This window comes from Myxine glutinosa, chromosome 1 (assembly GCF_964187855.1).
Source record: "Myxine glutinosa chromosome 1, kmMyxGlut1.1, whole genome shotgun sequence".
NCBI lineage: Eukaryota > Metazoa > Chordata > Myxini > Myxiniformes > Myxinidae > Myxine > Myxine glutinosa.
In genome coordinates this window covers 15,996,774-16,140,952 of record NC_136261.1, presented here as the reverse complement: position 1 = coordinate 16,140,952, position 144,179 = coordinate 15,996,774, and the positions used below count along the sequence as shown (strand labels likewise).

The window sequence follows — 144,179 nt, the reverse complement described above, 5'->3', positions numbered from 1 at the left end:
GCGCTGATCCACAACACTCACTACTCATACACTGCTCCACACACCTGTCCAGTTGCACACCTGTGCAATCACACCTGTTCCATCCTCACACACACGGCATCATCTCAGCTAACTACTCCCTTCTGAAACTTGCGCTTCCCAGTCGTCCCTTTAAACTATTGCGCTCCCACGTCATTATCATCCATACTAATCTACCTGCGTCCCCACTACAGGTATCAGTCACTAACTAACCTTAACGTCACCTAATGTCATCTTCGCTAGATCCCTACAATATAACCTAACCCACCCGGGCTAGTTTTCACTGCCATACACCCCATAATCTATAGCTCCTTTGCCCCCCCTGTGAGGGATGGTGGATTTGCCATCCCACCACATCGGGGGTCTCTCACTACCAATTTTGCACATCAAATTTCAACAAATTAAAAATTTGCCAATCACTGCCCATCATCTGCCAATCATCACTGCCAATCCCTTGCCAATCATCAAATTTTGTTTTTCTCTAATTTTGGGTCCAAAACACTAACCTCATCACCCAGTCTACTCACTAATACCTCTCGGTGCGCCAATTCCTGTCCAAAGCCCGGCTTCGTAAAGCCAAGCAATGGATGCTGGTTGTTTGGTACCAGCGGCTGGATACGTCCGGCACTCGGTGCAGGGAAGGAGGTTTACCCGGGCCGAGATCCCACGCATCACCTCGGCGTGGAGCCATCCAATGTCCCGATCTCGACCTGCCGGCACGTCTCAACAAAACGTGGTCGCCATAACGACCCTTCCTATCGGGCTGCCAGCTCCGCCTAGTGGAGCCTGGACGCGGCCGTTCAAAGCGAGGCCCGGCACGCACCGAGGGCCTGCTTCGGCTAAAAGTCGCTCTAACCTCTAACCCGTGTAACGTCGATGCTTCACCTGGACGCTTACACCCCGCAGCCCGTTCCTTGCTCACACATCCAGCCGTGCCCATGCTCCTCGTACCTTTCCTTACACACCCAGGTACACCCATTCCACTCACAGCTTTGGTCACACACCTGACCACCGAACATTTTGGCACACATTCGTTCGTAGCACACCTCACCAAAACACCTCTTCGCGCCCCCTCCTCGGTCACCTCCTCTGTGACAATCACAGGTGTGCCCTCATTCACACACCCAACCACGTGCCTCACCACCAACTCCAGCGTGCATTCCCACTCACGCTCTACCATTCCAGGTGTGCATCCTTCCATCCCAGGTGTACATCCTCTCTCACCTGTCACAACTAACTCACGCTCCATGTCACTCTCACTACTCTCACCTCCATTCTTGACAGCGCACTCACCCTTACTCTTGACAGCGCACTCTTTCCTCGTGCACCTGACCGTCACACACCTTTCTCGCGCACACTCTCCCGTTACACCCTCTGTAACACTCACCACAGGTGGACACTCTTCCTTACTTCTGACAGCGCACTCTTTCCCCATGCACCTGTCCGTCACACACCTTTCTCGCGCACACTCCTGCGCACACTCTCCCGTCACACCCTCTGCAACACTCACCACACCGCGCTTCCACGTGCTCCCTCGCACACACGCTACGACCGACTCACTCTCGCCAGCACACTCACTCCTTGGCACGCACTTTTTCCTCACACACCCCAGAGTCGGACTTTCTCGCACACCTCCTTTTTCGCACACCAGACCTGTCGCACACTTCACCAGTGGCCTCTCACGAACACCCGGGTCTATCTCGACCCCCAAGCTTCTTAAATCCCCTGGCGCATCATACGCACGACCATATTGGTCACCACTCACACCGGGTCCTCTTCCTCTTCGCTTCTCCTCCATCACCTGCGAATCCCTCATCCGGTTATTGAGCACATCATCACGATCCAAACACAGACTTTGGACCAATTCTTTTATCTCCTCTTTTATCTCTTTGTTATCCTCTCTCCGTCGCTTCTTAATTTCGCTCATCCCTTCTTCCACTTCTTCTAATTTGTGCTTCACTTCTTTTATTCCCCGGTACGTCTCCTCAAGCTCGTCCTCCAAGGCTACCTTGACCGTTTCCATGTGCGTCCTCACCTGCCGGTCCTTCGTCTCCATTACCTCTATCACCTCGTCCAACCTCGTTGTCAGTCCCTCACGTACCATCTGACATTCCCTCTTCGTCGCTATCAAGTCATCTTTTAGTTCTTTCTGTGTCGCTTTTAAACCTCCTATTACCGCTGTGTTCTTTTGAACCTGCTCCGTTAGTCCTTTTTGTCCCTCCGTCAGCTGTTCCACCTCCTGCGTCAGGTCCTCTATGCCCCCTTGTAACTTTACAGTCCCCTTTCTCACCTCCTTCTCCATGTGCTCCTTACAGTGCCTCACCTCCTCGCGCACTCCTCCGACCTCCTCACTCACTCCTCTTCTGATTTCCTCACCCATCACTTGCATCTCCTGCCCAGATGCCACCCTCATCTGCTCCATTTCCTCCCTGTGAGCATCCAGTTTGGTTTCTACCCCCATTCTGACCCCCTCTATCTGCTGCTCCATTTGTTTAACTTCCCTTTCCGCTTGGTCCCTCATGTCCCTCAATTTGCCTTCCATACTGTTTTCTAACCCCTCTAACCCATTTTTCACTTCTTTTATCCCGTTGTCTAACCCCTCAAAATTATTGTCTAACTTCCCAAATTTCTTGTCTAACTCCTCAAAATTATTGTCTAACCCCTCACTGGTACCCCTCGCTTCGTCCCTCATTACCCCCATTTGCTCACTCTGAGCCCTCGCTTCGTCCCTTATTACCCCCATTTGGCCCTCCAATCGCTCACCCTGAGCATCCATCCGGTTCCCCAATTGGTTACTCTGCAGTTTGAGGGACGCCTGCATTTGCGCCATAAATTGCTCCATGAGGACCTGCATCTGGGCCATCCCTCCCACTTGTGCAGCGGGTGCGGCCGCCGTAGCTATGTGCGAGGCGCCATTTCGCGCGTCTGCTACCCCCGCTGTTTCGCTCTCCTCATGTCCCTCATGTCCCTCAATTTGGTCCTGGACCGACCCTGCTTCACTCTCCCCTACCGGACCCCAGCCGTCTTGATCCGCCATGGCGCGACTTTCAAAATTCGAGTTTCGTAACACAAATTCGAAATTTCGCCGTTATAATTTCGTCGAGCGCAGTAACCGCGGGACCGCGCTCCGGATCGATTTGGTCGAGCGCCGTACGCGCTCCGGCTCGATTTTCCCTCCCAAAATTTGGGCCTAACTAATTTAGTCCCGGGTCCGAATCTCACTCCTCGACACCAATTGTTACCGTACTAACACAATTGGTGTCCAAAATTTGGGCTAAATAAATTTAGTCCCAGGTTCGAATCCCACTCCTGACACCAATTGTTACAGACGTGGCTTAGATGTTAGTTTACCGAGCGGTTTTGGTATGACCACGTCTGCACAAGTTACCGATTATACTCGACGTTGACGAAGCCGCGCCACGCTGGCTCAATAAGAAAAAGAAGACACCCGGCTGGGTTATAAAATGACGACACCAGGGATACGGTTCTCAAGACCTCCGGAGGAGATTATATTCGTGCGGAAGGTCAGATTACAGGGACGAGAGGTACAACATAGAAAGACAAGCACTTAGACACAATCTTATATTATTCCCCAACAGACGACAGGCAAACGGGACAAGGCTGACTCACACGGGGGTTGATGGCAGGAAAGCGGTTGTCGATGGCTCCAGGTTCTCCTGGGCTCAGGGCAGGATCGACCCGGTCCGGTCCAGAGACGCGGAAGGTTGCACAGCGCTCGAGGTGGTAACGTTCTTTCACAGGCGGGTTCTCTTCCTCTCAGCGATCGCAGGCAACGTTCTTTCTCCAGCTGGGGGCGCATCTGTCGTCACATCCGGCGCGGGGCCGCGTATATCCGGCGGGGAGTGACACGCCCTCGGCTCGTTAGCGCCGCCCCAGATGGAATCGGCACGTTGCTTCTCATTGGGTGCATGCAGGGGGGTTTACCAGGCTCCGCCCTTGACGAGGAGCTGACAAGGAGCCCCTTCGTGGTAACCCCGTGGAGCGCGTGGTCAATGGCGCTAATCGAGCCGGTGTGAGGACGCATCCTCCCCCGCTCCGCCGCCATCTCCCATCCCCTCCGTTGCTGCAGCCATAGTTGGTTGGGGAAGAAGATGGAAGGAGGTATGGGAAGATGGAAGGAGGTATGGGAAAGGTCCTAAACTCACTACTGATGCCATATAATCACATTCTGGTGCAACGAAGAGTCATAATTAATGGAGACGAGGCCTTAACTGACATAGAATAAGAATAACTAGGAAGATGTCCGAAAGTTGTCTACGTGTGGTGCGGTGGACCTGGGCACGACATTTAATGGGGGAATAAGGGGAAGGTCGGCTCTACTGATTGTTATTTACATGCAATGGGACTAGGGAATGGGGGATTGGGGAAAGTTGGGGAGTATTGGAGAAAATAGGGGAATATTTACAAGCGGATATGGAGGCCAAATTCCATATTCGCAACAATATGTTTACTTTTATACTCTGGAACAATTTGTTCCACCTTTTGATAAGCTGTATAATCCAAATTAGTATTTACTCTTCCCATCGTTCATTCATTTTCTGAGCCCAAACCCCCCATTGTGATGCTAGATAGCACCAGGCGGATTGAATTAGCCCATCATCCCTCAAATTTGAGAAAAAGCACTCCAGTTTACTCGAATTGGGACACTGCATCACCGGCACCGTCGTGTTATTATTTTGCAATTCCCATTTGTCAACATCATGTCACATTAAATTTTTCCGGTCAGGTACTACGCATAGCATCGTGTTCCCCTGCAACCACGTGTAGGCAAACTGTAATAATGCCTCCGGCACCTCCCTTTCCAAACCAGTTCGTGTGCCTGCAAATTACTGGAGATGGCGCCACCTGTTGGAGCTCATCAATATGCCAGGCTCTCCGAATTCTCCTGGAATAAGCTTCGACAATTCATGTGATTTAAAACATCTCTGAATAACTCCATTAGTCACGCATGCTGTCCCAACACACATGCACATCCATGGCCCATGGAAAGGGTTGCACCCACATTAATTTGGGATTCCGCAACTCAATAGCTACTTTTACACAGCTGTTCAGAATTTATTATTCGTATGACCATGAAATTATTTGCCACCCTTGCCAGAGGTTACCCCACTTGGGCCCGTTTGTTTGTTTCTACATTTTTCTCTGCAACTGCTCGGCCATTTGACAATAAATTTTCACCACAGGCCCACATCCACCTGTAAAATCTTAAATTATAATTATGATATCTTAGGGCATGTGGTTTGGTGGTTACAATTCGAACAAAAATTCTTCCTTAAAATTTTATCTCTTGAACCGCTTTATTGATTAATGCAAAACTCCAAGGTAATGTAATAGTGTAAAGCAGAGCACGCATCCAAATCCCAATATGATTGCCTCACAGTTTTGCAGCCAAGAATTGTTATTGTTTGGGAAAAGAAAAACTCCTACCTCTTCTTCTCCTCCAGTCTTCTGGAAAGGTCTTCTCCAGTGGAAGTCTATTAACCATCTTACTGTTTGAAGTCAGTGACATCCTGTTTGTTACTTACGTTGTCTGTTGCCCAGAATGCCGGTAATAGCTTGCCTTCTCTCCATCTCAAACAACCAACAATGGCAGGCAGGACCAATCGAGAGACAGCACAACTAACGATGGTCAAGACCAGAGGAGAGTACTGTTAAGGATTCGGGGATCGGCTCCCCCTTTATCAAGGGGGTTGGGGGGGATTTGATCAACTTGTCTTTTAAGCTGGCCGTCACCAAGTCCTGGAAGCTATGACGTCACTTCCGGCCCGTGGTAAGTAGGGTTGTAAGCCTAATTGGTCTTAGTACCTAAGTACTACCACCGGCCGTAAAGCGAGGAGATAACTCCCACCCGAGCCGCGGCGGTAATGGACACGCCGAACGAAGCGAGCCACGACTCAGGCCGTTAACAAGAACTAAACCCGATCCTGAGCGGTTCCGAAATCGTGCCACAGGTACTCAATTGGGAAAAGACTAAAGCGATCGGATGGAGAGGAAACCAGAGTCAAGGAAGAACAAAGCGTGGTTTATTAATTATGTACAAAACCAAAGAGGAAACGAAAGGAAAGAATGTACAGGAAGGAGAAGAAGCAAAAGGACACAGGGCAATCTTAACTATACAGTCTTAACTTATTACCCCGGACAAACATACACACTCACACGGGATGGTAGATGGTAGGGGGGAAGGTCCAGGTAGATGGTTCCAGGTAGGTCGACTCCGTCCAGGTTCCGGTTCCACGGGTGAAGAACGGCAGGCAGCTTCGCGTGTCGTCAACCGCGAGCGGACCTTACATATAGTGGGGGGACCGGGATGCTGCGTGCGTAATACGTTTATCGTGCCCAACGCTCTCTCTCTCTCCCGATCAATATTCGTATCAAAAAGGCAGTTCGTATCAAAGAGCAATCAGCGCCGCTGAATAACTCATCGCGCGGTCCGTGCAAAAAGGAGTCCCCCCAGCGCAGTCCGTATAATCGAGCTGTCTCCGCGCAGTCCGTATCAATCGAGCTCCCTCACGCAGTCTGTGCATACGCGCGCGCTCCCGACAAGTCCGTTAACAATGGAGTTCCCTTGCGCAGTCCGTGATAGGGCTTGGCACGTGCACTTATATAGTGCGCCTCCAGATCAATCCGCGCGCTTGGAAACCATGCCCGCCAGCGAGCTCATCTCAGCCATGGTTGGTTGGCGAGGGCTTACCGGCTCCGCCCTTGACAGCTAGTTGACAGGGCCACACCTTGTCCTTGGCGCTCCGCCCCCTTCTTCCTCGAGCTTGACTGCATGCGTAATGGCGTCTGGAGCGAGCGCTAAGGCGCGTAACAGAATTGGGAGAGAGACAAGCCCCGCCTGTAGGGCAGATAATGGCGTCGCTTGGAGAGAGAGACTCCAAAATGACCAGAATTGGAATGGGAACTATTCCTATTTAATTCACGCAACGCAGATTCGACTATTGGGAACACAGCCTTAACTTAACACATAATAAGGAAATAACTGAGATCCTAAGGTGACCTACGTGTTGCTGTGGCCTAACTATGGGTGCTAGCTTTTACCTTTTAATGATGAGAATTATTTACAAGAGTGATTATTTATTTAGAAAAGTGTGGGTTCTCAAAACCGCAACACTGCACCCTCCTTTCCTCCAGGTCCGGCCCGGGCCGAAACAAAAAGGACTATTTTTTTTAAAATTAATGTGACACTGACGTGTGGGTACCCTCTACTTTTAACCTCACCCTGAGTGCGACAGTTTTAATATTAAATATGTCCCACCTGCTGCGTTGGTCCTACCTAACTCTCAACCGAATTACGGAATGATTTTCAAACTACACATTTAGCCGGTGGGGACCGGTAGGCATGTAGCCGGTAGGTAGGTAGGTAGGTAGGTAGGTAGCCGGTAGGCATGCCCTAGGTAGTATACGGGTTTTTTTTTTTGGCAAGGAACGGGCACCCACGTACGGGCACGTCCTAGTTAGTTAAAAGACACTAATTTGATTATTTACAAAACTCGAACCCAGGACCTGTCTTTTGTGCGAAGAAGAAGATATTTTGAAAAGAGGAAAGGCTATTGCCATGCACTGCACCGATACACCATACCATATGCACCCATAAAATAAAATGCACCAAAAGCACCGTAAATGAAAATGCACAGAAAAGCACCAAAAATAAACATTTTAAAAATAATAAATGGTGTCTTCTTTCTTCTCTGCTCTGCTGGGCCGCTTGTTCTGGTTGTCTTCTTGCTTGCTGTTATTTATTAAAAAGGGCACACACCGCGTCCACTTTTTATTATTGATTTGGCCAGCAGGGCCAACTCCGGTGGTCTACTGCTGGGCATGGATGCCACTTTAAAAACAGTGGTCTGCAACCAGATACCGCTGGCAACAATGGTCGGTCCCAGCAGAGACGCCACGCCACAGAACGTGTGGTCCAGAGATGATGCCAGGCCACAGAACGTGTGGTCCATAGGTGGTGCTAGGCCACAGAACGTGTGGTCCATATGGTGCATCAGTGCAGGCCGGAGGCAGTGAAGGTGCGGGCGCACAACTCCGGTCACCTGCGCACTCCCCCCGGGCCCAAAAAACAAGTCCATGAGGGGGGAAGGAGGACAAGCAAAGCAGCGGGGTAAGGGCGCGAGGGTACACATCAATACAAAGCAATGCAGACATGAAGGGCTGAGAAAGCTCGTCCCTCGCGTACGTTCCCCCCATGTCACCTACCCTACCTTTGCCCTTACCTGTATTTACACAATTTACAAATTTATCAATTCGTCTCTACTGTCCCGTCCCCCATATCTCCCCTTATGCCAAATTCGTCATCAATCCCTCCTAAGGAGGAAGAGATGGAATAAACACAATGTCTCCCCCACATCCTGATGCGTCTTTCATTCCCAAACATTTGCAAAATCATGGTGTGGAGTCACATCACCGAGGTGAGTGGATGCAGATGGTGCGAAGAGATTTTCCTCCTATCTATCTACTGAATGACTTTATCTCTTTGCACTACCCGGGGTCTTTCCCTGCAAAACCATTGGCCATCTTACTCTATGTGGTTCTAAAAACCAATTCCCATTGTCCATACTGTGGTGCTCTACCAATTTGGGGTCTCACTCCCCCGATTCTTCACCCTGTGCCCTCGCACAATTTCGGGGCTGGGTCGTGTGGCTCACCAGCAGGTCTGCTCACCTGCACACCTCCGCCACTGCAGTTGCCACCTGAGCTTACCTAGCTCCTCACTCTAACCTACCTGGGGAAGGCCCTCTGGCTCCCTTACCCCACTCATGCCCCCTCTGGCATCGGGAGACCCGGGTCCTCTCTCGGGATCCACGGCCCCACTGAACTCTACTCAAAACTACCTGGCTCCCAGAGCCGACCTGCGGACTCACCTGGCCGACAGACTACCAGTGGCGGAGTGCCCATTTAATCATTCTCACTAACAGGCCACACGCCCAGCCATTCCATTTGACTCATGCACCCAATCACACACTTCTTTCCACTACCTGCACCACAGATGTCAATATCCACCCACAATTTACCTACTTCCTCTACCTACTTTTAATCTACCCTACCCGGGTACTCGTGAAGGGGGTCCATCCTTCCCCCATCCACTCCTTCGCACCATACACTTCACTCCACGTATTCCACACTCCCACTCCACACCATCCATTCCAGACCATTTACTCCAGACCATCTATTCACTTTTACACACACACATCATTCATGAGCATTGCCTCATTTCATCACCAGCACTACCATCAACTTACATTCGCAATGCCTCATTTCATCACTCACTCCAAACAGATAGCATCATTGCACTAACTATTTTTCCCTTCTAAAACTCGTGCTTCCCCCTGTCATCCCTTACACGATGCACATCCCACGTCATTATCCACCAACTACCCTACTCTACGTCCCCATTACTTGTATCATGTCACTACTTAACTGTTGGTCACCTATGGTCATCTCTAGGTCCCTCCCGGGCTAGTTTGTACAGCCAATCCCCATAAATCCTCCAGCTCATGTGCCCAAAATGATGTGAGGTGAATGGTAAAACTCCCATTCGCCATCACTATCGCCATTACTACGACTATGCCAGTCCTCTAGCACTACGAGCCCCCATCGTTAGAGGTACTGGGTCCCACCTCGGCATCTAAAGCCGAGGTGATCCACGAGGGCGCCTGCTCGCCGGTGTAGGGTCTTTTACCAGTCGGTATGGACGATCCGAGGGAGGGCTCATGGCCCCATTTTGATCTTAACGACCACGTCATAGACTTGCGACAGGACAACCTCCGGGCCTTGCCAGGGAGAGGTGAATTTGGGGCAGCTACCCTTCCGCCTCCGGGGATGAAAGAACCAGATCTTCATCCCCGGAGCGTACTGACTCCCCTGGCTCCGGTGGTCGTACCTGCGCTTCATCTTGGCCCCCGCCAGCTGGAGCTGGCGGCGGGCGAAGGCGTGGACCCGCTCCATGCCTTCTTCTAAGTGACGTGCGTAGCCCTCCCTCGGCGGGATATTAGTGGTGTCTGGCACGGGACCGCATAGCAAGTCGGCGGGAGCCCGCAACTCCCGCCCATACATAAGCAACGCTGGACTGCATGCGGTGGCCCCGTGCTGGCTAGTTCGGTAGGCCATTAACAAATACGGGAGATGTTCGTCCCAGTCGTCCTGATGGGTGGTGGTGAACAATGCCAGTTGTTGGATCAAGGTTCGATTGAACCGTTCCACCATCCCATCAGATTGTGGTCGCAAGGGCGTTGTCAGTGTCTTTCTAATTGACAGGAGTCTGCACACATCTTTTAGCAATTGACTTTTAAAATTTCGACCCTGGTCGTTGTGCAGCTCCTGTGGAATCCCATGCCGACATTCAAATCCTTCCACGAAGGCCTGTGCTACTACCCCGGCTTCTTGGTTGGGGAGGGCATATGCCTCCGGCCACTTGGTGAAATAGTCCATTATAACAAGGATGTACTTATTACCTTGGCGGGTGCGGGATAGTGGTCCGAGAATATCCATAGCCACCCGCTCAAGGGGGGCCCCCACCTGGTGTAATTGAAGGGGGGCCCTCATCCTCCATGCTGGTCCCTTTTTAGCAGTACAGGCGTCGCATATCCGACACCAGTCCTGTATATCGCGCCCCATATTTACCCAATTGAATCTCCGGCGGACCCGAGATGTTGTCTTTGTCCTGCCAAAATGGCAGCCGGAGCGGGTACCATGCACCTCCTGTAATATTGGGTTCTTAAATTTGTCAGGGACTATCACCAGCCAGGAAATTCTCTCCGAGGGAACCTCCACCCACTTGTGATACAAGATGTTATCTTTCAATTCCAGGGTTTGCCACTGAGCCCAATATGCCTTTGTTGGTGCACCGAGGGGGGTGACCTCCTCCCCATTAGGTCTCTGTCCCAATCAAACCCATTCGTACACCGGTCCCAGGATGGGATCCTCCCGCTGGGCCGTGCTCCAAGCCAAAGTTCCAAATTCTTCATCTGCGGTTAGTGGCAAAATTGGCCCTCTCACCTGGGTTGCACGGACTACGAGGGTAGAGGTGGAATCGCTCAATTGTTCCCTCTCCTCGTGTCTCGCACAAAATTTACAGTTTTCCCCTAAACAAGGACGCCGAGAGAGTGCATCGGCATTCCCATGGGCCTTCCCGGCCCCATGGGTCACACTGAAATCGTACTGCTGCAACTTTTCCAACCACCTTGCAATTTGGCCCTCCGGTTCCTTGAACCGATGGAGCCATTGCAAGGAGGAATGGTCAGTTCGAACCAAAAATTTCCGCCCGTACAAGTACGGGTGGAAATGGCTCATAGCAGCCAGCATAGCCAATAGTTCCTTGCGAGTGACGCAATAATTTCGTTTGGGCCGACTCATGGCCTGACTATAATACGCGATCACTCTCTCCATGCCCTCCTGTGTTCGAGACAAAACTGCGCCCAATCCTTCCTGGCATGCATCCGTGTCCAGGGTAAATGTCCCGTCATTAGTGGGGTACGCTAGAATGGGTGCGGATGTCAAACACCCCTTTAATGCTAGGAAGGCCTCTTGGCACTCCCTTGTCCAATTAAATCTCGTCCCCTTCTCCGTAAGCCGGTGAAGGGGCCGGGCCAACTCTGCAAATTTTGCCACAAAGTGCCGGTAGTTGGAGCAGTGTCCCAAAAATGCCCGCACCTCCTTGATGGCACGTGGTGCGGGCCACTCCTCTTCCGCCGTAATTTTGCCTGGGTCTGTTTTTACCACCTCGCGACCGATAACATGACCTAAATAGGCCACCTCTCGAGCAAACAAAGTGCATTTAATTGGACTCAATTTCAACCCTGCCTGTCTGAGGCACCCAAACACCTGGTCCAAATTAGCTATTGCCTGGGGGAATGTTTTAGCATGTACCAGGACGTCATCCAGGTACACAGGCAGGACTGCCATGGCATGCGGCCCAGTCCATGCTCCATTGCTCCATCAATCGTTCAAAGGTGGCGGGGGCGTTACACAAACCAAACGGCATCACGGTGAACTGATACAGCCCCTTACCTGTGGAAAATGCCGTTTTCTCCTTCCCTGCCCTATCCATCTCCACCTGCCAATACCCACTCTTGAGGTCCAAAGTTGAGAACCAATTTGAGCCCGCAACGGCATCGAGGGCGTCATCAATTCTTGGCAGGGGATTTGAGTCTTTGAGTGTCACGTTGTTTAGCTGGCGATAGTCCACGCAGAAACGAGTGGTCCCATCTTTCTTTTTGACCAGCACAACAGGTGACATCCAAGGACTTCCTGAGGGCTCGATGATACCTGCATCGAGCATTTTTTCTACCTGCTCGTCAGCTTCCTCCCTCTTGCTCCAAGGGAGCCGTCAGGCGGGCTGACGAATAGGCCGGGCCTCACCGGTGTGGATCTGATGTTTCACCAGGCCCGTCCGTCCAATATCCTCGGAGGACATGGAGAAGATATCCAAATGGGATTCAATTAATTTGTGTAAGGCCTCCCTCTGGGTACCTCCCAACTCTGCACTACTACGATTTACCATCTCGCAAATGGGCTCCGGCCAATTCCTAATACTTTTTGAAGGCTCCCCCTGGGGCCGGCTCGGCTGGACGTTCTCGTCCCTCAATGGCGCGACTTCGTTAACTGGGGTGCAGCCGGCTATCTTCGTGCCCCTTACAAAAGTGTGTGGTTTTGCACTCATATTAATTACTCGGACGGCCACCACTGGCCCATCCGTTTTTACGAGGGTGCGGCCCACGATTAAACCCGGGATGGACTGCGCTGCCACCAGTTCGACCAGGCCGCAGGACTCCTGCCATGTTGGGTGAGCTAACCATCGGGCCGGCACTACGGCCTCGGCCCGCGTAGGGATGGTCACGGCCTCAGAAGCCTCCAGCTCCATCCTCTCGGCCATGCTCACCCCCTCCAATGGTCGCTCTTCTACTCCCACTTGCAGGGTCCCCCGGCACAAATCGATTTTACAACCGCTGGCAGTCAACAGATCCAACCCGATGAAGCATGGATCGCACAGCTCCGCAACCCAAACTTCTATATCCCTCTTTACCGACCCCAACTTGAGGGTTACAAAACCATGCCCTATGATCGGGGCCATTACCCCGGTAGCCAGCTGCAAACTATGATTTTCCAGATGCTGGATTTTATCCCAGCCGTCTGCGCTCGAATTGAGGATCACAGGGCTGATGATCGTGGCGTTTGCTGCTGTGTCCACTACGGCGTCTACCCCCACGCCGGCAATTTTGCACCGAATTGTCAAACTACCAGTACCAATTTGGCCACAATAGATGACCTGTCGCGTCAATGAGGGCGCTTCACCATCCCCTACTGCCGAACACGGCCCTGTATGTCCGGCACCTTCTAGTTTCCCGGGCCCTGGTGGGGGGGGGGGGGGGGGGGTGGGGGGTGGGGAGGTGGGAGGTGTCTGGGGTCGGCTAGTCCGACCCGTTTGAGGTGGAGTTGATGGTCTCGGCTGTCGGGGTCCGTCCCGGCGAGGAGCTCGACACTCCCACGCACGGTGGCCCAGCTGGCTACAATTAAAGCACCTCACCTGGTAAGGTGCTTGCCTCCGGAATTTCAAATTTCTCCCCCCTGAAGGTCCGAATTGGGGCATTTGATCGTGGCCTACCGTGTGCCACCTCCGGAGCCGCCTGCCATGGTCCAGGTCGCGCCAGACGCTGGTCCACCAACCTCCGGACCATGCTCTCCAGGTCAGGGCCCCTTTTGGGGGCAGACCCCGTGGGGGGCCACCACCAGCCACGGGCCCTGCCTGGCACACCGCCACGGTGTGGCGCTCGCTTCCCCGGGCCAGGGGCCTCACTGCTTCCCAACGGGCTGCAGCGTCACCCTCCTGGCTCAAGGTCTGCGGGCACCACATGGCGAGCTGTTGTCTGAGATCCGGGTCCAGGAAGGCCTGGATAAAATGATCCAGCGCCAGCCTTTCCTGGGAACCCGCCGCCATGTCTGCGTGTGCAATCCCGACTGCACGGCAAATTTCGTATGCAAGTTCTGCTGTTCCACGCCGAACCTGTTAATTAAGGCCGCACGGAGGGCTGGCAGGGTGATAGCACCCGGTGGTAAGGCTGTCAGCACCTCCGCCGCCGCGCTGCGCAGTGCCCCCACAAGGTGTATTCCACCTTCGTCCGGGTTCCAACCGTTACCCCTACACACATGGTCGAATTGCGCCAGATATGCCCTCAGATCACTCTTACCGTCACAAGACGCGAGTGGAACCTTATAGCTGCCCGAAGGCCGGACCCCGTGCGTCGCTCCTTGCGGGGTTAGCACGGGGCCGAACCGTTCGGGCCCCCACAGTACACTATTCCCGGGGGACTCTCGCGCATCCCCCGTCCCTCTAAAGACTACCCCTGTCGGTGTCGATGCCTGGGCTGCCCCTCCGCAACCCGCTACCCACTCCATACTCGCACATCCTGGCTCACCAACACCTCTCACACTCCCCATGATCGGACATCCTTGCACACATTCTCCTTCCACACACTCCGGACCAGTCGCACACCTTACCCATGGCCTCTCACGAACGCCCGGGTCTATACCAACCCCCAAGCTCGCTGTACCTCCCCTCACACCATATGCATTTCCGATCATATCGCCACTCACCTAGGCGCCTCTTCTTCTTCGCTCCTCCTCCGCCACCTGCAAACTCTTTATTTGGTTATTCAGCACGTCATCACGATGTGAGCACAGACCTTGTACCATTTCAATCACCTCCTCCTTTATTTCCTTCTTAGTCTCCCCCCGTCTCTTTTTAATTTCACTCACCCCCTCTTCCACTTCCTCTAACTTTTGTTTCACCTCTTCTATCTCCCGGTGCGCCCCCACAATTTCTTCTTCTAAGGCCACCTTAGTTGTCTCTATATGCCTCCTAACCTCTTGTTCTCTTGCCCCCAACGTCTCTACCACCGCATCCAACCTCTTTGTCAACCCCTTGTGTTCCATCTGACATTCTGTCTTCGTCGCTATAAGTTCTTTCTTAATTTCTTTTTGGGCTGATTTCAGGCCCCCTATCACGTCTGTGTTCTTACCTACTTGCTCCCCTAACTCCTTTTGTCCCACTGTCAGCTTCTCTACCTCCCGCGTCAACTCCTCTATACCCCCCTGTGACCTAGCCGTACTCTTCCTCACCTCTTTCTCCATGCGCTCCTCACACTGCTTTACCTCGCCGCGTACCCCTCCGACCTCCTCGCTCACCCCACGCCTTATAACCTCCCCCATCTCTCCCATTTCCCTGGGAGATGCCACCCTCATCTGTTCCAAATCATTTTTTTGAGCGTCCAATTTGCTGTCCATCCTGTTTTTGACCTCCTCTATCTGATTCCCCATTCGTTTGATTTCCCGGGCGGATTGATCCCCCATTTCCCTCAATTTGCCTCCCATCTTGTTTTCTAACCCCGGTAACCCATTCTTCACCCCTTCCATTTGGTTCTCCTGGGTGGCCATTCTATTTTCCAATCCCGTTAACCCGTCCTTCATTTCCCTAATTTGGCTACCCACGTCCTCCAATTGGCCCCCTAATTTGCCCTCTAATCCTCCCAATTTACCTTCTAATCCCCCAATTTGACCGCCCAATTCATTTCTCAACTCACCAATTTGACCTCCCAATTGCTCCCCCATTCTATTTTCCATTCCCTCACTATCGGCCCTCATTTCTCCCATTTCTTTCCTTAATCCCCCAATTTGGCTTCCCATGTCATTTCTCAATTCCCCAATTTGCTCCTGCGTTTTGTCCACCCCTATTTGTATGGCTGCCTGTATCTGCGCCATGAAGGCCTGCATGTCTACCACCCACCCCCCATTTGTGCAGCGGGCACGGCCCTCGTCGCCATGTGCGAGGCGCCGTCATTTTTTGCGCCTGCAACCCCCACTACCGCACCTTCATTGTTCTCCTCCTCCATTACTCCCACCTCCTCCCTGGAGTCTTGGGTTGACTCTAACCCCTCTTCTATTTCCCACAACGGCATCCGATCGCCTTGATTATCCATGGCACGATTCAATTTGGTTGTTAATAAAAATTTCGGCCGCTCGTAATTTTGACCAAATTTTTTTTGGATTATAAAAAAATTTGGTTCGGGTCCAAATCCCACTCCTGACACCAATTGTAATGGTTTTGGGGGTCGGCTCTCCCCTTATCAAGGGGGGGTTAATCCCCTTGTCTTTTAAGCTGGCCGTTCCCAAGTCCTGGAAGCTATGACGTCACTTCCGGTCGGTGGTAAGTAGGGTTGTAAGCCGAATTAGTCTTAGTACCTAAGTACGACCACCGGCCGTAAAGCGAGGAGGTAACTCCGACCCGAGCCGCGGCGGTAATGGACACGCTGAGCGAAGTGAGCCACGACTCAGGCCGTTAACAAGAACTAAACCCGATCCTGAGCGGTTCCGAAATCATGCCACAGGTACTCAATTGGGAAAAGACTAAAGCGATCGGATGGAGAGGAAACCAGAGTAAAGGAAGAACAAAGCGTGGTTTATTAATTATGTACAAAACCAAAGAGGAAATGAAAGGAAAGAATGTACAGGAAGGAGAAGAAGCAAAAGGACACAGGGCAATTTTAACGATACAGTCTTAACGTATTACCCCGGACAAACATACACACACACGGGATGGTAGCTGGTCGGGGGGAAGGTCCAGGTAGATGGTTCCAGGTAGGTCGACTCCGTCCAGGCTCCGGTTCCGCGGGCGAAGAACGGCAGGCAGCTTCGCGTGTCGTCGACCGCGAGCGGACCTTACATATAGCGGGGGGACCGGGATGCTGGGTACGTAATACGTTTATCGTGCCCAATGCTCTCTCTCTCTCTCCCGGTGAATGTTCATATCAAAAAGGCAGTTCGTATCAAAGAGCAATCAGCGCCGCTCAATAACTCCTCGCGCGGTTCATGCAAAGGAGTCCCCCCAGCGCAGTCCGTATAATCGAGCTGTGTCCACGCAGTCCGTATCAATCAAGCTCCCTCACGCAGTCCGTGCATACGTGCGCGCTCCCGACAAGTCCATTCACAATGGAGTTCCCTCGCGCAGTCCGTGATAGGGCTTGGCGCGTGCGCTTATATAGTGCGCCTCCAGATCAATCCGCGCGCTTGGAAACCACGCCCGCCAGCGAGCTCATCTCAGCCCTGGTTGGTTGGCCAGGGCTTACCGGCTCCGCCCTTGACGGCTAGTTGACAGGGCCACACCTTGTCCTTGGTGCTCCACCCCCTTCTTCCTCGAGCTTGACCGCGTGCGTAATGGCGTCTGTGGCGAGCGCTAAGGCGCGTAACAGAATTGGGAGAGAGACAAGCCTGGCCTGTAGGGGCACATAATGGCGTCGCATGGAGAGAGAGAGAGAGACTGCAAAATGACCGGAATTGGAATGGGAACTATTCTTATTTAATTGACGCAACGCAGATTCGACTATTGGGAACACAGCCTTAACGAAACACATAATAAGGAAATAACTGAGATCCTAAGGTGACCTCCGTGTTGCTGTGGCCTAACTATGGGTGCTACCTTTGACATTTTAATGATGAGAATTATTTACAAGAGTGATTATTTATTTACAAAAGTGTGGGTTCTCAAAACCGCAATAGTACGAAACAGTGGCTCTATCCCTACTCGTCCCCAAGAAAAACGTTTGTTGTCTCCACAGACCTGTCCATTCGTCCTCAGACATCATTCAGCTCTGGTAGGCAGCTCTTGACAACACAGCAGACAACTGGTTTGAGTTAAAGCTGCACCCCCTTTAGCCCCACCTTGTAAGCTGCACACTGCCCCAACCTTTTCCAGGTGTGCAGCTCACACAAGCATCAGCAGATCAAGCCGAGTGGTGAGAAAAACTCCTCTTATTTAATTTTTTAATTATACCAGCAGTCGAGCAAGACACCTGTCTGAATGGTTCTATCCCCAGTCAATGGTGAATCTGCATATGACGCTGCATATGACGCTGACGCTGCAATCTGCAAGACGCTGTCCATGAGGCGCTGGAACGCCTGAGCAGCATTTTTCAAACCGAAGGGCATCTGAAGGAATTCGAAAAGCCCGAATGGCGTGATGACAGCCGTCTTCGGGATGTCCTCCGGCCTGACAGGGACCTGATGGTAGCCACGTACGAGGTCCACCTTTGAAAAGAAGGACATATTCGCCAAGCGGGCGGAAAAGTTCTGAATGTGGGGGACGGGGTAGCGGTCGGGGGTGGTGGCGTCGTTGAGGCGCCGGTAGTCCCCGCATGGTCGCCATCCCCCGCCGGGCTTGGGCACGATGTGGAGCGGGGACGCCCACGCGCTCTCGGAGCGCCGCACGATGCCGAGCCGCTAAAACGTAGCGAACTCCGCTTTCGCTACCGCGAACTTCGTCGGCTCGAGGCGGCGTGCCCTGGCGTAGACCGGTGGCCCGGCGGTGGGGATGTGGTGTTCCACCCCGTGCTTGACGGTCCTCGCCGAGAAGGTCGGCCGCATGAGGGCTGGAAAACCCGCGAGGAGGCGGGCGAATTCGTCCGCTGCCGGAAGCGTACAGATGAACCTGGTCGGAACGGAACCATTCGGCGAGCCGCTCAAGGAGCCGCTCTGTGAGCTGCTCAACGAGCCGGGCAGCGCACACGCGAGCGAGCTGAATGTCTCAGCCTGGACAAGCCTTCTGCGCTTTACATCGACCAGTAATCCATTAGCACATAAGAAGTCCGCGCCGAGCAGTGCCATGGGCACGTCGGCCGTAACGAACGACCAACAGAAAACCTGACCTCCGAACCGCAGGGAGAGACAGCGTTTTCCGTACGTGCGTATAGACGTACCATTGGCCGCAAGCAGCGCGGGACCTCGGCCCGCGGTGTGCTTGTCAGACGTACCGGCAGGAACGACACTCACCTGCGCTCCCGTATCGCACAGGTAACGGCGCCCGGACAAGGTGTCCGTTATGTACAGAAGGCTGTTGGAATTGCCGACGTTCACCGTTGCCACCGAGCGCCGGCTCGCCCGTTTCCCGACCTGCCGAATGAGCACGGCGGGCGACACTGCCGAGCCTCATGGCCGAACTTGGCGTGGAAGAAACACCAGGCGGGCAGCTGCGGCGTCGTAGGCCGCGGTTTTCTTCGCGACGGCGGCGGCGGTGGTGGTCTGGGCGTGGCGGCGGACACGAGGTGCGGTGCATCGGGGAAAGCTTCGGGAGCCTCGGGAGTGGCAACCGCGCCAAGACTCGCCTGCGTGGCCAAAGCCGCGTAGTATTTGTCGGCCTCGGCAGCGAGCGAACGGGGTTCCGTTAACGCGGAACCAGCCAAAGCGAGGCGGACTTGTGCTGGCAGCTGGCGTCAAAACAACGCCAGGAATAGAGCGTTCGGGGTTTCGTCGCCCATGAGCACCAGCATATGGTCCATATGGACCGACGGTCGCGTGTCCCCGATCTCGGGGAGGTCCAAGAGGCGATCGGCCCGTGCGTCCACCGTAAGGCCGAACGTGGCGAGGAGGAGACGCTTGACCGCCTCGTACTTGCCGTCGGCAGGTGGATCCCTTAGGACCGATGCGACACCGGTGGCCGTGCCGGGCCCGAGGGCGGCGACCACGTGGCAGTACATGGTCTCGTCCACCGTGATGCCTCGAAGTCGGAACTGGGCTTCCGCCTGCAGGAACCAAACTTCGGGTGGTGACTCCCAGAATTCGGGGAGCTTGATGGAGACCGCGTTGGTAGCCATTGTTGCGGCGGTTTCGGGTAGTCAGCGATGGCTGACTCGAATGTCGGAGGTCACCAATTTAGCACGCGGTGCTACGCGCGTGACTTGCTACCAAGGAGGAAGCGGACAACGCGGTAAGTTTGATGTTCTTTATTCAAAGAGGTCACTGTAGCACTGGCGCGCTCCGGGCTGCGCACCCGGTGTATATCCTGAGGCCACGCCTACCCCTCGGGCGTGGCCGCCGCCCACTTGGTGCGCAGAATGATGTCACCACGCCAGTGGGCTTTCGTGTACGCCACAACATCATTTATTCATTCATATTTATCCTTAATATCCCTATTTCATTCCAAACAGCACTACTCCAATCACAAATTGATACTATAACGAAACACCCTGCTAAATCACAATTGTATTTAGGTATTAACGGACACTTCTAATCTTGGCTCTCATGGATCGACACAACCATCGTATTCCGAGAACTTTTTGAATCTGCGTATGTAATATTTTTCGTATTAAACGATATTTCTTGAACGCATTATCTGATCTTTCCGATTCCTTCACAAGATTAGTTAAATTCCCGTGCTAAATCTGCGTGGATATAAATCAACGCATGTTTTAAACTTTTAATTTCAATGCCTTTGACGTCCTCAATGTTCATCGTCTCGGTAATTCGTTAACGGCCTCTGCTAAAATATACTACACGTTGCACACAAGGCAGACCAATTCCAAATCTCCCCACATTGGGGTACACCATCGCTGGGCGAAACAGCTCACGCCTTTCGAAACACATTGACAGGCCAGATCTGCATCAAACGCAATGAAAACATAATTACACTGTTGTAAACTATTATGTTTTGTATGATGTTTTACCCGAAATTAACTTTTCCCATTACACAAGCCACCAAACTAAAAGAAAGGAACTACAATCTGTGTCGCACACCTTTGGTGTGTTCAGTTACCAATCAGCTTGCTCTCACTTGCCAAGCCAACAATTCCTCACCAATGCTTTTGTTGGTGTGCTTGCTTGAGTACTGAAGCCACTTGGCTTAAGTACTTGCTTGCAAAATATTAGTGTTCTATCTTTCCATACAGTGCACACATATCGAGATGGATCTGGTGATATTTTTTTGATGGTTTGACCATTTTTACACTGGATCACCGATTCGATTTTTCTGACTTTTCCTTTGGAAAAAACAAGCTTAATTATTTTTGCTGGCGTGACTCGGCGCGCACCGTGCCCCTCACCACACCTCGTTTCAGAGGGACAGGCATCTTTGATAATTTCGGTGTCTTTTGGGTCTTCGTGGTGTTTTGGGTCTTCAGGGCCATTTGGGTCTTCAGGGTCTCTTGGAGCCTCAGGGCCTTTAAGGGTATTTTGGGTCTTCTGGGACTTTGGGGTCTTTTGGGTCTTCAGGGGCTTTGGGTTTCTGGGGTCTTTTGGGTGTTTTGGGTCTTGGGGTATTTGGGGTCTTCAGTGTCTTTTGGGTCTTGGGGGACTTAAAGGGTCGTCAAAGGTCTGAGGTGTCTCAGCAGTCTAAACTTAATTAAGAGTTCATTGACTGTGTTTTGCGTGTTCATTTTATTTGAAGAAGACGTTTTGGTCGCAAATAAACAAACATACTGTTGCAGACACGACTTAGATGTTGCTTGACCGAGCGGAATGGCCGCCGTGTTCGCACAAGTTACCCGATTACACTCGAACGTTGGCCGAATCGCGCTATGCTAAATCAATGAAGGAAAGGACACAACGGCTGGGTTAAATGACACGACACCAGGGGTACAGTTCTCAAGACCTCCGGAGGAGGATATAATATGGGATATGCAGAACGTTTAGATTACACGGACAAGAGGTACAGCACAGAAAGGTAGGCACTTATACACGGTCTTATCTTAGCCCCGACAGACCACAGACAAACGGGACAAGGCTGACTCACACAGGGATTGATGGCAAGGAGGGGCAGGTAGTCGATGGCTCAAGGTGCACCTTGGCTCAGGGGCAGAATCGACCCGGTCCGGTCCAGAGATGCGGGAGGTATCTTTCAGCGCTAGGAGGTGACGTCCTTTCTCCTTCGTAGCTGAGGCGCATCTGACGTCACCTCCGTCTTCCTGCGCTTGTCCCGCGGGGAGTGACACGCCCTCGGCTCGTTAGCTCCGCCCCAGATGGAATCGGTCCGCCGCTTCTTATTGGGTGCGGGGGGTTACCGGGCTCCGCCCTTGACGAGGAGCTGACAGTGAGCCCCTGCGTGGTAACCCCGTCGGAGCACATGGTCAATGGCGGCTAACCAAGCTGGAGTGAGGACGCGCACTCCCCGCGCCGCTGTTGTTGTTGTTGGTGTTGTTGTTTCATGAGATGATGGGAGGATGCGGAGATGAGATTGTGGGGAGGTATTGGGAGGTCCTAAACTTACTACTGGTGCCATACAATCACATTCTGGTGCAACGAAGAGTCAGAATTAATGGAAACGAGTCCTTAACTGACATAGACTAAGAATAACTAGCAAGATGTCCTATAGTTGTCTACGTGAGATGCGGTGAACCTGGGCACGACATTTAATGGGGGAAAAAGGGGAAGGTCGGGGCTACAGAGTGTTGTTTACAGACAATGGGACTAGGGAATGGGGGATTGGGGATAGTTGGGGAGTATTGGGGAAATAGGGGAATATTTACAAGCGGATATGGATGGAGGCCAAATCCCATATCCGCAACATTGCACCCTTCTCTACCTCGGGGCGTCCCGACCCGATAAATTTTTACCTACTTTAGTGTGGCACTCAGATGTAGTTCCCTCTACTATTAACTCTACCCTGAGTGCGACAGTTTTACAGATGTTCACAAATGAGTAAATATGTCCCCCTGCGACGTTGCACCCTTCTCCTCACAGAAACACACCCACAGGATAACCGAATCGCATAAAGAATCCTCAAACTAAACATACAGCCAGTAGGGAGCATTATTTACACAAGACTACACTGATATTTACACAACGATCCAGGACCTGTTTTTGGAGGAACACATGCAGATGTTATGCATAGAGAGAGAGCACGCATGCCAGCATCGATACACCAACCCACGAGTGCTCTGTGGCCTTACGGCCTTTAATAATGTGCAGAGCACCCCGTTCAAGCACCAAAAGCACCACCCCATAACACAGTCAGCACCATCCGGTGCGCCAATAAAGTGTTCAATTATCACCAGTGGTGTCGCAGCCGGCCGATGTTCTGCCGCTGGTCTTGCCTTCGTGTGGTGCATTTGGCCTTCTGGCTTCTTTCAAAAATAAAGAAAGGCGCCAACCACGTCCATTTCTGTGTTGTGGCCGTCAGGGGGCCAACTAAAAGTGGTTCACCTGTATGGCATAGGTGCCACGTTGACCCATAGGTCCATCCACGGGTGGTGCTTGCCCGCAAGAGAACTGCGGTCCATGGTGGGCGGCCACAAACATTGCGGTCCATATGGTGTATCGATCCAGGCAGCAAGCAGCGAAAGTACAGGCCCACAACTGCGGAGCCAGCACCTCTCTCTCCTCTCTCTCTGCCCCAAAGCCAGATCCTCGGAGGTGGGAGACAAAAGAAGCAGACAAGTGAGTAAGGTGGTAAGGGCGCAAAAGTGCACGCAATACAAGGTGATGCACACTGGGGGCACATGGGAACCAGGTGAGACAGGTACGTTCCTACCGTACGCCCCCCCCCCCCCACCAGGTAACCTACATTGCCCCTCCCTTACCCCTTACTGTATCCACAAAACACAACACTACCCATAAACATCTACTTTACAAATCAACAAACGTCCCTACTGTCTTCCCCGTTCCTCCCATAAACCAAATTCGTCTTCTCTCCCTCCTAACCAATCAAATTTGCCATTTCCAACTCTCATCACAATTTGCCATCTCCAATTCAACATCCAAATTTGCCATCACCAATTCATCATCAGTTCCTCCGAAGGAGGGAGAGATGGAATCACCCCAATGTCTCATCCACGTCGTGATGCGTCTCACCAATCCTCACAGCAATTCTCATTTCCTGCAACACAGAACAAAGAAAACACAGGTGTGGAGTCATCATCATCACCTCAGGTAAGTGGCTGCGTATGGTGCGACAGGTTCATCAATCCTAACTATTTCCTAAATGACTTTAACAACTTTACATTACCCGGGGTCTTTCTCCTGCCAAACCATTGGCCCTCTTACACTATGGGTTCTAAAAACCAATTCCCATTGACCAAACTGTGGTGCTTTTCAATTTGGGGTCTCACTCCCCCGATTCATCTCCCGGTGCCCTCGCACAATTTCTGGGCCGCGACGTGTAGCTCTCCCAGCAGGTCTACCCACCTGCACACCTCCACCACTGCAGTTGCCTCCGAGCTTACCTGCTCCTTACCCTAACCTAACTACCTGGGGAAGGCCCTCTGGCGCTCTCCCCACTCGGTGCCCTCTCTGGCACTGGGCTACCCGGGTCCGTCCTCCGGATCCTCGGGCCCCACTGACACTAACGGCTCCCAGAGCCCACCTGCGGCCTCACCTGGCCGACATCCTCACAGTGGTGGAGTGCCCAACCAACTACACACACTAACAGGCTACACGCCCAGCCATTTCCACAACACTAATGCACCCATCCAAATACCATTCTGTCACCCGCACCACAAATGCCAATATCCAACCACAATTTACCTATACCCTCCACCTAACACTTACACTACCCGCCCCGGGTATCCGTGATGGGGGTCCACTCTTCCCCCATTCACACCTTCGCACCATGCACACCACTCCGTACCACTTACTCCAACTCTCTCCACACACCTGCACTTGCACACCTGTGCTCTCACACCTGGTGCCACCTGCACCCTTCTCTCCCCAAGCGCATTCGCGCTGATCCACTCACTCACTACTCCACACACTGCTCCACACACCTGTTCAGTTGCACACCTGTGCAATCACACCTGTTCAATCATACCTGTTCAATCCTCACACACACGGCATCATCTCAGCTAACTACTCCCTTCTGAAACTTGCGCTTCCCAGTCGTCCCTTTAAACTATTGCGCTCCCACGTCATTATCATCCACACTAAACTACCTGCGTCCCCACTACAGGTATCAGTCACTAACTAATCTTAACGTCACCTAATGTCATCTTCGCTAGATCCCTACACACAATATAACCTAACCCACCCGGGCTAGTTTTCACTGCCATACACCCCATAATCTATTGCGCATTTGCCCCACATTGTGAGGGATGACAGAGTTGTCATCCCACCACATCGGGCATCTCCCACTACCAATTTTCCACATCAAATTTCAACAAATCAAAAATTTGCCAATCACTGCCCATTATCTGCCAATCATTACTGCCAATCCTTTGCCAATCATCAAATTTTGTCTTTTTCTAATTTTGGGTCCAAAACAATATCCCCGTCATTACAGTCTACTTACTAATGCCTCTCGGTGCGCCAATTTACTTCTAAAACTCGGCTGCGTACAGCCAAGCCATGAATGCGGGTTGTTCGGTGCCAGCGGCTGGATACGTCCCGCATTCGGTGCAGGGAAGGAGGTTTACCCGGGCCGAGGTCCCACGCACCATCTCGGCACGGAGCCATCCCATGGCCCGATCTCGACCTGCCGGAATGCCTCAACAACAAGTGGTCGCCATGACGACCCTTCCTATCGGGCTGCCCGCTCCGCCTAGTGGAGCACGGACGCGGCCGTTCAAAGCGAGGCCCGGCACGCACCGAGGGCCCGATTCGGCTATAAGTCGCTCTAACCGCTAAACCGGTTACCGTCGATGCTTCACCTGGACGCTTACATGCATACGCTACCCCTTGCTTGCTCATACCTTTCCTTACACACCCAGGTACCCTCATTCCGCTCAACGACTTGGTCACACACCTGACCACCGAACACCTTGGCACACATTCGTCGCTCGCACACCTCACCAACACACCTCTTCGCGCCCCCTCCTCGGTCACCTCCTCTGTGACCATCACAGGTGTGCTTTCACTCGCACACCCAACCACGAGCCTCACTACCAATTCCAGCGTGCATTCCCACTCACGCTCTACCATTCCAGGTGTGCATCCTTCCATTCCAGGTGTACATCCTCGCTCACCTGTCACAACCAACTCACGCTCCTTGTCACTCTCACTACTCTCACCACCACTCTTGACAGCGCACTCACCCTTACTCTCGACAGCGCACTCTTCCCTCATGCACCTGTCCGTTACACACCTTTCTCGCGCACACTCTCCCGTTACACCCTCTGTAACACTCACCACAGGTGTACACTCTTCCTTACTTTTGACAGCGCACTCTTTCCCCATGCACCTGTCCGTCACACACCTTTCTCGCGCACACTCTCCTGTCACACCCTCTGTAACACTTACCACACCGCGCTTCCATGTGCTCCCTCGCACACGCGCTACGACCGACTCACTCTCGACAGCACACTCACTGGTCGGCACGCACTTTTTCCTCACACACCCCATGGTCGGACATTCTTGCACACCTCGTTTTTCGCACACCAGACCTGTCGCACACTTCACCAACGGCCTCTCACGAACACCCGGGTCCATCTCGACCCCCAAGCTCATTAAATCACCTGGCGCATCATACGCACGACCATATTGGTCACCACTTACACCGGGTCCTCTTCCTCTTCGCTTCTCCTCCATCACCTGCGAATCCCTCATCCGGTTAATGAGCACATCATCACGATCCGAACACAGACTTCGGACCAATTCTTTTACTTCCTCCTTTATCTCTTTCTTATCCTCTCTCCGTCGCTTCTTAATTTCGCTCACCCCTTCTTCCACTTCTTCTAATTTCTGCTTCACCTCTTTTATTCCCCGGTACGTCTCCTCAAGTTCGTCCTCTAAGGCTACCTTGACCGTTTCCATGTGCGTCCTCACCTGCCGGTCCTTCGTCTCCATTACCTCTATCACCTCGTCCAACCTCGTTGTCAGTCCCTCACGTACCATCTGACATTCCCTCTTCGTCGCTACCAAGTCATTTTTTAGGTCATTTTGTGTCGCTTTTAACCCTCCTATTACCGCTGTGTTCTTCTTTACCTGGTCCGTTAGTTCTTTTTGTCCCTCTGTCAGTTGTTCTACTCCCAGCGTCAACTCCTCTATACCCCCTTGCAATTTTACAGTCCCCTTTCTCACCTCCTTCTCCATGCGCTCCTTACAGTGCCTCACCTCCTCGCGCACTCCTCCGACCTCCTCACTCACACCTCTTCTGATCTCTTCTCCCATCACTTGCATCTCCTGCCCAGATGCCACCCTCATCTGCTCCATTTCCTCCCTGTGAGCATCCAGTTTAGTTTCTACCCCCATTCTGACCCCCTCTATCTGCTGCCCCATTTGTTTAACTTCCCTTTCCGCTTGGTCCCTCATGTCCCTCAATTTGCCTTCCATACTGTTTTCTAACCCCATTAACCCCTTTTGCATCCCTTCCATTTGATTCTCTTGAGCAGCCATTCTGTTTTCTACCCCCATTAACCCATTTTTCACCTCTTTTATCCCGTTGTCTAACCCCTCAAATTTGTCGTCTAACTTCCCAAATTTCTTGTCTAATCCCTTAAAATTATTGTCTAATCCCTCACCGGTACCCCTCGCTTCGTCCCTCATTACCCCCATTTGGTTTCCCATTACCCACAATTGCTCCTCCAATCGCTCACTCTGAGCATCCATCCGGTTCCCCATTACCCCCATCATTCTGCTTTCCATTTCTTCGCTATTCTTGTCCATAAGGGCCTTCATTTGTATAAAAAAAAGGTTCAAATCTACCAGCGGCGCTACTACGGTCGCGGGCGCGATCGCCGTGGCCATGTGCGAGGCGCCATTTTGCGCGCCCGTAACCTCGTGCGCGACGACGCTATTTTGCGACCCTGCTACCCTCACTGCTTCGCTCTCCTCATGTCCCTCAATTTGGTCCTGGATCGACCCTGCCTCACTCTCCTCTACCGGAACCCAGCCGTCTTGGTCTGCCATAGCGCGACTTTCAAAATTAGGGTTTTTTTTTTTTTTTTTTGGGAAACACAATCAAATTTCGCCGTTATAATTTCGAGCGCGTGAAACGCGCTCAGGGACCGATCCCACTTCCCGACACCAATTGTTACTCTAATAGTACAATTGGTGTTCCAAAATTTGGGCCTAACAAATTTAGTCCCAGGTCCGAATCCAACTCCTGACAACCAATTGTTACGGACACGACTTAGATGTTGCTTGACCGAGCGGAATGGCCGCCGTGTTCGCACAAGTTACCCGATTACACTCGAACGTTGGCCGAATCACGCTATGCTAAATCAATGAAGGAAAGGACACAATGGCTGGGTTAAATGACACGACACCAGGGGTACAGTTCTCAAGACCTCCGGAGGAGGATATAATATGGGATATGCAGAACGTTTAGATTACACGGACAAGAGGTACAGCACAGAAAGGTAGGCACTTATACACGGTCTTATCTTAGCCCCGACAGACCACAGACAAACGGGACAAGGCTGACTCACACAGGGATTGAAGGCAAGGAGGGGCAGGTAGTCGATGGCTCAAGGTGCACCTTGGCTCAGGGGCAGAATCGACCCGGTCCGGTCCAGAGATGCGGGAGGTATCTTTCAGCGCTAGGAGGTGACGTCCTTTCTCCTTCGTAGCTGAGGCGCATCTGACGTCACCTCCGTCTTCCTGCGCTTGTCCCGCGGGGAGTGACACGCCCTCGGCTCGTTAGCTCCGCCCCAGATGGAATCGGTCCGCCGCTTCTTATTGGGTGCGGGGGGTTACCGGGCTCCGCCCTTGACGAGGAGCTGACAGTGAGCCCCTGCGTGGTAACCCCGTCGGAGCACATGGTCAATGGCGGCTAACCAAGCCGGAGTGAGGATGCGCACTCCCCGCGCCGCTGTTGTTGTTGTTGGTGTTGTTGTTTCATGAGATGATGGGAGGATGCGGAGATGAGATTGTGGGGAGGTATTGGGAGGTCCTAAACTTACTACTGGTGCCATACAATCACATTCTGGTGCAACGAAGAGTCAGAATTAATGGAAACGAGTCCTTAACTGACATAGACTAAGAATAACTAGCAAGATGTCCTATAGTTGTCTACGTGAGATGCGGTGAACCTGGGCACGACATTTAATGGGGGAAAAAGGGGAAGGTCGGGGCTACAGAGTGTTGTTTACAGACAATGGGACTAGGGAATGGGGGATTGGGGATAGTTGGGGAGTATTGGGGAAATAGGGGAATATTTACAAGCGGATATGGATGGAGGCCAAATCCCATATCCGCAACAATACATAACCATATACGTTTCCTCTATTATAATATAGATTCTCAGATTTTATGATTTTCACAGGCTTTGAAATTTTATGGGTCTATTATTCATCCAATGGATTTCTCACACCTGACAACTGCCAGAGTGTAACATTTTGCCAGACCTGTGGAAATATCATCCAAATAAAAGCATCAATGAATCATCTTCTTTATTTACCAAATACCCATCCACAAATTATGTATGCTATTTCAGTTTTCCAGTCAATTTGACCTTTATAGCAATCGGAGTCACTGCATACCTCCAGTACCCTTTATAAACTGAGTGACGCACACCCTCAGGACAGTTTGGTGCTGCAAATAAAATCTGTTTCCTTTTATCTTCATAAATTCACTTCACCACTTTCCTCACAGCACAAAACAAACAAGAAAGAGCAATCTGAGATTGCAGACCCTCACCAGGACGTGTTTTCAGTGTTTTTTTGTTTTGTTTGTTTTTTGTATACAAGTTCGAGGCTCGTGGAAGAGCTAACAATAATCACAAAAAAAGAAACGGACACACAAAACATACAATAAAGGGAGCGGGAGACAATATGGGGAGAGAGAGGGAAGCATGCAAGTACAACAGTAGAGAACAGGGTCATCGGGAGATCTGTGGGAGGGAGAGGGCTGATTCAGTGGTTTTTCAGGCTTTTGTGTTAAAACAAATATGGCGGCCGAACCACGTGACCAATAACGTCATTATTTTTTTTTCTCAACCAATTTATCCCAAGATGATGCTCAACAAATTTCATCTTGATCGAATGACATTTTGTAGTTGTCGAATTATGACGTCACAATGGAGGCACCTATGACATCATCATTAACCTATTTTATCCACATGGAGAGTTCTTTACAATGAGCCATGTCTCAATTTTTTCTGTTGAGCACTTTCGGAGATATACTTTCACGTGAATAAGTACGTACACCCCATGTAAAGTTTTGACTTTTTCAACATATTTCAACATAAAGCTATTTGATCTTCATTTCAACAATATTGAAAGATAAAGGTGATATTGTGGTGCTGCGCACACACGTCTCGATTGCCAGAGAGGTAGGCCACAACACGTTGGTACAAACAAAGAGTCTTCTTTAAGAGCTCGCACTTCAGCACTGGGCGGGCTCGAGCTCAGAGCCCGCATATATGTCCCGAGGCCACGCCTTGCCCGCGAGCGTGGCCGATCGGCCGAAAGGCGGGGCATGCATTACAGTTCCCCGCCTGGACGTTCGCGCCACCCACTGGTGCGCGTAATTATTGTCCCTTGTGCCCGCCACACACGCGCCCCCAGAATTCCCGCGCACCTGAAGGGTGAGTTTGCGGGGAAGCCGGATGACCCGGCCGAAACGCCCCCTGGCGATGTATGCAGGGCTGGGGGGTAGCGGGACGGCGGGGCTGGGGGGTGCCGGGGGTCTGACCGCCGGGGGGCGGCCTCGACGCGGAGGCAGAGCTGCCTGCGGGGGGTGGTCCAGATCGAGGTGGGCCGGCTTGAGGCGGTCCACGGAGATACGATCCGGGGCACCGCCGATGTCGATGGTGAAATATTTGTCCCCGGTCTCCAGCACGCGGAAGGGGCCGTCGTACGGGGGCCGTAGCGGTGCCCGGTGGGCGTCATGCCGGACGAAGACGTACTCCGCCGTGCGAAGCTCTGGGGTGATGTGGGAGGACGGGCAACCGTGGTGTGCCGTCGGCACCGGGGTGAACCTCCAGGCGGTCTCCTGCAGGATGGAGCGCTGTTGCACCGCGGATCAAGGAGCCATGGAGTCGGGGATAAATTCGCCCGGTACCCGCAGCGGTTGCCTGAAAACCAGCTCCGCCGAGGACACGCGCAGGTCGTCCTTGGGCGCCGTCCTGAAGCCCAGCAGGACCCATGGGAGCCTGTCAGCCCAGCTGCCGTCGCGGAGGCTGGCCCGGAGCGCGGCCTTCATCGAGCGATGAAAGCGCTCGCACAGGCCATTGGCCTGGATGTGGTAAGCCGTGGTGCAGTGCAGCTTTACGCCAAGCCCTTGCGCCACCGCGCCCCAGAGCTCCGAGGTGAACTGGGGGCCGCGGTCGGACGAGATGTCCGAGGGGGCATCGAACCGGGCAACCCAAGTGGCGATGAAGGCTTGCGCCACCTCAGCCGCAGACGTCGCCACCAATGGCACGGCCTCCGGCCACCATGTGGTGCGGTCCACCATGGTGAGGAGGTGGGTGAATCCCTGCGAGGGAGGTAGAGTTCCCACCAAGTCGACGTGAACGTGGTCGAACCGATGCTTGGGCACCGTAAACGGGGCCAATGGGGCCTGGGTGTGGCGGTGGACCTTTGCGCGCTGGCACGCGAGGCACGTCCTGGCCCAGTCACGGACGTCCTTCCTGAGGCCGTGCCAGACGAACTTCGCCACGGCGAGCTTCTGGGAGGCCTTCGTGCCCGGGTGGGACAGGCCATGGATGGCGTGAAAAACTGGGTGCTGCCAGCCAGCGGGCACGATGGGGCGAGGCCGGCCGAGGGAGACGTCGCACAGGAGGGCCGCTTCCGCGACGTCGAACGGCACCTCGGTGACACGGAGGCCCGTGACGGCGGTCCGCAAGGCCTGGACGCCGGGGTCGGCGGTCTGGTCCTCCGCCATCCGGGTATAGTCGATCCCGAGGTGGACCGCATGCACGACGGACCGGGAAAGGCAATCCGCCACCGGGTTGTCTTTACCCGCCACGTGACGGATGTCCGTCGTATACTCGGACATGGCAGAGAGGTGACGCTGCTGCCGTGCCGACCATGGCTCGGCGACCTTGGCCATCGTGAACACAAGTGGCTTGTGGTCAATGAAAGCCATGAACGGGCGGCCCTCGAGCAGATGGCGGAAATGTTGGACCGCCAGGTGGAGCCCAAGCAGCTCGCGGTCGAAGGTGCTGTGGCGCCGTTCGTGCGGGCGAAGCTGCCGGCTAAAAAACGCCAGCGGCTGCCAAGCACCACGCACCCACTGCCCGTGCACCGCGCCCACCGCGTAGTCCGATGCGTCAGTGGTGAGGGCGATCGGTGCATCGGGCACCGGGTGCGCCAGCATGGTGGCGTTGGCCTGGGCCAGCTTTGCGCCCGCAAACGCCATGGCCATCGGCTCCGACCAGGCGACGTCACCTTTGCCCGGCTTGCCCCGGAGGGCCTCGTGCAGGGGGCGGAGGAGCTGGGCGACTTGGGGCACGAAGCGGTGGTAAACATTTACCATGCCCAGGAACTCCTGGAGCCCCATGATCGTGCGGGGGCATGGGAAATCCCTGACCGCCTCCACCTTGGCCGGTAAAGGGACGGCCCCGTGCCTGGTGATGCGGTGCCCCAAGAAGTCGATTGTGGCGACGCCGAAACGGCACTTTGCGGGGTTGATGATCAGGCCATGCTGGCCCAGGCGTTCGAAAAGCGTGCGGAGGTGGAGCAGGTGCTCCTCCCGGGACGCGCTCGCGACTAGGATGTCGTCCAGGTAGAGATTGATGAAAGGTAAGTCACGCAGGATGCTGTCCATGAGCCGTTGGAACGCCTGGGCCACATTCTTCAACCCGAAAGGCATTCGCAGGAACTCAAAGAGGCCGAAAGGGGTGATGACGGCCGTCTTTGGGACATCGCCCGGTTGTGCAGGGACCTGGTGGTAGCCCCGGATGAGGTCCACCTTGGAAAACACGGTTGTGTTTTCCAACCGGGCGGAAAAGTCCTGGACATGCGGGACCGGGTAGCGGTCGGGGGTGGTGGCATCATTGAGCCGGCGATAGTCATCCTCCGCCGGGCTTTGGCACAATGTGCAGCGGAGAGGCCCAAGCGCTGTTTGAGCGCCGCACGATACCCAGCCGTTCCAGCGTGGCGAACTCCGCCTTCGCCACGGCGAGCTTGGTGGGGTCGAGTCGGCGTGCCCGGGCGTAGACCGGTGGCCCGACCGTGGGTACATGGTGCTCCACCCCGTCTTTAACGGCCACCGCTGAGAAGGTGGGCCGCGTGAGGGCCGGGAAACTGGCGAGGAGGCGGGTAAACTCGTCCGCTGCCGGAAGCGTACAAACTAAACTCGCCGGGACGGAACCTTTCAGCAAGCCGCTCGGTGAGCCGCTCAGCGAACAACCGAGCGAGCTGAAGGCTTCGGCCTGGACGAGACGGCTGCGCTTAACGTCGACCAACAGACCCATGCGCACATAGGAAGTCTGCACCGAGCAGGGCCATTGGCACGCTGGCGGTGACGAACGACCATTGAAAGCACTGCCCTCCGAACCGCAGTGAGAGACAACGCTTCCCGAATGTGCGGATGGGTGTACCGTTGGCGGCAAGCAAAGCAGGGCCCCGGCCCGCGGCTTGCTTGTCAGACATGGAGGCAGGGAGGACACTTACCTGCGCTCCTGTGTCGCAAAGGAAACGGCGCCCGGACAAGGCGTCCGTGATGAACAGGAGGCTGCCGGAATGGCCGACGCTTAGGGCCGCAAATGAGCGCCGGCCCGGTCGTTTCCCGACCCATCAAAAGAACACGGCGGGCGGCACGTTTTAGCCTTGCGGCCGAACCTGGCATGGTAGTAGCACCAGGTTTGTGGCAGTGATGGCCGCATCGGCCGTGCCGGCGGTGGCGGTGGTGGTGGCGGCGGCGGTAGTGGGCGGGGCGCAGCCGCGGCCACGAGGGAAACCGGGGGCGCTGTAGCCTCTGCACCGGGATCCACTACGGCAGCACCGTAAACCGACCGCGTGTCGCAGGCCGCGAAAACCTTGTCGGCCTCTCCAGCCAGGGCGCGGGGTTCCTTTATTTTGGAACCGGCCAGCGCGAGGCGCACCTGTACAGGCAGCTGGCGTCGGAAAAGTGCCCGGAATAAGAAATCCGGGGGCGGTCTCCCAGCAGGGACAGCATGAAATCCATCCATACGGATGGTCGTGTGTCGCCGAGGACGGGAAGGTCCAGGAGGCGGTCGGTACGTTCGACCTCCGTGAGCCCGAACATGGCGAGGAGGAGACGTTTGAGTGCCTCGTACTTGTGGTCACCCGGCGGGCACTGAAGGATGGACACCACGCGGGCGGCAGTGCGGGGCCCGAGGGCGGCGACCACGTGGTAGTACCGGGTCTTGTCCGCCGTGATGCCCCGGAGTTGAAATTGAGCTTCGGCTTGTACAAACCAAACGTCGGCTTGCGCCTCCCAAAAGTCCGGGAGCTTGATTGCGACGGCGTTGGTAGCCATGGCGCGTTCGGGGGTCAGCAACGGCTGAACCCAAGCGGGGTCACCAGTGTGGTGCTGCGCACACACGTCTCGATTGCCAGAGAGGTAGGCCACAATGCGTTGGTACAAACAAAGAGTCTTCATTAAGAGCTCGCACTTCAGCACTGGGCGGGCTTGAGCTTAGAGCCCGCATATATGTCCCGAGGCCACGCCTTGCCCGCGGGTGTGGCCGATTTGCCGAAAGGCGGGGCATGCATTACAGTTCCCCGCCTGGACGTTCGCGCCACCCACTGGTGTGCGGAATTATTGTCCCTTGTGCCCGCCACAATATAATACATATCCAGCTCAAACAACCAACAATGGCAGACAGGACAATTCGAGAGACAGCATTTATGTTTAATAAACATAAATGCAAATTTCGCATGTGGAAAAAGTAAGTACACCCCTACATTTATGACGACTTCAAATACCTAAATTTTTCCCTGTCGATGTCAGAGACTGGCAGACAGTTATAAGAAACGCCGACTTGAGGTTGTTTCTGCCAAAGGGGGCAATACCACCTATTAGAGCCAAGGGTGTACTTACTTTTTCCACATGCGAAATTTGCATTTATGTTTATTTAAATGATACAATGGACTACAAAATGTAAATGTTTCATGATATTTGTTGTATTATATTGAAGGAGCTGCGCTCCAACGCGAGTCGAAAGAATTGACGCGACCAAAGACGGAATTCGTCCGAGTTGCTTTATTCCAACAAAACAGCTCAGGTATTCTGAAAAGCCCGTTTATCGGGCAGCAATATATTGTTGCGGAGATGAGGACTGTATATGTTTTTTGATTGTGTGCTGTATGATTATTATTATTGTTTATTCTGCGCCCCCCTACCTCCGGTTGTGGTTGTATAAAGGTCAAAGGGCGTTCCCGTAGTTAGTCCATAAAACATACATGCAGGACACGATATATCTTTGTTGACAGTTATATCCTTATTATGTGTTTTTAGAGTAAGGCTGTGTCTCCCATTAATTGAAATACTCCATTGCACCAGTGAAAGAGATAGATTCCCTTCATTCCCACTCCCAACGCTTCCATTCCCCCCCTTTCCGTCAATTGCAATTCGCATTACCAACTGCATGTTGGGCGGTTTTCTTCAACCACCATGGCCACGAGGCAGGGTTGGGGAAGAAAGGCGTGTCTCCACCTCGTCATAGAGGGGAGGAGTGAGCCAGCCCCACTCGACCAACCATGAGCCAGGGGTTTGGCTAGAGAGGGCGGAGGAAGAGCGATCGGGGAGGTTCGCAAAGGTTGAGGGGCGGGGGCCTATATAACCCAAGGCAGGGCGTGTCCAAAGGGAGATGCACTTTGAGTTGGTCTGAGTCGGTTGCCAGTAGAGGGTCTGAGTCGGTTGGTCAAAAAAGGGTTGGTCTTGGTGAGAGAGGTCTGAGTTGGTCTGAGTTGGTCGTCAAGAGAGAGTGGTAAAGAGTGAGGGACCAAGAAAGAGTTGAGGGTTGGACCAGACGAGTGGGACAAGGCCTGGCAAGGCAAGCGGAGGCGGCAGTAGCAGCGACACCCGGCAGCCGCTTGGGGCCTGGGCGGCGGTTTGGAGCAGGGCCGAAAAGGAACGGCGGCTGCTAAACGCGCCGATCGTGCTGCATGACCCCCTTGGACCTCCCTCTCCCTCCAGCCATCCACATCCTGCGATTCCTGCAATTCCCTGCGTGAGTCAGTGTCTTCTGTTTGTTCTGTCCTGGGATAAGTTAAGCCTGTAGATAAGCTCGTATTTGCACTGTGTCACCTGCGTCTTATGTGTTGTAAATAAACTTGATTGCTTTCTTTTTGCTTGTGTGTAAATAGCCAATAAATTCAGTCGTATTTCCAAACCTTTCTTGCCTTCTTTTTCCTCTTTGCATTCGGTCGTTTTTGTCTTTTCCCTATTGGGCAGCTGTGGTGCGATACGGCCAAAGTTCGGGTGGAATCGGGTAAGTTTGTTAGGTCGCGGTCACCAACTGCTCGGTCTACAACATCTAACCGCGATCTGTAACAATTGGTGTCAGGAGTGGGATTCGAGGCCCGACCAAATTTTTTTAAAAAAAACGAATAGAGGAAAAAAAAAAAAAAAAATTTGGTCAAAATTTGGAGCGGCCGAAATTTGTTTTGTTTTACAAAACCTGAATTTTGAAATCGCGCCATGGCTGGTCAAGGCGACGGGATGCCGGTGGGAGAGATAGACGGGGTAGAATCGACCCAGGACCTCGGGGAAATGTATGTGGAGGAAAGGGAGGAGGAGAGCAATGAGGTGGTTGAGGGTGTATCAGACGCACAAAATGGCGCTCTCGCGCACAAGGTTTCAGGCGCGCAAAGAGGCGCCTCGCACGAGCGCGCGGTAGCCGAGCCCGCTGTATCAGCGGGCTTTAACATGCAGCAGTTCATGGCACGGTTTAGCGAATACATGGCACAGTCGAAGTGCGACAACGAAAAAAGAGCCAGGGAAATGGAGGGAATGGAAAACAGAATGGGGGAGCGACTAGGAAATCAAATCGGGGAGTTAGACAAGAAATTTGGGAAGTTAGACAATAATTTTGAGGAGTTAGACAAGAAATTTGGGAAGTTAGACAATAATTTTGAGGAGTTAGACAAGAAATTTGGGAAGTTAGACGACAAATTTGAGGGGTTAGACAACGGGATAAAAGAGGTAAAGAATGGGTTAACGGGGGTGGAAAATAGAATGGCTGCCCAGGAGAATCAGTTAGAGGGGGTGAAAAATGGGTTAATGGGGTTAGAAAATAGGATGGAGGACAAATTGCGGGAGATAGGGGAACAATCTGCCAGGGAAATCAAACGAATGGGAAACCAGATAGAGGAGGTGCAAATCGGGTTAGAAAGTAAACTGGATGCTCAGAGGGATGAATTGGGACAGATGAGGGTGGCATCTACAAAAGAGATGGGGGAGATGAAAGAGGAGATACGACGAGGTGTGGGTGAGGAGGTTTCAGGGCTACGTGAGGAGGTAAAGCGAGGTGAGAAGCGTATGGAGAAAGAAGTGAGGAATAATACGGCTAGGTTACAGGGGGGCATAGAGGATCTGACGAAGGAGGTGGAACAGCTGACAGAGGGACAGACGGAGTTAGTGGAGCAGGTTCAAAAGAACACTGCGGTACTAGGAGGGTTAAAGGCGACACAAAAAGAAATTAAAAACGAATTAATAGCGACGCAGAGGCAATGTCAGATGGTACGGGAGGAACTGACAATGAGGGTGGACGAGGTGACAGAGATAATGGAGACAAAGGACCGGCAGGTGAGGATGCACATAGAGACGGTCACGGTAGCCTTAGAGGACGAACTTGAGGAGACGCACCGAGAAATAAAAGAGGTTAAACAAAAATTAGAGGAAGTGGAAGAAGAGGTGAGTGAAATTAAGAAGAGACGGACAGAAACTAAGAGAGAAATCCAGGAGGAGGTAATGGAATTGGTACAAGGTCGGTGCTCAACTCATAATGTGATGCTCACTAACCAAATAAAAAGTTTGCAGGTGGCAAAGGAGGTGCGGAGACGAGGTACGGAGGTGAGTGGCAATGTATATGATGTGAGGAAAGCTTCAGTCGGCTTGGGGATTGGTTTGGATCCAGGTGTTCGTGAAAGGCCGTTGGTGAAGTGTGCGACAGGTCTGGTGTGCGAAAAAAGAGGTGTGCGAGAATGTCCGACCATGGGGTGTGTGAGGAAAAAGTGCACGCCGAGGAGTGAGTGTGCCGTCAGGAGCGAGTTGGTCGAAGCGCGTGTGCGAGGGAGCACAGGGAAGCGCGGTGTGGTGAGTGTTACAGAGGAAGTAACGAAAAAGTGTGCGCGAGAGGATGCGCGAGAAAGGTGTGTAACGGACAGGTGCATGGGGAGAGGGTGCGCTGTCAAGAGTGAAGGAGAATGCACGCCTGTGGTGAGTGTTACAGAGGGTGTAACGGGAGAGTGTGCGCAAGAGTGTGCGCGAGAAAGGTGTGTAACGGTCGAGTGCATGAGGAAAGAGTGCGCTGTCAAGAATGGAGGTGAAAGTAGTGAGAGTGACACGGAGCGTGAGTTGGTTGTGACAGGTGAGCGAGGATGTACACCTGGAATGGAAGGATGCACACCTGGAATGGTAGAGCGTGAGTGGGAATGCACGCTGGAATTGGTCGTGAAGCACGTGGTTGGGTGTGCGAGTAAGAGCACACCTGTGATGGTCACAGAGGAGGTGACCGAGGAAGGGGCGCGAAGAGGTGTGTTGGTGAGGTGTGCGAGCGACGAATGTGTGCCAAGGTGTTCGGTGGTCAGCTGTGTGACCAAGTCGGTGAGCGGAATGAGGGTACCTGGGTGTGTAAGGAAAGGTATGAGCAAGAAAGGGGTAGCGTATGCATGTAAGCGTCCAGGTGAAGCATCGACGATAACCGGTTTAGCGGTTAGGGCGACTTATAGCCGAATCGGGCCCTCGGTGCGGGCCGGGCTTCGCGTGCCGCGAGAACCAGCGGGGATCCGAGCCACGGCGGGTTCGAAAGGACCGCCGTGCGCGATCCATGCTGGGCCTCGCGTGGAACGGCCGCGTCTGTGCTCCACTAGGCGGAGCGGGCAGCCCGATAGGAAGGATCGTCATGGCGACCACTTGTTGTTGAGGCATACCGGCAGGTCGAGATCGGGCCATGGGATGGCTCCGTGCCGAGATGGTGCGTGGGGTCTCGGGCCGGGTAAGCCCCCGTCCCTGCCCCAAATGCGGGACGCATCCAGCCGCTGGCACAGAACGACCCGCGTTCATGGCTCGGCTGTACGAAGCCGAGCTTTAGAAGGGAATTGGCGCACCGAGCGGATGTAATAAGTAGACGGGTGATGAGGATAGTGTTTTTGATCCGAAATTTAGAAAAGTGAGTAGAATTGGCAGTAAATGGAAAATTTTTGAATTGGTTGGAATTTGGATGAGCCAAATTGGGAGTGAGAGATGCCCCGATGTGGTGGGATGGCAACTCTGTCATCCCTCACGTGTGGGGCAAATGCGCTATAGTTTATGGGGTGTATGGCAGTGAAAACTAGCCCGGGTGGGTTAGGTTATATTGCTGGGGATCTAGAAGAGATGACATTAGGTAACGTTAAAGTTTAGTTAGTGACTGATACCTGTAGTGGGGACGCAGGTAGATTAGTGTGGATTATAATGACGTGGGAGCGCAATAGTTTAAAGGGACGACTGGGAAGCGCAAGTTTCAGAAGGGAGTAGTTAGCTGAGATGATGCCGTGTGTGTGAGAATTGAACAGGTGTGATTGCACAGGTGTGCAACTGAACAGGTGTGTGGAGCAGTGTATGAGGGAGTAGTGGTGATTGCGTGTTGTGCTGACCAAATGGTCCAGGAAGAGGAGGAGGGTGCAGGTGGCACCAGGTGATTGCACAGGTGTGCAACAACAGGTGTATGTGGCTGTGTGGAATAAATGGTAGTGTGGAATAAATGGAGTATTGGAATGGATGGTCGTGGAGTGAGTATGGTGGAAATTGTGGAGTGGAGTGGATGGTGCGAAGGTGTGACTGGGGGAAGAGTGGACCCCCATCACGGATACCCGGGGCGGGTAGTGTAAGTGTTAGGTAGAGGGTACAGGTAAATTGTGGTTGGATATTGGCATCTGTGGTGCGGGTGAAAGAATGGTCTTTGGATGGGTGCATTAGTGTTGTGGAAATGGCTGGGCGTGTAGCCTGTTAGTGTGTGTAGTTGGTTTGGGCACTCCACCACTGTGAGGATGTCGGCCAGGTGAGGCCGCAGGTGGGCTCTGGGAGCCGGTAGTAGTTGTTGTGGATGGGGCCCGAGGATCCGGAGGACGGACCTGGGTAGCCCAGTGCCAGAGGGCACCAGGGGGTGACAGAGCCAGGAGAGGGCCTGCCCCAGTTAGTTAGGTTAGGGTGAGGAGCTAGGTAAGCTCGGGTGGCAACTGCAGTGGTGGAAGTGTGCAGGTGGGTAGACCTGCTGGGAGAGCTACACGTCGCAGCCCAGAAATTGTGCGAAGCACCGGGAGATGAATCGGGGGAGTGAGACCCCAAATTGAGAAGCACCACAGTTTGGTCAATGGGAATTGGTTTTTAGAACCCATAGTGTAAGTTGGCCAATGGATTGGCAGGGAAAGACCCCGGGTAGTGTAAAGTGTGTTAAAATCATTTAGAGGATAGTTAGGATGAAGGATCTCCTCGCACCATCTGCATCCACTCACCTGAGGTGACAGGTACTCCGCACCATGCCATGTTTAATTATTTTTACTGTGCAAATGTTTTGGAATGTGAGACGCATCATGACGTGGGTGTGACATTGTGCTTTGATGTTCCATCTCTGCCTCCTTATGAGGATTGATGATGAATTTGGTGATGGCAAATTTTGAAGTAGAGGGATTGTGGAGACGAATTTGGTATAGGGGAAATATGGGGAAGACGTGACAGTAGTGACGAATTTGTAAATGTGTAGATTTTTGTACATATGGGGTAAGGGCAAGGGTAGGGTAGGTGACAGGGGGGTGACGTACGGTAGGGACGAGCTTTCTCACTTCGCCCTCCGTACGCATTTCGCCTTGCATTGCCTTATTGATGTGTACCCTTGTGACCTTACCCCTCGCTCAATTGTCTTTCCCCTTTTGTCTCCCACATGACCTGTGCGCCGTTGGGCGCCGAGGGGAGCGTGCGTGGGTCGGCCATTGTGCGCCCGAAATTCCCAGAACCAGCTGTCTGCATCGATGCACCACATTATGGACCACATGTCTGTGGCCGAGCACCACTTATGGACCCCATGGGTTGGGGCATGGCCCCTCTGCTGGAACCGGCCATGAGGGCCCGAAATCTTGCTGGCAGACCTTGGCCACAGGGCACCGATGCCCCACAGGTGAACCACACGTAGTCGGCCCTGTGGGCCATAAATAAAGAAAATAAAAGACACATTGGGCACACTTTATTGCAAATAGGCTGCCAGTAAGAAAATGAAAATGACAACATCTGGAAGAACAAATAATGATAACCAGCAGAGGGAGCCGAAGAGCAAGAGATCACCTGCAGGGTTAGGGGTTGTTGAATTTATTTTATTGTTGAACACTTGAACAGTGATGACTGCACCGATTGGTGCTTGGGGCGTGCTTTGGTGCGTTTTTGGGTGCTTTAATGGTGCATTGATGCAGAGCAGACTGTCTCCCCCCCAGAAAGAACAATTACAGGTCCTGGGTTAGTTTTGTAAATAAAAATAGCGTCATTGTAAATAATGCTTCCCACCGTCAGTGTATAGTTTGAAGACCATTCCGCAATTCGGTTAACTGTGGGCGTAAGTCTGTTAGGCAGGGTGCAATGGAGCAGCGGGACACATTTATTTATGTTTTAAAACTGTCGCACTCAGGGTCAGGTTAAAAGTAGAGGGAACTACACCTACGTGTCACACTAAAAATAAAAGTTGTAGGCCCGGGACGTGCCTAAGAGGAGGAGGGTGCAGTGTTGCGGAGATGAGGACTGTATATATTTTTTGATTGTGTGCTGTATGATTATTATTATTGTTTATTCTGCGCCCCCCTACCTCTGGTTGTGGTTGTATAAAGGTCAAAGGGCGTTCCCGTAGTTAGTCCATAAAACATACATGCAGGACACGATATATCTTTGTTGACAGTTATATCCTTATTATGTGTTTTTAGAGTAAGGCTGTGTCTCCCATTAATTGAAATACTCCATTGCACCAGTGAAAGAGATAGATTCCCTTCATTCCCACTCCCAACGCTTCCATTCCCCCCCTTTCCGTCAATTGCAATTCGCATTACCAACTGCATGTTGGGCGGTTTTCTTCAACCACCATGGCCACGAGGCAGGGTTGGGGAAGAAAGGCGTGTCTCCACCTCGTCATAGAGGGGAGGAGTGAGCCAGCCCCACTCGACCAACCATGAGCCAGGGGTTTGGCTAGAGAGGGCGGAGGAAGAGCGATCGGGGAGGTTCGCAAAGGTTGAGGGGCGGGGGCCTATATAACCCAAGGCAGGGCGTGTCCAAAGGGAGATGCACTTTGAGTTGGTCTGAGTCGGTTGCCAGTAGAGGGTCTGAGTCGGTTGGTCAAAAAAGGGTTGGTCTTGGTGAGAGAGGTCTGAGTTGGTCTGAGTTGGTCGTCAAGAGAGAGTGGTAAAGAGTGAGGGACCAAGAAAGAGTTGAGGGTTGGACCAGACGAGTGGGACAAGGCCTGGCAAGGCAAGCGGAGGCGGCAGCAGCAGCGACACCCGGCAGCCGCTTGGGGCCTGGGCGGCGGTTTGGAGCAGGGCCGAAAAGGAACGGCGGCTGCTAAACGCGCCGATCGTGCTGCATGACCCCCTTGGACCTCCCTCTCCCTCCAGCCATCCACATCCTGCGATTCCTGCAATTCCCTGCGTGAGTCAGTGTCTTCTGTTTGTTCTGTCCTGGGATAAGTTAAGCCTGTAGATAAGCTAGTATTTGCACTGTGTCACCTGCGTCTTATGTGTTGTAAATAAACTTGATTGCTTTCTTTTTGCTTGTGTGTAAATAGCCAATAAATTCAGTCGTATTTCCAAACCTTTCTTGCCTTCTTTTTCCTCTTTGCATTCGGTCGTTTTTGTCTTTTCCCTATTGGGCAGCTGTGGTGCGATACGGCCAAAGTTCGGGTGGAATCGGGTAAGTTTGTTAGGTCGCGGTCACCAACCGCTCGGTCTACAACATCTAACCGCGATCTGTAACAATATATACACATTTATGCCGGGGCGTTTGCCCGGGAAAACCGAGACCGGGCATGCCCGGGTGTCAAGGGCGAGTCCTGGAAAGGCGAGTCTGGACATGCCCGGGCGTCCTGGACGCGGCCTGGCAAGTCGAGGCTGGGCGTGCCCGAGCGCTCTGGGCGAGCCCTGGAAAGGCGACAGCGGGCATGCCCGGACGCTCTGGGCGAGCCCTGGAAAGGCGAGTCTGGACATGCCCGGGCGTCCTGGACGCGGCCTGGCAAGTCGAGGCTGGGCGTGCCCGGGCGCTCTGGGCGAGCCCTGGAAAGGCGAGAGCGGGCATGCCCGGGAAAGACGAGACCGGGCGTGCCCGGGAGGTTCGGGCATGCCCGGGAACAGCGAGTCCGGGCATGCCCAGGAGAGGCGCGTCTGGGCCCGTCCGGCCGAGCCCGGCATGGCGATCGCGCCCTGGCCGCGTCCTGGCAGGTGCAAGGCGATTGTGTACATTCAGCGGGAACCGCTACAATATCACCTTTATCTTTCAATATTGTTGAAATGAAGATCAAATAGCTGTATGTTGAAATATGTTGAAAAAGTCAAAATTTTACATGGGGTGTACTTACTTTTTCACGTGACTGTATGTACTATATATACAGCACGTATAAAAAAAAAAGGTAATCCGAATTCAAGGGGTTAATATGCAAAGGTTATTTATTTTGACAATTTACATGTGGTTTACTAATTAAGAGGAGATCCTCAGCTTTCCATTGATACCTTTCATGCATCATTGCTGTCTGGCATGACCGAGTACATGTTCATTGAAAATGACTAGTTCAAATCGCATTTTCACGATTTACAGCATGACAAATCACACAAATTACAGCATTTTTACACACAAAGTAAAAACAGAAAACTATGTCATACCAGACAGCAAGATCAAGCTGTGAGCATCAGACAATCAAAATGTTTTAAGATCAAGACGACATGTTATTTTCACAGCTCGGCCAGACCCGGAATGGACCAGGACCATTGTCAGGCTCTGCAAAGGAGGCAACATGGACAAACTGGCAGAGACTTCGGGGAAGGTTGATGAACTATCTCTGCTCTGGCAGTGAGAGTGATGTCGCAGTCCTGATTCACAGGTTTAACTCCGGACCCTGCATGTAGTTCACCATTCCTCGGTGCAGAATTCTCTTTTTGATTTATAGGTTGATGGGACACCGCAACACATTCTGGAAACCGCTGAATGTGAATAAGGATCACCTTACCCTCTTGTTGGAGTTGGGGGAACGGGTGGGAAGGATGTTGGAGATCGCCTTACGCTTCTGCTGGCAAGGTGTGAGGAAGATGCTCAAGATGGACTGAAGCTCCTGTATAAGGCTTGGGGGTGGTGGGGAGGGGATGCTGAAGATCACCTTGAAGGAGCGGCGCTCCAACGCGAGTCGAAAGAATTGACGCGACCAAAGACGGAATTCGTCCGAGTTGCTTTATTGAAACAAAACAGCTCAGGTATTCTGACCAAAAGCCCGTTTATCGGGCAGCAATATGTATACACATTTATGTCGGGAAGTTTGCCCGGCAAAAGCTATACCGGGCATGCCCGGGTGTCAAGGGCGAGCCTTGGAAAGGCGAGTCTGGACCTGCCCGGGCGTGTTTGGCTGCGGCCTGGCAAGTCGAGGCTGGGCGTGCCCGGGCGCTCTGGACGAGCACTGGAAAGGCGAGAGCGGGCATGCCCGGACGCTCTGGGCGAGCCCTGGAAAGGCGATAGCGGGCATGCCCGGATGCTCTGGGCGAGCCCTGGAAAGGCGATAGCGGGCATGCCCGGACCCTCTGGGCGAGCCCTGGAAAGGCGATAGCGGGCATGCCCGGACGCTCTGGGCGAGCCCTGGAAAGGCGAGAGCGGGCATGCCCGGGAAAGACGAGACCGGGCGTGCCCGGGAGGTTCGGGCATGCCCGGGAACAGTGAGTCCGGGCATGCCCAGGAGAGGCGCATCTGGCCGTGTTCTGGCGGGTGCAAGGCGATTGTGTGCATCCAGCGGTAACCGCTACACACGCCCCTCCAGAATCGACCTGCACCGGCAGGGTCAATTTAAGGGGGGTCCGGATGACCCGGCCGAAGTGACCCCTGGAGTGTCGTGGGGAGGGGTCCGACGTGGTGGTGGGTGGTCGAGCGGGGGGAACTGTGGACGGGGGGCGGCCTCGCCGCGGAGGAAGGGCCAACCGTGGTGGTCGGTCGACGTCCATGTGCACCGGTTTGAGGCGGTCCACAGAGATCCGGTCCGACCGGCCGCCAACGTCGACGACAAAGGACTTGTCGCCCCGTCGCAGGACCCGGAAGGGCCCGTCGTACGGCGGCTGGAGTGGCCCCCGGTGCGCGTCATGACGCACAAAGACGTACTCCGCTGCTCGAAGCGCCGGGGGGACGTAGGACTGAGGGCCACCGTGGCGGGACGTTGGCACGGGAGCAAATCGGCGGGCGGCCTCCTGGAGGTCCGAGCGCTGGTGTGCGACGGACCAGGGACAGCTAGCGTCGGGCACGAACTCGCCCGGGACGTGGAGCGGCTGGCCGTAGACGAGCTCGGCGGCGGACGCCCGGAGGTCCTCCTTGGGGGCCGTGCGGAGGCCCAAAAGGACCCACGGCAGCCGGTCGGTCCAACCGTCGTCCTGAAGGCCGGCCATGAGTGCGGCCTTCATGGAGCGGTGAAACCGCTCGCACAACCCGTTGGCTTGGGGGTGGTAGGCCGTGGTGCGGTGCAGCGTGACCCCCAACGAGCGGGTGACGGCGCCCCAAAGTTCGGACGTGAACTGTGGGCCGCGGTCGGACGAGATGTCTGCCGGTGCGCCGAAGCGCGCGACCCAGGTGGCGATGAACGCCTGCGCCACGTCTGCGGTGGTGGTGGAGGTGAGGGGCACGGCCTCCAGCCACCTGGTGGTCCTGTCCACCATGGTGAGCAGGTGGGTGAACCCCCGCGATGGGGGCAGGAGACCCACCAGGTCCACGTGGACGTGGTCGAAACGCCGTGCAGGCACGGTGAAAGGTGCCAGCAGGGCCTGGGTGTGGTGGTGGAACTTGGCCCATTGGCAGGCCGTGCAGGCGTTGGCCCAGTCGCGGACGTTCCGTCGAAGGCCGTGCCAGACGAAACGCGCCGACACCAGCTTCTGAGAAGCTTTCCGGCCCGGGTGAGAAAGGCCGTGGATGGAGGCGAAGATGCGGCGCTGCCAGGAAACGGGCACGATGGGGTGAGGCTGGCCCTGGGAGACGTCGCAGAGCAGGACGGTGCCCGCGAAGGGCAGGTCGGCCAGGCGGAGGCCCGTGTCCGCCGCCCAGAGGGCCTGCACCGAGGTGTCGGTGGTCTGGTCGGCCGCCATGAGCGCGAAGTCCTCGCCGAGATGGACCGCGTTCGCGCTGGCCCGAGAAAGACAGTCGGCCACAGCGTTGTCTTTGCTGGCGAAGTGCCGGATGTCCGTGGTGAATTCCGACACGGCGAAGAGGTGGCGCTGCTGGCGGGCCGACCACGGCTCCGTGACTTTGGCCATTGCGTAGACCAACAGCTTGTGGTCGACGAAAGCCGTGAACGGGCGGCCCTCCAGGAGGTGTCGGAAATGGTGAACGGCCAGGAATAGACCGAGCAGCTCGCGGTCGAACGTGCTGTATTTTAACTCGTTCGGCCGGAGCTGCCGGCTGAAAAAAGCGAGTGGCTGCCAAACCCCGTCCACCCATTGTTCATTGACGGCGCCCACCGCGTAGTTGGAGGCGTCCGTAGTGAGGGCGATGGGCGCGTTGAGCACCGGGTGAGCCAGCAGCGTTGCGTCGGCGAGGGCCCGTTTTGCGCTCGCGAAGGCCGCGTCCATGGCCGCGGACCAAACGATGTCATGCTTGGCCGGCTTGCCCCGGAGGGCCTCGTAAAGGGGCCGCATGAGCTGAGCAGCGCATGGCACGAATCGGTGATAAAAATTCACCATGCCGAGGAACTCTTGTAGGGCCTTGATGAAACGGGGACGCGGGAACGTGGTGATGGCCTCGACCTTGGTCGGCAGCGGCACGGCCCCGGTCTTGGTGATGCGGTGGCCCAAAAAGTCAACGGCCGTCGTGCCGAAGTGGCATTTGGCCAGGTTGACAATTAAGCCGTGCTCGCTGAGGCGACCGAACAGTGTTCGGAGGTGGAGGAGGTGCTCGGCGCGGGACGTGCTGGCGACGAGGATGTCGTCCAGATAGACGAAAAGAAATGGCAGGTCGCGCAGCACGCCGTCCATTAAGCGCTGGAACGCCTGGGCCACGTTCTTGAGGCCAAACGGCATCCTCAAAAATTCGAACAGGCCGAACGGCGTGATGACGGCCGTCTTCGGGACGTCGGCCGCCCGGACAAGTACCTGGTGGTATCCCCGTCTCAGGTCAATTTTGGAAAATATGACCCGTCCCACCAAACGGGCGGAAAAGTCCTGGATGTGCGGGATCGGGTACCTGTCGGGGGTGGTAGCGTCGTTGAGGCGGCGGTAGTCGCCACACGGGCGCCATCCGCCCCCCGGCTTTGGCACGATGTGCAGTGGTGAGGCCCACGCACTATTGGAGCGCCGCACGATGCCGAGGTGCTCCAACGCGTCGAACTCGGCCTTTGCCACGGCGAGCTTGGCCGGGTCGAGGCGGCGGGCCCTGGCGTAGACCGGCGGGCCCGTAGTGGGTATGTGGTGCTCGATCCCATGCCGCACTGCGACGGCCGAAAACGTCGGCCGTGTGAGGGCCGGGAATTCCGCGAGCAGGCAAGCGAACTCGTTCCCCGTCGGGAGGGCGCACGCCAGTTCGGTCGGCGCGGAGCTGCTCATCGTGCACGCCAGGGAGCTGAAGGTCTCGGCGTTGACAAGGCGACGACGTTTGACGTCGACCAGCAGCCCGTGCGCGCAGAGGAAGTCGGCGCCCAGCAAAGCCATGGGGACGCAGGTGGTCACAAAGGTCCACTGAAAGCGCTGGCTGCCGAAGCAGAGGGTGACGTTGCGCGGGCCGAAAGTGCGTATGGCCGAGCCATTAGCAGCGACCAAAGAGGGGCCGCAAACGGCATCCCGCCTGTCCTGCTCGGAGGCGGGTATGACGCTCAGTTGGGCGCCGGTGTCACAAAGGAAACGCCGCCCGGACGCTTTGTCCCGAATAAAAAGCAAGTTGCCCGAGTGGCCGGCGCTCATGGCTGGGAATGAACGCCGGCCCGGCCGTTTCCCGACTTGCCGAAAGTGCACGGGGGTAGGCACGTCCGAGCCTTGTGTCCGAACCTGGCGTGGTAATAACACCACGCCTGGTCAGGTGGAGGCCCCGGCCGTCGTGTCGGAAGCGGTCGGTGCGGCGTGGCGGCCGCCAGTTTCACCGGCAGTTCGGCCTCCAACCGCGCAGGGTGCTCGGGCGTCGTGGGCGTCGCCTCGGACGGCGGCAGGCTCCAGGTAGCCGCGCCGATATGTTGGCCCGCCGAGGAGATCTTATCGCCTTCCCTGGCGAGGGCGCGGGGATCGGTGATCGACGTGCCAGCCAGGGCGAGGCGTACCGGGTGAGGCAGCTGGCGAAGGAACAACTCGCGGAACAGAAAATCCGGAGAGTGCTCACCGAGCAACGAGAGCATATAGTCCATGCGCTCGGACGGGCGCATGTCGCCGAGCTCTGGCAGGTCGAGCAGGCGCCGTGCGCGTGCCGCCGGTGAGAGGGCGAAAGCATCGAGGAGGAGCGTCTTCAGCGCGTCATACTTGTCGGCAGCCGGCGGGTGCTCGAGGAGGCTCAGGGCGCGGGCCGCGGTGGCGGAACCGAGCGCTGCCACGACGTGGTGGAAGCGGGTGTCGTCCGCGGTGATGCCTCGCAGGGCGAACTGGGAGTCCGCCTGGGCGAACCAAACAGCCGCGTGAGCCTCCCAGAAGGTAGGCAGTTTAAGCGTCACTGCCGTATCCATGTCGGTAGGTCACCAGTGAAGGAGCGGTGCTCCAACGCCAGTCAAAAGAATTGACGCGACCAAAGACGGAATTCGTCCGAGTTGCTTTATTGAAACAAAACAGCTCAGGTATTCTGACCAAAAGCCCGTTTATCGGGCAGCAATATATATACACATTTATGTCGGGAAGTTTGCCCGGCAAAAGCTATACCGGGCATGCCTGGGTGTCAAGGGCGAGCCTTGTAAAGGCGAGTCTGGACCTGCCCGGGCGTGTTTGGCTGCGGCCTGGCAAGTCGAGGCTGGGCGTGCCCGGGCGCTTTGGACGAGCACTGGAAAGGTGAGAGCGGGCATGTGTGTAATCTGTGTGTGTGACCATGTGATCTGTAAAACGGACGCTCTGGGCGAGCCCTGGAAAGGCGATAGCGGGCATGCCCGGACGCTCTGGGCGAGCCCTGGAAAGGCGATAGCGGGCATGCCCGGACGCTCTGGGCGAGCCCTGGAAAGGCGAGAGCGGGCATGCCCGGGAAAGACGAGACCGGGCGTGCCCGGGAGGTTCGGGCGTGCCCGGGAACAGTGAGTCCGGGCATGCCCGGGAGAGGCGCGTCTGGCCGTGTTCTGGCCGGTGCAAGGCGATTGTGTGCATCCAGCGGTAACCGCTACAACCTTGTCTTTCTCCGTTCTGTTGGGAGGGATGGACAGATGGCCTTACTCACCCGTTGGGGGCTGGGGAGGGGGGGGGGGGGGTGGGGTTAGGGTGTAATGCGAACTTTCCCTCCTGTTGTGGGGGGGGGGGGGGGGGGGAGGCGGTTGGTGCAAAAGACTACCACCTACTCTCCTGTTGCGGGGGAATGGGGACCTGGGGGTAAGGTGAAGTATGGTCTGAACTACCTGTTGGAGGGTGGGGTAATACTGAAGACGTCCTTGTCCTGTTGCGGGGATGCGAAAGATGGCCTTACCAGCACTCAGCAGGGGGAGGGAGAGCATGGTGAAGTTACAATTCTCTCAATTCAACATGCAATGTTTCGACATTTTGCTGTCTTAACCTCTAATCTTTCCCAGGTAAGGTCTCGTTTCTTGGACTGTATTATTTATTGCAAATAATCCATCTTACATAATCCATAGGCCTAACTGTATTTATTGTAATCCTTTGTGTTGTGTATATTTTTGTGCACCCGTCGTTCTGATAGACTTTCCCCCTCCTCGTGTCATAAAGGAGAAAACACAAATAAAACTGCTGTTAGTATAGTCTAGTAGATCGACCAGAATTTTGGTTTCGGTGTTTCCAAGAACAGTTGGATCGGGGGCAGGGTGTGACGGGGTGTGACGGGGTGTGACGGGGTGTGACGGGGTGTGACGGGGTGTGACGGGGTGTGACGGGGTGTGACGGGGTGTGACGGGGTGGGACGGGGTGGGGTGGTGTGAGGGGCGAGTGGCACTCCGAAGGGCGCGGCATTGCTGGAAAGGGTTCTGATGTTCTCTCGTTCACTACGCGGTCAGTAGAAGGGGTTGTGTGTAACTCCAAACTTCTTGCCAAGTCGACGATCAAACAACAACTGAACGAAAGGGAATAACTCTCATGCACCAAGAATGGGAGTGGAAAAATGGCCGATCTGTGACTTCAGTTCTTTATGTGACGCCAATTGGTCAATGAGCCATCAACTGCAACATTATGTGGTGGAGCCCACGTCAGCCCTCCTCCTCCACCACTGATCTCGAGATCAGTGGGTGGAGTTTGGTGAATGCGGGGAGGAAGAAGAAGAAGTAAATACTGTTACAGGAAAAATTGAATAACGAGGATAAACTTCCGGGTGATCTTGCAAACTTTGAACTAACTGTGACGAAGATCCTCGTGCTCGGGTCGGATCTTCTGAGGAAAAGGTTTGTTCGGAGTTTCTCATTTTTTTATTAATACTAAGAAAGATCTGTAAAACGATCATTTGAAGGGATTCTTCACAACAGAGAGATGGGGCCAACATTATGATTATACACATCACGATATGTCAAAGAGCGGCAATAAAAAATAAGCATCACATCCGGTCATGAAGGAACATCATATCCGGTATCGGCCCTCTGGTGAATTTCCACTTGCAGTCCATTTTTCGTCGGACGATCTTCGTTGTAAAAACACGATTATAATCGCTTTTTTTTGTAAGTATGGCATCAAAATGGAAGTTTTAAAAGTTTCAATTGTTGTTCATTGGTATTTTATTCAAGTGATGCATTTATGACGTGAATGAATGACGATTTTATTTGCTTGTTTTATCCAATCTATCGGTGACTGATCGAGGCCTGTGTGGCAAGGACGGCTATCCGTAATCGATATCTGTCAATATTATCTGTCCCAGTTTTCAAAAAGAGTCCGGAAACATGAAATTGAAGTTCTTGTTGAAGTTTGATCAGGAAAACTCCTTCATTTCATGTGAACTCGGGGGTCCATTGGCCTTTTGGACCAAATTTCGATGGTTCATGGTTTGCAAGCTCTTACATTATCAAATACCAGTTAAACAAGATTTGATTCACAAAGATTGGCTTTCTACCTTCAGTACTTTATCAATGAACTAAGTTTCTGCATCGGAGATACTTTTCATTGAGTTCACAAAGTTAATTTATTCACGAAAGTAATTAATATCGCTAATTAGCAACATGTTAATTGCTTGATTATGAAGTATAAATTAAGTCATTAAAATGTGTATCCCATTATCCCATGGGCTTTGTTCACTGAAAGTTTTATTTAAATATTTCAGGTGTTGAGGAAGTTGTATGTTCTGATCCTTTCTTTTCAATGACAATGACCTCCCGCCTCCCCCACAATCAAAGAACTCCAAATGATCACGTCATTGCAAGGATCAGAACATGCATGATATTATAACATGTTAGATCAGGTCATTGAAAGGATCAGAACATGCATGATATTATAACATGTTAGATCTCGTCATTGCAAGGATCAGAACATGCATGATATGACGTGTTAAATCGGGTCATTGAAAGGATCAGAACATGCATGATATGATAACATGTTAGATCAGGTCATTGAAAGGCTCAGAACATGCATGATATTATGACATGTTAGATCAGGTCATTGAAAGGTTTAGAACGTGCATGATATTATATCATGGTATATCAGGTCATTCAAAGGATCAGATAGTGCATGATATTATGATGTGTTCGATCAGGTCATTGCAAGGATCAGAACATGCATGATATTATAACATGTTTGATCAGGTAATTGAAAGGTTTAGAACATGCATGATATTAAAACATGTTAGATCAGGTCATTGAAAGGCTTAGAACATGCATGATATTATATCATGTTAGATCAGGTCATTGAAAGGATCAGACCGTGCATGATATCACAACATGTTCGATCAGGTCATTGAAATGATCAGACAGTGCATGATATTATGACATGTTCGATGAGGTCATTGATAGGATCAGAACATGCATGATATTATAACATGTTCGATCTGGTCATTGAAACGATCAGAATGTGCATGATATTATGACATGTTCGATCAGGTCATTGAAAGGATCAGACAGTGCATGATATTATAACATGTTCGATCAGGTCATTGAAAGGATCAGAACATGCATGCTATTATAACATGTTAGATCAGGTCATTGAAAGGTTTAGAACATGCATGATATTATATCATGTCACATCAGGTCATTGAAAGGATCAGACTGTATGATATGACATGTTTGATCCAGTCATTGCAAGGATCAGAACACACATGATATTATAACATGTTTTGTCAGGTAATTGAAAGGTTTAGAACATGCATGATGTATAAAACATGTTATATCACGTCATTGAAAGGTTTCGAACATGCATGATATTATAACATGTCAGATCAGGTAATTGAAAGGATCACAACATGCATGATATTATAACATGTTCGATGAGGTAATTGAAAGGATCAGAATGTGCATGATGTTATATCATGTTACATCAGGTCATTGAAAGGATTAGACAGTGCATGATATTATAACATGTTCGATCAGGCCAATGAAAGGATCAGAACGTGCATGATATTATAACATGTTAGATCAGGTCATTGAAACGATCACAACATGCTTAATATAATAACATGTTAGATCAGGTCATTGAAAGCATCAGAACATGCGCAAGATATTATAACATGGTAGATCTGTGCATGTTTTCGTGTTTAATGTGTTCGCTCTTGCACGAGCTTTGGCTTTCGATACCAAATTTTTTTTTATTTTAAATGATCAGAACATGCATGACATCATATCATGTTAGATCAGGTCATTGAAAGGATCAGACCGTACCTCACCATTTTAAATTACTGATCGTAATATTTACTTCAGTGAGGATTTTGAGGTGGGGGAGGGGGGAGGCAATATCTCAAACCACAAAACCCTTTGAGGAGTGGGGTTATTGTTTCATAACATAATTAATATTATGTGGTCATCATGTTTTATTACTTTTGTAAAAAGAAGGAGCTTCCACACAAACACCATAAAAACGCCTTGAAAGAATTCCACGGAAGCGGCAGGAAGGGTCGTGTTATTAACCCTTGGTGGGTATATTGAGTGCAGTAGATCTACGATCAGATGTGATAAGCATGGACAAATGTCCGAGTCTAAATCTATTTCAGTTCAGTGTGGAACAGCATTATCGACTCTTCATATAGGTAACCAAATATGTTTGTGGTTTATAATATTTTTTCTTCCTGTATTGGCCGTTACTCCCACAAAAACGGCACTTTAAGCGATTTATACACATTAACACGGCAGGGAAAAACCACTTGTGGAGGTGGGATATTATTACGATTAAAGTTGTTTTGTAATTACATCAATCTTATGCTATTATCATTAGTTTTGTTAGTAGAAGCGGCCTTGAAAAAATGTAACAATATAGCTAACTTAACATTGATATACACCTCAACACGTGTCCCCAATGGTGGGAAAACACCTTTAAGGGAGAAAACCCCCCTTGGGAATGGGGGGGGGGGGGGAAATGAATGTGCTGCAACCTTCATTGTGTGACTATTAGTCCTGTCAAGTTTGGTTGAGATTGGATAAGTGACGACAGAATGTATCGCGGTCAAAAATCATCAGACAGACAGACAGACCCCAAATTGGGTATTTTAATATGATGATTAAAATAAATGCATTTCCCCATTTGTATTTGACGCGCTTGGGATATGCCTGGTCATGCCACAACGGCTCATCCGTATTCCTCCTCTCATTCCCCAAATGAAATTGCATTGTTTTGGCGGATAAAATTGGTTTGGTGTTGATGTAGCACAGCATCATGGGTCGAATGGTCTCCTCTTGTGTTTACCCTGGGTTTATTTTTGTCTCTGTAAATAAAAACTTGCATTCATTAGATCCTTTTTGATGGGAAAACTTACAAAATGGGACACAGTGGGTGAACAAACTGAATACAAACATGATCAGTGCATGATCAGTGCCCGTATTTATTGGATAATTATTGACTGGATTGTCCATGGAAATGAATCACAAAAATTCCAAACAGAGTAAGGAATATATCATGTATAACTTTTCTGTGAGTAACATAAACATTGTATCCTTGGCAGGTCATCGGTGAAATGGAGAGCTTCTTGGAATGGCTCCAATCACAAGGCCTGAGAGCAGAAACAGCCCAAGCAGTGATCGACGAGCTTGGAATTGAGAATCAGAAGGTTATTCGAGCTTGTACTGAGTCGGATTCATTGCGGGATGAGCTCTTTGCTCTCTCCAAAGAGAAATTTCAATTTGCAATGTATGCTGACTTCTGTAAATTTATGAATTCTTTTTTAAAGCCACAAGATGTCCAGATTGCAGGTTCTTCTCTGTTGGGAAGTATTTTCGTCAACTTGGATAATGTTATTCGGGAACTTTCCAGTTTCTGCCAAAACTTTGTTGGATTCCAAAATGTGCAGCTGGAAAATCGTCCTGGTGTCTCTGGAATTGGGTTCAGTGATGTCTGCAGCCTCCGCTCTCAGGATGGATTAAGATCCACGTCTGGTATGTGACAGGTTCCTGCGATATAGCATGTCAACAAATATCTTTATCTTCTACCATTGCTTTTTTAAAATTATTTTAACTTGTATAAACTCTTTTGGTGCAGCTTTGTGTTGTCTAATATGAATGTATTTTTGATGTATGGTACAAAGTCAATTTTTAGCTCACCTGGAACATATATCCGGTTAGCTTATGGGATGGCGCATCTTCAGTTCGTCCATAAACACTTGCAACTTCTTCTCCTAAACTGCTGATGGGATTGTGACCAAACTTGGCTAAAATTATGTTTCTTGTGTTCGAACTTAAGTTTGTTCACGGCATTAAAAAAATCGAGGTCTCAGAGGTCTATCGGGGGTCAAATTAAGTCCAGATTTGACCCAACCCAGCCCCCTAAAGTGGAACTACCGGGGGTCAAAGGGGAGGGAGAGTGGGGGGATCAGATTGGGTCCAGGTTTTAATCCCCCAAAATAGGTATTTGCTCTCTTCTCTGAAACCATCCACACGATTTCGATGACGCTTGACCACAACCGTCATCACCCGTGATGCACCAAAATTTGTACACGACATAAAAAAATCGAGGTCTCATGAGCTCAATGTTGTTGGGGGTGGGGGGGGGGGGGATGGGGGCGGCGCGGCGGTTGAGTTCCCCAAAATAGGTATTTGCTCGCTCCTACAAAACTACACACACAATTTCAATGAAATTTCACCACGACGTTCATCACCCGTGATGCACCGAAGTTTGTTCACAGCCAAAAAAAAAAAAAAAAAAATAATCAGAGTTTATGGGGAAGTGTGGGGGGAAGGGGAGTGGGTTATGATCTCCTAAAATTGGTATTTGTTCTTTTATCCGAAACTACACACAATTTTGATGAACCTTGATCACAACCTTCGTCACCCGTGATGTACCAATGTACCAAAGTTTGTTCACAGTTTTCGAAAAAAATTGGGGTCCATTGCCCCTATTTTTATTTTTGTTTTGTAAATTGTATGACATTCCTCAGTGTTCCGTGTTAAACGGTGCATTTAAGTTATTGGCATGCAAGAAGTGGTTTGTTGTCTCTCTTTTGTCATAGAAGGCTTATCCTTGTTTTCCCACACTTTTTGAAAAATATGAATATGCTTCATCGAATTCATATTGTAATCAGCTCCGTCCATCCGTCAGTTTGTCCGTCTGTCAGACATGCTATCTTCTCCTGAACGGTTGTGTAAAAATTCACAAACTTGGTTGTTTTGATCATATGGCAATAAGGTGCAACATCAGTATCCTTTTGACCCCGCCCCTTGGGTACATTGCCTAAAAAATGGAATACCATGAGGTAGAAAACCAAAAATTGTAATTTGAGGCACATTTTTGAACATTTTTTTTATGGCATAGCCCATAGGGCAAAGCCGTCTCGAACAGAGTTTGTCTGTCTGTATGTATGTTTGTATGTGTGTATGTATGTTCCCTCAAATGTACACCAATCAAAGCTGAGGATCTGGTCAAATGACAGGGGTGATGTGATGTCATGATGGCAGCACGACGCCTGACACCACACACCGCCATTTTGATTCCTTCGCCGTTCAAGCCGGACATATTGTTGAACCTGTCACGTATCACAATCTGCATGCTCTACCTTTATGTTTTTCATTCAGTCTGAAACACATGAAGTGAAACACGTGAAAATATGGATCTTTTATAACACTCAATTGTTATCATGGCTGTGCTTGTTGTTGTTTGTGGGTTCTTTCTGTGTAGTTTTATATGTTTCTATTGCTTCGCAAAATATCTCTACTCTATATTAGTGCTGGGCGATAATCGTGCTTTAGATTTACTATCGCGATAATGATAATCCATATTTGTTATCGCGATAGGTGCTGCGCATGCGCAGTCGAGATATAACTCACCTTGAACCCGGATATTGACTGCTTTGAGCGGTTGGTGTGTTTGGTTTCTCTCAAGGGATATACCTGTATTAAATGCAGCGCTATAAAATTCACCAGATAATATAATATGGAATGTATATTGTTATGTTTGTCGGGGGTAGGCAGTGATTACTTTTGTCCAGGTAGAATTGCACATGGGGTGTGTTCTGACTGTTGTGAAGAAGAAGAAACACATGTATCATAAGTAGGGATTCTGGAGACCGTATGTCGTGCAAGCGCGTGTTTTCGATCCCATCACGAGAGGTGGGGTTATGTTAATTAGTTGGGGATTAATTGTGAATCCCCTCTATGTAATGGCCTCTGTTATTTTTCCTTGTTCCTTATGGCACACACTGCACACACAAGAAAGAAATCGCGCATTTTCCACATGACATAAAAGCGACCGGAACTAGGACATTCAACTACTGCTGGTGCCACAGGCTTCACATCGCACCACAAGCAGGCAGGTCCTGGTGGTTACGCCCCGAAGAGCAGTGATTGGTCCAGGATTGATTGGTCAAGGACTGCTAAGATGGGACTATTGGATTGGTGGAGAAGGCACGGATAACGTCAGCGCCTTGAGTATAAAAAGATCCTTCTGCCCGACATTCTCTCTCCTTTTCGCCTTCTCGTGGCTGGCTCTGGTTTTCTGGGTTTGGTGGCGAACGGTCGTCTCCCTGGCATTTTGTCCTCTCTTGACTTCCTCGTATCTTCTGGCTTTGGCAGTGAGCGGTCACGATTTGATGTCTTGCTCTGCTTCGGGAGTTCACGGCGAGTGGTCGGAGTTCATAGCGCTCCTGCGCGAGGGGAATTCATTGAAGAGCACATGAACATTTTGTGGCGCTCTTGCACCAGGGACATTGGAAGTCTGGATGATCGGGAAGACGAGCGCGGCTGAGCGGACTGCGCAGCGAGGCCCAGTTCCCACCCATGGGCAGTACAGTCTGCGGTTTCCTGCGCAAGGACGTCAGGGCCTGTGACTAACCGGGACAATTCCTAACTAGTTTCCAGAGCAGATGAGAGCTAAGTTCCCACAAAAATAACACGCATTTAATTTTGTTCTTTTATATTTCCCTTTGTCTGTATTCGGGTCTGCAAGGGGACGTCCCATTTAGGATATTAGTCTTATCGCGCATTTTCTCGTTTGCTGGCATTTATTTTCATTAAACCTGTTTATTTGTACATTTTAAATTCCGTGTCGGTTTGAGTTGATTGATTATCCAAGTGCGAAGACGTCGGGTGCATGCCGTCCAGGCAGGCAAGTTCATCATCCTCCTTTCCCTCACGTGTCAATAATACCGTCATTTTTGGATTGAATGCCTCGGAGTTAAAGCTCGTTTGGTTATCCGTGTCGCCCTGCAGTGTTCATTTCAGGGTAGTCACACGACAATATTCTCCAAGATGTAATTTAAATGGTACAAACATTAAAACAAACAACCGATTAAGGAACGCACCGAAAGGCTGCCGATGTCGAAATCGCCGATCTGTTTGAGTTCACTTTGTCTGTGCGCGAAGTTGAGCACTAAAGGCAACATCTTGTTGAAGATCGACAAGGTGAGCGTACTCTGTGTGTGGATTTTTGGCTTTGAAGACAAGGATAAGCGGGTAATCTCGTTATTCTCCTCACCGTTCACGATGGACCAGACGAGAGGCAAACATGGCAACTTTATTTCGTTCATTTATTTGTTTTTACATTTTTGTCACGACATGGGATTGCTTGGCAATTATTATTCATGAAGTGCAACATCAAAGTTGTTCTTTAACGGCCACTATTATCCCACCTTGTGGGGTCTGCCGGGTGAAGCTTAGCCCAAGTCATTTAAGAACCGGCTGGTGAAGCCTGACATTCGCTAAGTTAGTTTGCTCCCACCTTTTGTTCATACTAGGGCATGCCCGTACTATATCTATATCTAAAATTATATCCCCCCCCTCTATTTACATGAAATGGTTTGGTCCAAAGCGAACGGCTTGCGAGTACGGTGACAACCCCCCCCCCTCTATTTACATGAAATGGTTTGGTCCAAAGCGAACGGCTTGCGGAGTTTGGTAAAGAAATCGCCATAGCATGCACAAACGCGCAGGAAAGCGAAAGAATCGCAAATTAGTTTTAATTAGTTTTAAAACATCGTTTAACGCCAACATAGCGGCAACATAGTTTGCCAACGTGAAATAAATGAATACGCTCTCAAATGTGCCGTCCGAGGCAGAGTCTGTTCGGCACGTTCGGCACACGTGATAGCTCGCTGCTCTCTGATTGGTTGAATCGTTTTTTGGACATAGCTCCGTAACTACTTGTCCGATTAATATGAAACCTTGAAAAGGCACATCCTCGGGTCCCCAGCAATATACCTGGCAAGTTTAAAGTATATCGGACCCGTGGTTGTCGAGAAACAGCGGTCACAGACAAACATACATACAAACATACACACAGAGATTACTGGAATTATAGATAGATGTTTGTTGTCCCGTCCACCATACAGTGATGACTCCATTTACATCTCGCTGTCTGACAACATCGACCAATTCTATCCACTCATCCCAACTCTCTCTTCCTCATATATGGCGACTTCAACTGTCATCATGCCAGCTGGCTGGGTGTGGATGCCTCTCACACCAGCCATGGCACCTCAGCAAAAGACTTCTTTGACTCATTTGGACTGACACAATCTCTCACTTTCCCAACCTGGATCCCAGTTAATGGTACGCCATCTCTTCTTGACCTGGTTATGACTAACTTCCCTGCAAATGTCTGATGTTCTTCTTCTGCTCCAATCGGTTCATCTGATTGTTGAAGCTTGTTAAAGTGGACGTCTCTTTGGCCGTTCTCAGAGAGCCTCCTCAGCACCGATGTGTCTGGCATTTCAATCAAGCTAACTGGTATTAGTGGGGCAGATATGTGAAAAAGATGTTCATTTCCGGCAGAAAGTGTGAAATTTCGCATACAGGGGTATTTTGGGGCGCTGATTTCAAAAATTGGCGGATCCAAGAGATCTAACCAATGGACCGGCCGCCATCCTGAATTCCAATATGGCCGCCAAGACGAAATGTTGAAATTCCCTATCTTGGGTTCTAAATGACCTGTGGCGCTGAAATTTGGTACACAAGGGTATGTTGACATGCTGAGTTCAATAATGCAATAATTTGAAATGTCTGACAAACGGTATGGCCGCCATTTTAAATTCCAATATGGCCGCCAAGACAAACATCGATGTTTTCATTGCTTTAATAGCACAGTGTACGGTAATGTCATAATGTTAAATCATTTGAGCATTATTATGATAACTTGAAAATTGTTGCATCTCAAATCTACTGATGGGTTTGTAATTTTGTCGAAGGCAGTAGAAATTTGGGAAATTCAGCGCCCCAAAATACCCCTGTATGTGAAATTTAACACTTTCTGCCGGAACTGAACATTCACATGACATTCCAATAATTTTTTTTTTAATGTTTTTTCTCTTTCAGATCCAATGTCGAAATCAAAGAAAACATCGTCAACAATTCCAATGCCAACAGACTGGAACATTTGCGCTCTTTGCCAGAAACGTTCTGAAAATGAACCACTAAGAGATGCACGTAAGGGCAGCAATCAGTCGTGTCTAGACGTCTACGAGAATCTTGCTCAAAATCTCAAGGCATTGAATGATTTAGGTACCTTGCCTTGCGGGATAAACATTTCCCGACTAGATGATGGTTGCGGTATTGCAGAAACCCTAGCTGCGCATGCTGCCAAATGGCACAAAAACTGTTATGTGCAGTGCAGCAGCTCTCGTGTGGCCAGGGCTGAATCAAGGGAAAGAAAGCAAAGTTCAGACCTTAAACTTGGTGAAGAAACTTACTCGCCTGTTAAGAAAAGACTCAGAACAAGTTTCAAATCTCCATCCGTTGAACAGAGTACTGCTAGCACATGTTTCTTTTGTGATAGCATTATCAGTAATGAAGAAATAGTCCACAGAGCGGCAACAAAAAATGTAGATTCCAATGTTCGATTGATGGCAACAGAATTGAGGGATACAAAACTCCTGGCTAGATTGTCTGTAGGTGATATGACGGCATCAGATGCTGTTTATCACAAGAAGTGCATGACTGTTCTCCACACTCGATACAGATCATTTGTAAGAAAGAATGAGGAAGCCAGTTCAAGTGAAAATATGCCACCATAATCAGTAGCTTTGGCCGAATTGATAGCCTATTTGGAAGAAATGAAGTGTACAGATGACAGTTACACTTTCAAGTTAGCCGATCTCACAAAGCTTTATACAGAACGTCTGGCACAACTGGGAGGTGATATCTCAAAGAGGATTAATTCAACTCACCTTAAGGACAAGCTTCTCAGACACCTTCCGCAACTTGAGGCACATAAGAGCAACCATGAAGTGGCACTGTCATTCAAAGAGGACATTGGTGAAGCTTTATTGCATGCTTGTAGACAAAGCTCTGACAACGACGCGGTCATTCTCATGAGAGCTGCCCAGATTGTGCGCAAAGATATTTTGCAAAAGCAATACCAATTCAATGGATCCCTAGTTAACGAATCATATAACAACTCACCACCATCATTGGCAGCGTTGATGGAAATGATTCTTGCTGGTACAAACATACAAAAACAAAACGCAAACAACAAGGGAGGCGTCTCTGTGCAATCCTTAACTCAACTTGTAACATTCAACACTATGAAACGAGGAAGGTTGGAAACTACAGCAGTACGTCACAATTTGAAACGTGAAACATCACTGCCACTTTACCTGGGTCTTCTCATTCATAGCAAAACAAGGAAACGGGATCTCGTTGACGTTCTTTTTCAACATGGTTTGTGTGTTTCCTATGATCGCATACTGGAGGTATCCACAGATGAGGCCAACAGAGTCATAGAAATATACAAACATGACGGCGTTGTGTGTCCAACAAAATTGCGAAGTGGAATATTCACAACAGGCAACCTAGACAACATAGATCACAACCCATCATCAGCATCAGCACAAAGTTCATTTCATGGAACCGCGTTATCACTGACACAACATGTTTCACATGACAAAAGTGGCAGCATTCGAAATCATGAGAATGTCACTGAGAATGAGAACAAACAGCGCTCCAAAACCATAGCCGCCCTTCCTGCATCTTACAGTGATGTGCCTCCTGAAACATTTCCAACTAATAATCCCATTCCAAGAAAACCAAAAGGTCCATCCACTCCAAGTGTGTCCTCCGGAATACAGGACAAAGAAAGTCAGTGGCTTTCGTTTGTACAAAGTCTGCAGGAGAAGGAAGGTCTTGAGAGTGAAGATAATATCTCCTGGTCAGCATACATGGCAAATCTGCAGGTTGAAGTTCCTCGGCCTCCTGCAATTACAGGACTGCTACCTCTGTTCCGCGAGAGTGCTCACACATTGGCAATGGTGAAGCATGGAATGAATTTAATCAAGCAGGCGACAGAACTAGTAAACCCCGGACAAGTTCCAGTTCTGACCGTTGATCAACCACTCTATGCAATTGCAAAGAAGATTCAATGGACTTGGCCAGGTATATATGGTGAAGACAAGTTTGTTGTGATGATGGGAGGACTTCATGTAGAGATGGCCTTGTTGAAAGCGATCGGCAGCTTCCTGGAGGGGAGTGGCTGGGCAAGTGTAATGACCAGTGCTGGTGTAACAAGAGAGGGAAGAGCAGATAGTCTTCACAAAGGTTCGCAAATATCGAGGTCACAATGGGCACACCAAGTAACAGTAGCGGCGTTGTACGCTCTGCAGCGAAAGGCATACGATGACTACCGGAAAACATGTGAAACTGAAGATTTACAATCATTTGATCTTTGGAGCAAGAAGATGGCTACAAAGTACCCCCAGTTTTGCTACTGGAATAAAGTCCTGCAGTTGGAGTGTCTTCTCTTGGCATTCATAAGATCACAACGGGAAGCCAACTACACGCTCTATGTGGAGACTCTCACGGCGATCATTCCGTGGATGTTTGCCATGGACCATTACCATTACGCCAGATGGTTGACAGTGCATGTAACAGACCTTCAGGAACTTTCAAACGATTCCATGGATATCCATCGTGAATTTGTCAAGGGGAACTTTGTCACTCAGAAGTCATCACACAAGTTCTCTGCTATGGCACACGATCAGATACACGAACAGCAGAACGCTTATGTGAAAGGTGATGGTGGAGTCATTGGAATTACTGAGAATGAAGGGGCTCTTCGCCGGTGGATGGTAGCTGGTGCAGAAATAGCCAGAATCCTGAATGAGTTTGAGGACCAGTTTCAAAGACAGAGGCAAACTGATGTCCGCCACCACGAACAATTGCCTAGTGTCCAGAAATCCTTTGCATCAGATCTCAATAATGCAATCAGTTCCTTTGAAAAACTTGGAAACCCGTTTGCGGAAGACAGTAATGACTTGTATGTGCTTGACACAAAGGTCATCATGCCTGATGAAGTGATAGCCGCAGTGCGATCCATGGAGGACACTGGCAAAACACAATTTGACGGATTTGTGGGGCAGCGAATCAAGGATCCTTCTGACAATTTCTATGATAGCATTTCAAAGAACAATCTGCCACTGTTGAAATCGAAGCCCAATAAAACACCTGGAAAGTCTGAGGCGAAGATTACACGTATGAAAAGTAATGTGGAGCTCTTCTCACGAATGTACATTTCTTGCCAAACTAGAGATGGTGATCTTAACACATTTTATGAATATGAGTGTCATGGGTGGCCACCTGCATTGGCTGAAGGTATCAATACAATGCGGCCACCAACCGGCAAGGCTGATCTTTTGCCCTGTTTGGAAGCTTTAGCACAACGTCCTCGTGATGCGCCCAAAGGAGAAGTTCGTATTTTCGATGGGGCTGCCTTAGTCCATCATTTGGAGCCTAAGAAGTGCAACAGTGTGATCAGGACATTTGGTGACTATGCACAGAAACAGGTCCTTCCGTACATTGCCCGAAAGTTAAATGAGGGGACTGTGATGCGTGTTGATGTGGTGTGGGACACCTACAGAACGGACAGTCTCAAAGAAGGCACCAGGCTTGGTCGTGGCACTGGCATACCACTCCATGTGACTGAACAGACATCCGTGCCACGAAACTGGAGCAGCTTCCTTCGTGTAGATTCCAACAAAAAGACATTATTCAGTTTCCTTGCTGATTCCCTGCAAACGATGCCTATTCCAGAGGGAAAAACACTTCTTACAACCTTAGAAGAAGAGGTTAAATCAAAGCCCCCTTCTGATGTTTCTCAAATTCAACCATGTACGCATGAAGAGGCTGATTCACGAATGATGCTACATGCTTGGCATGCATATCAGCAGGGGTACAGAAGTATCGTCATTCATGCAACAGACACGGATGTGGTTGTGTTGGCTATCGCAATGGCAAGCATTATGGACGGTTGTGCAATGTGGTTGGCATTTGGACATGGAAACTATTTCAGGCACATTGCTGCTCACACTATTGCGACTCACATTGGCCCTGAACGCTCATGGGGGCTTCTATTCCTGCATACTGTTTCCGGATGCGATACTGTTTCTGCCATATGTGGGATTGGCAAAAAGACTGTGTGGAGCATATGGAATTCCATGCCAAACTTGGGGGAGGTCTTCAATCATCTCTCACATGCACCAGCGGAAGTAACAGATGATGACATGGACAACATAGAGAGGTTCTTCGTTGTTCTGTACAGTAGAACTTCCCCTCTGAAGAAAGTGAACGAAGCACGCAAGCAGCTGTTTGCTCAGGGAAATCGGCAATCGGAAAATATTCCACCGACAAAAGAGGCACTGCGTCAACATGTGAAGAGGGCAGTCTTTCAGGCCGGTCACATCTGGGGACAGTCCCAAATTGCTAACCCAGAGCTGCCTTCACCTGCAGATTGGGGATGGGCTAAAAATGCAGATGATGTCTGGCATCCATTTTGGACAGTAATGCCAGAGGCGTCAAAAGGGTGCCGAGAGCTGATCAAGTGCAAGTGTAAAAAACGGTGTGCTGGAAATTGCAAATGTGCTGCTGCTAATCTAACATGCACAGAACTATGTTTCTGCTCTGGACAATGCTTCCGAGATGAGCAGTAGGAGAAGTAAAACGGATGGATAAAAGCTTGCAGCATGTTACGGCTGCCAACTGGTACGAAATATACTTTGAAATGAGCTCTTTGACTTGTTATATGATTTGTCAACTAGGGATCCATTGAATTGGTATTGCTTTTGCAAAGAACCCGGGATTTTCAACATTTCGTCTTGGCGGCCATATTGGAATTCAAAATGGCGGCCATACCATTTGTCAGACATTTCAAATTATTGCCTTATTGAACTCAGCATGTCAACATACCCTTGTGTACAAAATTTGAGCACCACAGGTCATTTAGAACCCAAGATAGGGATTATCAACATTTCGTCTTGGCAGCCATATTGGAATTCAAGATGACGGCCTGTCCATTGGTCAGACCTCTTGGATCCGCCAATTTTTGAACTCAGCATGTCAAAATACCCCTGTATGCAAAATTTCAAACTTTCTGCCGGATGTGAACATCTCGTGCAATTTTTGTTACATATCTGCCCCACTATATGGTCTTCAAGCAGCCAACAAACATCTGGACTGGTCTCCCATCTCGACTGCCTCTGACATTCTGACATGAATGGAATTCTCTCATCTCCCCTTCCTGTCCAGGCTGGAGTTCCTCAAGGCAATGTTCTGGGCGCTTTGCTGGTCTTCATTAATGATCCATCCGACTCTGGAAAATCCTCTCTATCTTTTTGCTGATGACCACTCTGTGCCGCTCCATATATCATCCCTCAGATCGGCAGGCAGCACCCTCTTCACTCTCTGCAGCCCTAGATAAAATCACAAACTGGTCAAACCAGTGGAACATGTCTTTCAATCCTGATATATCTCACACCCTCACGATGTCTCTCCAAAAAGACCGACTGGACAACCCTCCCATCCAATTTCTGAATAATCCTCTCCAAGAAGTTATGTCACTCAAGCTTTTGGGTCTCACTATCTGCCATGATCTTTCCTGGGAAAACCGCATTTCAAATCTGGCCTCCAAAGCCAATCGCCGACTGGGCATCCTCCGTCGTGTTTTCTTTGCACGACTTTTGCATGGTCCTTTCTTTGCACGACTGAGGCTCTCACCACATACAAAGCGTTCAGCCGTTCACCCGCAGCTCAATGGAGTACTGCTCTCCCCTCTTCATGTTCTTCATGCTGTGGAAACGAAAGCTTTTAATATCATTGGTGTCTCACGTAATTAAGCTGATTCTGAGGGCCTTTCACTCTCTCACCGCAGGCAGATTGGTGGTCTTTCTTTCTTCTACCGACTCCTCTCAGGCCGAGCTCCCCCTGCTCTGTCTGTGCTCTGTCCCCCAAATATTCCTTTAGGATGCATATGATCTGCCAGCAACCCTCTTCTGCTGAAACAGTCAAAATCATGACTTTCACTCGACATTGCTCTTTTCTCCCACCTTTGGAAGAAACTCCCACACTCTCTTCAATCCTACTGCTCCTTCCAGGTCTTTAAAACAGCTGTTCACCACCATCTCTTATCTTCCTTCATCCACAACCTTTCTTGGTCTTTTCTATCTCTGTTAATTCACCCCAAATTCACCTTTTTAAAACTCCAACTTCTTTTGCGAAAGTCCTAGTCGTGTCCATTTGTCTTGTACGTCCTCCCCACCCCCCTCCCCAACCCCATCCTTCTCCCTCCCACAGATCTCCCGATGTCCCTGCTCTACTGTAACTTGTGTGCTTCCCTCTCTCTCCCCCCCTCTTGTCTCCCACTTCCTTTATTTTATGTTTTATGTGTCAATGTTTAAATTTTATGTGTTGGCGCTCTTACAGTGCCTCGACTTTGTATAAGAAAAAAAAAAAAATCTCCACCCTTGAGGAAATTCTGATCATGTCCACATCAAATTGCAAGTTTGTTCTTCTTCACCATCAACTGTTGTTCATCCTGTCCATTGAACTGTCTTCCAATATAGCAAGGCTGACAGGGATGCCTTGCATTCTTTTCTTGTCGATGTTCACTGGAACTCAATCCTGTGTCACAACCCATCTGAAGCTGCCAAGGAAGTCATTGAGTGGATCCCTGTTGGTGTGGATCTCTTTCTCCCTTCTTGGACCCACCAGGTGAAACCATACTCTCAGCCATGGTTCACACCGGCTTGTTCTGCTGCCATCGCCCATCGCAATCACTTTTTCAACCAGTATCGAGCTCGAGAGAGGCACATCTTTTGTGAGCAACCAATGTAAACGAGGATTGGAAAATGCGAAGCGACAGAATGCAGAATCTGTTTGTAATTCTATCTCAAATAAACAGCTTGGTTCTCGAGATTTTTGGAGAATTGCTGACAGCATTTTCAACCGTAATCAGTCATCGATTCCTGTCCTCTTCAATTGCCCTGAAGTGCTTTTGATAAAGTCAACCTCCTTGTTGAGCATTTTTCTCCAAACTCCACACTTGAAGACCACGGACAAACATTGCCTGTTTGTCCTTCCCGTCTTGACACCAGGCTTTCCACCATCATCAGCACACCCAGGAAAGTTGCTAAGATTATTCAAAGGCTTGACATTTCAAAATCTACTGCACCACATAGAATCCCTACAATTGCTTCGAAGATGTATTCATTTGAGCTGTCTTGTGTCCTCTCAAAACTGAATTGATTGTGCATGTCAAAGTCTGTATTTCCACTTGGCTGGAAGCAGGCTTCTGTAGTCCCTGTCTTTAACGGCTCCGGTGAGTAATCAGATCCTTCTAACTATCGGCCTGTTAGCCTTCTACCTATTATCAGCAAAGTGTTTCAATCCTTCATAAAACAACAACTCATGACTCATCTGGAAACCCACATCCTCCTAATTGATATGCAGTGTGGCTTTCGACTGTCTAGGTCGACTGGTGATGTTCTATCCCTTATCACTGAACGTGTGAAGAGGGCTTTGTATCATCGTGGACAAGCCAGGGTTGTTGCTCTTGACATCTAAAAGGCTCAAATCAAAAGGCATTTATGGAAAATTGCTTGATACAATCTCTGATTTCCTTGCAAATCATAAAATATCTGTGTTACATGAGGGACAGTAATTCCCTGTCCATAATACAAATTTGAGTGTTATCCAGGTTCTGTCCGAGCTTGGGCTAGGAGTTGGGGCTGGGAGTTGGGGCTGGGAGTTGGGGCACGGAGTTGGGGCTGGGAGTTGGGGCACGGAGTTGGGGCACGGAGTTGGGGCACGGAGTTGGGGCTCGGAGTTGGGGCTCGGAGTTGGGGCTCGGAGTTGGGGCTCGGAGTTGGGGCTCGGAGTTGGGGCTCGGAGTTGGGGCTCGGAGTTGGGGCTCGGAGTTGGGGCTCGGAGTTGGGGCTCGGAGTTGGCGCTCGGAGTTGGCGCTCGGAGTTGGCGCTCGGAGTTAGGGATCTTTGGTCTTTTCACATTGCTTTTGACTTTTTCATATTTCTCTTTCGTCATTCTAATTCTTGCTGCTTCTTTTTTTCCCTCCGCCAGCAAAGGTGGATGGAGGTTATGTTTTCACCCCTGTCTGTCTGCCTGTTTGTTTGTTACTTGGAAAAAAGTAAAAGGTCAACACAAAAAAGTTTACTATTTTGAGATCAGCATTGACCAAAAGGTCAACATATGCCAAAGGTCAACCACTTTTTTTCAAATTTCTAAAATCCTCAATTATAATCCGATTGACTTGAAATTTGAATAGGATTTACATGTCAGCGGACTGAATTCAACCACCAACTATTTTGAAGATCAACATTGGCGAAAAGGTCAACATAGGCCAAAAGGTCAACATTTTGAAATTTCTAAAATCCGAAATTTTCATCCGATTGACTTGAAATTTGAATATGATTTTCATATCAGTTAACTGAATTCAACCAACAACTATTTTAGGTCAACATATGCCAAAAAGTGTATACATAGGTCAACATACATAACGACAACAATCAACATATAACATAACATATATGCATAGCAACATAGGTCAACTATAACAATAAACACCAAAACTATATCAACTATAACATAACATAGTCAACTTTAACATAGGTCAACATTTTCAAGTTTTTATAATCCTCAATTTTCATCCGATTGACTTGAAATTTGAATAGGATTTTCATTACAGCAAATTGAATTCAACTACCATCTATTTTTGAGATCAACATAGGTCACAAGGTCAACATAGGCCAAAGGTAAACACTTTTTTCAAATTCTTAAAAACCTCAATTTTCATCCGATTGACTTGAAATCTGAATAAGATTTGCTTATCACCAGACTGAAATCAACCGCCAACTATTTTTGAGGTCAACATTGGCTAAAAGGTCAACATAGGCCGGATTTCTAAAATTGTCAATTTTCATCCGATTAACACAAAATTTGAAGACTATTTGTATATCAGGTCACTGAATTCAACCACCAATTATTTTTGAGGTCAGAAGGATGCTCTAGTAAGTGCCATTCTACTTTGTTCTCCTTTGCTAAGTGTCACACCATGAGTGATTTTTCATTTGTTTGTTTGTGAACAAGATATCTCAAAAAGTTGTGGACGGATTCGGACGAAATTTGGCACAAATGTAGCGTATGTGACAAGGACGAAATGATTAGATTTTGGTGAAGATCCGGACTCGGATCCGGCTACTATAGTTTTTGAAGTGATTCTTCACCATTGGGAGATGGGGCCAAAAACGATACATAGCAGGATATCTCAAAAAAGGTTGTGGACGGTAGTAGAAGGAAAATCTTGGTTTTGGGACACATGAAATTTAACATTGAAGTCAATGGGGAAAATTAAGGAAACTTATTGACTCACACCCCCTCTCTCATAAAATTACATGCCTTTTTCTCATTAAATTGTGCACCCTTATTTCTCCCCCACTGAGACATGATCAAGTCTAGCCAGTTTCATATTTATCAAATCAACCCCCTGGTGTGTATTGACAACTGTTGCAAACTCAAACAAGGAGCCAATGAACACCCCTTCAACCTTTGGCATCAACCTAAGTTTATTATCCCTCAGGAGACTATTTGTATATCAGGTCAACCTCCTTGTTGAGCCACCATATCATTGGTGTCTCACGTAATTTCAATCCTTATCCATCCCTCAGGAGAGCCAGGAAACAATATCTCTCCGTCCTCAGGACCGAACTCTCTTATCTGTCTCCCTCTTCCAAATCCTGGTGGCGTCTGGTGAAATCTGTTTCTGGTGTTTGTTCCCCCTCCATCCCCTCCCTCACCTTAAATGGCCACACGGCTGACTCCGCACGTGAAAAAGCTGAATGCCTCAACTCTGTGTTTGCCTCTAAATCTTGTGTCCCAAACCCATCCCTCTCTGTACCCACCGTACCCAGTCGTACCCAGCTGCTCCTGGACTCTGTGTCCTTTCCTCCTGACAAGGTGGAAAAGTTTCTGTCAACCCTCGACTCTGATTCTGCAACTGGACCTGACGGCATCAGCACGGGTCCTAAAATCATGTTCTTCCGCTCTTTCACTCCCCCTCTCTGTTCTCTTCATCCTCTCTTTTGCTCAAGGTCATCTTCCATCTGCTTGGAAATCTGCCAACATCACCGCTTTGCACAAAAAAGGTGCAAAAACAGATCCCAGCAACTACAGACCAATCAGCCTTCTCCCAATTATCAGCAAAGTCATGGAATCCATCATTGCTTCAGATATGAAATCTTTCCTCTTCTCCAATGGCTTGATCTCTGATCATCAATTTGGTTTCAGACCTGGACACTCCACTCTGGACATGCTGCTTCTGCTTTCTCAACAATGGATGGAGGTCGTCAATGCCAAACAGGAAATTAGAGCAGTCTCCCTTGACATATCACGTGCCTTCGATACGGTCTGGCACCCCGCTCTGCTCACCAAACTCTCCTCTTTTGGTATCCATGGAAATCTCCACGCATGGCTGGCGGACTTCCTCTCTAGTCGTAGTCAACGTGTGGCCCTGAATGGGTTTCTCTCATCTCCTCTTCCTGTTCAGGCTGGAGTTCCCCAAGGCAGTGTTCTGGGCCCTGTGCTTTTTCTGGTCTTCATCAATGATCTCTCTGACTCTCTTGAAAATCCTCTCTATCTCTTTGCTGACGACTCTACTCTCTGTCACTCCATTCTTCATCCCTCAGATCGGCAGTCTGCAGCCTCCTCACTCTCTGCAGACCTTGACAAAATCACAGACTGGGCAAACAAGTGGAACATGTCTTTCAATCCTGACAAATCTCACACTCTTACGATGTCTCTCCGAAAAGACCGACTGGACAACCCTCCCATCCACTTTTTGAATAATCCTCTCCAAGAAGTTCTGTCACTCAAGCTTTTGGGTTTCACTATCTGCCATGATCTGTCCTGGAAAAACCACATTTCAAATCTGGCCTCCAAAGCAAGTCGCCGACTGGGCATCCTCCATCGTGCGAAGTCCTTCCTTGGCACACCTGAGCTCCTCACCACATACAAGGCTTTCATCCGCAGCTCAATGGAATACTGCTCTCCCCTCTGGGCTGGTGCTCCTGCCTCACACCTAGCTCGCCTTCACGCTGCTGAAACCAAAGCATTCAGAATCATTGGAATCTCCCGCGATGAAGCTAACCCCAAGGGCCTCTCACTCACTCACCGCAGGCAGGTTGGTGGTCTTTCCGTCTTCTACCGACTCCTCTCTGGCCTTGCCCCCCCAGCTCTCTCTGGGCTCTGTCCCGCAAATATTCCTACAGGTCGCACAAGATCTGCCTGCAACCCTCTTTTGGTTAAACTGCCAAAATCAAGACTCTCTGCTCACCTTCACTCCTTCATTCCTGTTTTCTCCCGCCTCTGGAACAAACTCCCTCACTCTCTTCAATCCCACTCCACCCTCCAAGTTTTTAAAACAGCTGTTCACCACCATCTCTTATCTTCCCCCATCCAAAACCTTGATCTTTTCTACCCCCGCAAATTTCACCCCAATTCCACTTTTTGAAATACCAACTTTTGTCCTGGAAGTCCTTGGTGTCCTTGTGCTTTATACTTCTCTCTCCCACCCCCCCCCCCCTTCCTACGCCTCCTCCCCCCGGGCCCTCTCCCTTCCACACATCTCCCTGCTCTCGGATGTTGTGTGTGTGTGCTTCCCCATATCTCCCCATCTTGTCTTCCGCTCTCTCTTTTTGTGTATTTTGTTTGTCTGGTAGATTTGTTTGTGAAGTTAATGTTAGCTCTTTCACGAGCCTCGATTCAGTATACAAAAAAAAATAAAAAATAATTGTGACATTCATCTCCATCCAGTATATTGATGAATAATACATTATCATTTTGTTCCAAGTATTTCTTTTGAACCAAGATAAAATGATACACCTCTCTTTATGACCTTGTTTGACCACCCCCCGAGCCACATATCATTTTAAGATTATAGTAATAGGGCGGGCCATACTTCTTTTTTTTTTGTAAATCAATCGAGAGGGGTGTTCACATTATGTATTTTTGTGTGTAGAACATAAATCTGAGCTTTAAAAAAATTCTGATAACCCTAACCTTCATCAATTTGCAGTTGATTATTATTAAATTTTTGATTATTTTGCTATTCTTCTGGAAAAAAAGAGACATTTTTTTTTTTGAAGTTAGGGCTTTTATTTTGGTAACTTCCTGTTGGGACGGCAGTTGTAGCCATCTTGTTGCTGAAAGCTCGATGTTGAGGAGGTTGGCAATCCTTATCCATCTCTGTCTTCTCTTCTCTTCTTATGGCATTGCCAGTAAGTACGTTTTTGATTAGGAACCTGAGGAACAAATAGATAATAATTTTAGATGTAAATTACCTTGTTTTATATTATATTTGTTAATTGATTTGTGTACTTACCTATTGCTAGCCTGATTTACATGTGAAGGAAAATAGTGACCTGTGAAGTGAATATTTTGACGGTTTTCTGTAATACCTGTGTAATACCTCAATATCTTTCTGTAGATACTTACCTGTGTATTACTGTTTTTATTTCAGTGTGAACTACTAAAAATGGCTCAAGTCAGAACAAGGATGAAATCAAGTTCTCATTTAAGTAATCTTGTTGGCACTGGGCAGGAGCTGTTGGTGTCTGAACTGCCAACTGTGAGGGATATCCTGAGGTATGGCCTCTACTTGAGGGAGCAAAGTGAAGATGACAGGAGGAACTACCCAGTGGACCAGCTCGTGTCTGACATCTACCCTGGTCTGATTTGTCAGTGGAGCAAAGCTAATGCTCTTTTCAAGCCTCCTGTTATCAATGAAAAGGTGACCATCATGTCCAAGCTCAAGGAGGTCTGGAATCAGGCAGTGAAGTTTTCTCTTGGGAAGGGCAACCTTGATGCCAAAGAGAGGTTCATTGTCAAGTTAGACAAGTTATTTGATATTTTGACTTGCAAGTGTCAGATTACCAGTTGTGAGGGGGGAGGCTGTGAGGGCTGTGTGATCCAAGTCCACATTAACTGTTCCTGCAGCAGAGAGAAAATGATTCCTGTGAAAGATCTTGCCTACATCAAGGGACAGAAAGAGGTTGGAAGTAAAGGACCCCAACAAATGGGGAGCCCTGATCTGCCAGAGCACAAGAGACAGGTGAGGACATTGGAAAGGCAGGAAAAGAAAAAGAATGCAGAGAAAAGGAGAAGGAGCAAGGAGGAAAATGCTGCAGCAGCAGAGAAGGCAGCCAGGAAGGATGTTGAGAGATTTTTGTCAGATGGTGATGAGGATCTGGAATTGGAGAGAAGTGGTGCTGAAGATGAGTTTGTCACTGAAGTTGAGCTCTTCCCTGAAACTGACACTGAGCCTGCAGCTTCAGCAAGGTCCAGAAAAACTATGATGAGATTCCAAACATTGCCCTTGCTAGTGTAAGGTATGGCATAGGGCTGAGGACAACTGCAGCGATAGCAACTGCAGCTCTGATTGATGCAGGAATCATCACAGAAGACAATACAAGTAAAGTGATTGATAAGAACAAGGTCAATAGAGCACAGGAGAAGATGTCCAAGAATGAGTCAAAGCAGGACTTGTGCAACCTGGTAAAGTTCAAGAAGTAAGGAGATTGATCTTTGTAATTGTAACCAGTGATATACATGCAGTTCACCTGTGAATAAATATGTACATTTGATTTGGTTGTGTCAATATGAATGATTTCCCTTATATATTTTAATATCTTATAAAGGGGTTCGAAAGGGTAAAATTGGCCATTTAGAAATACAAATTGATGTAGGTTAGAGTTATCCTATCCAAAAAATAAACTCATATTTGAATTCCCCATTAAAAAAACATGATATAGACACCCCTCATGTTAGGATTTCCTTCAGATTCATTTTGGCACCTGAGTATGACCCGCCCTATTATAGTAAATTATTTTTCCCTCGATTTCTTGACAACCATCAAAGTTTTCTGTCCACTCAAGGATATTACTGCCCAGAGACTCCAACTTATTAGTATTTAAATTTATTCTTTTATTTGTTTTCTTCACCTTCACCCCTGTTATCTCCTCAATTATACCTATTTGGTATTTCTCACATTCGTTATGCTTTCCATTTGGACCATGGAATGAAGGTATTGGAAAGGGTGTTGGAGAGGAGGATAAGGAAGAAAGTGAAGATCGACGAAATGCAGTTTGGATTTATGCCAGGAAGAGGAACGACAGATGCGCTTTTCATTGTGAGGCAGTTGCAGGAGAAGTACATGGATAAGAGGAAGAAGTTGTTTTTTGGGTTTGTTGATCTGGAGAAAGCATTCGATAGGGTTCCACGCAAAGTATTGACATGGGCATTGAAGAAGTTAGGAGTGGAGGAATGGTTGATCAGAGTAGTGATGGCAATGTATAAAAGAGCGCGCACAGCTGTAAGGACGAAGGACGGGAACAGTAGTGAGTTTGAGGTGAAGGCGGGCGTGCATCAGGGGTCGGTACTAAGTCCACTACTATTTGTAGCTGTGATGGAGGTGCTGGTTCAGAACGTAAAGGAGGGTTTACCGTGGGAGTTGTTGTATGCAGATGATCTGGTGTTGATTGCGGAAAGTATGGATGGACTGAAGGAAAAGATGAACAAGTGGAAGGAATGTATGGAGACAAAAGGTCTGAAGGTGAATATCGGAAAGACAAAGGTGATGGCAAGTGGTAAAGCATGTGGTGAGGTGGAAAGAACTGGGAAGTGGCCGTGTGCTGTGTGCAGGAAGGGTGTCGGAGTGAACTCCATTCAATGTACAATGTGTGCTGAGTGGGTTCATCAAAAATGTAGTGGTCTGAGAGGGTCATTTACCAGTGTGGACAGCTACATTCAAATGTAAGGTGTGCACAGAGGGAGCTGCAGATGGAGGAAATGTTGAGTTGGATCTTGGAGACGGCATGAAGCTGGAAGGTGTGAAAACATTTTGCTACCTCGGTGACATGCTGAATGGAGAAGGTGGATCAGACTCGGCAATGGTTGCTCGAGTGAGATGTGCATGGAAGAAGTTTCGGGAACTGAGTGGCGTGCTGATGAGGAGGAGAGTGTCGCTGAAGCTGAAGGGAGAGGTGTATGCTGCATGTGTGAGAAGTGTTATGATTTATGGGAGCGAGACATGGGTAATGAACGTAGAGCAGCAACGAAGGCTGGAAAGGGTGGAAATGCGAATGGTTCGATGGATGTGCGGAGTATCGTTGAGAGAGAGGAAGACAAATGTTGAATTGCGAAAGATGATGGGAATATTGCCTGTGATTGATGCTGTGAAGAGGAACAGGTTGAGATGGTTTGGTCATGTGTTGAGGTAGGATGAAAGTGACTGGTTGAGAATAGTGATGGAAGTTAATGTAGAAGGAAGTAGAGGACGGGGAAGACCGAGAAAGACTTGGCTAAAGATGGTGGAAGAAGAAATGCGGGCAAGGAGGTTAACAAGGAGAGATGCAGAAAATAGGGCAAAATGGAGAAGATTGTCATGGGGACCGCAAGGCTAACCGCCGCTCTAGCAGGGAAAATGGCCTTAAAATGCATGTTGTTGTTGTGTTGTTGTTATGCTTTCCATTTATATACCAAAGTTGATTACACCATTCCTTGGTTTGGTTATAACCTGGTTCAATCATTTATATAATGGTAAAAAAGGTGGCAGAAGCCCGTTAAAATTCCAACACACCCCCCCCCCCCCCCTTTTTTTAAAAAATAAATCTTATCACTGATAACCATGAGGGACACTGTCAATTCCATTCTCTGAAATAAATCTCTTATCATCAAAAGCCCCCAATGCTTTCTTATTCACCTCTTCAGTATATAACTCATGCTTATAACTTCTTATCATATTCATTTTTCTAAACTCTTCTTTCTTTAAAGTTAAACAATTATAATCATTTTCGAAGTTTATTGTTTCTTTAAGAACATTTTTCTTTATTCCTTTCAAATTTTTGTCACTTTTCAATATTATTATCAATATATTTATAAGCATAAGCCTTAGACCTCAATCCCACAAATTCACTCATAACATTTCTTCCTAATTCATCCTTGAACTTTCCAATCACCTTTTTATTTTTAGAAGAGAACAACTCACTCTCTGGACTATAATTACTAGTATCATAGATATTAATGTCTTTTATCATGTCTGAATAAACACCATCAGTATTAATTTTCAAGATGAAGCCATCTGAATCCGTGTATGGAAGATTAAGATCTTTTTGATATTTCTTTAAATTATTATTATAATAATCATACATCAAAGACTTTGAAAGATCAAGAATTGTTCCAATATAAATCGGTTTGTTCATTTCTATGCTTTCCTTAACCAAATGGATCGCACAAAAGTTCTCTGGAAACACCTCAGCTCTTAAAAAACTCGGTCTATTAATTAATTTTGATGCTTGTTCCCAAGATGTTGCAAGTCTTATGTTTTGTCTATTCCTAACATTTTCCATGGTCTTACCAAAGACCGCATTATTCATCAATTTATAAAAGTCCTTTTCAAAATCAGTTTTTGCTTCAGTTCTCTGGAGTGTATTAAAATCAATATACTCCTTCAACCATTGGCTTTGTTTAAACTGTAAAACTCCATGGATCTTCTTTATTCTCAACCCTGCTGATAAACATTGTCTCAAGTTCCTTTGATGTAAAACATAATTTCCTTTGTTATATAATGTAGTAAGTAATTTTTCTGTTGATTTGCCTTTTGTATAAAATGATTGTTGATAATCGCTTAACCATTCTTTTCTTGGTCTTGCTTTATCAGGAGCGTAAGGCAGATCTTTATGTTTATTATGAAGGTCTTCAGGATATTTCAAATCGACCTCAAAATAATATCCAATTTTAGCTTTATCCAATTCTTTTTGTGTAGAGATAACGATATCCTGTAAAACCTTTTCATAATCTTTCTCTTTAATCCATTTGAGTTTTCCATAAGGTAGGGCTTGAGACATAGCCCATCCATACAATTATTAGCATCATAATACAACAAATACATCTCTCGACGGATGTGCGGAGTATCGTTGAGAGAGAGGAAGACAAATGATGAATTGCGAAAGATGATGGGAATAGAGCCTGTGATTGATGCTGTGAAGAGGAACAGGTTGAGATGGTTTGGTCATGTGTTGAGGAAGGATGAAAGTGACTGGTTGAGAAGAGTGATGGAAATGAATGTAGAAGGAAGTAGAAGACGGGGAAGACCGAGAAAGACTTGGCTAAAGATGGTGGAAGAAGAAATGCGGGCAAGGGGGTTAACAAGGAGAGATGCAGAAAATAGGGCAAAATGGAGAAGATTGTCATGGGGACCGCAAGGCTAACCCCCGCTCTAGCAGGGAAAATGGCCTTTAAAATGCATGTTGTTGTTTGTTGTTACAAACTCCTCTGGGACATTTGAGCCTCTATACTCCTCAGTAGGGGAAGAATGTTGGTTCTGGGGCACAATCCATTTAACATGTAAGTGAATGGGGAAAGCGCATTGAAACGCACTAAATCATCCCTTTTTTTCTCTTTTTCTGAGCCAATTTACCTACTACTAAAACACGTTGAAGTCAATGGTCCGCATTTAGCTTATTAACTCTCCCCATTTTTCATAATACTCGTACAGAGACCCAACTAATATTTGTGTTTCATTTTGAGGAAACAGCTTAATTCTCTTAAAAGAACAATCACCATCTAAAATATTGATAAATATGGTATTGGAATTTAACTCCTGGTTTGGGTATCGCCACTGAGCTGATATAAAATGATACACCTCTCTTAATGACCTTGTCTGAAATCCCCCTGAGCCACATATCATTTTAAGATTATAGTAAATTATTTTTCCCTCGATTTCTTGACGACCACAAAAATTTTCTGTCCACTCTAGGATATTACCTCCCAGAGCCTCCAACTTATTAGTATTGAAATTAAATCTTTTATTTGTTTTATTTACCTTCACCCCCGTTATTTCCTCAATTATACCTATTTGGTATTTCTCACATTCGTTATGCTTTCCATTTATATACCAAGGTTGATTACACCTCCATTCCTTGGTTTGGTTATAACCTGGTTCAATCATTTATATAATGGTAAAAAGGTGGCGGTAGCCCTTTAAAATCCCTAACCCCCCTTTAAAAAAAAAGAAATCTTGTCACTTTTAACCATAAGGGCCACCATCAATTCCATTCTCTGAAATAAATCTCTTATCATCAAAAGCCCCCAATGCTTTCTTATTCACCTCTTCAGTATATAATTGATTATTATAACTTCTTATCGCATTCATTTTTCAAAATTCTTCTGTCTTTAATGTGTTACGTGGTCCTCCCGGTAACTACCTGGTCTTGGTGACCCCCGGACCGTGGGAGGACCCCGCCAGAAAGATCTCTGATTTATACGCTTTCGTAGCGCAATCAATATGAAAGACACAATAATTCAAATCAATAAGAAACCCCACACCAAGGATCCGGATTACTCAATAATATATTCCCCAATCAATCAACAACCATCAACAATCAATCACCAATATTACTAAGATGGCCATCTCATATATTTCCCCCCTTTCCCCACTCACGACCCCTCAATGGTCACTGTCCCTCACAATGTCTCTGGGCCCCTCCAGACCAAGGGGAAGGTCGACTTCTCCGCACACGGGCGGTTGAACGAACCCCTGGCTGACGTGCTCCAAATGTGCACGTCGCGTACCGGGAACAGCTGCTGCAGCGCACACCTCCTTGCAAAGCAAAGCGGGCAAAGCAAAGCGCGCGAGGCCCAAGGTGCGACCCGTACGCGTCCTTGTAGATGTGGAGGCGAACTGTGCCGGACGCTTTGTTCCGTGCACGAACCCACGGCAACTTGACGTGTAACCGGTAATTACCCCGCACAGGTAACTCCTCTCGCCAGACGGGCTTTCAAACGCAGCGTTCCCCACGCTGCTCAATATCGACACCGCTCGCGTCGGAGCTGGGCGATGAGACGAAGATGGCCGCTTCTCCCGGACCTTGTCTTCTTCTTTTCTTCCGGTTCACCATCCCGTTTCCGGTCTCCTGTTATCCAGAGCGCCTCTAACCATTTAACCACAACAACCTTTAATAGAATAAACATTAATAAGGAATGACCTGAATAGTAATTCACATAAATTCACATCAATCCGTAACACTCCCCCCCTTCAAGAAAGAAAGTTTGAACCCAGCGAAAACTTTCTTTGCCGGCCAACTTTGATAAACAAACCCGATAACTCACACCCCCAAATCCTCAGTTCCCCCCGGGCACAATTATCACTTAAAAATAAAGCAACAAAATTTCACAAAAACCCCCAGATTAATTCACTCTGGACAAAGCGTCAACAACTTCTAGTTGCTCTTGGATGGAGGCCCAGCTGAGTACTCACTACATGGACGCCTTAAGGAATGTGGGGTTCACGGTTAGTCCGGGGAGGAACGTTCCCTACCGGGACGCCTTTTAAGAACGTGGCGTTCACGGTTAGCCCGTGTAGGAGCCCAGGCTCGGCGGCTCCGCCGTATATAGAGTGCTTCAACTTCTCCGGACTCCTAACAGTTACGGTGGGACCCCTTGTCCCAGCAGTCACCAGACTGGCGGTCTCCTTCTCGGCCAGTCCTCTGCCAATCATTCTTTCGGGAGATGCCGTAACTCTGGGAGCCTCCATAGTAATATCGGCTGCTGCCAACACCAAAACTACCGCCAAGTGGTCCTCTTCTGTAGACCTCTCGACGCCTACGAAATGCCTTCCCTACTGTTATGGTCCGACCCTCCAAATCCTTACCATTCCAATTCTTCTCTGCCTCCCTGGCGTCTCTTGTGCTTGCAAACGTGACAAAGCCAAACCCTCTTGACCGTTGCGTTTCCCTGTCTTTTACCACCCGCACTTCCACCAGCGGCCCATATCTGTTGAAGACAGAGGTCAGAACTTCTTCCTCTGTGTTGAAGTTCAGTCCCCCTACAAATAACTTGGAACTTTTGTCGCCATCCCGAGCTGGGGTGGTGTTATTTCCCCTGCGGGGCTCTTTACCCACCCTCGGGTTACCATAAATTTGCCCCCCGGCCAAATCATTCCCGATAATCACAGATACTCCCTCTACAGGAAGCGTGGCTTGCAAACCGACGGTGACCGGTCCTGACACCAAATCGGATTCCAAATGGATGACATGAAGTGGGGCACTAACACAGCCACCGATCCCTTGTAACCGAACACTATCACCAGTTGCGGTACTCTTTGACAATGGCAAAATGCCTTCAAGCATTAAGGATTGATGGGCTCCTGTGTCCCTCAATACCCTAACAGGTCTTGGGTTAGTCAAGTCTCCCTCGAGTGAGACAAACCCCTCATAAATAAATGATTGGTAACTCTTCTGTGGGCGATTTCTTACGCTAGCCATCGCATTCGGAGTTGTAATAGTCGGACTCCGCTCTGGGTTGTCCCTTTTCATGAGGTAACAACTGGACATCAAGTGTCCAGTTTTTTGCAAAAGGCGCAAGTAGGCCCGGAGGAAAAACTCGTGGTCTGCCTCGGGCCCCCCGGGAAATAAGTTTGTCTTGGGCCCGTAGCCCTCTGATTTCGAACAGTTGGGGTATCAGCGTTGTCCCCATAATCCTCTCGAGGCCGCCGCCATGTATTGTCGTTCTCCGCACCGGGTGTTCCATAACTCCCCTGCTGAAGTCTAGGTGAGGAGCTAGGTGTGTGGACCCCTATCCGGTGTGTTAAGGCATAATCATCTGCCATGGTGGCTGCGTCCCACAACTTTGGTACTTTCTTTTCCTGCAGGTACACTTTGATGTCCTCGTGGACACACTGTTGAAATTCCTCCACCAGCATCAGGTCACGCAATGCTTCGAAGTCGTTCCCGACTCCTTTTGACTCACACCACCGATCAAACATGTTTTCTTTCACTCTGGCAAACTCCACATGGGTCTCACTCTCCCTCTTCCTGGCATTCCTGAATTTTTGCCGGTAAGCTTCAGGAACCAACTCATAGGCTTTGAGGATGTGCTTCTTCAATACCTCATAATCTGCACATTGGTCCATTGGTAGCGCCGAATAAATCTCTTGAGCTTTACCCACCAGCAGACTTTGCACTAGTATGGTCCAGGCCTCCTCCGGCCAGTTTAACTGTTGAGCCACTTTCTCAAAGTGTGGAAAAAATTGAGTGACTTCCTTTTGACTGAAGGGTGGAACCAGCCTCACATGTCTGCCCACATCCCAGGTTTTCTGGCTAGGTGTCGACTCCGTCAGCAAGGGTGGTACCTCTCCCCGTTCTCTCATTAAATCCAGCTCCTTGAATTTAATTTCTTGCTGAAGCGCCATGTCACGTTCCTTTAATTCCCTTTCGGCTTTTCTCTCCTCTGCTTCGAGTTCCCTTGCAGCTCTCCTCTCCTCTGCTTTTCTCCCTTCTAACCTTTCCTGGAGTTCTCGTTCCACTCTCCTTTCCTCTGCTTGTTTCTCTTCTCTCCTCTCTTCTGCTTTCCTTTCCTCTTCTGCTCTTTCCTTTTCTGCTTTCCTTTCTTCTTCTGCTCTTTCCTTTTCCGCTTTCCTTTCTTCTTCTTTTAACCTTTCCTGGAGTTCTCGTTCCACTCTCCTTTCCTCTGCTTGTTTCTCTTCTCTCCTCTCTTCTGCTTTCCTTTCCTCTTCTTTGATCCGTTCCTGGCTCCGTAATTGCAACTCCAGTTTCCGGAGCTCAACGTCTTCTGGTTCTTCGGGTAGCCACTGCCAGGCTAACTCGTCCCATGTTCCTAATCCCACCATAGATTGTATCACCGTGGTCTGCAACTCTGCCTTCCTCAAATTAGTTTGGACCTCCAAGTTAAAATGTTTGGCCAATTTCAAGAGGGCCGCTTTTAGTAACGCTCGGAACTGTGCCTCACTAGGTGTTACCGCAAAGTTCTGTGCAACAAACGCCATGGTGACTATCGTTAACACCTGTTAACCTTCACCCAAGACTTTACCACAATTTCTAAAAAATTTACCAATTAATAATTAATTAATTAATTTTAATTAATAAAAATTAGTATTTTATTATGTTATACAATTTTAGATCCCGGAATTCAATTGGACGAGCCCCCAATTTCTGTTACGTGGTCCTCCCGGTAACTACCTGGTCGTGGTGACCCCCGGACCGTGGGAGGACCCTGCCAGAAAGATCTCTGATTTATACGCTTTCGTAGCGCAATCAATATGAAAGACACAATAATTCAAGTCAATAAGAAACCCCACACCAAGGATCCGGATTACTCAATAATAGTGTTGCGGATATGAGGACTGTATTTTTTTTTGATTGTGTGCTTTATTATTATTATTATTGTTATTCTGTGCCTCCTGCCTCCGGAGCTGTGTAAAGGTCAAAGGGCATCCCATAATTAGTCCACAAGCATACACGTCAGCCAATAATAGAATACCCCTGTTCGATAGTTATATCTTATTCTGTGTTTTAGGGTAAGGCTGTGTCTCCCATTAATAGAAGTACTCCATTGCACCAAGCAAAAGAGATAGATTCCCTTCATTCCCATTCCCAAAACCTCCATTCCCCCTTTTCGTCGATTAGAAATTACCTCCCCTCCAATAACCGCCATTGACCACGAGGCAGGGTCGGAGAAGAAAGGCGTGTCTCCACCTCGTCATAGAGGGGAGGAGTGAGCCAGCCCCACTCGACCAACCATGAGCCAGGGGTTTGGCTAGGGAGGGCGGAGGAAGAGCTATCGGGGAGGTTCGCAAAGGTTGAGGGGCGGGGCCTATATAACCCGCAGCGCGACGCTCCCCAAGCAGTCGAGCTTTGAAGAAGAAAGAGATGAGTACTGAGCATTGAGATGAGAAGAGGCTGCGCTTTTAGAGAGAGGCGCTGAGAGGAGGGAATGAGCAGGCGTGACCGCAGCTAAAATCCGCAGCGCGACGCTCCCAAAAGAGAAGCTGAGACAAGCTTTGGCAGAGATGAGCTTTTACCGGCAGAGAAAAGGGAGCCCAAGCCATTGAGGAGAGAGAGGGTCCAAGAAGCAGAGCTGAGTTGTGTGGTTTTGGTCGTCAGTGGTTGCGTTGTGGTGGTCAGTGGTTGCGTTGGTTGCGTTGAGTTGTCGGTGGTGAGGAGTGATTGGACCAAGAGAACATAGAGAACATCCAAGGAGAGGACATCCCAGAAAGCACAAAGCCTGCTGTAATCCTGGAAAAGCACGCGACGTCCACAGCAGCAGCAGCAGCGGCGGCCACAGCAGCAACCACACTCAACAGCCGCTTGGGGCCTGGACGGCGGTTTTGAGCAGGGCCGCGAAGGAACGGCGGCTGCTAAACGCACCGATCGTGCTGCACAATACAACTCCTAGCCATCCTCTCCTTCCAGCCAATTCCTGTCATCATTCCCCGCGTGAGTCTGTCTTTTGTTTGTTCTGTCCCTGGGTTAATTAAGACTGTAGGTAAGCTAGCGTTGCACTGTGTATCTAATCTCGTCTGTAAATAAACGTGACTGCTTTCTTTTTGCTTGTGTGTATAATAAATCCAATTACTCTTCTGTACGTCTTCTCGTCTTATTCCTTTTCCTCTTTGCATTCGGTCGTTTTAGAGTTTTCCAGATTGGGCAGCTGCGGTGCGATACGGCCAAAGTTTGGGGTGAATCGGGTGAGTTGGGGAAGAATCGGGGGAACTGTTAGGTCGCGGTAATACACCACCGCTCGGTCAAAATAACATCTTGTCCGCGACCCGTAACAATATATTCCCCAATCAATCAACAACCATCAACAATCAATCACCAATATTACTAAGATGGCCATCTCATATATTTCCCCCCTTTCCCCACTCACGACCCCTCAATGGTCACTGTCCCTCACAATGTCTCTGGGCCCCTCCAGACCAAGGGGAAGGTCGACTTCTCCGCACACGGGCGGTTGAACGAACCCCTGGCTGACGTGCTCCAAACGTGCACGTCACGTACCGGGAACAGCTGCTGCAGCGCACACCTCCTTGCAAAGCAAAGCGGGCAAAGCAAAGCGTGGCTCGCAAAGCGCGCGAGGCCCAAGGTGCGACCCGTACGCGTCCTTGTAGACGTGGAGGCGAACTGTGCCGGACGCTTGGTTCCATGCACGAACCCACGGCAACTTGACGTGTAACCGGTAATTACCCCGCACAGGTAACTCCTCTCGCCAGAGGGGCTTTCAAACGCAGCGTTACCCACGCTGCTCAATATCGACACCGCTCGCGTCGGAGCTGGGCGATGAGAAGAAGATGGCCGCTTCTCCCGGACCTTGTCTTCTTCTTTTCTTCTGGTTCACCATCCCGTTTCCGGTCTCCTGTTATCCAGAGCGCCTCTAACCATTTAACCACAACAACCTTTAATAGAATAAACATTAATAAGCAATGACCTGAATAGTAATTCACATAAATTCACATAAATCCGTAACAAATGTGAAACAATTATAATAATTCTCAAAGTTTATACTATCTTTAATTACACCTTTATTCCTTTTAACTTGTATGCAACTTTGTCTTCTGCAATTCTTGTGAATAAAATGAACCTAAAATCCCTTCTCCATGTAAATCATACAATTTATAAGTCCAAGTAACTGTATCCATTACATCAACAATTAAAAAAAACTCAGGGGTCCTTTCCATCTGTATATTCTTACAATATCACCAACTTTGAACTTAGGTTTTGGGCAATTCCATGAGAAACGGCCCGCGGAGGTCAAATTTTAAGTTTGACTGAAAAAGTTCATGTTATGTACCAAATGAAAGCTGAAAAAATGTACTTTCAGATAATATCAAGATCACTGAGTTAGCTTGCTCTGTTGGCTTACATCACTCGTTGCAATTAATGAAGTCATTCTACTGAAAAGTGCAGTAAAATTGGCCCTCGATAATGCAAAGAACTATTAATTCATTAGTCTCTCAATTCATTGGCATGAAGTCAACAAATGCTATCCATCAGAAGATACCTGTATGAAGATTATTTCAAAACCAATTGAAAAAATACGAGTTGGCCTTCTATGCTTAATTAACACTCAAATTAGGAGTCGGATGTCACTCCGTGATGTGTCACTCCATAACGAAAATTTGACATTTGTTTACTTTTCTCTTTAACTGGTGGATGAAAAACCAAATAAATCCAGTGTCATTAAGAACTTATACCACCCAATCATTGTACAGTATAATTATACATTTTAAAAAAATCTACAAAAAATAAATTAAAAAGAAAACTTATCACTCCGTAACGTTACGGAGTGACTCATTCTGTCAAACAATTGATAACTCAGCCTGAAAAAAGGTGGCGACAGAGTAGCTGTCCCAGAATTCATTGCGTGCCAGATTTTACTTCCGTATGACAAGTTTCAAGTTTACACGTGGTCATCTTGAGCGGTTTTGAAATCGGTTTACATCCAGCAATCGGTGAGTACAAACTACACCTCTGTTGTCACCTGCGGATACGCATCGAAGAGGAAAACTAGACAAATCACCGCGCCACCGCAGACCACCAACTTTGCAGTGGACAAGCTGCGTGAAACCGCTTACAACCTCTACTGTCAGTTTTTGTGGCCAACACATTTCATGATCTTTTAGATGATTCGTAGAAGGGTACGGTGCAATTCAAATGGATAATTTGTCGATGCATTCATATTACAGAAAGGATGCCATTGACTGCTGCCGAGCGACAAAAGCGTTTTCGAGACAGGCACAAGGAAAAATGCAGGGAGCTGGATGTGAAACGCAAGAGAGGCGCGTGCTGCTAATGTTGCGAAGGCAAGGGAAAATGAACGTGCACGTCAGCGGAGATGTCGGGCGAAGGGCAAAAACACTGACTCCCGATATTTCATGGATGTCGCCAGGGAAGAAAGACTTTGTGGTCATTAAGACTGGGAAACGGAAGGACAAGGTTCAAAAGAGTTTCCTAATGATGACAATACGAGAGGCATACAGTTTGTTTTGTGAGAAATATCCAAACATCAACATCGGCTATCCAAATTCGCAGTACTTCGTCCAGCCAATGTGTGCCTCAATTCAAAGTTTCCGCACAATGTCTGCCTCTGCAGATATCATGAAAACATGCGCCTCTTATTGGAGGCCTTGTCATCTCATGTACCTGGACTTTCGACCAACTTTCGTGAATTCCTTGAAAGCATTGTATGTCATCAGGATTCGGACAACTGCATGACAGGAAAATGTCAGGAATGCTGTGTTTCCCTCGCGGTCCCTCTGTGCTGTCTTTCCCTCGCGGTCCCTCTGTGCTGTCTTTCCCTCGCGGTCCCTCTGTGCTGTCTTTCCCTCGCGGTCCCTCTGTACTGTCTTTCCCTCGCGGTCCCAACTGTACTGTCTTTCCCTCGCGGTCCCTTTGTGCTGTCTTTCCCTCGCGGTCCCTCTGTGCTGTCTTTCCCTCGTGGTCCCTCTGTGCTGTCTTTCCCTCGCGGTCCCTCTGTGCTGTCTTTCCCTCGCGGTCCCTCTGTGCTGTCTTTCGCTCGCGGTCCCTCTCTGCTGTCTTTCCCTCGTGGTCCCCCTGTGCTGTTTTTCCCTCGCGGTCCCTCTGTGCTGTCTTTCCCTCGCGGTCCCTCTGTGCTGTCTTTCCCTCGCGGTCCCTCTGTGCTGTCTTTCCCTCGCGGTCCCTCTGTGCTGTCTTTCCCTCGCGGTCCCTCTGTGCTGTCTTTCCCTCGCGGTCCCTCTGTGCTGTCTTTCCCTCGCGGTCCCTCTGTGCTGTCTTTCCCTCGTGGTCCCTCTGTGCTGTCTTTCCCTCACGGTCCCACTGTACTGTCTTTCCCTCGCGGTCCCACTGTACTGTCTTTCCCTCGCGGTCCCTCTGTGCTGTCTTTCCCTCGCGGTCCCCCTGTGCTGTCTTTCCCTCGCGGTCCCTCTGTGCTGTCTTTCCCTCGCGGTCCCTCTGTGCTGTCTTTCCCTCGCGGTCCCTCTGTGCTGTCTTTCCCTCGCGGTCCCTCTGTGCTGTCTTTCCCTCGCGGTCCCTCTGTGCTGTCTTTCCCTCGCGGTCCCACTGTACTGTCTTTCCCTCGCGGTCCTTCTTTGCTGTCTTTCCCTCGTGGTCCCCCTGTGCTGTCTTTCCCTCGCGGTCCCTCTGTGCTGTCTTTCCCTCGCGGTCCCCCTGTGCTGTCTTTCCCTCTCGGTCCCACTATGCTGTCTTTCCCTCGCGGTCCCTCTGTGCTGTCTTTCCCTCGCGGTCCCACTGTGCTGTCTTTCCCTCGCGGTCCTCCTGTGCTGTCTTTCCCTCGCGGTCCCTCTGTGCTGTCTTTCCCTCGCGGTCCCTCTGTGCTGTCTTTCCCTCGCGGTCCTCCTGTGCTGTCTTTCCCTCGCGGTACCTCTGTGCTGTCTTTCCCTCGCGGTCCCTCTGTGCTGTCTTTCCCTCGCGGTCCCTCTGTGCTGTCTTTCCCTCGCGGTCCCCCTGTGCTGTCTTTCCGTCGCGGTCACTCTGTGCTGTCTTTCCCTCGTGGTCCCTCTGTGCTGTCTTTCCCTCGCGGTCCCACTGTGCTGTCTTTCCCTCGCGGTCCCCCTGTACTGTCTTTCCCTCGCGGTCCCACTGTACTGTCTTTCCCTCGCGGTCCCCCTGTACTGTCTTTCCCTCGCGGTCCCCCTGTACTGTCGTTCCCTCGCGGTCCCCCTGTGCTGTCTTTCCCTCGCGGTCCCTCTGTGCTGTCTTTCCCTCGCGGTCCCCCTGTGCTGTCTTTGCCTCGCGGTCCCCCTGTGCTGTCTTTCCCTCGTGGGCCCCTTGTGCTGTCTTTCCCTCGTGGTCCCACTGTGCTGTCTTTCCCTCGCGGTCCCCCTGTGCTGTCTTTCCCTCGCGGTTGTCAGCTCTTTCACGAGCCTCGATTCAGTATTTAAAAAAAAGGGAAAAAAAGCCATACCAGGTTTGCCACAGTGTATTCTGTCGACGACGAAACAGCTAACCTGCCGCTGAAGTGGTTTCAGTGGGAGACAATTGAGCAGCAGGCCACAAAAGTAGCTAGAGATGGGACTGTTCAGGATGCCCTGCATGAGGTATTGCAAACAACTTCCATGCTTCAGCTTGCACTCATTCATCAAGAGGAAGCAGAGCTACTTCTTTGAAGATAGAAGGAAGGCAGTTGATGGTGATCGCATTGTCGTCCAGGTCGATTTTGCGGAGAACTATGCTGCGATAGAACAGAATGAAATCCAGAGTGCTCATTGGAGCCACGTCCAAGTCACTCTATTCACAGTGCGCGCCTGGATTGATGTTAATGTTACCGAGTCTTTCGTTATTGTTAGCGATGACCTCCAGCATGGCAAATATGCTGTTCATACCTTCTTGTCCAATATCATCACCACACTAATATCACGCCACCCCAGGATTAGGGCGAGTGACTTTTTTTCAGATGGGGCAGCCAGTCAATTTAAACAGAAATTCTTGTTTTCCAATCTAACATTCCTTCAAGAATTGTTCATGATTCAATTATCCTGGAATTTCTTTGCGACATCTCACGGTAAGGGCGCTGTTGATGGGATAGGAGGTGAGGTAAAGAGGAGAGTTTGGTTGGCAAATCTGGCTGGGGATCCTGTATCTGATGCAGAATCCTTCTTCCACGTAGCAGCGGCACAGTGCAAAAAGATCGAAGTTTTATTCATCGCAGCAGGAGACATTCAGAAGTGCCAGTCGCAATTGGACGAGCGCTGGCAGTTAGTGAAGTCGCTTCCGAATACACACCAAACACAGTGTGAAACCTGTGAGGAAATATGTACTCAACAGCGGCAGAATTTGAATTGGTGAGTCTTCACCCCGAGTGCCATGTATCATCCATGGAATGTCAAAATACTGCTAGTCCAGCACCTGCTGAGCGCCCCAGGTCAGACAGTCAACCCCAAGTGCACCCTGGTGACTTTGTGACTGTGCAGTATGTCACAAAAAAATCTAAGAAGTTGTTTGTTGGCCAGGTGACTCAGATAGTAGATGATGGTTGTTTGGAAGTATCATTTTTGCGAAAAGCGGGCCTATCTGACTTGGCATATACATTCCCAGAGGTGGAAGATAAATCCTGGATTGATCCCAACCAAGTCGTCAGATTCCTTCTTCAGCCATCCCTCGACCATCGCAATCATCATGTATTTGCTGAATGCCCTTTGGGAAAGGGAACCTTTTGCAGGGCAGTCATGTGAAGTTTTGTGATGTGGCCAACTGATTAACTCCAAACTTTGTTTTGTTTCTGGTCATCCACTCGTAAATTGTTCTCAATTTGTTTAGTCTATTTCTTGACTTTTGTATATGTTTATTGTATATTTTCTCAGTTCAGATTTTTATTTTTATTATTTTCTAACGTGTTAGATGTTGAAACGCCAGCACAAGTCAGTTGGGTTCAGAATGAAAGTCTGGCGTAATCTAGAAATGATTTGTTGCTTTGGGAGAAATCTCAAAATTGACGTGTCACTCCGTAATGGGATTTTACGTCACTCCGTAACGGGACTATTGTAATTATTTCAGAGTAATTAGGTCATGTCTGGAATTTTGAAACCCCTGTACTGAAGGTACAACTATTAGTGTATCTTCCCAGTATTTCATTACAATTTTATAACTATTGTGAGAGCAGAGTTTTCAATAAATGTTGTTATTGTTTAATAAATCACAAAAGACAGTGTCACTCCGTAACACAGTTTTTGAATGTTAATTACTTGACAATGGTCCAACTTACAGGAACTCCATTAATATCTCTGGAAAGTGCAATTCTTCCTTTACAATATGATAGATACAGAGTAGGTACTAGTGGCTTTATCGCTGTGCTAGAGCAATCAAAGTTCACAAAAATGACTCAAAGTGTCACTCCGTAACGTTGTGGAATTGCCCTTTTCTCAAATTAATCTCCTTTTCATATTCTAATTTTGTAAATGTTTCCGATGGTTTTGATTTTGTTGATGAATGAATTGTATTGTTACGGATCGCGGATTAGATGTTATTTACCGAGCGGTGGTATTGCCGCGACCTAACAGTTCCCCCGATTCTTCCCCAACTCACCCGATTCCACCCGAACGTTGGCCAAATCGCGCTACGCTAAATCAATGATTGGAAAGGACACAACGACTGGGATAAATGAAACGACACAAGGGGTACAGTTCTCAAGACCTCCGGAGGAGGATATAATTAGTGGTGGAGAAAAGGGGTAGATTACAAGGTAGAGTGAGGTAAAAGACACAGAAGAGATGGGCACTTAAATACAATCTTATCTTATCCCAGACAGACCACAGACAAACGGAACAAGGCTGACTTACACAGGGATTGATGGCAGGAAGGGACAGGCAGTCGATAGCACAAGGTGCACCTTGGCTCGGGGACAGGATAAAGCACGGTCCAGTCCAGAGATGCGGGGAGGCCTCACAGCGCTCGGAGGGTACGTCTTGCTTGCTCCAAGCTCAGCGCGCCTCTGACGTCACCTCTCCCTCGGCTGCGCATGCTCAACGGGGAGTGACACGCCCTCGGCTGGTTGGCTCCGCCCCAGATGGGACCGGTCCGCCGCTTCCATTGGGTGCGGGGGTTACCGGGCTCCGCCCTTGACAAGGAGCTGACAGGGAGCCCCTATTTGGTAACCCCGTCGAGCACATGTTTGATGGCGGCTCGTGGGGAAGGCCTCATGTCCTCCCAACACCCCCTACCAACCAAGCCGGAGTCAGGACGCGCACTCCCTGTGCACGCCGCCGCCGCGCTGTTGTTGTTGTTGTTGCTGAACCGTGAGGAAGAGCTGCGGGGAGGTATTGGGAGGTCCTAAACTTCCTAACGGTGCCATACAATCACATTCTGGTGCAACGAAGGGTCAGAATTAATGGAAACGAATCCTTAACTGACATAGACTAAGAATAACTAGCAAGATGTCCTATAGTTGTCTACGTGAGATGCGGTGAACCTGGGCACGACATTTAATGGGGGAAATAGGGGGAGGTCGGGTCTACAGAGTGTTGTTTACAGAAAATGGGACTAGGGAATGGGGGATTGGGGATAGTTGGGAAGTATTGAGGAAATAGGGGAATATTTACAAGCGGATAGGGATGGATGCAAATCCCATATCCGCAACATTGCACCCTTCTCTACCTCGGGGCGTCCCGACCCGATAAATTTTTACCTACTTTAGTGTGGCACTCAGATGTAGTTCCCTCTACTATTAACTCAACACTGAGTGCGACAGTTTTACAGATGTTCACAAATGAGTAAATATGTCCCCCTGCGACGTTGCACCCTTCTCCTAACAGAAACACACCCACAGGATAACCGAATCGCGGAAAGCATCCTCAAACTAAACATACAGCCGGTAGGGAGCATCATTTACACAAGACTACACTGATATTTACACTACGATCCAGGACCTGTTCTTTGAGGAACACATGCAGATGTTATGCATAGAGAGAGCACGCATGCCAGCATCGATACACCAACCCACGAGTGCCCTGTGGCCCTACGGCCTTTAATAATGTGCAGAGCACCCCTTCCAAGCACCAAAAGCACCACCCCATTATGCACAGTCAGCACCATCCGGTGCACCAATAAAGTGTTCAATAATAAATGCACAATCAAGTGTCCATGGTCACCGGTGGTGTCGCAGCCGGCCGATGTTCTGCCGCTGGTCTTGCCTTTATGGAGTGCACTTGGCCTTCTGGCTTCTTTAGAAATAAAGAAAGGCGCCAACCGCGTCCATTTCTAAATTGTGGCCGTCAGGGGGGCCAACTAAAAGTGGTTCACCTGTATGGCATAGGTGCCACGTTGACCCAGAGGTCCATCCATGGGTGGTGCTTGACCGCAAAAGAACTGCGGTCCATTGTGGGCGGCCACAAAAATTGCGGTCCATATGGTGTATCGATCCAGGCAGCAAGCAGCGGAAGTACTGGCCCACAACTGCGGAGCCAGCACCTCTCTCTCCTCTCTCTCTGCCCCAAAGCCAGATCCTCGGAGGTGGGAGACAAAAGAAGACAAGTGAGTAAGGTGGTAAGGGCGCAAAAGTGCACGCAATTCAAGGTAATGCACACTGGGGGCACATGGGAACCAGGTGAGACAGGTACGTTCCGACCGTACGCCCCCCCCCCCCCCCCACCAGGTAACCTACATTGCCCCTCCCTTACCCCTTACTGTATCCACAAAACACAACACTACCCATAAACATCTACTTTACACATCAACAAACGTCCCTACTGTCTTCCCCGTTCCTCCCATAAACCAAATTCGTCTTCTCTCCCTCCTAACCAATCAAATTTGCCATTTCCAACTCTCATCAAAATTTGCCATCTCCAACTCAACATCAAAATTTGCCATCACCAATTCATCATCAGTCCCTCCTAAGGAGGGAGAGATGGAATCACTCCAATGTCTCATCCACGTCGTGATGCGTTTCACAAATCCACACAGCAATTCTCCCTTCCTGCAACACAGAACAAAGGAACACAGGTGTGGAGTCATCATCATCACCTCAGGTAAGTGGCTGCGTATGGTGCGACAGGTTCATCAATCCTAACTATTTCCTAAATGACTTTAACAACTTTACATTACCCGGGGTCTTTCTCCTGCCAAACCATTGGCCCACTTACACTATGGGTTCTAAAAACAAATTCCCATTGACCAAACTGTGGTGCTTCTCAAGTTGGGGTCTCACTCCCCCGATTCATCACTCGGTGCCCCCGCACAATTTCGGTGGCTGGGTCGTGTGACGCTCCCAGCTGGTCCGCCCACCTGCACACCTCCACCACTGTTGTTGCCTACCGAGCTCACCTGCTCCTCACCCTAACCTAACTAACTGGGGAAGGCCCTCTCGCACTCTCACCCCCTCAGTGCCCTCTCTGGCACGGCCTGCCCGATCCACACCCGGGATCCTCAGGCACCCACTGACACTAACGGCTCCCAGAGCCCACCTGCGGCCTCACCTGGCCGACATCTAACAGTGGCGGAGTGCCCAACCATTCACACTCATACTAACAGGCCACACGACCAGCCAATTTCACCACACCAATGCACCCATCCACAATACCATTCTGCAACCGCACCACAAATGCCAATATCCAACCACAATTTACCTATACCCTCTACCTAACACTTACACTACCCGCCCCGGGTATCCGTGATGGGGGTCCACTCTTCCCCCATCCACACCTTCGCACCACGCACACCACTCCGTCCCACTTACTCCAACTCTCTCCACACCACTCATTCTCCGCTCCATATATTCCACACACCTGTGCTTGCACACCTGGGCTCTCATACTTGGTGCCGCCTGCACCCTCCTCTCCCCCAAGCGCATTCGCGCTGATCCACAACACTCACTACTCCCTCACTGCTCCACACACCTGTCCAGTTCTCACACAGCATCATCTCATCTAACTACTCCCCTCTAAAACTTGCGCTTCCCAGTCGCCCCTTTAAACTATTGCGCTCCCACGTCATTATCAAACACACTAAACTACCTGCGTCCCCACTACAGGTGTCATTGTCACTAACTAATCTTAACGTCACCTAATGTCATCTTCGCTAGATCCCTACACACAATATCCTAACCCACCCGGGCTAGTTTTCACTGCCATAAACCCCATAATCTATAGCGCATTTGCCCCAGAATCATGGGAAGGGTGTCAGGGATGCCACCCTTACCCACCGTCATGCGGCGCAAGTGGGACCTTGTGGGACCACCTCGTATGTGAGTCGTTGCCCGCCTGCCGGACCCCGTGCGTCGCCCCTTGCGGGGTCAGCGCGGGGCCGAACCGGCCGGGCCCCCACAGTACATTACCCCCAAGGGGCTCCCGTGCCTCCCCTGTCCCTCTAAAAACTACCCCTGTTGGTGTCGATGCATGGGTCACACTTCCGCAACCCGCTACCCATTCCATACCACCACAACCTTGCTCACTCACACCTCGCACCTCTCCCATCACCGGACCCTCTCGCTCGCACCCTCGTTCCATACCCTCCGGACCAGCCATACACCTCACTCTTGGCCTCTCACGAACATCCGGGTCCATCTCGACCCCCAAGCTTATTAAATCACCTGGCGCATCATACGCACGACCATATTGGTCACCACTTACACCGGGTCCTCTTTCTCTTCGCTTCTCCTCCATCACCTGCGAATCCCTCATCCGGTTAATGAGCACATCATCACGATCCGAACACAGACTTTGGACCAATTCTTTTACTTCCTCCTTTATCTCTTTCTTATCCTCTCTCCGTCGCTTCTTAATTTCGCTCACCCCTTCTTCCACTTCTTCTAATTTCTGCTTCACCTCCTTCATTTCCTCGTGCGCCCCCTTAAGTTCTTCCTCTAACTCCACCTTATTTTTTTCTATGTGCTCCCGCACCTCCCGCTCTTTAACCTCCATCACCTCTACCACCTTGTTCATTTTCCTCGTCAGGTCCTCATGTACCGTCTGACACTCTTTTTTAATTACCCCTACGTCCTTTTTCATCTCCTTCTGTGTCGATTTTAAACCCTCTATTACCGCTGTGTTCTTCTTTACCTGGTCCCCCAACTCCTTTTGTCCCACTGTCAGTTGTTCTACTCCCAGCGTCAACTCCTCTATACCACCTTGCAATTTTACAGTCCCCTTTCTCACCTCCTTCTCCATGCGCTCCTTACAGTGCCTCACCTCCTCGCGCACTCCTCCGACCTCCTCACTCACACCTCTTCTGATCTCCTCTCCCATCACTTGCATCTCCTGCCCAGATGCCACCCTCATCTGCTCCATTTCCTCCCTGTGAGCATCCAATTTAGTTTCTACCCCCATTCTGACCCCCTCTATCTGCTGCCCCATTTTTTAAACTTCCCTTTCCGCTTGGTCCCTCATGTCCCTCAATTTGCCTTCCATACTGTTTTCTAACCCCTCTAACCCCTTTTTCATCCCTTCCATTTGATTCTCTTGAGCGGTCATTCTGTTTTCTACCCCCGTTAACCCCTCCTGTATTTCCCCTAATCTATTGTCTAATCCCTCTATTCTACTCCCTAACCCTCCGATCTGGGCCCCCATCCTTTGTTCTAACCGTTTCCCCATTTCTCCCATTTTGCCCCCCATTCTGCCCCCCAATCGCTCACTATCAGCCCTCATTTGGCCCTCCAATCGCTCACTATCAGCCCTCATTTGCTCACTATCAGCCCTCATTTGCTCACTCTGAGCATCCATCCGATTCCCCAATTGCTGACTATTAGCCCTCATCTCGTCCTTCTGCAGGTTGAGGGACGCCTGCATTTGTACCATAAATTGCTCCATGAGGGCCTGTATTTGGGCCATCCCTCCCACTTGTGCAGCGGGTGCGGCCGCCGTAGCCATGTGCGAGGCGCCATTTTGCGCGCCCGCAACCTCGTGCGCGAGAGCGCCATCTTGCGAACCTGCCGCCCTCACTGCTTCGCTCTCCTCTTGTCCCTCAATTTGGTCCTGGATCGACCCTGCCTCACTCTCCTCTACCGGAACCCAGCCGTCTTGATCTGCCATAGCGCGACTTTCAAAATTCGGGGTTTTTGTAAAACAAAACAATTTCCAACTGCTTGTAATTTTGAGCGCGTTAAGCGCGCTTCGGGCTTCGTATCTCACTCCTCGACACCAATTGTTACGGTAATAACACAATTGGTGTCCAAAATTTGGGCTAAATAAATTTAGTCCCAGGTTCGAATCCCAACTCCTGACAACCAATTGTTACGGATCGCGGATTAGATGTTATTTACCGAGCGGTGGTATTGCCGCGACCTAACAGTTCCCCCGATTCTTCCCCAACTCACCCGATTCCACCCGAACGTTGGCCAAATCGCGCTACGCTAAATCAATGATTGGAAAGGACACAACGACTGGGATAAATGAAACGACGCAAGGGGTACAGTTCTCAAGACCTCCGGAGGAGGATATAATTAGTGGTGGAGAAAAGGGGTAGATTACAAGGTAGAGTGAGGTAAAAGACACAGAAGAGATGGGCACTTAAATACAATCTTATCTTATCCCAGACAGACCACAGACAAACGGAACAAGGCTGACTTACACAGGGATTGATGGCAGGAAGGGACAGGCAGTCGATAGCACAAGGTGCACCTTGGCTCGGGGACAGGATAAAGCACGGTCCAGTCCAGAGATGCGGGGAGGCCTCACAGCGCTCGGAGGGTACGTCTTGCTTGCTCCAAGCTCAGCGCGCCTCTGACGTCACCTCTCCCTCGGCTGCGCATGCTCAACGGGGAGTGACACGCCCTCGGCTGGTTGGCTCCGCCCCAGATGGGACTGGTCCGCCGCTTCCATTGGGTGCGGGGGTTACCGGGCTCTGCCCTTGACGAGGAGCTGACAGGGAGCCCCTATTTGGTAACCCCGTCGAGCACATGTTTGATGGCGGCTCGTGGGGAAGGCCTCATGTCCTCCCAACACCCCCTACCAACCAAGCCGGAGTCAGGACGCGCACTCCCTGTGCACGCCGCCGCCGCGCTGTTGTTGTTGTTGTTGTTGCTGAACCGTGAGGAAGAGCTGCGGGGAGGTATTGGGAGGTCCTAAACTTCCTAACGGTGCCATACAATCACATTCTGGTGCAACGAAGGGTCAGAATTAATGGAAACGAATCCTTAACTGACATAGACTAAGAATAACGAGCAAGATGTCCTATAGTTGTCTACGTGAGATGCGGTGAACCTGGGCACGACATTTAATGGGGGAAATAGGGGGAGGTCGGGTCTACAGAGTGTTGTTTACAGAAAATGGGACTAGGGAATGGGGGATTGGGGATAATTGGGAAGTATTGAGGAAATATGGGGAATATTTACAAGCGGATAGGGATGGATGCAAATCCCATATCCGCAACAGTATTATTGTAATGATCGACAATATCCTGAATTAAATATACCCATTGTTTAGAACCGAGTTGTGTGAATTTTTTACATAGTTTCTCTTTCAAAGTACGATTAAAACGCTCAATAACAACTGCCTTCCCTTCATTAAAGGTGCTGTATAATTTAATACCCTCCCCCTGAAGAGATTTTATGAATATTTTGTTATAGAACTCTGCTCCCTCATCAGTCCATAACTTCTTTGCTTTCCTTTTGCTTTTACTAAATATTCCACTGAAAGCTAAGATAAGAGTATCACCCCTTTTGTTGTCCCCTGTCGCACCGCGGAGCGAAAGGGGGACTATGGTTTTCCCCTCCGTCCGTGTGTCCGTCCGTCCGTCCGTCCGTCTGTGCGGGCGTGCATAAATGCGTAAACGAAGGACCGCATTCGAATTTGGTGTGGAGGTGCAACCCACGTCAAAATCCAAGATGGCCGCCGCCATGTATGTCTGAATCCATGTATGTCTGAACCTTGTGAGCTGAATATCTTGAAAAATAAGTGAAGTACCAACTTCGAATCTGGTGTGTGGGTGGATCTCGGCACAAGGAAGAACGCTATTTAAAATTGGGTCGCCACATCAAAATCTAAGATGGCCGCCGCCATGTACGTCTGAACCTTGTGAGATGAATATCTTGAAAAATAAGCGAAGTACCAACTTCTAATTTGGTGTGTGGGTGTATCTCGGCATAAGGAAGAACGCTGTTGAAAATTGGTTCGCCACGTCAAATTCCAAGATGGCCGCCACCATATATATGTCTGAACCTTGTGAGCGAAATATCTTGAAAAATAAGCGAAGTCCCAACTTCTAATCTGGTGTGTGAGTGTATCTAGGCACAAGGAAGAACGCTACTGAAAATTGGGTTGCCACAGCAAAATCCAAGATGGCCGTCGCCATGCTTGTCTGAACCTTGTGAGCGGAATATCTTGAAAAATAAGCGAAGTACCAAATTCTAATCTGGTGTGTGGGTGTATCTGGGCATAAGGAAGTACGCTATTGAAAATTGGGTCACCACGTCAAAATCCAAGATGGCCGCCTTGCGTCTTTCACTTTGTCAACTCGCATCTTCACCGACGGGGGACCTAGGCGTAATGCTTGTTTTTTAAAGGAACAACCCGACGTCATGAATTTTCGAAGCTCCACACGGTCTCCACGTTTTCAAAGTAAAGTCTGTTCACAATTGTATTTTGTCGTAACTGTATTTTATCTTTCGGCGTGTGAGCTTATAGTGTGTCTCTTGGATGTTTCTCGGTGTTTATCTCTGTGTTTATCATAAATTAATAGTTTGTTTGCCGCGCGGCGTGTGAGGCCTTGCAGCCTCAGGCTTCCCCCGTCGAAGTTTGTTTCTTCCTTCGCTGGTTTTGCTAGGTTTTTTGATTTTCCCTTCTCCCCAAAACTTCACCGAACATCTACTATTTGTCTGACATTTTAACCCCCAACCCCCCCCCCCCCCCCAAAAAAAACAAAAAAAACTTATTTCCCTTTCTCATGTGCTTTTGTCCCATCGTGTGCTTTTTCCTCTGCCCACGTGCGCTGTCTCGCCCCACCCCCATTTTCCCCTTGCCTTCCACCTTTTGCCATGTTCAAGTGACTCGTGGTCATCTCTCGAGGCTCCCTCTCCCCATTGGTATTTTTGTGAATTTTAGATTGTTCTTCACGGTTCTGTTTAAATATGTTTAAACTTTCCCCTGGAATGTTTTATTCAGTCGTATATTACAACACGCTGTTTTTCTTCCTATTTAAAAGGCTCCTTTCAATTTCCTCTTCAACTCATTCCATTTCAAAAAAAATTTCAATCTGTTATGATTCCAAATCACTCCATGCTCTAAATTCTCATTCATTCCACCCCTCCTCCATCGTTCTTAAACGGATCGCTATCTTGAAAATCACAACAAACCCAATTTGTTATAAATGTTCATCTTTCATGAATCATCCACTTTCTCAACTCTCCCCTTGCCCCTCCCCTTCTAAACTCCCCCCTTGCCCCTCCCCTCCAAATCTCCCCCATTGTTCCTTCCCTCCAAATCTCCCCTCTTGCCCCTCCCCTCCAAAACTCCCCCCTTGCCCTTCCCCTCCTAAACTCCCCCCCTTGTCCTCCCATTCAACTCTCTCCCCCAACCCCTCCCCTTCAAATCTCCCCCCCCCAACCATCCCTCCCAAATTCTCCCTCCTCCCACCTCCTTCTCAAAGCTGCCTCCCCACTTTGTCTCCCTTCTATCTCATACCTCCACCTCCCCCAACCTTCTACTTTCCTCTGCCCCCCCTCAAACAACCCCTCACTGTGCCTCATCCCATCACCATCAAACCTTTCGTCCTCCTCATCCTTCCCTTTCTTGTAACTCTTCTGTAATCTCTGACACACTATCAACTGCTCTTCCTACCTCACCCTCTCACCCTTCATCTGACCCTACCCCTCCCCTCCCCTGTCCTGCACCCGATGCTCCCCCTCTCTCCTCATTAACGGTATGGACCTCAAACATCCGGGGCCTTCGCTCAAACCTGATTGATCTCTCCATCCAGGATTTTTTTGTTTTTTTTGTTTTTTTTGTATACAAGATCGAGGCTCGTGAAAGAGCTAACATTAATCACACAAAAAGACAAACCGACACACAAAACACAAAAAACAAGGGGAGCGGCAGACAAGATGGGGAGAGAGGGGGAAGGACACAAAAGAGAGGGGGAAGAGGGGGAAGGACACAAACACAACATTTGAGAGCAGGGACATCGGGAGGACATCAGGTTGCTTCTGACAATCCAGACTTGATCTGCTTAACAGAAACTTTCCTCCTTCAAGATGTCTCTGATTCCTTAATATCTCTTCCTGGTTAATCCCTCCTCCGGTATGATAGACCTGAGCCTTGTCCTGGTGGTGGGGTGGCTATCTTTATCAAAAACTGTCTTCCTCACTCTCCCTGCACTGCCCTCTCTCCACCCCACCCCCAGGAGTACCTCTGGCTACGGCTTCCTCTCCGCTCCCACCTTTTGTTCATATGTGTTCTGTACCGTCCTCCAAACAGTGATGACTCCATTTACATTTCGCTGTCAGACAACATGGACCAACTTCTATCAACTCATCCAAACTCTCTCTTCCTCATATGTGGCGACTTCAACTGTCATCATGCCAGCTGGCTGGGTGTGGGTTCATCTCTCACCAGCCATGGCACCTCAGCAAAGGACTTCTGCGTCTCATTGGGACTGACACAATCTGTCAATTTCCCGACCCGGATCTCAGTCAATGGAGTATCTTCTCTTCTGGACTTGGTTATGACTAACTTCCCTGCAAATGTCTGCTGCTCTTCTTCTGCTCCAATCGGTTCTTCCGATTATGTGCTTGTTAAAGTGGACATCTCTCTGGCCATTCTCAGAGAGCCTCCTCAGCGCCGACGAGTCTGGCATTTCACTCAGGCCGACTGGCACGGGCTGCAAGCAGCCATCAATCATCTGGACTGGTCTCCCATCTCTACTGCCTCTGACATCAATTCTTCCTGGGAATTCTTCCAAAGCAATGCTCTCTCTCATGCACAGATTTATCCCATCTCGTCTTCAGTTGTCTTACCCTTCCTCCCATCCATGGTACACTAAATCTTGTGGTGAGGCAGTTGCCCTGAAACAACTTGCCTTTGCCTCTTGGAAGGGAAATCCAACTGAAGGCAATCTCAGTTCCTTCCACCAAGCTCGAAACAAGTTTTTGTCTACCCTCAGGAGTGCCAGGAAGCACTGTCTCTCCACACTCAAGATTGAACTCTCAAACCTGTCTCCTTCATCCAAATGTCAACCCTCGACTCTGATTCTGCAACTGAACCTGACGGCATCAGCCCACGGGTCCTAAAATCCTGTTCTTCCGCTCTTTCACTCCCTATTTCTGTTCTCTTCACCCTCTCTTTTGCTCAACGTCATCTGCCATCTGCTTGGAAATCTGCCAACATCACCGCTTTGCACAAAAAAGGTGCAAAAACAGATCCCAGCAACTACAGACCAATCAGCCTGCTCCCAATTATCAGCAAAGTCATGGAATCCATCATTGCTTCTCCAATGTTTTTTTTTTTGTTTTTTTTGTTTGTTTGTTTGTTTGTATACTGAATCGGGGCTCGTGAAAGAGCTAACATTTATTTCACAAACAAATCAACCAGACAAACAAAATATACAAAAAGAGGGAGCGGAAGATGGGGAGAGAAGGGGAAGCACACAACCACAACATTTGAGAGCAGGGAGAAGTGTGGGAGGGAGAAGGCTTGGAGGCAGGAGGCGTGGGAAGGGGTGGGGGGGGGGGAGGTATAAAACACAAAGGGACCAAAATTAGCGGGGGTAGAAAAGATCAAGGTTTTGGATGGGGGAGGATAAGAGATGGTGGTGAACAGCTGTTTTAAAGACCTGGAGGGTGGAGTGGGATTGAAGAGAGTGAGTGAGTTTGTTCCAGAGGCAGGAGAAAAGAGGAGTGAAGGTGAGCAGAAAGTCTTGATTTTGGCAGTTTAACCATAAGAGGGTTGCAGGCAGATCATGTGCGACCTGTAGGAATATTTGGGGGACAGAGCCCAGAGAGAGCTGGGGGGGCAAGGCCAGAGAGGAGTCGGTAGAACGGAAAGATGGAAAGACCACCAACCTGCCAGCGGTGAGTGAGTGAAAGACCCTTGGAGTTAGCTTCATCGCGGGAGATTCCAATGATTCTGAACGCTTTGGTTTCAACAGCGTGAAGATGAGCTAGGTGTGAGGCAGGAGCACCAGACCAGAGGGGAGAGCAGTATTCCATAGAGCTGCGGATGAAAGCCTTGTATGTGGTGAGGAGCTCAGGTGTGCCAAGGAAGGACTTCGCACGACGGAGGATGCCCAGTCGGCGACTGGCTTTGGAGGCCAGATTTGAAATGTGGTTTTCCCAGGAAAGATCATGGCAGATAGTGAAACCCAAAAGCTTGAGTGACAGAACTTCTTGGAGAGGATTATTCAGAAAGTGGATGGGAGGGTTGTCCAGTCGGTCTTTTCGGAGAGACATCGTAAGAGTGTGAGATTTATCAGGATTGAAAGACATGTTCCATTTGTTTGCCCAGTCTGTGATTTTGTCCAGGTCTGCAGAGAGTGAGGAGGCTGCAGACTGCCGATCTGAGGGATGAGGAATGGAGCGACAGAGAGTAGAGTCGTCAGCAAAGAGATAGAGAGGATTTTCAAGAGAGTCAGAGAGATCATTGATGAAGACCAGAAAAAGCACAGGGCCCAGGTTTCCTGGGAAAGGGAATTCCTGCGACAGAGTTGTTATCGCTGTGACAGATAAACCTGCGTGACAGGTTTTGCGGTTGATTCCGAAGAGAATCGTTGGAGTGCCGTTACGTCTCGAGTACGGGCCAGTTGGCCATTTTTGCCTCGCGCCTGATTTCGCATTGCTCTCGGCTCTTCACCTCGCTTCAACCATTTCACCGCATCCAGACGTTAACCTGGTGTGTGTGTGTAACGTGGATTTTGAGTGGGAGTTTGCGGTTCGCCGATTGGGAGCCGTTGAACGTCCATACCCGAAGGTGTGATTTCCCAGTCGCCTCTTGAGGATACCTTTGCCCATCTTTGACAGTGTGTCTGTCAACCGAACGGGATTCTGGTCTCGATAAGACATCGTTCTGATGATCACTTGGGCGTGGATCGACTTTGGCTTGATGCTGGGATAGAGACATTGGGAATGTTCTTTTCGCTCACCTGGAGCACATTGAGTTATATTGTACAAAACTGATGGTACCATCACAGGAATGATATTGTTATGGATCTGGGTGAGGGATGGGAGGGTGAGGGATGGGAGGTGGGAGGGAGAGGGGGTGGAAGGTGGGAGGGGGGAGGGGTGAGGGGAGAAGGGGAGGGGTAGGGTGGAGGGGGAAGGGAAGGGGGGACGGAGGGGGAAGGGGGAGGGAAGGGGATGGCCAGTCAACATTGACGTTGCAGTTCTCATGGTCGGAGAGCAGCACAACAATCGGACAAAGTCCTGCATATTCGCAACAGTATGAAGCGGATTTTGGAGACTCACCGATCGTGTGACGTCCTCCAGTACCGGCGTTGCCGGGCGGGGGAAGGGAGACCCGTACATTCCCAACCCGTACATTCGCCCTCTCGACTCAAGCTTACTCGGACAAAAGCCTCGCACAAATTACACCGTGAAGGCCCAATGGTCATGTCTATGCCACAAATCACGGGCGCACTGAATTGAAAATATATAGAACGCTCATACTCTGTGAAAAGTGAAGCCGCCATGTCGCCATCTTGGTCAGCACGACTCGACCAACTCGCTTCGCGGATCTCGTTTTGTGCGGCAATAAACTGCTCCAATCGGTTACGGAAGGGTTGTGGAAAGACGTTTCACAGCTGTTTCAAAGACATTTAATTCATATCGCACAAAATCGATACAAAACACGATCGCATAAAAGGTGAAAAAACTTGTGACTGTATGGAACATCACGTGATCGCTCTGAGCGATTCAGTCTGGTGGCGGGAATGGAACATCACGTGATCGCTCTGAGCGAATCAGCGAGCTGCTCTGGAACTGGCTGAGATTAGCGGGTACTTCGCTGAAATGCGCTGAGGTAAATATTGTTACGGGTCGCGGACAAGATGTTACTTTGGGCCGAGCGGATGGTCAACCGCGACCGTTACAGGATCTCCGATTGGCCCGACTCCCCCAACGTTGACCAGATCGCGCCACAGATATTCAATTTGGAAACCTCTAAAGCGACCGAAAGAGAAGGAAGAGAGAAGAAGACAGAGTACGGAGGAATAACAGGATTTATTATACACACAAGCAAAAAGAAGGAGCGATCAAAGTTATTTACAAGCAATGGATGGAAGGAGCAGTCACACAGTGAATCGTTAGCTTATACTATTCAATTTACTTAACCCCAGGACAACGATTAAGACAGACGACGTTCACACTTACACGGGGGAAATTGCAGGCAGGAATGGCGGAGGTGGGTTGCTGGAGAGGGAGGCAGGGTCCGGTCCCTGCAACCGGCAGGGCTGGAGGTAGCAGCTCCCACTCTTCGCGTTTTTGGCGGGAAAACCCTCGGTCGCGTCGACGCTGCTGATGCTGTGGACGTCACGCGCTGGCTCGGTCACACCTGCTCCTCTCCTTCTGGTGGAGCCGTCTCCCTCCTCTCAGCGCGTCTCTCCAAAGCTTGTTCCATCTCCAAGTACCTCTCCTTTTTGGAGCGTCTCTCATCTCTCATCTCACAGCTCATCTCTCCTCTCACAGCTCATCTCTCATGTCATCTCATCTCTCTTCTCATCTGCCGAAGCAGTCCCTTCCAGTCGCTTTTATTACTCGGGTCGGAATCAAGCCGCCGGCTGCGAGGGCACGCCTACCGGGTCGCTCACCGCGGTGCTGGTTGGCTGTTAGGGCTGTCCGATTCCCCCTTTGATCATGACGACGTGCCACGCCTGTGAGTTGGCGGCTCCTACCCCCCTCTTCTCCGAGATTAGCACATGGGCAATGGCGGCTTGCGGGATTGAACACCACTCGCACCGCTTTTGAAAGGAACTTTGGAGAGCGGAGATGATTGGGGTAATTGAAAGGGGCCTACGCTTATTTCGTTTGATACAATGCAGAGTCAATCTAGTGGGAAACACATATTTAGCCAACATAGAATAAGGAAATAAGCTATTTAAAAAGATATATCATGGCCTGTGTGTAAGTTTCATGGAATTAACTAGGGGGACGTCCTTCGACCTTATTTACTCTACGAGGGTCAGTTAAACCACAGCAAACCAGTTCTCACATTCTTTACACTTTCCAAATTCGTTACACTGCACCCTCCTTTCTTCAGGTCGTGCCCGGGCCTACAACTTTAATTTAGTGTGACACGTAGGTGTAGTTCCCTCTACTTTTAACCTGACCCTGAGTGTGACGATTTTAAAACACAAATAAGTATGTCCCCTTATTGCATTGCACCCTGTCTAACAGACTCAAGCCCACAGCTCACCGAATTATGGAATTGTTCTCAAACTATACATTTACGGTGGGGAGCATTATTTACAGTGACGTTATTTCTTATTTACAACGCAACCCAGGACCTGTGTTTTTTTTTTTTTTTTTTTTTTTTTTAGGGAACAAGAAAAAGAAATTCCTGTTGGGAGGGAGGAGACAGCACGCATTGCATCGATGCACCAGTACCAATACCACCAAAGCACCCAAAAGCACCAAAAGCACCAAAAAGCACCACAAAACACCAAAAGCACCGCTCGGTGCACAGTCATCACTGTTCATAATAAACACAACAAAACAACTGGTGGTGGTCTTCTCTTTTTCTGCTGGGCCGATGTTCTTCCCGACGTCTTCTGGCTTCATGCGGCCTACTTGGAAATAATGAAAAGCACAACTTGTGTTCATTTTTATTTAGGGCCTCAGGGGCCAACTAAGGGTGGTCCACCTGTTTGGCATAGGTGCCACCTTACCGAGGTCCGCAAGCAGATTCCCTGGCCACTATGGCCGGTCTCCAACAGAGGTGCCCTGCCCCAGAACCTGGGGTCCATCAAGTGGTACTTGGCCGCAGAACAGCGGTCCATAAAGTGGTACATCAACGCAATGCATGTTGGTTCTGAGAATCTCGTGCGCACAATGGCCACCTCACGCACGCTCCCCTCGGCGCCCAATGGCGCACAGGTCCTCAAGTGGGAGACAAAAGGGGGGAAGACAAATGAGCGAGGGGTAAGGTCACAAGGGTACACGTCAATAAAGGCAATGCAGGGTGAAGTGCGTACGGAGAGCGAAGTGAGAAAAACTCGTCCCTACTGTACGTCACCCCCCCCCTGTCACCTACACTACCCTTGCCCTTACCCCATATTTACAACAATTTACACCTTTACAAATTCGTCACTACGTCTTGTCTTCCCCATCTTTCCCTTCTACACCAAATTCGTCTCCAATCCCTCTACTTCAAAATTTGCCATCACCCAATTCATCATCAATCCTCATAAGGAGGAAGAGATGGAACATACAGCACAATGCCACACCCACGTCATGATGCGTCTCACAATCCAAAACATTTGCATCAAAAATAATTAAACATGGCATGGTGCGGAGTACCTGTCACCTCAGGTGAGTGGATGCAGATGGTGCGAGGAGATCCTTCATCCTATCTATCCTCTAAATGACTTTAACACACTTTACACTACCCGGGGTCTCTCCCTGCCAATCCATTGGCCAACTTACTCTATGGGTTCTAAAAACCAATTCCCATTGACCAAACTGTGGTGCTTCTCAATTTGGGGTCTCACTCCCCCGATTCATCTCCCGGTGCCCTTGCACAATTTCTGGGCTGTGACGTGTAGCTCTCCCAGCAGGTCTACCCACCTGCACACCTCCACCACTGCAGTTGCCACCCGAGCTTACCTAGCTCCTCACCCTAACCTATCTAGCTGGGGAAGGCCCCTCCTGGCTCTGTCACCCCACTCGGTGCCCTCTGGCACTGGGCTACCCGGGTCCGTCCTCCGGATCCTCGGGCCCCATCCACAACTACCGGCTCCCAGAGCCCACCTGCGGCCTCACCTGGCCGACATCCTCACAGTGGTGGAGTGCCCAAACCAACTACACACACTAACAGGCTACACGCCCAGCCATTTCCACAACACTAATGCACCCATCCAAACATCATTCTTCCAACCGCACCACAGATGCCAATATCCAACCACAATTTACCTGTACCCTCTACCTAACACTTACACTACCCGCCCCGGGTATCCGTGATGGGGGTCCACTCTTCCCCCATTCACACCTTCGCACCATCCACTCCACTCCACAATTTCCACCATACTCACTCCACGACCATCCATTCCAATACCCCAGATATTCCACACTACCATTTATTCCACACTCCTGTTGGTGCACACCTATGCACTCACACCTGGTGCCACCTGCACCCTCCTTCCTTCCTGGACCATTTGGTCAACACAACACACCTCACCATTACCATCACTCAAACACTGCTCCACTCACCTGTTCAGTTGCACACCTGTGCAATCACACCTGTTCCATCCTCAACACACACGGCATCATCTGAACTAACTACTCCCCTCTGAAACTTGCGCTTCCCAGTCGCCCCTTTAAACTATTGCGCTCCCACGTCATTATAATCCACACTAATCTACCTGCGTCCCCACTACAGGTATCCTTGTCACTAACTAACCTTGACGTTACCTAATGTCATCTTCGCTAGATCCTTACACACAATATCCTAACCCACCCGGGCTAGTTTTCACTGCCATACACCCCATAATCTAGTGCTCCTTTGCCCCCCTCTGTGAGGGATGGTGGATTTGCCATCCCACCACATCGGGGAGGTCCTACTATCAATTTCGCTCGTCCAAATCCAACAAATCAAAAATTTGCCAATCATCCCGTCTGGACTACTGCAATAGCCTCCTTTATGGTTCACCCTCAACAATCACCAATAAACTCCAATACATTCAGAACTCCGCTGCCCGTCTACTCACCCATTCCCGGACCCGTGACCACATCACCCCCGTCCTTTACAAGCTTCACTGGCTCCCCATCTCCCAGAGAATCCAGTACAAAATCCTCCTCTTGACCTACAAAGCCCTCCATAACCTGGCCCCATCCTACCTGGCTGACCTCCTCTCCAGACACACTCCCACCCGCAACCTCCGCTCTGCTGGTACCAACCTCCTGACCCCCCCCCCCCCCCCCATCCGGACCAAATTTAGATCCTGGGGGGACAGGGCCTTCTCCATCGCTGCTCCCACCCTCTGGAACTCGCTACCTCACACCATCAGAGACTCCTCCTCACTCACCACATTCAAAACATCACTCAAGACCCACCTGTTCAACACTGCATTCAACATTTAACCCACAGCATCTAACCCCTGACTATCTCCTCTCCTTCTCCCTCCTTTGTGCTTTGAATATTTCCCTATTGATTCTTCTTTTTTTGCAATTGTTTTTATGTTTTGCTATGCATTTTTTGCACTCTGTCAAAGCGTCTTTGGGCTTCCTGAAAAGCGCTATATAAAATAAATGCATTATTATTATTATTATCTGCCAATCACTGTACCATTACCAATCATCACTCTGCCAATCCTTTGCCAATCATCAAATTTCGCCTTTTTCTAATTTTGGGTCCAAAACACTAACCTCATCACCCGTCTACTTATTAGATCCACTCGGTGCGCCAATTCACGTCTACAGCCCGGCTTCGTACAGCCGAGCAATGAACGCGGGCTTTTTGGTGCCGGCGGCTGGATGCGTCCGGCACTCGGTGCAGGGACGGGGGCTTACCCGTGCCGAGATCCCACGCACCACCTCGGCGCGGAGCCATCCAATTGCCCGATCTCGACCTGCCGGAACGTCTCAATAAAAAGTGGTCGCCATGACGACCCTTCCTATCGGGCTGCCCGCTCCGCCTAGTGGAGCACGGACGCGGCCGTTCCAAGCGAGGCCCAGCGTGGATCGCGTACGGCGGTCCTTCCGAACCCGCCGTGGCTCGGATCCCCGCTGGTTCTCGCGGCACACAAAGCCCGGCACGCACCGAGGGCCCGATTCGGCTATAAGTCGCTCTAACCGCTAACCCGGTTACCGTCGATGCCTCACCTGCATGCTTACACGCATACGCTACCCCTTTCTTGCTCATACCTCCAGCCGTCCCCATGCTCCTCGTCGTACCTTCTCTTACACACCTCGGTACACTCATTCCGCTCACAGACTTGGTCACACACCTGACCACCGAACACCTTTGCACACCCTCGTCGCTCGCACACCTCACCAACACACCTCTTCGCGCCCCCTTCTCGGTCACCTCCTCTGTGACTATCACAGGTGTGCTCTCACTCGCACACCCAACCACGTGCCTCACGACCAACTCAAGTGTGCATTCCCACACATGCTCTACCATTCCAGGTGTGCATCCTTCCATTCCAGGTGTACATCCTCGCTCACCTGTCACAACCAACTCACGCTCCGTGTCACTTTCACTACTTTCACCTCCATTCTTGACAGCGCACTCACCCTTACTCTCGACAGCACACTCTTTCCTCATGCACCCGTCCATTACACACCTTTCTCGCGCACACTCTTGCGCACACTCTCCCATTACATCCTCTGTAACACTCACCACAGGCGTACACTTTCTCGTTACATCCTCTGTAACACTCACCACAAGCGTGCATTCCCCCTTACTCTTGACAGCACACTCTTTCCCCATGCACCTGTCCGTTACACACCTTTCTCGCGCATCCTCTTGCGCACACTCTTTCGTTACTTCCTCCGTAACACTTACCACACCGCGCTTCCATGTACCCCCTCGCACACACGCTTCGACCAACTCACTTTTGACGGCACACTCACTCCTTGGCACGCACTTTTTCCTCACACACCCCATGGTCGGACATTCTCGCACACCTCTTCCTTCGCACACCAGACCTGTCGCACACTTCACCAACGGCCTCTCACGAACACCCGGATCCATAGCAACCCCCAAGCCGACTGAAGCTTTCCTCACATCATGTACATTTCCACGTATATCGCCACTCACCTTGGCACCTCGTCTCCGCACCTCCTTTGCCACCTGCAAACTCTTTATTTGGTTAGTGAGCACCTCATCATGATTTGAACACAGACCTTGTACATATTCCATGACTTCCTCCTTTATCTCTCTCTTAGTTTCCCTCCGTCTCTTCTTAATTTCACTCACCCCCTCTTCCACCTCCTCTAATTTTTCCTTTACCTCCTTCAGCTCCCGGTGCGCCCCCTCTATTTCTTCCTCCATCGCTACTTTAACCGTTTCTATGTGCGTCCTTACCTCCCGGTCCTTCGTCTCCATTACTTCTGTCACCTCTTCCAACCTCTTCGTCAATCCCTCATGTACCGTTTGACATTCCTTCTGTGTCGCTATTAATTCATTTTTAATGTCCTTTTGTGTCACTTTTAAACCCCCGATGATTGCAGTGTTCTTTTCCACCTGGTCCGCTGGTTCCCTTTGTCCTACTGTCAGCTGCTCTACTCCCTTCGTCAGACCCTCTATGCCCCCCTGTAACCTAGCCGTATTATTCCTCACCTCTTTCTCCATACGCTTCTCACCTCGCCTTACCTCCTCGCGTAGCCCCGAAACCTCCTCACTTACACCTCGTCGTATCCCCTCTTTCATCTCCTCCATCTCTTTTGTAGATGCCACCCTCATCTGTCCCAATTAATCCCTCTGAGCATCCAGTTTACTTTCTAACCCGATTTGCACCTCCTCTATCTGGTTCCCCATTCGTTTGATTTCCCGGGCAGATTGTTCCCCTATTTCCCGCAATTTGTCCTCCATCCTATTTTCTAACCCCATTAACCCATTTTTCCACCTCTTTTAGCCCGTTGTCTAACCCCTCAAAATTATTGTCTAACTTCCCAAATTTCTTGTCTAACCCCTCAAAATTATTGTCTAACTTCCAAAATTTCTTGTCTAACCCCTCAAAATTATTGTCTAACTTCCCAAATTTCTTGTCTAACCCCTCACCGGTACCCCTTGCTTCGTCCCTCATTGCCCCCATTTGGCCCTCTAATCGCTCACTATCAGCCCTCAATCCCACAATTTGGTTTCCCAATTGCTGACTATTAGCCCTCATCTCGTCCTTCATTTCTTCACCCGACTTAACCATAAAGGCCTTTATTTGTTCCATAAATAGGCCCCAATCCATCGGCGGCGCTGCTATGGTCACGGGCGTGGCTAAATTTGGCGCCACAATAACCATGTGCGCGAGGCCGCCATTTTGTGCACCTGATACACCCTCAACCACCTCATTGCTCTCCTCTTCCCTTTCTTCCCCTAAGTCCTGGGTTACCCCTAACCCGTCTATCTCCCCCACCGACATCCGATCGCCTTGATTGTCCATGGCGCGATCTCAAAATTCGGGTTTTATAGAACAACAAAATTTCGGCAGCTCGTAATTTTGACCAAATTTTTTCCTACACGTTTTAAAAATTTGGTTCAGGCCTCGTATCCCACTCCTGACACCAATTGTTACGGGTCGCGGACAAGATGTTACTTTGGGCCGAGCGGATGGTCAACCGCGACCGTTACAGGATCCCCGATTGGCCCGACTCCCCCAACGTTGACCAGATCGCGCCACAGATATTCAATTTGGAAACCTCTAAAGCGACCGAAAGAGAAGGAAGAGAGAAGAAGACAGAGTACGGAGGAATAACAGGATTTATTATACACACAAGCAAAAAGAAGGAGCGATCAAAGTTATTTACAAGCAATGGATGGAAGGAGCAGTCACACAGTGAATCGTTAGCTTATACTATTCAATTTACTTAACCCCAGGACAACGATTAAGACAGACGACGTTCACACTTACACGGGGGAAATTGCAGGCAGGAATGGCAGAGGTGGGTTGCTGGAGAGGGAGGCAGGGTCCGGTCCCTGCAACCGGCAGGGCTGGAGGTAGCAGCTCCCACTCTTCGCGTTTTTGGCGGGAAAACCCTCAGTCGCGTCGACGCTGCTGATGCTGTGGACGTCACGCGCTGGCTCGGTCACACCTGCTCCTCTCCTTCTGGTGGAGCCGTCTCCCTCCTCTCAGCGCGTCTCTCCAAAGCTTGTTCCATCTCCAAGTACCTCTCCTTTTTGGAGCGTCTCTCATCTCTCATCTCACAGCTCATCTCTCCTCTCACAGCTCATCTCTCATGTCATGTCATCTCTCTTCTCATCTGCCGAAGCAGTCCCTTCCAGTCGCTTTTATTACTCGGGTCGGAATCAAGCCGCCGGCTGCGAGGGCACGCCTACCGGGTCGCTCACCGCGGTGCTGGTTGGCTGTTAGGGCTGTCCGATTCCCCCTTTGATCATGACGACGTGCCACGCCTGTGAGTTGGCAGCTCCTACCCCCCTCTTCTCCGAGATTAGCACATGGGCAATGGCGGCTTGCGGGATTGAACACCACTCGCACCGCTTTTGAAAGGAACTTTGGAGAGCGGAGATGATTGGGGAAATTGAAAGGGGCCTACGCTTATTTCGTTTGATACAATGCAGAGTCAATCTAGTAGGAAACACATATTTAGCCAACATAGAATAAGGAAATAAGCTATTTAAAAAGATATATCGTGGCCTGTGTGTAAGTTTCATGGAATTAACTAGGGGGACGTCCTTCGACCTTATTTACTCTACGAGGGTCAGTTAAACCACAGCAAACCAGTTCTCACATTCTTTACACTTTCCAAATTCGTTACAATATGAATAAAAAATATGGATCGTCAAATATTTTGAGTTCGGCCATGTTCGTCCCAGGCTCAATGGCCATGTCTATGTCAAATAGCAAGCACGTAAGCCTCTCCGTTTAGGAGTCTATCGGTAACATTACACACACACACACACACACACACACACACACACACACGCACACACATAAACTGTGTTTTATATATATGGATGTACAATAAATGAAGAGGAAACGAAAGGCAAAGAATTTACAAGAAGAGGAAGAAGCAGGACACAGGGCAGCCTTAGTCTTAATTAGCAAAGCCCAGACAGAACGAACACACTTACACTCAAAGGGATGGAATGGCAGGAAAGGCAGGAATGGCAGGAAAGGCAGGAATGGCAGGAGGAGAAGGGTCCAGGTAGATGGCAGGAGGAGAAGGGTCCGCTCCAAGTCGCGCTCCGGGCTTGAGCAAAAACCCGGCGGCAGCTGCACGTATGGTTTTCCCGCGTCGTATAAGGCGAATATATTTCTCGGGGAAAACCGGGCTCTCGCGTATGTAATAGATCAACGCCGCGCTTGTCTCCTCTCTTCTGAACTGCTTGTATCGCCGTTGTGCTCCTCTGCTCATCTGCCGAAGTGCTCATCTGTGATCTCTCCTCTGTGATCTCCCGACGTGCTCATCTGTGATCTGCCGAAGCAGTCCCTCTTGGCCGCTTTTATGGGGCGTTGTTAGATCGTGCCGCCGGCTCCCAGGACACGCCCAACGATGAGCTGGCCTCGGCCCTGGTTGGCTCCTGAGGGCTTACCGGTCCGCCCCTTGACGAGATGTTGACAGGGCCACGCCTTGTTCTTGGCGCTCAACTTACTCCTCCCCCTTTTTCCTCCAGAGGACCGCGTGCGTGATGGCGTTTGCACGGGTCGTATAAAACCACTCTTACTGCCATTGAGGGAGCTGTAGAACCTATCTTATTTGATTGATGCAACGTAGATTCAAACTATTGGGAACACAGCCTTAATTACACACATACTAATGAGATATCTATAGAGATCCTAAGGTGTGCTACGTGTTGCTCGTGGACTAGCTATGGGTGCTATCTTTACGTTAGAAAAATGGGGATATTTACAGGGGATTATTTATAAGGGAATATTACACAAAAATTTACAATGTGGAGGGTTCTAAAAACCGCAACACTGCACCCTCATTTCCTCACGGGACGACCCGGCCTGAAAACTTTAATTTAGTGTGACACTCAGGTGTGCTAACCCTCTACTATTAACTTCACCCTGAGTGAGACATTTTTAAAACAGGTAAGTATGTCCTGCCTGCTACGTTGCATCCTACCTAACTGACTCACGCCCACAGAATAACCGAATTACGGATTTATTTTGAAACAACACATATATGGTGGGGAGCATTATTTACAAAGACTATTTGGTATTTACAATGTGAACCCAGGACCTGGCATTTGGGAAACAAAAGCAGAACTTTTGAAAAGAGGAAGAGCATGCACTGCACTGCACCGATACACCATACCCACATGCCCGGGAATGCACAATTGATATTGCAGTGCACCCCCGAGCACAAGAGCACCACAATTCACAAAAGCACCATGAAGCACCACAGAGCACCAAAAACACAAAAAGCACCATCCAGTGCTCAGTCATACATTTCATAATAAACTAACTGATGACCCTTCTCAGCTCTGCTCCTGCTCTGCTGGGCCGATGTTTCTTGATGTCTTGCTCGATGTTCTGTGCTTGCGGCCTATTTGATGGTAATAAACACAAGCACAAAGCGCGTCCGCTGTTCTTTTAATTATGGCCAGCAGGGGCCAACTAAAGGTGGTCCGCCTGCATGGCTTAAGTGCCACCTCACCGTGGTCCGCAAGCAAGATTTTCTCTGGCCACAATGGTCGGTTCCAGCAGAGGGGTCAGGTCCCAACCCGTGGGGTCCATATGTGTGTGGTGCTTGGCCACAGAACTGTGGTCCATATGGCGGTGCTAGGCCGCAAGACGTGCGGTCCATATGTGGTGTACCGGTCCAGGCAGGCAGGCAGCGGCGGTTCGGGCTCACAACTGCGGCTACCTGCGCACTCCCCCCGGGCCCAAAAGAAACATGCCGTGAGTGGGGAAGGAAGGACAAAGCAAGCATCAGGGCAAGGTCGCAAGGGTCCACATTATTGCAAGGTAATGCAGAGGTGAGGTGCGCCGGAGAGCGAGCCGAGAAAGCTCGTCCCTACCGTACGTTCCCCCCCTGTCACCTACTCTACCCTTGCCCTTACCCCGTATCTACAAAATTTACACATTTACAAATCCGTCGCTACGTCCTGTCTTCCCCATATCTCCCCTTAATCCGAATTGGTTAACAATCCCTCTAACCCAAATTTTCCCCCAATTCCAATTCCTCGTCAATCCTAAGGAGATAGAGATGGAATCAAAGCACAATGTCACCCCCACGTCATGATGCGTCTTTCATCCAAACATTTGCACAAAGAAACAAAAAACATAGTGTGGAGCAATATCACCTCAGGTGAGTGGGTACAGATGGTGCGAAGGGATTTCCAATCCTAACTCCTTTCTAAATGACTTTAATACACTTTACACTACCCGGGTACTTTCCCTACAAAACCATTGGCCACTTTACACTATGTGGTTCTCAGAACCGAACTCCCATTGAACATACTGTGGTGCTCTCCAATTTGGGGTCTCAGTCCCCCGATTCTTCCCTCTGTGCCCTTGCACAATTTCGGGACTGGGTCGTGTGGCTCCCCTAACAGGTCTACCTACCTGTGCACCTCCGCCACTGTAGTTGCCACCCGAGCTTACCTAGCTCCTCACCCTAACCTACCTACCTGGGGATGGCCCTCTGGCTCTCTCCCCATCTATGCCCCCTCTGGCATCGGTCTACCCGGGTCCGTCCCTGGATCCTCGGGCCCCACTGAACACTACTGGCTCCCAGAGCCGACCTGCAGCCTCACCTGGCCGACAGACTAACAGTGGCGGAGCGCTCAAACAACCACACCTCAAACAGGCTACACGCCCAGCCATTTCATTTCGCCAATGCACCCATCCAAACACTCCATTCTACCCACGCACCACAGATGTCAATATCCACCACAATTTACCTATACCCTCTACCTACCCTCTACCTATACCCTCTACCTAGACTAACAGTGGCGGAGCGCTCAAACAACCACACCTCGAACAGGCCACACGCCCAGCCATTTCATTTCGCCAATGCACCCATCCAAACACTCCATTCTACCCACGCACCACAGATGTAAATATCCACCACCATTTACCTATACCCTCTACCGACTCTTAACCTACCCTACCCAGGTGTTCGTGAAGGGGGTCCATCTTCCTCCATTCACACCCTCGCACCATGCACTCCCACTCCACATATTCCACACTACTCACTCCACACCATCCATTCCGTGCTCCACTCACTCCAGACCATTCATTTCATCCAACCATTCTCCATACACCTGTGCTTCACCTGCACTTGCACACTCACCTGGTGCTCACACACACCTGGTGGCACTTGCACCCTCCTTTCCTCCCAGGCTTCTTCATTCACTACAATGCCATTCACCCAATGCACAATCTCAATTCCTCAATCACACACTGCATCATCTAAGCTACCTGGTTTCCCTCTAACTTAGTGCTCCCCATCCTCCCTTTAAACTAAGCACATACCACGTCGTTATCAACCATACTAATCTAGGCTACGTCCCCACTACAGGTATGGTGTCACTACTTAAATCTCAAGTCTCCTAACGTCATTTTTCTAAACCCTAACATTAACCAAACCCTCCCTGGCTTGGTTTTCACCGCCATAACCCCATAACCTATTGCTCATGTGTCCGGGCTATGATGTGAGGGATGGTGGATTTACCATCCCCCTACACCATATACCATTTGCCAATCAAATTTGGTGCTCCCTGTCAAAATGGAAAGGAGCTCAAGATTTTATATTGGGTCACTCCTGGTGGAACTTGTTTCCATCTTTTTACTTTGCTTTGGGTGTGCAGCATGGGGATTTGCGATGGCGAGCAATGCTTTGCTCTTGTAGTGTCAGTACCTCTCTTTACCCATGGACGGGCTTGAACATTATTGTTGTTGTTGTTGTTCTAAAGCCCTGGATAGCTCTCTTGGGACAGGCCCGCTGCACGGAGACAGCCGATCAATCTCCCAGGAGATCTTCAAGAGATCCCCCACATCCAATATGATGTACCTCCACCCTCACTTATCCTTCTTTAAACAGTGAAATGCATTGCATCATTCTTTGTTTTGGAAAGATTTGGATGAACAATGTGAAAGTTGAAAAAAAAAAAAACTTTTATTTGAAAACAAACTCCAACACAGGATGTGGGGGATAAACAAAAATAAAATAAATACCATTTGCCAACTTTTTCGGCCAGAGGACCGCGTGCGTGATGGCGTTTGCACGGGTCGTAGAAAACCACTCTTCCTGCCATTGAGGGAGCTGTGGAACCTATCTTATTTGATTGATGCAATGGAGATTCGAACTATTGGGAACACAGCCTTAATTACACACATAATAATGATATATCTTTTGAGATCCTAAGGTGTGCTACGTGTTGCTCGTGGACTAGCTATGGGTGCGATCTTTATGTTAGAAAAATGGGGATATTTACAAGGGATTATTTATAAGGGAATATTACACAAAAATTTACAATGTGGAGGGTTCGAAAAACCGCAACAATATATTGGTTGTACAATTGATTTACTATTGTTTTTGTGCTGTTATTCTTGAGTGACCTTAATACAATACTTGTTTTTTGGTAACAATTGGGGTGGTTTCACCATTGATCTTTGACACACAGAATAACACATCTTTCTGCCGTGACTCCTCTCGGGGCTCGGAGGTACACCGTGACCGGGGTTTGGGGAGGAGCACGTAACAACATCCAACCACTTTCAAGCTCAACCACATCATCCTCCACCATACTCAGCCTCTCTTTTAATGCCTTCCTCATCACCTGCCGAGCTCTCCTCGCACCTTTCACCTTTATGTCACAGACAACCAAGTGGTGCTGTGAAACAGCCTCCTCCCCCGGGATCACCTTTGTGTCCCGGAGGTGCCCCCTATCTCGCCTTCGCACCAGCAGGTAGTCAACGGTTGTCGTCTACCCACCTGACGTGTATGTAACAAGCTTATTATCCTCTTTCTGGAACTGAGTATTACCAATCAACAAATCAGCAAACTCCAAAATCCTTTCACCTTCTCCATTTCTCACACCATATCCGTAACCCCCATGAACTCCCTCAAAACCGTCCATACTCCTTCCCACATGTCCATTTAGGTCTCCTCCTACCACAACAACTTCCTCATCTTTTATGTTTTCCATCAGCTTCTCTGTTGCACCCCAGAACTTGGCCTCTTCATTGCTCCGACCAACCTGTGGAGCATATCCCAAGATGGCGTTCACCAAGAGCTTTCCAATCATCATTCTCACCATCATCAACCTTTCACTCACTCAAGTCACACTCACCACACTGTCTACAAACTCCTCAGAAAACAGGACACCAACACCATTCACGCCTTCTGGGCACCCTAGCCACACAATCTTGTATTTCTGTCCCTGCCTACCCTTCACCATTCTCACACCACTTCCCTTCCATCTCATCTCCTGCACACAACATATGTCCACTCTTCTTCTGACCAATAGTTCCACCACTTCTCCTGATCTCCCTGTCATTGTCCCTACATTCCATGTCCCAAACCTCAGAAACCGATCTCCACGTCGGGCATCAGACTTTTCGTCGTCATAAATGGAGTGATTTCCACCCTTGCTTTGATCGGGTTCCCCACCTTGAGTTTTGACGAGAGGGAGTGGGCTACCCACGGGGTACTTCAGGCTGTACCCTGCCCATATGTAGCTGTAATTGTTATGGTTGATCATTGAGATCATTGATGAAGACCAGAAAAAGCACAGGGCCCAGAACACTACCTTGGGGAACTCCAGCCAGAACAGGAAGGGGAGTTGAGAGAAATCCATTCAGGGGCACACGATGACTCTGACCAGAGAGGAAGTCTGCAAGCCATGTGTGGAGATTTCCATTGATACCATAGGAGGAGAGTTTGGTGAGCAGATGTGGGTGCCAGATCGTATCGAAGGCACGTGGTATGTCAAGGGAGACAGCTCTGATTTCCTGTTTGGCATTGAGGACCACCATCCATTGTTGAGACAGCAGAAGCAACATGTCCAGAGTAGAACGACCTGGTCTGAATCCGAATTGATGATCGGAGATCAAGCCATTGGAGAAGAGGAAGGATTTGATATCCGAAGCAATTATGGATTCCATGCCCTTGCTGATAATTGGGAGCAGGCCGATTCGTCTGTAGTTGCAAGGATCTGTTTTTGCACATTTTTTGTGCAAAGCGGTAATGTTTGCTCCATTGAGGCTGCCCTTGCAAACCATGGCGTTACAGTAGACAGAGCTGCCTTTTTGTTTTCACGTACCCATTTGTTGATTGACCTGCAGTTGATTGATTTGACATTTTTTTTGTGATATTGGCACTCTAACCCGATTCCTCGCTCCACCCTCCTTTTCTTCCCTCTCTCCTCCCTGCTCCTCGCTCCGCCACCACTGCTCACCACCCTCCCTCTTTGCCCCCCTCCCTCCTCTCTCCACCTTTCCCCCTCCACCCTCCGTCCTCTCTCTCCCTTCCCTCCTTCCCCTTCCTTCCACCCTCCTCTCCCTTCCCTTTCCTCCTCCCCTTCCCCTCCTCATCCCTCCTCTCCTCCCCTCCCCTCTCTCCCTTCTCTCCTCCCCCCCTCCTTATTCATATTCCCGTCAGGAAGCGACTCATTGTTACCTGGCAACGCCGGGTATTTTTGCTGGTTTCAAATAAACCAGTGTCTCAAAGCAATCTGTTCACATTTAAGACAGCTTTGAGATTTAGAGTACTTCAAAATAATTTAATACTTGCATTATTTGCGAACTGGTATCTCCACCCAGGTCATACTATCCTCTTCAATTAAATTATCAAACAATCCCGGCTACGCCGCTGTTAGACTTTCGGTCTTGTTTAATGCAAACTTGTATGTGCAATCGGCATTGGGCGACACATGAAATATGTAAACTTTTTCTTTGACTCCCAGTTTATGCTCCAGGATTTCGTGTCATGGGGCAAAATGGAAAGGAGCTCAAGATTTTATATTGGGTCATTCCTGGTGGAACTTGTTTCCATCTTTTTACTTTGCTTTGGGTGTGCAGCATGGGGATTTGCGATGGCGAGAAATGCTTTGCTCTTGTAGTTTTGGTACCTCTCTTTACCCATGGACGGGATTAAACATTATTATTGTTGTTGTTGTTCTAAATCCCTGGATAGCTCTCTTGGGACAGGCCCGCTGCACGGAGACAGGCGATCAATCTCCCAGGAGATCTTCAAGAGATCCCCCAAATCCAATATGATGTACCTCCACCCTCACTTATCCTTCTTTAAACAGTGAAATGCATTGCATAATTCTTTGTCTTGGAAAGATTTGGATGAACAATATGAAAGTTGAAAAAAAAAACTTTTATTTGAAAACAAACTCCAACACAGGATGTGGGGGATAAACAAAAATAAAATAAACAAAATCACTCGCTGCAGGCAGGTTCGTGGTCTTTCTGTCTTCTGCCGACTCCTCTCCGGCCAAGCTCCCCCAGCTCTGTCTGTGCTCTGTCCCCCAAATATTCCTACAGGTCGCACAAGATCTGCCAGCAACCCCCTTCTGGTGAAACTGCCAAAATCAAGACTCTCTGCTCACCTTCACTCTTTAATTCTTCTTTTCTCCCGCCTCTGGAACAAACTCCCTCGCTCTCTTCAATCCCACTCCTCCCTCCAGGTCTTTAAAACAGCTGTTCACCACCATCTCTTATCTTCCCCCATCCAAAACCTTCATCTTTTCTACCTCTGTTAATTCACCCCAGATCCACTTTTTGAAATACCGACTTCTTTCCTGGAAGTCCTAGCAGTGTCCATGTGTATTATACCTCTCCCACTGCCCACCCCCCTTCCCTCTTCCTCCCACAGATCTCCCGATGTCCCTGTTCTCCACTGTTGTACTTGTGTGCTTCGCTCTCTCTCCCCATCTTGTCTCCCGCTCCCTTTACTGTATGTTTTTTGTGTCCGCTTGTTTTTTTGTGATTAATGTTCGCCCTTCCACGAGCCTCAATGTTGTGTACAAAAAAAAAAAACCCCCACTGGTCAACAAAACGAACAAAATGTGGAAATTGTTTTTTTCCCCAACAACAATTTGGTCTTTCTTAAGAAAATAATATGTTTAATTCTGAAATGTTCATTTGAACATAATTCAAGTTGTAATGAACAAAATTTCAGAACCTGCAGTTTGGACATCGACTATCGATGTGAAGTATTGGGTAACTTCTCTTATCTTCTCTTATCTACCATCTCTTTTCTTCCTCCATCCAAAACTTGATCTTTTCTACCCCTGTTAATACACTCCAAATCCACCTTTTTCAAATTCCGTTTTTCTCCTGATTGTCCAAGTCGTGTTTATTTGCTTTGCACCGTTTCTCCTCTCCCCCCCCCCCCCTCCCCCATCCCCCTCCAGCCCTCTTCCTTCTGCAGATCTACAAAAGTAGCTGTTCTCTTCTGTTGTTATGCTTTCCTCTCTCCCCCTCTTGTCGCCCACTCCCTCTATTTTATGTTTTATGTGTTTTCTGTTTATGTCTTTGTGCTTTTTGTGTTGCTCTGACACAAGCCTCGACTTTGTAGACAATAAAATAAAATGTCGACTTGTGTGCAGGTGAAGGTGATTTGGAAGAGGGAACTAATTTCAAAATGGATATTCCTCAAAACCTTTAGAACTCACCTATTCCGATAAAACAGTAAAACGATGCATCAACATCAGAATCCAGCAGTATTTCCCTGCCTAACGCCCACCAACTAATGCCAGCAGATGAGATGCCAGTTTCATGAACATCCAAGGAGCAGGGGGTCAGAAGGTTATTATGTGGGGGAGGTTTAGGGGAATTGTCACCTAAGTGTACAAGGAGAGGTTGAGGGCCAGGTATGAGCAATTTGGCAAAGAAGGGGAAGAAATGGAGAAGGAATGGTAGAAGTGTGGAGAGGCATTCAAGGGAATTGCAGAAGATTAAGGATGGAAGCGACAAAGACGGTTGCATAATTGAAGGTGTGTGTAGGATATTTCAAAGAGCTGTTTAATCAGGAAGGAAGCAGCAGCGAGCTGTAGCTGCAGAGTTAAATAGAGAGAAAAGTAGAGATCACGGAAAAGGAAGTGCGGACGGCATTGAAGAGGATGAAAAAGGGAAGGGCGCCAGGTGTTGACGAGGCATTACACAAATGATACTTGCATCGGGAGAAGTCGGAGTCAGGTGGACAAAGAGGTTCTTGAATGAATGTATGAGAGAGTTTGGAGAAGCCTCTGTGGGATTGGCTCATTTGCAAAGCAGTGTGTAAACTGTCATGGAGTGGCCCGATGTGTGTGAATGGAGTGAGAATGATTGTGTAGCTGATTGTGCGAATAATTGGGGTGCGAGGGATCGTGAGATGGCCAGTGTGTGTAAGTTGTGTGTGCTGGTCTGTGAGGCAGCTTCTGAGCGTGCATGGTTTGGGGGAAGTACCATGATGTGGGAGTGGGCGTGGTCAAGGTTACGGGGAGGGGCGTATGTATGTGTGTGACTTCTGCAGCATAAGCAGTGAATATGGAGAACACGTCGGGGTTCCCTGCAGGAAATCCGCCGAATGCCAGTGCGAAATTTTAAATTAACTGGTAGACTACGGATGCACCGTCGAACTTCTCCACAGAGAGGGGCTTGCTGGGGTTAGAATATTGAGTATGGAAGCAGCTTAAATGCTGCAACGCCAGAGCAATCGCTGCTGTTTGTACGCGCTGGGCACCCAAGGAGAACCTTCCTGCCTGTTCCTGCCATGGAGGGATCGCCTGCTGAGATCAATTGTGTTGCTATGTTTGGCGGTCTCAATCGGTGTCAGTCGTTGCTCAACATCTTTTCTGGCCGGGGACCTATCCACGGCATGGCGGCCTGCAGGTCCAGAGTTCCGGGAGAGTCCGAGAAGTCGCACACGTGATGCACCCCAAACCCCGTGTCTGCAACAATATTTTCACTCTGTCTGCCGGTTTGGCAGTCAAACAACATTGAAAATCATTCCAAACAGGAAACTTAATGTTCAGAATGACATAAAGGACACAAACAACAGGCACAAATAACTAATGTAACGTGTAAGATAGAGTGAGGTAATAGACACGACACTACAATGCCAGTAAATTCCAGATTTATTTTTTTTTGAAAGGATTTTTGCAATCTTTACTTCATTTGAATTGAATTAAATATTTGAACACTGTTGAACATAAATCGTCTTCTTGTTTATTCCAATAACCTCCAGTATCGCAGCACTTGGACATGTCAAATCGGGTGGTGCATAAGGATGATGTGGAAGACTGCTTTAATCGTGCTTAACCCTCTGGAGTCTACAAGCCGATTCTATCGGCTTCACGCATGCGCCGAAACATCTACAAGCCGAATTTGTAGGCTCTAACCGCATTCAAATTTACCGTGCAATTACCGCCTCCTGGATTCGATGTGCATCATGGGAATAGACTCCAGAGGGTTAACATCCGGAATTTTTCTTTAACAATCTTTAACTTAATTGTTATATTTGAATTGAAGTATACATTGTGTGGCGTAACATGTTCTATGAACTCTCCAGATGGTTCTCAATCTCATTTCCCTGCAAAAGACTGACGCTGATTTCTACACAGGTGATGTCTGTCCTGTAAATGTGGAAGGCAGACAACATGACAACGATTCATCTGTCACAGAAGATTCAAAATGTGCTTCTGCAAAGGAAGGTTCAGATGATATTCACATGACAAACGGAAGTGATTCCTGTTTTGCATCTGGTGCGTGGAAACGTAAACACATTAACATGCAATCTTTTGTATTGAGAAAATATAAATTTTCAGAAAAGTGTCAAATACTTTGCATTTTGATTTTGACAAAAAAAAAGAAAATATTGTGTTCTTTGTTTCTGTAGAACAATCGAGAAATAATATGGGACAAATAAGGTCCAGTCGCAGCTTGACGGTGAGGAAGAAGCCTTTTTTGAAGAAGCAATCACAAGATGAAGACTCATTTCCGAAGAAATACAAGTGCATGTCTGGGCCTCGCAACACCAAGATGAATATTAAATTAAACAAACTCAAAAAGGTTCGAGAAAAGCGAATTTGTTACAAGTGTAATGTGTGCAGAATGGATTTTGTTTCAACGAGTGACATCAAAATACACATGAGGATCCACATTGGAAAACGCCCCCACAAGTGCTCTGTTTGTGATAAAGCTTTCTTGACAAAAGGTAATTTGAAGACACATGTGATGGTCCATGCAGGAGAGCGGCCTCACGAATGCAAGATATGTGATAAAGGTTTCTTTGGAAAAGGTATTTTGAATCGGCATATGAGGATCCATACAGGAGAGCGTCCTCACAAATGCTCGATATGTGACAAAGGATTCCAAAGAAATGGTCAATTGAAAACGCATTATATGAGGATCCATACGGGAGAGCGTCCTCACGAATGCAAGATATGTGATAAAGGTTTCTTTGGAAAAGGTATTTTGAATCGGCATATGAGGATCCATACAGGAGAGCGTCCTCACAAATGCTCGATATGTGACAAAGATTTCTTGCGAAAATTGCATTTGAAATCACATATGAGGATCCATACAGGTGAGCGTCCTTACAGCTGCTCAATATGTGATAAAGGTTTCTCTCATAACAACCATTTGAAATTACATACGAGGATCCATACAGGAGACCGTCCTTTCAGCTGCTCGATATGTGATAAAAGTTTCTCTCAAAACAATTTGAAATTACATATGAGGATCCACACAGGAGAGCGTCCTTACAGCTGCTCAATATGTGATAAAGGTTTCTCTCAGAAAGGTGATTTGAATAGGCATATGAGGATCCATACAGGAGAGCGTCCTCACAAATGCTCAATATGTGATAAAGGTTTCCTTAGAAAAGGTGATTTGAATAGGCATATGAGGATCCATACAGGAGAGTGTCCTCACAAATGCTCGATATGTGACAAAGGTTTCCACAGAAATGGTCAATTGAAAACGCATATGAGGATCCATACGGGAGAACGTCCTCACGAATGCAAGATATGTGACAAAGATTTCCTTGAAAAACGTCATTTGAAAACGCATATGATGATCCATACAGGAGAGGGCCCTTCCAAATGCTCGATATGTGATAAAGGTTTCTTTGCAAAAGGTGATTTGAATAGGCATATGAGGATCCATACAGGAGAGCGCCCTCACAAATGCTCGATATGTGACAAAGGTTTCACTGGAAAAGGCGATTTGAAAACGCACATGATGATCCATACAGGAGAGTATCCTTGCAAATGCTCGATATGTGATAAAGGTTTCCCTAGCGACAGTAAATTGAAATTACATGTGATGGTCCATACAGGAGAGCGTCCTTCCAAATGCTCGATATGTGATAAAGATTTCCACAGAAATGGTCAATTGAAAACGCATATGAGGATCCACACGGGAGAACGTCCTCACGAATGCAAGATATGTGACAAAGATTTCCTTGAAAAACGTCATTTGAATAGGCATATGAGGATCCATACAGGAGAGCGCCCTCACAAATGCTCGATATGTGACAAAGGTTTCACTGGAAAAGGCGATTTGAAAACGCACATGATGATCCATACAGGAGAGTGTCCTCACAAATGCTCGATATGTGACAAAGGTTTCCACAGAAATGGTCAATTGAAAAGGCATATGAGGATCCATACGGGAGAACGTCCTCACGAATGCAAGATATGTGACAAAGATTTCCTTGAAAAACGTCATTTGAAAACGCATATGATGATCCATACAGGAGAGGGCCCTTCCAAATGCTCGATATGTGATAAAGGTTTCTTTGCAAAAGGTGATTTGAATAGGCATATGGGGATCCATACAGGAGAGTGCCCTCACAAATGCTCGATATGTGATAAAGGTTTCCCTAGCGACAGTAAATTGAAATTACATGTGAGGATCCACACAAGAGAGCGACCTTACAAATGCTCAAAACAACAACAACATGCATTTTAAGGCCATTTTCCCTGCTCCAGCGGGGGTTGGCCTTGCGGTCACCATGACGATCTTCTCCATTTTGCCCTATTTTCTGCATCTCCCCTTGTTAACCCCCTTGCCCGCATTTCTTCTTCCACCATCTTTAGCCAAGTCTTTCTCGGTCTTCCCCGTCTTCTACTTCCTTCTACATCCATTTCCATCACTCTTCTCAACCAGTCACTTTCATCCTTCCTCAACACATGACCAAACCATCTCAACCTGTTCCTCTTCACAACATCAATCACAGGCTCTATTCCCACAAATCTAGCTCCAGACCTAATCTAAAATCTAATCTAATCTAATCAAATTTAAAACAAAGCTCTGAACCTTCCAAATGCTCGATATGTGATAAAGGTTTCTCTAACAACAGCAAATTGAAATTACATATGAGGATCCATACAGGAGAGCGACCACACAAATGCTCGATATGTGACAAAGGTTTCTCTAACAACAGCAATTTGAAATTACATACAAGGGTCCATACAGGAGAGCTGAAATCTGAAACAGCAGGATCTGAAAAATGACGTCGAGTATTTTGAAATTGAAGAAACCTGAAATTGTACCAGTGATAGTCGGAGCAACAGGGACTCCGGATGATCAAGAAAACCCCAACTGAGCACTTAAAAGCATTCTGGGGAATATCATGACAAACAACATACAGGTGGAGGCTGTTAGATGTTCAGTGAGGATTCTAAAACGGGCCCTTGGAACAAATCTATGAGAATGAAATTTCACAAAGTGGTTCATGAATAATGACCCTTCACCGAAAAAGGAGGTGGAGATTTTGAGTTCATGGAGAACTTACTCGCACCTCCTAAAACCCGCATATGGAGATAACAACCAACGAGAGCGTCCTTACAAAAGTTATTTTTTGACGAGGATTTTATTTCTCAACGGAGCTTGAACTTCCACAGTGCAACCCACGCTGGAGTGCTCACGTAAAAAAAATGCTCTGACTTGGGAAGAGTTTTTCTGTTGAAGGTTTGTTAAATTCACATAGCATTACCCGTGCCAGGTTGTGCATGCTCCTCTTGTATGCGTTCCCCAGCAGTAGACGAGATATTCAGTGAACCAGCAAGGAGAAAGCTATCGTGAAAGCGTACATCCCTTTGGGCATATTCCTTGTGAGCACAACTCCTCAGAGAACCACCTGTAACTCCGGACAACCAGCCAGCACCCCTGATCCCCTTGATGAAAGCCATACGGCTGGCTGTTAACAGAATATCCACAACAATGACTGCAAACCTGCGCCCAAAGGCAACAAGAATCTCAGGATGCTAAGCCCATCCACGTCCATGCTACTCAAACTAAATTTATAGAGAACGACAGGGAAAAAAATGTTGAATTTATTCATTTGGTTCTCCATATTCTCACAACCAAAATTAAAAATTTGATGCCAATAATTCAAACATTCCTCACCCCTCCCCTTCAAAACTCCCCCCTCACACCTCCCCTTCAAATCTCCACCCTACTATTTTTCTCTAATTCTCCCCCCTCCCACCTCCTCCTCAAAGCTGCCTCCTCCCCACTTCCCCTCCCTTCCATCACATACCTCTACCGCCCCCCTTATTTTGTGTGTTATGTGTCGGTTTGACTCTTTGTGTGATTAATGTTAGCTCTTGCACGAGCCTCGATCTTGTATACAAAAGAAATCTGCTTAACAGATACCTTCCTCCTTCAAGATGTCTCTGATTCCTTAATATCTCTTCCTGGTTTCTCCCTCCTCTGGTATGATAGGCCGGAGCCTTGTCCTGGTGGTGGGGTTGCTATCTTTATCAAAGACTCTTTTCCTCACTCTCCCTGCACTGCCCTCTCTCCACCCCACCCCCAAGAGTACCTCTGGCTTCGGCGTCTTCTCCGCTCCCACCTTTTGTTCATATGTGTTCTGTACCGTCCTCCAAACAGTGATGACTCCATTTACATCTCGCTGTCTGACAACATGGACTAACTTCTATCCACTCATCCCAACTCTCTCTTCCTCATATATGGCGACTTGAACTGTCATCATGCCAACTGGCTGGGTGTGGGTTCCTCTCACACCAGCGATGAGACCTCAGCAAAGGACTTCTGCGACTCACTGGGACTGACACAATCTGTCAATTTCCCGACCCAGATCTCAGCAAACGGAGTATTTTCTCTTCTCGACTGGGTTATGACTGACTTCCCTGCAAATGTGTGCTGCTCTTCTTCTGCTCCAATCGGTTCTTCTGATCATTTCCTTGTTAAAGTGAACATCTCTCTGGCCAATCTCAGTGAGCCTCCTCGGCACCGACGAGTCTGGCATTTAACTCAGGCTGACTGGCATTGTTTTCAAGCAGCCATCAATCATCTGGACTGGTCTCCCATCTTTACTGCCTCTGACATCAACTCTTCCTGGGAATTCTTCCAAAGTAAACTGCTCTCTCATGCATAGATTTATCCCATCTCCTCTTCATTTGTCGTACCCTTCCTCCCGTCCATGATGCACTGAAGCTTGTATTGAGGCAGTTGCCATGAAGCAACTTGCCATCACCTCATGGAAGGCAAATCCAACTGAAGGTAATCTCAGTTCCTTTCACAAAGCTCAGAACAAGTGTATCTACCCTCAGGAGAGCCAGGAAACAGTATCTCTCTGCTCTCAAGACTGAATTCTCAAACCTGTCGCCCTCCTCCAAATCCTGGTGGCATCTGGTCAAATCTGTTTCTGGTGTTTGTTCCCCCATCCATCCCCTCCCTTAACTCAAAGGGCTACACAGCTGACACCGCACGTGAAAAAGCCGAATGCCTCAACTCTGTGTTTGCGTCAAAATCTTGTGTCCCAAACCCATCTCTCTCTGTACTCACCGTACCCAGTCGTACCCAGCTGCTCCTGGACTCTGTGTCCTTCTCTCCTGACAAGGTGGAGAACTTTTTGTCAAACCTTGACTCTGATTCTGCAACTGGACCAGACTGCATCAGCCCACGGGTCCTAAAATCCTTCTCTGCCTCTTTACCTCACCCTTTCTCTGTTCTCTTCACCCTCGATTTTGTTCAAGGTCATCTGTCATCTGCTTGGAAATCAGCCAACATTACCGCAATGCACAAAAAGGTGCAAAAACAGATCCTTGAAACTACAGACTAATCAGCCTACGCCAAACAATCAGCAAGGTCATGGAATCGATCATCGCTTCTGACATCAAATCCTTCCTCATCTCTAATGGCTTGATCTTGGATCATAAATTTGATTTCTTAGCAGGACGTTCTACTCTGGACATGCTGCTTCTGCTCTCTCAACAATGGATGGAGATCCTTAATGCCAAACAATAAATCAGAGCCGTCTCCCTCGACAGAGCACATGCCTTAGATACGGTCTAGCACCCTGCTCTGCTCACCAAACTCAATGGAAATCTCCACGCATGGCTTGCAGACTTCCTCTTGGTGGTCTTTCTGTCTTCGACCGACTCCTCTTCGGCCTTGCTTCCCCAGCTCTCTGTGCTCTGTCCCACAAATGTTCTTACAGGTCGCACAAGATCTACCAGCAACCCTCTTGTGGTTAAACTGCCAAAATCAAGACTCTCTATTCACCTTCACTCTTTCAGTCCTCTTTTCTCCTGCCTCTGGAACAAACTCCCTCACTCTTTTTCAATCCCACTCCTCCCTCCAGGCCTTTAAAACAGCTGTTCACTACCATTTCTTATCTTCTCCCATCCAAAACCTTGATCTTTTCTTCCCCCGTTAATTCACCCCAGATCCACTTTTTTGAAATTCTGACCACTCCTGGATGTCCGAGCAGTGTCCATGTGGTTTGTTTTTTTTACCTCTCCCACCCCCCTGCCCCCTTCCCCATGCTTCCTCCCCCAAGCCCTCTCCCTCCCACAGATCTCCCAATGTCCCTGCTCTCCATCTTCTCTCCCGATCCTTCCTTTTGTCATATGTTTGATGTGTCAGTTTGTCTTTTTGTGATCAATGTTAGCTCTTACACGAACCTCGATCTTGTGTACAAAAAAGAAAAAATGTTAACATAACTTAATCTCTCAATCTGTACTTGGATCTCAACGTGCTTCTTTCAGGGCCTTTCTTCGAATGCAGTTTTGTTATTCTTGTCTCTGTCCTTCCCATGTATCCAGCCAAGTTCCATTTGCGTTTTTTGATTGTGACCAGTGTCTAGAAAATTTGTTTTCCATCTCATTTAGTTGTTTTTCTGGTCCCGTTTTAGTTCTGCTCAGATGGAATCTTTCCATGGCAGTTTGGACATCAATTTTTACTCGATCTTTGCTGTCGTCCATGTTTCATTGCCATGTGTGATATTGGGAGAACACCCTTGTTGTAAAATTGTTTATCAAAAGAAGAGTCCTGCCTATGTTTTTCCTTAAACTTTAATTTGTTCAGGGTTTCACAATAAAGAGAGGTCCTCAAAGCACAAATGCACTGCCTGTGTTTTTGTGAATATTGTCACGCGATTGCCCTCGGTTAAGACTGGAGAATAGCGGATGGAAACGAGCTTAACGAGGCGTCCGGGTCAATGGTGGATTTGCTATACACACGCGGGTGGAAGAAGGAAAGAGGAAGAAGAAGCGGCGAGATTTACCTGGCAGTCCGCGCGCATTCTCCAACCTGCGAAGTGATTAGATTCACACGAACACTGAATTATGTACAAAAAGAAATAAGGTTTTATTGCCATGGATGCCAATAACAAGAATGGGCCGGCAAAATAAAGGTCCTAAATCGGGACGTCCCTACACCTCACTTCAAATACACGGACGAAGGAATATTCAAATAAAATAATCATTGTGTTGGGGTTTGTGTGGTGCGAGTTTAGCTTTTGTGATTCGTGAAGAATCGTCAGGCATCGAGCGCGTTCGTTCGACGCAGCGCTGGTGTTGGCGGGAACTGCCTGGTCGTAGGCGCTGAGCAGCCCTCAGCGTGCCCACGCGATTACTCGTCAGGTCCCGTGCGTGAATGCAGTGAAGGAGGATCGTCAGCGCTCCAACAGCAAGCCTAGCTCGTCATTCGTATGTGAGCACAGGGGAAAAGAATCGTCGGTGCTCCGTCTCTCCACCAAAGTCTGAAGGCAAGAACAGGTCCAAGCGCAAAATATGCCAAGAATTGAAGAGAGGCAGAGGCGAAGAGAGAAAATGTCGGTCAGCGAGTCGTTTTACTGATCGTCTTCTGACGTCACCCTCTATCTCTCCCAATCAGTGTGTCATTTCTTGGTGGTCTTTCGCGCATTCTTGCATCACCGGCGCTTGTCCTTCAATCAGCGCGTCGCTTGTTGTGGCTCTTTCGCGCCTTCCTTACCGATTGGCCGAGGTGTCATCGGTCGGTGGCCAATCAGTGTCGCTCCTTTACCTTCCTTACTCCCAATCCTGGGGAAGCTTTTTGTCCCTTCCCTGACCAATCACACGTCCTTCCCTGCTCTGCCAATTGGTGGCATGCTCTTTGCTTGCCCCTCCCCTGGCCAATCACGAGTTCTCCCTGGATGTGGCTCTCAGCTGGCCTGGTCAATGTTTGATCGCCACGGTGTACCACTGTGCGGCCGCTTGCTGTCGGTCTTTTCGGTCAGTCATTGTGGCGGCGGGGGAATTAATGTGGTGCACTAATGGATCTAGCTCATGTATGTGGTGTGTTGCCATAAGGGACAATGGATGGAGCACAGAGGTTTCACACACAGGGGAAGTATCATAGTCCCGAGTCTACCTATCACCGGATCATCCTCGTATGATCACAAGTACACACTTGATCCGACAAACCGCCTAAACACAGAACTTATCACATTGAGATTGTTCTCACTGGACAGACGAAGCATGATACCTATGCAGATCTACCTGGATCTATATATGCCTACACAACCGACATAACACAGCCCCATCCCCAACCCTCCGCCCCCCTGGAACTGTAGCCCCTTGCTAGGTTCACTGCATGCGCTACCATTCCAGTCTTAGCACTTACGGTCTCACACCTAATTACCCTATGAAATAAATCAGGAGGGCTGTGGGAAGTGAGCCGAAGCTACCGACATCGGCTCCTTAACATGCTCATCCCCTTTACAATTATGCATTTCAAATATTTACAATGATTCTAATTTATTGTTCCTGCGGAGGAAGGGAAACGAGCAACACGCAAAACGAACAACCACAAACTTAACCTTAACCTGCAAAAACTCAAAAATTCTATAAACATTTATACAACCCCTTCCTACAGACCGCGTCCCACGGTGGATGCCACAAGACTAAACGTTACCTTCGGGGCTGTCCCAATGCACCCCAAAATTTCCGTGGGCCCTTTCCTGGTGTTACAGGTGAGTGACTTGGCTCGGTGGATTTCGCCCACATTCATTCAACACAAACCCATAACCACTCATACACATTCCATCAACCAAACATTTCAAAAGTCAATAAAGCACTTAATCCATCCCCCTGCAGGACCATGGCATCGATGTCATCTCACATGTGTGTGTTGCTCTCAACTAGGCAGCGGGGAGGTACCGCACAATCAAGATGGTGGGGGCACTTCAGGCTGTTGTGCCCGCAGTCCAAACGCAAGTCACTTGACTTACAAATTCATTGCCCCCCCCCCCCCTTTACCTCTTCGCCCCGTGACAGTCAAACAGCCCCTTTCCGCCGTTACCCCGCTGGTGGGGGTCTCCACACTCCAGGGTCTGTTGCCTCCTGCTTCCGCGCAGCTACACGGGTCGCCAGGAGTCTTCTAACCCAAGGCGCCCAATCAGACCCTCCACCGACGGGCTCCAATTTCCAGTCACCACTGATTGTCAGGGGTAATTGCCGCAGAGGGGGGTCGCAGTCATCGCTCCTCAGAGCTTGATCTGTACCTGCGGACACGCACACCTTCCCCACTCACAAAAACCCCAAAACACATTTCCTCCCCTGCTGCCATTCAATTTTCAAACAAATTTCCAGAGCAGATGTTTAAAAAGAGTCGTTTCCAAACGTTGCTGCCATGCCCTGCCATGATGTGAAATCCCATATTCACATTTAACCAATACTTTTCATAATCACAGTAATCATCACTCATCCATAATCTCAAACCTCACCACCACATAAATACACATCACCTTCACACAAAAACAAACGGCCACCCACAAGACACTGTGTTGCATACATTCCACCCCTCACCGACCATGCCATCAATTTTGAAGACCACATCAGTCACCTGCCGAAGTACCACCCCTGGGCCCTTCTCAGGTGAGGTGAGTTTTGGACACACCCCCTTCCTCCTCCGGGGCCAGTGGAGCCCAATAAGGTCTCCGGGGAGGAACCGAGGTGTGTGTGCCCGAACGTCATACCGCACTTTCATATGTGAGGAAGCCAAGCCAATTTGCTTCCTTGCAAACTCGTGAGCCCTTTCTATGCTCTTTCTCAAATTGGTTGCATAGCCTTCCACAGATGCTTCACCCGGTTCCTCTGGTGACAGTCCCATCAACAAATCTGTGGGGACTCGCATCTCCCTACCGAACATCAACACGGCGGGGGTGCACCAAGTGGTCCCATGCTGTTGGGTCCTGCATGCCATCAGTACAAAGGGGAGGTGCTCATCCCAATCCTGCTGGTTTTTGGATGTAAAGAGGGCCAATTGTGTCAAAAGGGTCCGGTTAAACCTCTCCACCATCCCATCCGATTGAGGCCTAAGAGAGGTCGTCCTGGTCTTGTGAATTTGGAGGATCTCACACATCGACCGCAGGAGCACGGTTTCAAAGTTCTGGTCCCAGTCGGCGTGGAGCTCCCTGGGAACGCCAAATCGGGAGAAGAATCCCTCAACTCGTACCCGAGCTACCAGCCGGGCTTCCTGGTTGGGTAATTGGTAGGCTTCTGGCCACTTGGTAAAATAGTCCATTGCCACCATAATGTACCGGTTCCCTTGGCGGGTGACTGGCAGGGGGCCCACTACATCTACTGCCACTCGCTCAAGTGGTGCTCCCATGTTGTACACCTGGAGCGGGGCCTTGCGCGCACATGGGGGTCCCTTCTTACCGCAGCAGAGGTCGCAGGATCTCACCCAATCTTGAATGTCCCTGCCCGAATTCACCCAGTAGAACTTTTGCCGCAATTTGGACAAAGTTTTGGCCACGCCCAAATGTCCCATTGTCCTAGTCCCATGTACGTGCCCCATAACCACTTCCTTCAATTTGTTTGGTACAATTATCAACCGAAGCTACATTGCCCGTTGGTGTGACCCATTTCCAATACAAATGGCCATCTTTCAACCCCAACATTTTGCCACTGTGCCCAATAGGCCTTCACCTGGGCCCCGTGTGGAGCAATCTCCTCCCAAGAAGGTCTTTTGTCCTCCTTTAGCCAATGAAAAAGGGGCCCCAAAACAGGATCCTCCCTTTGACTCTCTCGCTAATTCACATCGCCCAATTCAGGTGGGAGTTGTGGCAAAGTTTGCCTTGTCACTCTCGCTGCATATCGGCATGCATCAATTTGATCCTGCCCAATTGGATCCTTGGCTTCTTGTCTATCACAAAAATTGCACTGTGCCTCCAAACAGGGCCACCAAGAGAGCGCGTCTGCATTGGCATGTGCTTTGTCGGGCCGATGTTACACAGTGACATTATACTGCTGCAGCCTCTCAAGCCACCTGGCAATTTGTCCCTTCGGCTCTTTGAACCGAAGAAGCCGTTGCAAGAAGGCATGATCCACTCGGATCACAAACTCCCTCCCACAAAGGTAAGGGTGAAAGTGTCCAACTGCCCAGAGTAGGGCCAATTTATTTGCATGTAACGCAATAATTTCGCTCGGGCCTCGAAAGCGCCCGACTGTAATACGCAATAACCCTCTCGACTCACTGTTGCATTTATGACAACACAGCTCCCAATCCTTCCGGACTTGCACCCGTATCAAGGATGTAACTGCCATCATCCTTCGGTTTTGCCAAAACTGGGTCCTCCACCCGACATTGTTTTAAGTGACTGAATGCTTCGATGCAGCTCTCTCACCATATTAATCGGGCTCTTTTCTCTGTCAATTTGTGCAAGGGTCTTGCGATTTCTGCAAAATTTGCCACAAATCTCCTGTCGTAGGAGCAGAGGCCCAAAAATCCTCTGACTTCCCTTACATTTTTGGGGGTGGGCCACTCTTTTACAGATTTTACCTTTCCAGGGTCAGTGGCCATGCCGCTCTCGCTAATCACGCGACGTTGGTAAGTCACCTCTCTCCTGAAAATTTTACACTTGCTCGGATTCAATTTCAACCCAGCACCCCTTAACCTATCAAATACTTCTGACAAATTTTTAGCAGCATGTTCAAATGGAGGAGCGTGGACCAATACGTCATCCACATAGACGAGGCAAGTCTGCCATGGTAAACCAATTAAAACACGTTCCATCAGATGCTCAAACGTGGCAGGGGCATTGCACAATCCAAAAGCTTTGTCACTCAAGCTTTTGGGTCTCACTATCTGCCATGATCTTTCCTGGGAAAACCACATTTCAAATCTGGCCTCCAAAGCCAGTCGCCGACTGGGCATCCTCCGTCGTGCGAAGTCCTTCCTTGGCACACCTGAGCTCCTCACCACATACAAGGCTTTCATCCGCAGCTCAATGGAATACTGCTCTCCCCTCTGGGCTGGTGCTCCTGCCTCACACCTAGCTCGTCTTCACGCTGTTGAAACCAAAGCATTCAGAATCATTGGAATCTCCCGCGATGAAGCTAACTCCAAGGGCCTCTCACTCACTCACCGCAGGCAGGTTGGTGGCCTTTCCATCTTCTACCGACTCCTCTCTGGCCTTGCCCCCCCCAGCTCTCTCTGGGCTCTGTCCCGCAAATATTCCTACAGGTCGCACAAGATCTGCCTGCAACCCTCTTATGGTCAAACTGCCAAAATCAAGACTCTCTGCTCACCTTCACTCCTTCATTCCTCTTTTCTCCTGCCTCTGGAACAAACTCCCTCACTCTTTTTCAATCCCACTCCTCCCTCCAGGCCTTTAAAACAGCTGTTCACTACCATTTCTTATCTTCTCCCATCCAAAACCTTGATCTTTTCTACCCCCGCTAATTTCACCCCAATGCCACTTTTTTGAAATACCAACTTCTGTCCTGGAAGTCATTGGTGTCCTTGTGTTTTATACTTCTCCCTCCACCCCCCCCCCCCGCCCCCCTTCCCATGCCTCCTCCCCCCAAGCCCTCTCCCTTCCACACATCTCCCTGCTCTCAAATGTTGTGTTTGTGTGCTTCACCTTCTCTCCCCATCTTGTTTTCCGCTCCCGCTTTTTATATATTTTGTTTGTCTGGTTGATTTGTTTGTGAAGTAAATGTTAGCTCTTTCACGAGCCTCGATTCAGTATACAAAAAAAAGAAAAAAAGAAAAAAAAAAAGACATAACGACAAACTGCCAGAGACCCTTTCCTGTGGTGAACGCTGTTTTCTCCCTCACCTTTTTATCCATTTCCCCCTGCCAATAACCACTCTTTAAATCCAATGTGGAGAACCATTTTGAGCCTGAAACGGCATCGAGGGTGTCGTCAATCTTTGGCAAGGGATACGAGTCTTTGAGTGTCACGTGATTGAGCTGGCGGTAATCCATACAGAACCGAGTGGTCCTGTCCTCTTTTTCACCAGGACAATTGGTGACACCCAAGGACTCACCGAGGGCTCGGTAAATCCGACTTTTTTCATTTTGCTCACCTGTTCTTCCTCCTCTTTCTCAGCGAAAGGGAGCCCCTTTGGCGGTTGGCGAACAGGCCGAGCCTCACCAGTACTAATTTGGTGCCTGACGAGGCTCGTGCGTTCAACATCCTCAGGAGAGATAGAGAGAAAACATCCAAGTTCTTACCAACCAAATTGTGCAAAGTCTCTACCTGCTCCGATGTTGGGCTCTTTTCAGAGCGTGTCATCATGTCCCGCACTCCCTCTGGCCAATCACATTTCCCCAAATTTTCCCCCTTTTCCGGCTGTACTGGCAAGCATGTGGATCCACTTCCTCCGATGACCTCAACTGCATGACTGCATTTGGCTATGATGGCTCCACCCCTTGCAGTGCGAGGGTTATCGGACAAGTTGAGCAGCGAAACTGCCAACATAGGCCCACGGGTGTCTACGAGGGCACAACCCACCATCCATCCTTTGGCCCGCTGTGAGGACCACGACTCCATTCGCCCCAGCTGGCCAATGTGTTGAACACCTGCTGCTAATTCCACCTTCACCACAGCCTCGGAGTTGGGAGGTACGGTCACAGTGCGCGCCACCTCCAGCCACGTTCCCTGCACCTCCTCATCATCCCCCAGTCTTACCATCTGCAGCCTGTCAGTGCCCAACCACATATGACCACGCCCGAGGTCTAGTTGGCAGTCGTGTTCCACCAAGAAACTCAATCCCAGCAGACATTGATCGCACACTGAGGCCACCGATGCCACCACATTGACCTCCAGACTACTCAACTCCATCCTCACCACACCACGTCCCATTAATTGGTGCCGTCGCCCCCATAGCCAGTTGAAGGCTGTGTCCTACCTGATCAATTTTATCCCAGCCTCCAACACTCTGGTCTAACACACTCAGGATTGATAATGGTGTCATTGGCCCCAGTGTCCACCACAGCCTCACAAAATTCCCCCTCGATTTTGCATCGAACACTGAGATTACCCATGGAAATTTTTCCGCAATTCACTACTTTCACAAAAGGAGGGTGCTTCTCCACACACTTGCCAGCTGAGCATGGCCCCATATGCTTGGCTCGTTCTAGTTTCCCAAACACTCTATGGCGACAGGCCCAATCCTAGGTGGTGATCCTCTTTCTGGCACCTGTGGTCTTACTGTGGGTCCCCTCCTTTCTGGGCTGAGACCTGTTAGGAGGTGGTTTCCCAGGTGGTAGTCGACAATCCCACTGTACGTGCCCTCTTCTCCCACTGTACATGCCCTCTTCTCCCACACCTAAAACAAGTCCCCAAGGTTACCCACAATCCTCCTCTGCTGTATCAATAGCTGCTTGTAAAGCAGCAACAGTATGAAGAGAAGGAATAATTTAGCATCTTATTTTGCTTGTCCTCAATAATCAAAATATGTCTCCAATTTCGCTGATATTTCGCACAATGATACTTGTGTCTGCCCCTGGCTCAACTCTATCTCAAAATATGTTTACTTTTATACTCTGGAACAATTTGTTCCACCTTTTGATAAGCTGTATAATCCAAATTAGTATTTACTCTTCCCATCGTTCATTCATTTTCTGATCCCAAACCCCCCATTGTGATGCTAGATAGCACCAGGCGGATTGAATTAGCCCATCATCCCTCAAATTTGAGAAAAAGCACTCCAGTTTACTCGAATTGGGACACTGCATCACCGGCACCGTCGTGTTATTATTTTGCAATTCCCATTTGTCAACATCATGTCACATTAAATTTTTCCGGTCAGGTACTATGCATAGCATTGTGTTCCCCTGCAACCACGTGTACGCAACCTGTAATAATGCCTCCGGCACCTCTCTTTCCAAACCAGTTAGTGTGCCTGCAAATTACTGGAGATGCCGCCACCTGTTGGAGCTCACCAATATGCCAGGCTCTCCGAATTCTCCTGGAATAAGCTTCGACAATTCATGTGATTTAAAACATCTCTGAATAACTCCATTAGTCACGCATGCTGTCCCAACACACATGCACATCCATGGCCCATGGAAAGGGTTGCACCCACATTAATTTGGGATTCCACAACTCAATAGCTACTTTTACACAGCTGTTCAGAATTTATTATTCGTATGACCATGAAATTATTTGCCACCCTTGCCAGAGGTTACCCCACTTGGGCCCGTTTGTTTGTTTCTACATTTTTCTCTGCAACTGCTCGGCCATTTGACAATAAATTTTCACCACAGGCCCACATCCACCTGTAAAATCTTAAATGATAATTATGATATCTTAGGTCATGTGGTTTGGTGGTTACAATTCGAACAAAAATTCTTCCTTAAAATTTTATCTCTTGAACCGCTTTATTGATTAATGCAAAACTCCAAGGTAATGTAATAGTGTAAAGCAGAGCACGCATCCAAATCCCAATATGATTGCCTCACAGTTTTGCAGCCAAGAATTTGTTATTGTTTGGGAAAAGAAAAACTCCTCCCTCTTCTTCTCCTCCAGTCTTCTGGAAAGGTCTTCTCCAGTGGAAGTCTATTAACCATCTTACTGTTTGAAGTCAGTGACATCCTGTTTGTTACTTACGTTGTCTGTTGCCCAGAATGCCGGTAATAGCTTGCCTTCTCTCCATCTCAAACAACCAACAATGGCAGGCAGGACCAATCGAGAGACAGCACAACTAACGATGGTCAAGACCAGAGGAGAGTACTGTTACGGATTCGGGGATCGGCTCCCCCTTTATCAAGGGGGTTGGGGGGGATTTGATCAACTTGTCTTTTAAGCTGGCCGTCACCAAGTCCTGGAAGCTATGACGTCACTTCCGGCCCGTGGTAAGTAGGGTTGTAAGCCTAATTGGTCTTAGTACCTAAGTACTACCACCAGCCGTAAAGCGAGGAGATAACTCCCACCCGAGCCGCGGCGGTAATGGACACGCCGAACGAAGCGAGCCACGACTCAGGCCGTTAACAAGAACTAAACCCGATCCTGAGCGGTTCCGAAATCGTGCCACAGGTACTCAATTGGGAAAAGACTAAAGCGATCGGATGGAGAGGAAACCAGAGTCAAGGAAGAACAAAGCGTGGTTTATTAATTATGTACAAAACCAAAGAGGAAACGAAAGGAAAGAATGTACAGGAAGGAGAAGAAGCAAAAGGACACAGGGCAATCTTAACTATACAGTCTTAACTTATTACCCCGGACAAACATACACACTCACACAGGATGGTAGATGGTAGGGGGGAAGGTCCAGGTAGATGGTTCCAGGTAGGTCGACTCTGTCCAGGTTCCGGTTCCACGGGTGAAGAATGGCAGGCAGCTTCGCGTGTCGTCAACCGCGAGCGGACCTTACATATAGTGGGGGGACCGGGATGCTGCGTACGTAATACGTTTATCGTGCCCAACGCTCTCTCTCTCTCCCGATCAATATTCGTATCAAAAAGGCAGTTCGTATCAAAGAGCAATCAGCGCCGCTGAATAACTCCTCGCGCGGTCCGTGCAAAAAGGAGTCCCCCCAGCGCAGTCCGTATAATCGAGCTGTCTCCACGCAGTCCGTATCAATCGAGCTCCCTCACACAGTCCGTGCATACGCGCGCGCTCCCGACAAGTCCGTTAACGATGGAGTTCCCTCGCGCAGTCCGTGATAGGGCTTGGCACGTGCACTTATATAGTGCACCTCCAGATCAATCCGCGCGCTTGGAAACCACGCCCGCCAGCGAGCTCATCTCAGCCATGGTTGGTTGGCGAGGGCTTACCGGCTCCGCCCTTGACAGCTGGTTGACAGGGCCACACCTTGTCCTTGGTGCTCCGCCCCCTTCTTCCTCGAGCTTGACTGCGTGCGTAATGGCGTCTGGAGCGAGCGCTACGGCGCGTAACAGAATTGGGAGAGAGACAAGCCCCGCCTGTAGGGCGCATAATGGCGTCGCTTGGAGAGAGAGACTGCAAAATGACCAGAATTGGAATGGGAACTATTCCTATTTAATTCACGCAACGCAGATTCGACTATTGGGAACACAGCCTTAACTTAACACATAATAAGGAAATAACTGAGATCCTAAGGTGACCTACGTGTTGCTGTGGCCTAACTATGGGTGCTAGCTTTGACCTTTTAATGATGAGAATTATTTACAAGAGTGATTATTTATTTAGAAAAGTGTGGGTTCTCAAAACCGCAACACTGCACCCTCCTTTCCTCCAGGCCCGGCCCGGGCCGAAACAAAAAGGACTATTTTTTTTTAAATTAATGTGACACTGAGGTGTGGGTACCCTCTACTTTTAACCTCACCCTGAGTGCGACAGTTTTAATATTAAATATGTCCCACCTGCTGTGTTGGTCCTACCTAACTCTCAACCGAATTACGGAATGATTTTCAAACTACACATTTAGCCGGTGGGGAGCATTAGTTACAAGACACTAATTTGATTATTTACAAAACTCGAACCCAGGACCTGTCTTTTGTGCGAAGAAGAAGATATTTTGAAAAGAGGAAAGGCTATTGCCATGCACTGCACCGATACACCATACCATATGCACCCATAAAATAAAATGCACCAAAAGCACCGTAAATGAAAATGCACAGAAAAGCACCAAAAATAAACATTTTTAAAATAATAAATGGTGTCTTCTTTCTTCTCTGCTCTGCTGGGCCGCTTGTTCTGGTTGTCTTCTTGCTTGCTGTTATTTATTAAAAAAGGGCACACACCGCGTCCGCTTTTTATTATTGATTTGGCCAGCAGGGCCAACTCCGGTGGTCTACTGCTGGGCATGGATGCCACTTTAAAAACAGTGGTCCGCAACCAGATACTGCTGGCAACAATGGTTGGTCCCAGCAGAGACGCCAGGCCACAGAACGTGTGGTCCAGAGATGATGCCAGGCCACAGAACGTGTGGTCCATAGGTGGTGCTAGGCCACAGAACGTGTGGTCCATATGGTGCATCAGTGCAGGCCGGAGGCAGCGAAGGTGCGGGCGCACAACTCCGGTCACCTGCGCACTCCCCCCGGGCCCAAAAAACAAGTCCATGAGGGGGGAAGGAGGACAAGCAAAGCAGCGGGGTAAGGGCGCGAGGGTACACATCAATACAAAGCAATGCAGACATGAAGGGCTGAGAAAGCTCGTCCCTCGCGTACGTTCCCCCCATGTCACCTACCCTACCTTTGCCCTTACCTGTATTTACACAATTTACAAATTTATCAATTCGTCTCTACTGTCTCGTCCCCCATATCTCCCCTTATGCCAAATTCGTCATCAATCCCTCCTAAGGAGGAAGAGATGGAATAAACACAATGTCTCCCCCACGTCCTGATGCGTCTTTCATTCCCAAACATTTGCAAAATCATGGTGTGGAGTCACATCACCGAGGTGAGTGGATGCAGATGGTGCGAAGAGATTTTCCTCCTATCTATCTACTGAATGACTTTATCTCTTTGCACTACCCGGGGTCTTTCCCTGCAAAACCATTGGCCATCTTACTCTATGTGGTTCTAAAAACCAATTCCCATTGTCCATACTGTGGTGCTCTACCAATTTGGGGTTTCACTCCCCCGATTCTTCACCCTGTGCCCTCGCACAATTTCGGGGCTGGGTCGTGTGGCTCACCAGCAGGTCTGCTCACCTGCACACCTCCGCCACTGCAGTTGCCACCTGAGCTTACCTAGCTCCTCACCCTAACCTACCTGGGGAAGGCCCTCTGGCTCCCTTACCCCACTCATGCCCCCTCTGGCATCGGGAGACCCGGGTCCTCTCTCGGGATCCACGGGCCCCACTGAACTCTACTCAAAACTACCTGGCTCCCAGAGCCGACCTGCGGACTCACCTGGCCGACAGACTACCAGTGGCGGAGTGCCCATTTAATCATTCTCACTAACAGGCCACACGCCCAGCCATTCCATTTGACTCATGCACCCAATCACACACTTCTTTCCACTACCTGCACCACAGATGTCAATATCCACCCACAATTTACCTACTTCCTCTACCTACTTTTAATCTACCCTACCCGGGTACTCGTGAAGGGGGTCCATCCTTCCCCCATCCACTCCTTCGCACCATACACTTCACTCCACGTATTCCACACTCCCACTCCACACCATCCATTCCAGACCATTTACTCCAGACCATCTATTCACTTTTACACACACACATCATTCATGAGCATTGCCTCATTTCATCACTCTCACTCCAAACACATAGCATCATTGCACTCACTATTTTTCCCTTCTAAAACTCGTGCTTCCCCCTGTCATCCCTTACACGATGCACATCCCACGTCATTATCAACCAACTACCCTACTCTACGTCCCCACTACTTGTATCATGTCACTACTTAACTGTTGGTCACCTATGGTCATCTCTAGGTCCCTCCCGGGCTAGTTTGTACAGCCAATCCCCATAAATCCTCCAGCTCATGTGCCCAAAATGATGTGAGGTGAATGGTAAAACTACCATTCGCCATCACTATCGCCATTACTACGACTATGCCAGTCCTCTAGCACTACGAGCCCCCATCGTTAGAGGTACTGGGTCCCACCTCGGCATCTAAAGCCGAGGTGATCCACGAGGGCGCCTGCTCGCCGGTGTAGGGTCTTTAACCAGTCGGTATGGACGATCCAAGGGAGGGCTCATGGCCCCATTTTGATCTTAACGACCACGTCATAGACTTGCGACAGGACAACCTCCGGGCCTTGCCAGGGAGAGGTGAATTTGGGGCAGCTACCCTTCCGCCTCCGGGGATGAAAGAACCAGATCTTCATCCCCGGAGCGTACTGACTCCCCTGGCTCCGGTGGTCGTACCTGCGCTTCATCTTGGCCCCCGCCAGCTGGAGCTGGCGGCGGGCGAAGGCGTGGACCCGCTCCATGCCTTCTTCTAAGTGACGTGCGTAGCCCTCCCTCGGCGGGATATTAGTGGTGTCTGGCACGGGACCGCATAGCAAGTCGGCGGGAGCCCGCAACTCCCGCCCATACATAAGCAACGCTGGACTGCATGCGGTGGCCCCGTGCTGGCTAGTTCGGTAGGCCATTAACAAATACGGGAGATGTTCGTCCCAGTCGTCCTGATGGGTGGTGGTGAACAATGCCAGTTGTTGGATCAAGGTTCGATTGAACCGTTCCACCATCCCATCAGATTGTGGTCGGAAGGGCGTTGTCGGTGTCTTTCTAATTGACAGGAGTCTGCACACATCTTTTAGCAATTGACTTTTAAAATTTCGACCCTGGTCGTTGTGCAGCTCCTGTGGAATCCCATGCCGACATTCAAATCCTTCCACGAAGGCCTGTGCTACTACCCCGGCTTCTTGGTTGGGGAGGGCATATGCCTCCGGCCACTTGGTGAAATAGTCCATTACAACAAGGATGTACTTATTACCTTGGCGGGTGCGGGGTAGTGGTCCTAGAATATCCATAGCCACCCGCTCAAGGGGGGCCCCCACCTGGTGTAATTGAAGGGGGGCCCTCATCCTCCATGCTGGTCCCTTTTTAGCAGTACAGGCGTCGCATATCCGACACCAGTCCTGTATATCGCGCCCCATATTTACCCAATTGAATCTCCGGCGGACCCGAGATGTTGTCTTTGTCCTGCCAAAATGGCAGCCGGAGCGGGTACCATGCACCTCCTGTAATATTGGGTTCTTAAATTTGTCAGGGACTATCACCAGCCAGGAAATTCTCTCCGAGGGAACCTCCACCCACTTGTGATACAAGATGTTATCTTTCAATTCCAGGGTTTGCCACTGAGCCCAATATGCCTTTGTTGGTGCACCGAGGGGGGTGACCTCCTCCCCATTAGGTCTCTGTCCCAATCAAACCCATTCGTACACCGGTCCCAGGATGGGATCCTCCTGCTGGGCCGTGCTCCAAGCCAAAGTTCCAAATTCTTCATCTGCGGTTAGTGGCAAAATTGGCCCTCTCACCTGGGTTGCACGGACTACGAGGGTAGAGGTGGAATCGCTCAATTGTTCCCTCTCCTCGTGTCTCGCACAAAATTTACAGTTTTCCCCTAAACAAGGACGCCGAGAGAGTGCATCGGCATTCCCATGGGCCTTCCCGGCCCCATGGGTCACACTGAAATCGTACTGCTGCAACTTTTCCAACCACCTTGCAATTTGGCCCTCCGGTTCCTTGAACCGAAGGAGCCATTGCAAGGAGGAATGGTCAGTTCGAACCAAAAATTTCCGCCCGTACAAGTACGGGTGGAAATGGCTCATAGCAGCCAGCATAGCCAATAGTTCCTTGCGAGTGACGCAATAATTTCGTTTGGGCCGACTCATGGCCTGACTATAATACGCGATCACTCTCTCCATGCCCTCCTGTGTTTGAGACAAAACTGCGCCCAATCCTTCCTGGCATGCATCCGTGTCCAGGGTAAATGTCCCGTCATTAGTGGGGTACGCTAGAATGGGTGCGGATGTCAAACACCCCTTTAATGCTAGGAAGGCCTCTTGGCACTCCCTAGTCCAATTAAATCTCGTCCCCTTCTCCGTAAGCCGGTGAAGGGGCCGGGCCAACTCTGCAAATTTTGCCACAAAGTGCCGGTAGTTGGAGCAGTGTCCCAAAAATCCCCGCACCTCCTTGATGGTACGTGGTGCGGGCCACTCCTCTTCCACCGTAATTTTGCCTGGGTCTGTTTTTACCCCCTCGCAACCGATAACATGACCTAAATAGGCCACCTCTCGAGCAAACA

The 144,179-nt window shown here is 49.4% G+C and overlaps 1 protein-coding gene across 1 annotated transcript; it reads left to right on the top strand.

Annotated features, from left to right (window-relative positions):
• Window positions 1–50,708: 50,708 nt before the first annotated feature.
• Window positions 50,709–126,057, top strand: LOC144891935 (uncharacterized). Its single transcript, XM_078777242.1, has 6 exons — window positions 50,709–50,815; window positions 54,232–54,416; window positions 54,540–54,661; window positions 122,589–122,729; window positions 122,864–124,861; window positions 126,011–126,057. The coding sequence occupies exons 2-6, from the start codon at window positions 54,244–54,246 to the stop codon at window positions 126,055–126,057; spliced, it is 2,481 nt and encodes an 826-aa protein (XP_078633368.1). The 5' UTR covers window positions 50,709–50,815; window positions 54,232–54,243.
• Window positions 126,058–144,179: the final 18,122 nt, after the last annotated feature.

Excerpts from the sequence above, each read along its gene's own strand:
- LOC144891935 (XM_078777242.1), top strand. The coding sequence starts at position 54,244 with ATGGAGAGCTTCTTGGAATGGCTCCAATCACAAGGCCTGAGAGCAGAA. Across the intron at positions 54,417-54,539 it reads GAGAAATTTCAATTTGCAAT|TTTCTGCCAAAACTTTGTTG; the intron begins GTATGCTGACTT and ends GGAACTTTCCAG. Across the intron at positions 122,730-122,863 it reads TGATTCCTGTTTTGCATCTG|AACAATCGAGAAATAATATG; the intron begins GTGCGTGGAAAC and ends TTGTTTCTGTAG.